Consider the following 122480-nt stretch of genomic DNA (forward strand, 5'->3'; position numbering starts at 1 on the left):
TTGTACACACACACATGCATGGCCCTAGCTTGTGTGCACGCACACATGTGGGGCTCACACACGTGTGGGGCTCAGGCACACCTGCACCCCCCCCCCCCCCATTGCACACATGTGTACAGGGCTCATGCCCCATGTGGGGGGGCCAGGGGTGCCCCTCACCGTGGCGCCGGGCGGCTGCAGCTGCAGGATGACGGCTGAGGCGTGCTGGAACTTGCGGGGGGCTGCGTGGCCATTGGGGGGGCCACCCTCACCCCCCGGCCCCACGGGGACCCCGGTCTTGGGCTGTGGGGCTGGGCCAGGGCTGGCGGGGGGCAGTGGGTGCAGTTGGGGGGCAGCAGGGGGGCCCGGGGGGGGCTGCCCGCGGGGGGGCAGCGGCTGCTGCTGCTGCTGGATCACAAACTGCTGCGGCTGCTGCTGCTGCTGGGGCTGCATCGGCTTCGGCGCCTGCTGCACGAACTGGGGGGGCTGCAGTGGGGCATAGGCTGCGGAGACAGCATCAGCACCTCAGCCCCAAAGGACCCCAACCCCAGGATCCCCCCCCTGCCCCCCATAAGGCTGCTCCTCACTCAGGCATCCATTCACTCTGGTGCCTATTGATAACCAGCTCCTGCTGTGCCTGCAGGAACAGGAATGGGTTCTTGTCCGTCCCCCGCCATGTCCCCTTGATTTGTGAGCCACACCAGCACAGCACCCCCAGGCTCCATCACCCCATGGGGTTCCCCAGGCCCACACCTCACTGCTCCAACCCACTGAGGAGGCTCACCCCAGGGCCCCCTGTAGGTGCTGCAGGTGCCAAGACCCTCCCAGGCACCCTCAGAGAGGGTGGGTTGACCCACACACACCCAAACACAAGCAGGAAGCCAATGTATAGGCAACACCAGTCCAGACCATCATTAGGTTTCAGGGTGAACACCCCACACAGGCTGCTCTGCTGAGGCTTGTGACCCCCTGCCCTGATGTTGAGCCCCCGAGGTGGTGATGAAACCCCCCTGGAGTGGGTTTTGGGGCTGCAGCCCCACACAGGGCACACAGCCCCTCATTAGGCTTCAGAGTGAACACGGCCGCAGGCACTTACCTGTGGCAGCAGCCGGGGCTGCGGCGCGGGCCAGGGGATGGGCACGGGCATCGGGGGGCTCAGCCTTCTTGAGGTGCTCAGTTGGGGGGTCTGGGGGGGGTCCTCGGGGGGGACCAGCTCGGGGGGGTGCCCCGCCGGGGGGCTTCATGGCCAGGGCAGGGAGGTGGGGGCCGGCAGGGCGCAGGGCCAGGCTGTGCACCTACAACAGCAGCAGGTCAGGGGGGCCGGGGGTTGTTGGGGGGCTGAAGGGGAGATTTGGGGGCTCACCTGGGGGGCAGCAGGCGGTGGGGCGGGCGGTGGGGCCGGCGGTGGGGCTGGAGCGGGGCTCTCGGGTCGGACGGCGCTGACGGGGCCCGTGGGTGTGAAGATGAGCTGGGGGGCAGAGATGGGTGTGTGGGACCCCGAGGTGGGGAGGACATCCCTTTTGTGTCCCATTCCCTCCCTTCCATGTCCCTATGGACAGTGGGTCCTGAGCAACCCACAAGCCCTGCCACCCTGCTGTGGGACAATTGGTCCCAGGCAACCCACAGGCATGGGTACCCAAATGGGTCAGGGACCCTCTAGGGTATTACTCTGCAATAGGACTATGGGGACCCCATGAGTCCTGGTCACCCCACAGTGGGATGAATACCCAATAGGTCCTGGACACGCAATAAATAAGAGGATGGGCACCCTAAGGGCCTTGACCACCCCACTACTGGATGATGTCCACCCTGCAGGGTCAAGAATCCTTCAGGTGTGCTGCCCACCCTGCGATGGGCCCATGGGCACCCATACAGGTGCTCCCTTACCATCTGTGCCCGCAGGTACATCTGGGCCTGGCTGGCGGTGAGGGCAGGCGAGGCGGCGTTGCCCAGCAGCACAGCCTGTTGTGCCATGCCGGCTGCACCGGGAGCCACGCTCTGCGCCCGCGTCAGCAGCTGCGCTGGTGATGGGGACAGGTTCATCTGCACCGAGAGCAGGCCGGTTGTGCCGTGTCGGGTATGGGGAGGGATGGGATAGAATCACAGAATGAGCCAGGCTGGAAAACACCCTTAGGATCCAACCATTCCCCAGCACTGCCAATGCCACTGCCAAGGCCACTCCTAACCCATGGCACTGAGGCCTCATCTCCACCATGTGTGAACCCTTGCAGGGCCGGTGCCAGCAGCCCTGCCCTGGGCAGCCTGTTCCAATGCCTGAGCACCCTCTGGGGCAGGAATTGTTCCTCAGCTCCATCTAAACCTGCCCTGGTGCAACTTGAGGCTGTTTCCTCTTGTCCCATCCCTTGTTCCTTGGGAGCAGAGCCCAGCCCCTCCTGGCTCCATCCTCCTGCCAGGCACTTGTAGGGAGCCATCAGGTCCCCCCTGAGCCTTCTCCATCTGAACCCCCCAGGTCCTTCAGCTGTTCCCCATCTCTCTTGTGCTCCAGGCCCTGAACCAGCTCCATTGCCCTGCTCTGGCCCCACTCCAGCCCCTCAAGGTCTCTCTTGCAGTGAGGAGCCCAGAGCTGAACACAGGATTCAAGGTGCAGCCTCCCCAGTGCCCAGTGCAGGGGCACAGTCACTGCCACTGGTGCTGATCCAGGCCAGGATGCTGGGGGCTCCCTGCCTGCCCAAGCACAAACTGCTCATGTTCAATCAGCACCTCCAGGGCCTTTCCCATGAGCAGTTTCCAGCCTCTCTTCCCCAAGCCTGGAGCATTGCAGGGGGTTGTTGTGGCCCAAGCACAGGACCCAGCACTGAGCCTTGTGGAACCTCATCCCATTGGCACAGCCCATGGATCCAGCCCATCCAGATGCCTTTGCAGAGCTTTTTAGCCTCCAGGATGGGATGGGAGGGATGGGACGGAAGGACTGTGCACTCACCGTGGGCTGCTGCGTCGGTGCTGGTTGGGTGCCGTTACCCCCCGAGGAGCTGCTCTGCCTGTTGGCTGCCAGACTGGCCTGCGAACAGCACCGAGCGTCACCCTCCTGCCGCCCTGCAGCACCCATGGGTGCCACCGGCGCTGCGAGCCCTTACCTGCTGCACAGCGGCCAGGCTCTGGAGCTGGGCACTGGTGAGGTGCTGCTGCTGCAGCGCTGCCGTCTGCAGCATGAGGTGCTGCTGCTGCGCCGCGTACATCTGCTGCAGGTACTGTGCCGCCGTGTTGGGCTGCCGGTGCAGCGCCTGCTGGATCACCTGCAGTGGATGGGGATGGGGGGGGTGATGTGGGTCCTGGGCTGCACCCCCAGAACCCCAACCCCGGAGCCACGTCCCTCACCTGCACCGTCTGCCGGTCGGGGATGCCGCTGTACACCGAGATCTGGGGCGCTGCCGGGCGCGCTGTGCCGGTGCTGTTGGGTGTCGTGGCGGTGCCGCCGGCGCTGCTGGAGGCCGGAGCTGCCGGGAGCTGCTCGTTGTCCATGGCGCGGAGCCGGGCGCCGTGGGGCTGCGGGGGTCAGGCTGGAGCTGCGGGGAGATGGGGCAGGGTTATGGTGGTGTGGTGCATGGTGTGGTGTCACTGGGGGTTATGGTCCTGCTCTGGGGGCTGAGGGATGGAGGAGAGGGATGCTGGAAGGAAGGGGAGATGAAGGCATGGCTGCACGAGGGACAGAGGAAAGATGGGAGGAGGAGGGGGATGGATGGACAGAAGGAAAGAAGGAAGAAGGGAAAGGACAAAGGGCAGGAGGGAAGGAAAGAAGGAGGCCAGGAGAGAAGGAAGTAGGAAAGGGATGGAAGAGAACAAAGACCAAGGGAAGGATGGAAGGACGGATGGAAGGAAGGAGGAGTGGACAGGCTGAGAACATTGGGGCTGTTCAGCCTGGAGAAGAGAAGCTGCGTGGAGACCTCAGAGCATCTTCCAGTGTCTGAAGGGGGCTACAAGGAGGCTGGAGAGGGACTCTTCATTAGGGACTGTAGTGATAGGACAAGGGGTGATGGGTTCAAACTGAAACGGGAAGTTCAAGTTGGAGATAAGGCACAAGCTGTTCCCTGTGAGGGTGCTGAGGCGCTGGCACAGGGTGCCCAGAGAAGCTGTGGCTGCCCCATCCCTGGCAGTGTTCAAGGCCAGGTTGGACACAGGGGCTTGGAGCAGCTGCTCCAGTGGAAGGGGTCCCTGCCCATGGCAGGGGTTGGAGCTGGAGGAGATTTAAGGACCCTTCAACATAAATCATGCTGGGGTTCTGTGATAGAAGGAATGATGGATTGATGTAGGAAATGATGAACAGAAAGAAGAACAGAGAAATGGAGAGGAGAAGGACAGGGTTAGAGAGGAGGATGGATGGACCATCAGAGGCAAGATGGGCAGAAGAAAACAGGAAAGGGATAGAAGGACAGAGTAACTACAGATGGAAAGACAGGAGGTACCAATGGATAGACAGAAGGGCAGACAGATGGAATGAAGGCCGGATGGAAGTAGGAGAGAGACACAGGGATGGAAGGAAGGATGGACAATGGGAGCGGACAAAGGGGAGGAAAAATGGAAGGAAGGACAGACAGACATAGGAGAGGAATGAATGGATGGAAGGAAGGGATGGACGGACAGGAAGACAACAGGGACAGAGGGCAGTGCCATCATCACCACAGCCACCACAGTTGCCATGAGGCTCCATGGCCACCACACTCACCAAGGAACCTGTGTTACGTGCCTGTGGCCCCCAGGCCATGGGTGCCACCACCATGGCAGCAGGCACAGCACTGCAGACCATGGACAGCAGCCATGGGGGTGGTTTGGTGGCCACAGCCCCCACAGCAGCCACCTCCAGCCCCAGCTCAGCACCCACACGTGGCAATGACCTCCCTGCCTTGGTGGCTGGTGGGGCTGTGTCCTCTGAGGGTGCCTCTGTCCCTAAGGCTGGGGTAGGATGGATGCGTGCCCGGGGTGGTGTCCCCACCGCTGCCCCATTCCATGGACCTGCACATGGCCCAGCCTCAGGCCTGGCCATGACCAGGAGGAAGTTTGGGAAGTGTTTCCATTTGGGAAGCCATGGACTCATTTCCTCACTGGTGGCACTGGGTGAGAGTCACCACAGTGACTGACATGGAGGGACCACGCTGGGACAACCCAGAGCCAATTCCAGCAGGAAGAGCCCCCATCACTCATGTGTCATGGGTTGGAGCCCCCATCCTCATCCACAGCAACCCTCTTTGGGGGAAACCCACTTCTGACCCCCAAAACCCACGAAGCCCACCCAAAATTAACAAAAACTGGAGCAATTCCTGCACTGCTGGGGGGGGGGGGGTCATGGAGATGGAAACTTCCCAAGCTGAGCCCATAATGGGGGTGGCAAAAGGATGGGGGCAATTATAGTGGGGGGTGTGCTGGGATAGAGGAGAAATGGGATAGAAGGGGAAAATGGGAGAGAGGAGGATGGGCTACTGGGGAATGGGATAGAGGGGGGGATGGGAGAGCGGGGACATGATGGGATAGTGGAGGAAAGGATAGGGATGGCAGAAAGGGAATAAGATGGGGGTATGGGACACTGGAGGGGGAATGAGATAGATGAGATATTAAGGGGTGTGGACGGGATAGAAGGTGTGGGATACGGGAGGGGTGGGATATTGGGGGGCAGGATGTACTATAGAGGGGGATGAATGGGAAAGCACACACAGGAAATGACACTGCAGGGGGAATAAAGTGGAACAGCAAGCACTGGAATGGGAATGGGGGACAAAATCAGGAGAGGGGGCGCAGGGTAGTGGGGTATAATGGGGGGGGCTACAATAGGGGTTGGGCTAAAACCAAGGAGTATAATGGGGGGAAATATAATAAGTGGGGACTATAAGGGGGGTATAGGAGGGGTAACTACAATAGGGGTTGGGCTATAACCAGGGGGTATAACGGTGAGGGCTGTAATAGAGGAAGGGCTATAACTAGGGGGAATAATGGAGGGGGGGAGGGGGGTCTTTAACAGGGGGTTATAACAGTGAGAGCTATAAAGGGGGGGGTTATAACGGTGGAAGAGGCCCATAATTGGGAGTTATAATGGTGGGGGCTATAAAAGGGAGGACACAATGGGGGGTATAGCGGGGGGGGACAACAGAGGCCCTAGCATTACCCCGGCCCACGGTGGGTAAACTGAGGCACAGCGCAGGGCGCATGCGCGGCCCCCCCTCACCTCACTCACGCCCCCCCCACCACCTCCCTCCTCTCCACGGGCCCCGGCCCCGGCCCGGCCCAGACAAAGCGGCCGGGGCCCGGTATCGGCGGCGGGCGCGGTACCTGCGGCCCGGTGGGAGCGGGCCCGGCCGGGCACGGCCATGTCGCGGCGGGGGGTGTCCGGTTGTCCCGGGGCCGCTCCCTCCTCCCTCAGGCGGCGGCGGCGGCGGCGCGGCGGCCCCGACGCCAGAGCTCATTTGCATTCCTCCGCGCGTCACGTGGCACCGCCCCGGCCAATCACGGGCACGCCCGCCACGGCGGCCACGCCCACCGAGCCCCGCGCCCGCCGCGCGACGGCGGCCGCCGCTCGCGCCTCGCCATGGCAACGTGGGGAGGGGAGGGGAGGGAGGGGGCGGTCGCCATGGCAACGGGGGGGGCGGGGGGAGACCCGGTGCGGAGGACACCGGTACCGGTGATGCCCGGGGGTCACCCGGGGTCACCCCGCAGGGACACAGGGGTGGGTGCAGCGGCGAGGGGGGGGGGGGGTCCCTGGGGTCAGCCGGGGTCACCCGGGGCTCCCCGGGGGTGCCCGGTGCCGGTACCGGAGGGTGCTGCACCATGAGGATGCTGGCACCGGGTCAGTGCTGCCCGGGGTCATTCAGGGTCACGCTGGGCTGATACCGGCTCCGTGCCACGGTGGCACCGGTTCCCGTGTCCCCTGGGGTCATCCAGGGTCACCCCGGGGGTGCTCGGAGCCGGGACCGGATGGATGCTGCACCCGAGGGGTGGTGGCACCGGGCCCCGGTATTGGCCGGGGTCATTCAGGGTCATCCCCGGGGTGCCCATTACCGGTACCGGTAGGATGCTGCACCGGAGGGGTCCCCGGTGTCCCTTGGTGTTGCCTGGGGTCACCTGGGGTCACCCCGGTAATACCTACGAGTCACCCAGGGATGCTCCTCTGGATGCATGGGCCGGTACCGGCAGGACACCGGTGTCCCCGGTGCTGCCTTGGGTCACTCGGGGGGTGCCCAGGGCCCGGTATCACCCGGTACCGTGGTGCAGGCTTGGTGGCACCGGTTCAGATGCTGCCTGAGGTCATCCCGGTTGTGCCAGGGGCTCACCGGAGTGTCCGGGACGGGTACCGGTGGCGTTGGTGGCACTTCGGACCCATCCACCGGGGATGGATCCATGAGGGTCCATAGTGCGGGGGGGGACACACAACAGGGGACTGGGAGCACCGGCTCCGGGTGGGCTCGGGGGTGCAAACGGGGCTCGAGGGTTTGCAGTGGGACCCCTCTGGGGGGCACTGGGAGGTACTGGGGGGAGCGGAGGGGTTGGGAGGGCACTGGAGGGGTCCAGGGGAGGCTGCAGGGGCTATGGGGGGACCCCATGGAAGAGAACGGGGGGCACGGGTTGGGGGTGCTGAGCCCCTCTTTGGGCTTCACACTGCTGCCACCTGAGGGCGCTGCCGCCCGCGCCGGGCCTGGGCCCCATCACGGTGAGACGGAGCCGCCCCATTGCTCCATCGCTCCAATGATTCCTTGCTCCATCGCTCCCATGCTCCCGTTCCCCCTTTTCCCCTTTCCACCCCCCCTTTTTTAATTTTCTTTTTCCCCCTTTTTTCTCTTTTCCCTTTATTATTTTATTCATTTTTTTCAATTTTCTTATTTTGCCCCTTTCCTCCCCTTTTTCACTTTTCGCTCTTTTCTTTTTTGCACCTTTTTTTTCCCTTTCCTCCCTTTCTTCCTTTTTTTTTTTGCTTTTCCCATTTCATCTTTTCCTTTTTTCCCTTTTCCCATTTTTCTCCTTTCACTCTTTTCTTACTTTTTTCTTTTCCTTTTTTATTCTTTGCCCCCTTTTTACCCTTTTCTCCTTTTCCCATTTTTCCTTTTTTTCCCTTTTGCCATTTCCCCCCTTTTCCCCTTTTCCCCTTCCCTCTTCCCCCTATTTTTCCTTTTTCTTCCCTTTTTTCCTTCTTTTCATCCCTTTTCCTCATTCCTTCCATTTTCCTCTTCTTTTCCCCCCTTCCCTCCCCTTTTTCCCTCCCTTCACCCCCTTTACCCTTCTTCCCTCCTTCCTTTTCCTCCCCTTTCCTCCCTTTTCACCCTTTCCCCTCCCATTTTTTCCACCTCCCCCTCCTTTTTATCCCCTTTCCCCTTCCTTTTCCCTCAGGACCTCCCGGGGGTTCAGGACACCCCGGGCCCTGTGTATGGCCCAAACCGATCCCGTTTCAACCCAAACCCGCTTGCCCGGTGATGACATCCCCCAGCTCTCCCATTGGCTACCACCCAGTGGTACCCAACGATGCCCAACGGGCAAAGCTCCAACAACCTCGGAACGCGGCTTCACTTTAGGGTCCCCATCCCGCATCCCTCACCCCATCCCCACATCCCCCCTAAGCCGCAGGAGCCCCGATGCTCCCCGCGCATCCCGCGGGCCCCGTGCCACGATGATGCCGATGGGATGCAATTCCCGATCGCTCCGGGGAACCGGGCAGGAAAAGCTTTTAACCAAAACTGCGCATTGTGTCCGCGCAGCGGGGCCCCCATTGAGCTCCCAACACGCCCAGGGCTGGGTTTCCAGCCGGAAATTTCCCTCTAAAGGTACAAAAAAGCCAATTTCTGCCCCCTCCCCCCCAAAATAAAGGGGGGGGAGAGGGGGGAGGGGGGGAAATTCCGGTGCGTTCGGGCTCGGCAAATATTTGTGTGGTTCAAAAAGGTCCCGAGGGAACAAAGCGCGGACGCGGCGGGGCCCGAACAATGGAGCCGGATATTTGTGATGGGAGCGGAGCCGCAGCCGGAGCCGGTTCATATCCGCAACCTGCGGCCTCCGGCGGCGACTGCGCCGGACCCCGCGGAACGGGGGCTGAGGGGGAAAAGGGTTTTTAAAGTAAAAATAAAGATTTGGTTCGGGGAAAAGGGTTTTTTTTTGGGGGAAAAGGTTTTTTTTGGGAAAAAGGGGTTTTATTGGGAAAAAGGCCTTGTGGGAAAAAATAAAGAGCGTTCTGGAAAAGGGACATTTCGAATAAAAAAAAAGGACTTTTTTAGGGGGGGAAGTTTTGGGGAAAAAATAGGTTTTTTTTTGGGAAAAGGGATTCTTGGAAAAAAAAGGGGTTGGGGGAAAAAGGGGCCTTTCAGAGCAAAAAAATTGAAGTTTTTTTGAGAAAAGGTTTTTTTGGGGGAAGGTGTTTCTGGGTTAAAAAAGCGGTTTTGGAGAAAAAAACTGCCTTTTAAAAAAAAATAAAATGTTATTAAAAATGGTGGTTTATTGAGGAAAAAAGACTTTTTGGAGATTTTTAAAAGTGGTTTATTTTTCAAAAAGAAATGTCACTTATTCTTTGGGAAAATATAAGGGGTTTTGGAAATAGAAATGTTTCTGGGGGATATAATAAAGTTTTTGTAAAAAATTGGCTTTTTCCAGGGGAAAAGAGACCTTTGTGACAAATAAAAGGATTTTTGGGGGAAAAAGGTGCTTTTTTGAGAAAAAAGTGAAAAGTTTTTCTGAAGAACGGGGGGGAAGTCTTTCTCGGAAGAAAAGACACTTTTTAGAGCAAAAATTGACTTTTTTTAAAGGAGGCTTTTTTTTTAAGGGAAAAAATAGGCTTTTTTGGCTAAAAAGGTTTCTTTTGGGCAAAAAGAGGCTTTCTGGTGACGAAGCTCGGGCTGTGCGCAGCGCCGGGGGTCGCACCGCGGTGCCGGTGCCATCCGGTGCCACCGCATCCCGTCCTGCTGCCGCTGGGGTGGTTTAATGGGGCTGGGGGTTCATCCCCCCCCCCCTCGGGGTTCCCTCCGATCCCTGCTCCCTACTCGGGCCCCCAGCTCCAGCGCCCCCATCCCGGCAGGGAGGTGCGGAGCGGGGCTGACCCGGGTCACTGGGAGGTTTCCAGGCGCCTCTGGAGGGTTTTTCGTTTATTCCCGATGGATTCGGGTATTTTTCCAAAGGAAATCGCTGACGTGGTTCCCCCTCCCCCGCTGCTTCTGGATGCTCCGATTTAGACCTTTTTGGGGCACAGTTTTGGCCGGTCGCAGGGTGCTTTGGTTGGGTTTCTTTTCCACAACCCCCCCGGTTTTTACCCCAAATCCTGCAGTTTTGGCTTATGGAGCAGAAGTTGCTATTTCCATCCACTTGGTGTCAGCTCCAGCCCCACCATCCACCCATCCCAAACCACCCCAAGTCCATCAATGTTGCCTTACTTGAGGAACGCATTCATCTCCCTGCAATTAACACTTCAATTTACCAGCGTTAATGGTTAGGTCAGGAATATCATGGAATGGTTTGGGTTGGAAGGGACTTTAAAGCTCATCCAGTTCCAACCCCTGCCACGGATAGGGGCACCTTCCACTAGAGCAGTTTGCTCCAAGCCCCATCCATCTTGGCCTTCCTATATAATATATAAGACATGTAATATCCCATGGGATACACAGTGATCCAGCTATTATTGTTCAGCTAGAAATCCCACTGGGTGCCAAATCAGCACTGTTATCCATGTGCCTTCAACCTGCTTGTGTCTCCTGTTCATCCTCTCCATCAGGTTAATCAAATCACCCCAGTTAGTTTGGAAACTGCATTAAACATCAGAGCACCCAGAGAGTTGAGTGTTGGTGCATTGGGTGCTGGTGCAACAAGTGTTGGTGCATTGGGTGCTGTGCATTGGATTTCGGTGCGTCAAGTGTTGGTGCATTGGGTGCTGTGCATTGGGATGTTGGTGCACCAAGTGTTGGTGCATTGGGTGCTGGTGCATCAAGTGTTGGTGCATTGGGTGCTGTGCATTGGATGTTGGTGCATTTACCACTGGCCAAGTTCTCAGCCCTGAGGGAGTTGGGATTCTGGTACCCAGAGCCCAAGGGAACACCAAGTGCTGGGTTTCCTTGCCCTGCACCCTGTGCTTCCAGCACCCATGGAGGGATGAGGCTCCAGGTGGGACTGCAGCAGGATCTAATGTCCTAAAGAGGAAATAAACTGTTCCCAATGGAGCTTGAAAGGGGACACTCATGGGAAACATGTGGGATACATGCGGGATACATGCAGGACCCATGTGGGACACACATAGGATGCATGCAGGACACATGTGGGACACACAAAGGACATATGCAGGACACGTGGGACACATGCAGGCACCGTTCTGTAAGCAGCTGAACAAGAACCTTCCATGAATCCCAGCACCGGGGAGAGGGATGCAGTGCTGGGAAGGGGGATGCAGCACTGGGAAGTAGGATGCAGCACTGGGTAGAGGGATGCAGTGCTGGGAAGAGGGATGCGGTGCTGGGTAGTGGGATGTGGTGCTGGGAAAGGGGATGTGGTATTGGAAAGGGGGATGCAATGCTGGGAAGGGGGATGCAGTGCTGGACACTGCACCGCTGCCCACAGGGCAGTGGGATCTCCACCACCACCTGCATTTCCCTGTCTGGGAATGCTCAGGACAGGGCTGCTCCAGCACCATCCCTCCTCCTCCTGCCCTGCTCCATCCCGGTGCTGTCGGGCAGGACACGCAGCAGCTCCAGCAGAGAGCAGTGGTTCCACACCAGCATCCGCTGCCTCCCCGTGGCCCATCCCAGCCTTTCCAGTAAATTTTGACTTCCCTGGAAAGAGAAAAGTGGAATTTGACCAAAATTTTGAGCTTAACTTAAAAAAAACCCATAAAAACAAACCCCGCTCCGTTCTCCCGGGGGATGGGAGCAGACGGAGCTGCCAGCGGAGATTTACGGGATGAATCCAGACTGGCCATGGCAAAGAAAATAACCCCCCGGTAACAGCAAACCCCCTTGTGCAAATAAATGATAAGCTTCTCTATTAAATTATTCCGCCCCGCTGGAGCTGGACACCGGACTCCTTTGATCCTCCCGGGGCCGTCCCGTTCCCAGCCCTCGGGCCGGGGCGGAGGCACCGGGATGTTAATGGGCACCGACAGCTTGGAAAAGCGAGACGGGAGCTTCCTTAATGAGCCCTAATGAGGCCTCGGGGCCCGTTGGTTGGGGGGGCAGCGCTGGGGTGAGGCCCAAGGAAGAGGTTTGGGGTTTCTGTGTCCTGTGGTGTCTCGTTTTTCCAATGGGAAAGAGGGGAAGATCGGGATCGGGGAGGTGGGAGCTTGCTACCAGCTTGCAATGGGCTTGTGGTGAGCTTGCAATAGGCTTGCCATGGGTTTGAACAAGGAGATGGAAATGGGATTGAAAGGGAGTTCAATGGGCTGGCAATGGGCTTGAGACGATCATGCCATCGGTTTGCAAGGGGTTTGCAATGGGATTCCAATGAGTCTGCAATAAACTTGTATTAGGCTTGAAATAGGCTTGCAATGGGCTTGCTTGCAGTGGGCTTGAAAGAGGCTTGTAACAGGTTTCCAGTGGGTTTGCAATGGATTTGCACTGGGTTTGCAATGGGCATACAGTGGGCTTGCAATGGGCTTGAAAGGGGCTTGCAAGAGGTTTCCAGTGGGTTTACAATAGGCTTCCAAAGGATTTGTATTTGGCTTGCAAGGGATTTCCTATGGGCCTTCAATGGGCTTCCAAGGTTTGCAATGGGCTTGTAATAGGCTTGCAATGGGCTTGCAAGAGGCTCACAATGGATCTGCAAGGGGTTTACAATGGGCTTGCAACCCAAGCAGGCCACCCAGGCAGGCCAGACTCAGGAAGCCAAATCCCAGCTCCCGGTTCTTGCTCCCCATTCCCAAAAGGTGTCTGAGGGGTTCGTGTGAAGGTTTCCCAAAGCCCTTGTGGTGCTTCCAGCATTCCCAGGGCTGCCTCCTGTGCCAGACCATTGCAGAGAGATTTCCCTGCCCTTTGCTTTGCTTTCCAGGATTTAAGGAAAAGCAGCTGCAACAGTGGGAGATGAATCACAGAATCCCAGCCTGGTTTGGGTTGGAAGGGATCTTAAATCCCATCCAGCTCCAACCCCTGCCACGGGCAGGGACCCCTTCCACTGGAGCAGCTGCTCCAAGCCCCTGTGTCCAACCTGGCCTTGAACACTGCCAGGGATGGGGCAGCCACAGCTTCTCTGGGCACCCTGTGCCAGCGCCTCAGCACCCTCACAGGGAACAGCTTCTGCCTTATCTCCAACCTGAACTTCCCCTGTTTCAGTCTGAACCCATCACCCCTTGTCCTATGGCTCCAGTCCCTAATGGAGAATCCCTCTCCAGCATCCCTATAGATGACATTCAACAGCTCCATGTCCTTATGCTGAGGACCCCAGCACCACACACAGTGCTGTAAGTGGGGTCTCATGGAAGCACAGCAGAGGGGCAGGATCCCCTCCCTGAGCTGCTGCTCACACTCTGGGGGTGCAGCCCAGCACACGGGGGCTTGCAATGGACTTGCAAGGGCATTACAATGGGTTTGCAACTGGCTTGCAGTGGGGTTGTTGCAGGATTATAGGGGGCTTGCAATGGGATTGCAATATGCTTGCCACAGGCATGCAAGGGGCTTGCAAGGTGGTAGAGAGAGGTTTACAATACACTTGCAATGGGCTTGCAAGTGGCTCATAGCAGTCTTGCAATGGGGTTGAAAGGAGCTTGCAGTGGGGATTGCAATGAACTTGCAAGGGGTTTACAACGGGCTTGCAACTGGCTTGTAATAGGCTTGTGTGGGCTTGCAACAGGCATGTGACAGGCTTGCAACAGGGTTGTAATAGGCTTACAATGGGCTTGCAACAGGTTTACACGTGGTTGCTCCTCCCGCACCACTCCTGCCATGGTTCCCCCCTTCCCACCTTGCCCCGTCTCACATTTAAGCCAAATTCCCAACATTCCCCCTTGCCGAGGGACCTTCGAGGGGATCAGACATTAGAGAGCATTGCTCCATGAGAGCCCATAAACCAAACTGAGGGTGGAAAACACCTGGATTTCTCCTGGAAGAACACAAGCAGAGGGCCCCCACGCTGCTGCTGAGTGGGGATGTTGTGAAGACAAGGAATAGGAAGCCCCAAAATGGGTTCAGAGATCTATGAGAGCCACCAGTGACCCCCAGCTCCATCTCTGCTTCTCCCACAGCACCACCTGAGGTTGGGATTTTTCGGGAATGGCTGGAAAAGGATTCTGTTGTCCTGGCTGGGCCATCCTGGGCTTGGTTTCACCTGCCTCTGAGCATCACTTTGCTTCAATCCCCCTTGGTTTTAACCAGAAAAAGTTGCCCATTAAATTAGAAAGATTATAGTTATCATTAAAAATTAATAGAAATTAAAAATGATTATATATATCCTTTTTAATTTTGAAAGAAGACCCAAGTACACCATAAATCCAGGGAATTATTTGCGCTGTTACCATTTTGGAAGGAATTTAACCCTTCTTCCAGCCTCTGTTACAGACTAGTGATGCAGACAGAGGAAACCAGCCCCTCTAATTGCAAGAATTGCTTCACTCCAGGCATTTACTCCATGCAAAAGCCAATAAAATCCCACCTCAGCCCTGGTTTGGTGAGCAATCCCACCTCAGTGAAGCCAAACACCATGGATTTGGATGGGAAAGCTCCAAAGCAGCCCTGAGCATCCCCTCCTTGCCTTAGCCATTGACTCAACCCCAATCCAAGTGGTCTCTTCCTAAGGTTTTCCCTTGGGAAAAAATAATCCATTTTCCCTTAAATAAGGAATTATTGCCTCATTCATGACTCTAATAATGGCTTTTCCACCTCTCATTTGGGTATCACTTTGGGTACCACCAACCTGCTCATGATGCTGAACCTCCATCCACCATCATTTTGCTGCAGATTGAGGACAAAATGCAACAAAACCATTTTATAAACCAGCTTTTATCTCTATATTATAGATTTCTGGGATTTTTTTCCCTCTTATTTGGATTACTCCCAATCTATGGTGAGATTTCTCTTCCCTTTTGAGCTTTTCCTATTTCCAGTGGGATCAGATGGTGCTTTCAGTGCCTGGTTTGCACTGTGGAGGATGTTCAGCATCATCCCTCATACAAATGGCATACATGAACGTCTGAATTGCAACAGATTTGGGGTGGAAATGCCTTTGGAGGGACTTTCCTCCTGCCCTCCTATTTGCAATCCCAAACCCCAACCTGCCGGAGCGAGATGCCGAGATGAAAGCACCAAGGAGGGATCATTTTGGGATGGGGCTGGAGAAGACATGGCACAACTGGTCTGAGAAGTTTCCAGCCCATCCCAAGCACTTGTTTTTCATCCCTGCTATCCAAAATAAAGGCAGAGGAGCCTGGGTCGAAGGGTTTTCACCCACATTGAATGCAGTGATTCACCAGCCCCACAACCGGTTGCGTGGGTCCAGTCACCTATGAGTGCTTGGCAACCTCCCGCATGGATCTTTACCCTTGGAAAAGCTCCCGCAGGACCTGCTCCGGGTATTTTGACTTTTCTTAGGAGGAGCAAAGATGTTATCACTGCTAAATCCTGGGGAACTCGGCCAGGTTTGCCAGGAACACCCCTCAAAGCAAAGCAAACACTCCTGGATTTATTTACCATGCCAGGAAAAGCCGGCGCTGATGCTGATCCTGCATCCCGATGGGGATGTAAAGCTGAGATCCCTCCATTGCTTGGTGGAGTGGTGGGATTCTGGTGGAACAAATGGAGCTGGGTGGCTTTTTCCTGCACATACAGGGTGTTGATCCCTCCATGTGTGCAGTGAGCAACAATCGGATGCCCTCCCCATGCTGGAGATGCATGGGGATGCTATGGAGATGCTCCACAGCCCCTCACCCAGCTCCTGGGCACCTCCCAGGGAGATATTTTGCTGCAGAAACCCCCAGATTTGCCCAAAAAGCCATTTTCTAGAGCAAGGATGAACTGCTTATAATGAATAGAGGATTGGAGCCCATTTTGGAGCACACCATGACTTTGTTTGGCCATCCCACTGTCAGATGGCATTGGGGAGATGCAAAACCCCTTCCTCCAAGAGCATCCATCCTTAAGTGGGATGCAATCACTTCCAGAATCCTTGCACACCAGGAGTGTGGCTCTGATAAAGATGCTAGAAGCCCAATGTAGTTGCTCATCACCAGGAAGGTCCCACCACCCATTGGGAATGATCCGCTTGGATCTTGGGAATGCTGGCAGGGAAAAACAAACAGAGCAAGCTCTCCCCAGGTTATTTAATGTGGCAGTGAGCCAGGCTCAGCATCACCTGCACTGGTGGGAGCGGTTCCAGATCCAGGCTCTTATCTCCAATTGCAGGAGGTAAACAGTGGATTTAGGATGTAAACTGGGCTTAGGTGGGATGGGCCTGACAGTTAAGACTGGTACCAGGATGCTGAGGATGTAATTCCATGGAATTAGGTCTCTTGTCCAAATGATGAGTAGGTTTGTCTATGAATGGATGACCGTATTCCACAGCTGCACCAAGCCTGATTTCACATTGCTTTTGGGGCACATAATACAATTTTAGGGCAAAATAAGCCTGGTGTCACCTCCAGCTGCTTTACTCAGACCCATCATTACACATCCCACCTCAAAGCAAGTCAAGGTTTAAGCTCTCCCCTCCAGGACCTTTAGGGGTGGATGCTATGGGTGATGCTCTTCCCATGTGATGGAACTGGGATGTACTGGAGCCATGCATCTCCATCCATCCCTGCTCAGATCCCCCCCAGCCAGATGGTTTTGAGCCACTTTGAGGTCATTGACACAAAGTCTTCCCCCATTCCAAGTCCTTCTCGTTGCTCTATTAAGGGATCTGGGGACCAAAAGCTGCCTTGGGAGCAATGGGGAGTACTTGGGCACTCAATACTTCTCCCTTTGCCCTCTGCTGACCCATTGCTAGGTGATTTTCTCCTCCAGCTTCAGTTTGTGGCTGACATTAAGACCACGAGGGCCAAAGCCTCATTGCAGTGCTCTGAGCTGCCTGTAAATGAGAGCCAGGAGCATGCAAACCTGGGGAGCTCCCTATGCAAAGCTTCTGGTGGCTTTGCATGCGACTCGGTCCACCCAAAGCAATCGAGATCCCCAAGCTGTGCTTATCTCCAGTGTTAGCTCCATATCCTCCTTTTGATGCTCTGGTTCTCCAGCTCAGCCTTGCTGCATCTTTTACCCACGTCAAGACCTTCATCCCTTGCTCACACCAAGACCTGCATCTCTTGTTCACACCATGGGTTGGATGCAGGGTCCCAGCTGAGACTCGACCCCATTCCCACCGTTTCCATGGGGTCGCATCCTCCTGCTTTGCTCTCCTGGGCTGTGATTATTTATCTACCACTCGGCTTCTTCCTTTTCCTACCCTTTGAAATGGAGTCTTTGCTTCCGTTTCAGTCAGCCTGGAGTTCCTGCTCTCCCAACAAGGATGCGAATAGCATCGGGTTGGATGAGCCACGCTGCTCCAGGGAGAAGAGGCTGAGATATCAACCAGGCTTTCTCCTCCGACCAGAAGCCACAGCCCCATGGCCAAGGGAAGGTGATGGCTCTTTTCCTGAGGAGCAAATTGGTATTTCCAGCATCCTCTTTAGAGCAGGACCAGTCAAGACATTTGCCCCTTGGGTTGGTGCCACTTCCTTGGGATGATGTGGCCGGTTTGGACCTTCCCGGGTCAAGCAAATAGAGGAAGGACCAATGTAAAGTCACCAAGATTCCCAGGTCAATGCACACTGGGAGATACAGGGGAGCTGGGATAGGGGATGCTGATGAAGAGGAGGGTAAAAGGATCATGCAACCACAACCACAACAATGTGAAGAGGATGGCACCAAACCTGCCTGAAGACCCGAATTTCCCTTAAACCAGCCCCAATTCCACCACAACATTCCCATGATTTTGGGCCATGGAAAGCCCGGAAGGTGCAGGAACCCCTTTGGGTTCAGCCTCCTTCCCCTCTCGGTTGCATTTTCTCCCTCAGCAGCAGCGATAAACCCTCCTCGAGACTGGGATAACCTCGAACAAAAACCCTGCCAATTATTCCAGCTCAGCCGGTTGGGAACAGCCGGGGCCGGAGCCAACGGAGCCGCTGGAGCCGTCGCTTCCCATTTTCCAGCCCTATGCACCAGCGGGAGCAATTTAATGTAAATAAAGCCCCGGATCCACCCCATTGAGCTGCCACAAGCAGCACGTCCCATCGCAGCCCCTCACCCGCCTGCAGAGCCTATGGAGCCTGTGAAATGCACTGATTTAATGGGTTCCCCCCCCAATAAATCCTTCTCAGCTGAGTTTTCCAGGATTAGCATCCCACATAACGGCAGGGATATGTGGAAGGGGAAGATGCCCAATGCAGTGGGTCCATCCTGGTGTGTCAAGTGGAGAAAAAAAGGAGATTTGGGTTGTATTGATGATTCTTGCAGCACTTGGGGGGGGAGCTTTGAAATCACTCAGTCTGAGCTATGCTATAATCTATACATACACACACATCCCACATATGTATATATAGTTATATATAAAATACAAAGGTATACATTGCTAACCCCTTTTCCCTGCAAAGGGACCAGCATGGAAAGGGAGAACCCAACCTCAAGTGTAGCTGCCTCCAGCTTAATCCGTCACAAGGAAGAACAGACCCGTTATTCATCAAACTGAAATCAAACTATAGATGCTCGAAGGTATTTCCTGCTGGGCCACGTGCTCCCAAATCCCACGTCTGGGTCTGCTGCTTAGCCTGGGTTTATTGGAATCTCGACCCAGAGAACTGCCCTCGAGCATCCTCCTGCAGCTTTTAGGCTTGGTTTTAGAAGTGCATAATAATAATAATAATAATAATAATAATAATAATAATAATAATAAATTATGAATATATATAATTTTATATATATTAAGGGCTTTTTCCTGCCTGGAAATGGGAAATCATGCCGAGGAATGGAAGTGGATGATAGAAATCTAGCAAAACTCTAATTCTTCAGGCTACATAAAAGCTCCTAAAGACGAGCAATGAGAAGTCCCAGCCTTTCTATTCTTAAGCAATGCATTATACATAAAGTGACCCCTGGTTTTTGCTCTTAAGATGCTCCCAAATCCCCTTTCTTTTATGGCCAGGAAGACGAGGGAGGCACAAACATCCCTCTCTGGGACTGGATACATCCCTTATGGGGAAGATATTTGGTGCTGAAGCTGGTGAGATGGTCCCATTGAGCATGGGGATGTGGAGGCAAGAAACACTGCAGCCCCCTGCCTTTCACAGGGGAATCAAAATGCTTTGCCAGATGATGCTCGGTCAATGGGAGAGAGGAAAGAGAGCATCAGGTTGGCTGAAAAGGGCCCCAACCATGGAAAAATTCCTCCAGGGCTGGAAAAATGGGTAAAAAGGTAGCAAAAATGGGTAAAAAGGCTACAAAAAAGGTAAAAAGGCTCCAAAAAGGCACCCAGGGTGAAGAAAAGGCACCTTAGATTTATCACATGGGGTCCCAATGTTAAGAGAAGAGCTCTGATTTACACAGCGGGGTCCCCAGGCTTGTCATAAGGCACCCCAGGATTGCAAAGTGGGGTTCCAGGTTTACACCAAGGGTTGCAGGGGTTTCCCAGCCCATTCCACGTGGGAAGTGCCCTTGAGCCCCTAAAGAAGGATTAAAGCTGCCAAAGCCTGGTTTTGGGAAATGGTGTCACCGGTAGCAGGTTTGTGGCTCAGGGGCTGCTCCTTATCCCCGTGTGATTTTCCCTGTTAATCCTCTAATTCCCTGATCCCTGACCTGCACGTTCAGCAAACACAGCCTGCAAAATGCACCCCAAAGTCCCCATTTTAGGGCAGGAAAGGCCTTGCCAGGGCTGGCTGCATCCTGAAACATCCCTGATCCCCAACACTGGAGCAACCGTCCCAGTCCCTGCTGGTTGGGTCCCCCCAGCCAGACCTGGTTGTGCTGCATGGGGTCTCCAACAAGATTCATTCCAGCCCCTCAATAAAACCCATTCTTTGCGTTATTGGGGTCCCCCAAACCCTTCATTTCCCCAGCATGGTCTCCCCATAATGAACCTAGTTTTGCAGGGTTAGAATCCCCCCAAAAAAGATCAGTTTGTGGAGGATGTGCTTACCCAAGAGACCCATTTCTTCTGCAGTGGGATTCCCGCAAAAAACCCAGTTCTCCAGCACTGGTATCCCCCAGTAAACCTATTTTTGATGTAGGGGATGCCCCAAAACACCCCTTTGTGCAGCATTGGGGTCCCCCAATAAACCTACTCCTGCAGTCTTCAAGAGCCCCCATTTCCACCCCATCAGACCCATTTCCTTTGCAGTGGGGGGGTCTCCCAATAAACCTTATTTCCCAGCCTGATATCCCCCAATCAACCCATTTTTGCAGTATGGGACCCCCAAAAAGACCCATTTCTGCAGTGTCAGCTCCCCCAATAAGTTCATTTTTCCATCTAAAGTCCCCTAAACCCCCTTTTTCCTCCTCTACCCATCACCCATCACCCCATCCACCCTCTGCAGTAATAATAATGATGAGTTTAATTCTAATTCTTGTGTTTCAGAAAGGAAATATTCCATTTAAGCACTTTAAAATAGGGTTTTGAATGGGTTTAGCCCTGGGTTTTGGCAGACACGGGACGTAACAAATGGAAGGATGGGGGGTGAGCTGAGGTGGATGCGCTGGAAAGGCTGGATATGGGGAAAAATGGTGGAAAATGGGCAAAATGAATTGGTTTATTTGAAGAATAATGCAAAAGGGAAAGAATAAATAACATGAAAGTGAAAGAATTCAAAGGAAAACGAAGCAAAAGTAAAATAGTGCAAAATAAGTGAAGGCAGAAAGGGAAATAATGGAATGAATAATGCAGAAGTGAGGCACAGAGAGGCAACAAGAAGGGGAAAATGGAAAGAAGAAGCAAAACAGAAGGGAAATGAACTGGGGGGATAAAAATGAATAATAAAATAAATGAAAAATGAAATAACGATGAAAAAATAATAAAATAAACTGAAATAAAGAATAAAGAATACATGAAAGTCTGAATAAAGCCAGGCAAGAAGGAAGCAAATGGGAAACTAAACATGATCGAAGTGATAGGAGAGGTAAACCAATGGAATAGCAACAGCAAATGGATGTGGAAGTGATTGATAAGGGAATGAATGAATGCAGGAGGAAAGATGCAGGAGTAGGAGTAGCAAAATAGAGGCTTTAAAGGAAGGAGATGTCAAATGATGTGGGAATAGACAAGGGGAAAGTAAAAGGAAAACCGAAAGGATAAAGGATAAAAAAGTATAAAGGTAAAGAGAAGGATGAGAAAGTAAAGAAAGAAAAAAGAGTCAAAATTAAAATGAAGCAGAAATAAAGGAATAAAACAAATGAAAAAAGGATAGAAATTAAAAGGGTAAAAATGAAAGGAATAAGAGTAAAAAGAAAGGGATGGGAAAATAAAGAAATACAAAAATAAAGGATAAAAAAGAGGCGAAGATACAGATAAAAATGAATCAAAAAATGAAGGAATAGCAAAAAAAAAAAAGGAAAACCAAAATAATGGAAAAATAAACGAATAGAAATTAAATATAATAATTAAAAATAATAGGAAAAGAAAACTAATGACATGTATTATTTTACTGTCCCCCCATGTTTCCCTTGACATCATTCCTTCGGGAATATCGGCTCCAGGGAGGGAATGGCTTTGTGCTGGAGCAGATGAGGAGCACTCGCACCTCATCCTCATCCTCCTCTTCCTCCTCTTCTTCACCTTCCTCCTCCTCTTCCTCGCGCCCTCCCCACAGGGGGTTCCCACTGCTTTGTTCCCCCCCACCTCCCTGCGCGGGCCCCATTCGGCACAATGCACATCCCGCCTTCAATAGCGCCGGGAGGGCTTTCATTTGGGTTTTCCTGAGCTAAATAAACACGGTGGGGTTGGGATTTTTTTCCACCTTTCTGGAATTTTCCTGACCCCGCAGACGCCCCCACCCGGGGTTTGGTTTATTCCTTTCTTGGGGTTTTCGGTTTGTTCTCCGGTTATTCCGGGAAGAGGGAAACAAAACCAGGCATCAACCCCCCCCCCCCCGAAATGCCTCAGACGTCAGGTGACGGCAGAGAACAACATCCCAGAAATGTTAATGCCTGGAAAAAATAAGGATTAAGGCTCATTAAGGCCTTTCCTGGTGAGCGGTGGGATGCGGGAGGATGCTGCGGATCCCGCATCCCGGCCCGCAGCACCCGGGATGATGGTCCCCACTGCAAGTGGGATGCTGAGGGGTGTCCCCATCCCAAAACAAGCTTTGGTCCATGGATGGAGCTCTCCTAAGTCTTGGAAAATCCTCCCTAATCAAATTAAGTGGGATTTAAAGGAGGCCTCGAGGGCTTATGGATGGTGTCTACACAGCCTCATCCCAGCATTCCCTTCGCTGGGATGGTTCTTGCTCAGTGTCTCCTTAGAGAAAGGGACTGGAAAATGGGAGTTATAGTCGGGAAATCCTTTAGGAAGGGTCTGAAGGATGAGAATTGATTGTTAGTACTTTAGTATATTTAATAATGCAATTTAATCTGTAATAGTTACATCATATTCTATCATATAGAAATCAATAATTATTCTATCATATTACATTATACCATACTATAGGATGCTATATTACATTATAATGCATTATGTACTTCATTATATGCTGCTATTGCATATTATACCACACCACATTGTATTATCCCCTATTATATTAGTAGAGCACATTACTGTATGTTTATTATACACCATATTATAGTCTATATAACGCTATTAATACATTATCTTTCTATAATCCATTGTTTCTATATATAAGCATGCAGCTTCCCACTGCAAAGAAGACCTCAAAACCCCATGCATATATTCATATACATCAAATCTTACAGCTTTCCAGTGCAAAAAATGACCCCCAAACCCTCCATACAGAGAGTTTTGCCCCTAATTGTGTGGCTTTCTACTCAAAAAAGGAACCTAAACATCCATAGAGATGTTCAGATATAGAATTTGGTACGGTTTTAATGCGAAATAGACTCCAGCCACTCCATATATATATATATATATGTATGTATATATATACCTCTCTGTTCAGCTCATCTCCTCACATCCCAGCTGGGTACCAACCCTCAGCTCATCCTAAATCAGGGTTTTCCTCTATAAGGAAAGCACCACACAAGTGCTTATATCCACGTCCCAGGAATAAAACCCTTCCAGGTGTTCCCTAGCATCCCAGATCCAGCTGTTCATCCATTTTCAATGGATGAAACCCCACAATTTTCATCAAATCTTTGGGAAAAATGGTATTTTCAGGAAATTTTTCCCTGCAGGATCCTATTTATTGTCACTATTCCATTTTCTTTGTTCTCCCAGATTTATTTTCACACCTTCCCAACCTTCTTTGGAAAACAAATGCAGGGATTTGGTGGGTGAATAAGTGAGTGTTTAGTGCCTATAGGGATCATAAGGATGCTGTGGGTTTTCGGTGGGACATGGGTTTTTCGGCACAGCCGTGCGGGAATTTACAGCCCTCGATGGAAAATTACCGTCGGGCGAACAAAGAAATCCGGGATTTGGGAGCGGGAAAGGGAACAAACAGGCGGGCCAGGAAGCTGGGAGGAAACCTTGGGCAGGGGAAGGGATTGTAAAGGTCCCTCTGCAGGGGGCAGTGAAAATACCCCCCCGAGAGGGGCTGGGGCGTGGGAAAGGGGCGAGCGGCTCCCTCGGCCTCGGATCCCACTGGAATCCGATGGGATCGCGATGGTACAAAGCGTTCCCTGCGCCCATGGGGCTGCTTCTTCGCTCTCACCATCGGGGTGATCCCAGATTGTGGGTGCTGGATTTTAGGGGGCAATGGGGTGATTTTGTCCTTCCCTGGGTTTGTTCAGGATCAGATCCCTATGGAAGCAGTGAGATTGTGAGGGGAGCAAGTGGGCAAAGGGGGCGAGATGCAGAGGGAGCAAGCATGGAAGGGGAGCAAGCTTGCAAAGGGATGAGTGTGTAAAGGGATGAGCGTGCAAAGGGATGAGAGTGCAAGGACCATGAGCACACAAGGGGAGCAGCCCCTCTCCATGCTTTTGGGGCTATGGGGGGGATATCGCTCCGGAGCATCCCTAAAAGCAGGGATGAGGAGATCAGGAGAGGCAGGGAGGAGCAGCCGCCTGCTCCCGGGCAAGACAGTGCCCATCACCGCAGCGTCAGGCCGCTACATGCCCGGCCCTGCTGCCCTCCGCCTTGAGCAAGAGCTTGGTATGAGGAAGCAGCTCCTCCTCCTCCTCCTCCTCCTTCTGCTCCCCACGTCCTGCACGGATGCTGGGGCCTGGCTGAGTGTCACCACAGAATCCACCCCATAGAGACCTATACCCGGTCCCTCTCTGGGGTGGTCCCTGCACCCCCATGGATGCTATTCCCCCCTTTTCCCCATAGATGTCCCTTGTTCCATCCATGGATTACGCTTCACCCCATGGATGTCCCTTCACTCCATAGAATGTTCTTCACCTCACAGATGCTCCTCATCCCATGGATGTTCTTACCCACGTGGATGCCTTTCCCTCTATGGAATGTTCTTCACTCCATGGATGTTCACCCCATAGATACCCTTCACTCCATGGATGGTTTTCCCCCATGGATGCTCTTTCACCCCATGGATACCCCTCATCCCCCCACAGACCCCAACAAGCCCACTGGGGAATGGCACCTATGGATGTCACCAGCTTCCCAAGGCTCAGGCTCCATTGGAAGCCGACGTGCCGGAGCAGAGCTCCGAGCCTTCCCAGCTCCCATCCAGCAACAGGCCCCAGTGATTGCAACAGGAGGCAACAAGCCTTGGCCTGGCCCCACATCCCAAAGTGTTGGGGTTCCCATGGACAGGTCCCTGCAGCTCCGGGATGGAGCAGTTTTGGAAGCGGGGGGTGGGTTTGGGAAGAGGGATTGGTTTGCTCCCATTGCAGAAGCTGAGCATCATTTTGGGGGTCCCTGGGGTGGGGGATCCCTAAAACACTGAATTCCCCCCTCCCCCCAAGGATCCAGGGAATGAGTCCAGGAGGTAAAAATAAACCCCACATCCAGGGCAGGGAATAATCCCGAAAGCCACAAGAATTTGGGAGGCTAAAACCAAGGGAGGGATGAAAGCGGCTGCATGGGAACAGCATCCGAGGGTGACCTCACTGTGACACCCCCAGAATGTGGCTCCATCCAACCGGGATCACTCCCCATCCCGATGATTCCCAAAACCTGGAGGACTGTGGTGGGGAGGGGGGTGCTGTTTGGAGCATCCCCCAAGCATACTGGTGTGCTTGCAGCTGGGCCGGTTTTCCGGCATGCCAGGACGTGTCGGGAAGCACTCGCTTTTCCAGCATTTTCCTATCTCCCTCTTCTTATGCAAAGAATTCGGTGCTCAAAATCCAGTGCTGGGGGGTTCATTCTGGCTCAATCCCACCCTCCCCGTGGGGTCCGGCTTTTGGGATTGCATGGGAATTGTATGGGATGATTGCATGGGTTTGTGTCAGATTGCATGGGGTTGCTTGGGATTTCAGGGGGTGATTGCAATGGAGTTTGTGTCACACTGCATGGAGTTGCAAGGAATGATTGCATGGACTGCTTGGAATTGCATGGATTGCATGGGAAGCAAAGCCGGAGACCAAGGGAAAGGATGTATGAAAGTGCATGGAGTTGCATGGAATGATCGCATGGGGTTGTTTGGGATTGCATGGGATGGTTGGAAATGGTATTCTGTCCGATTGCATGCAGTTGCATGGGATTGCATTGGGGTTGTTTGAGATTGCATGGGATGATCACAATGGGATTGTGTCATTGCATGGAGTTGCATGGAATGATTGCATGGATTGCATGGAATCACATCAGGTTGCACAGAGTTGCATGGAATGATTGCATGGAATTGCTTGGAATTGCATGGATTGCATGGGAAGCAAAGCCTGGAAACAAGGGAAGAGCCATTTCTGCAGGTGCACAAAGACTTTAGGGAATGTGGGATGAGGATGAGGCGGGATACCTTGCTCCTTTGCCCTTCAGCACATACCTGGGGCTGTGAACCGGTCCCATTGCATTTACAGCCCCTGGGAATGGGGAAGGAAAATCCAACCTGGAAGATACTGGAGCCGGTTTCACTGTCAGGGACTTTGAGGCTCCATTAGAACTGGATTTTAAAGCCTTAAACCTTGCAAACAGCCCAGATAAGGCCTCTTGGCATCTCCTCTGGCCAAATCCAGCCGGGAAAGCCTCCCGCGTTTGGGGATTCAACCGCGAATGGCATCGATTCCCCTTCCCTGCAAGACCCTATAGGTCACCCCCTATATTTGGGGGGTCTGAGCCCCCCTCTGACGCCTCCATTCCCTCTAATGAGCAGAACTTCCCTTTCCTTTGCCTTTTGTGTTTAATCAGCCGTTCGTTAAGACCTTGGCCTTTAATTACTCCAACGGGGGCCGCGTTTCCAATTTCCTTCCTTTAATTCCTATAATTGGGAGAAGCTTCTCTGCACCACAAGGAAACCAATGGGGGGATGGATTCCGGGAGCTGTTTTCCATTGATTTTCTCCAATGAGTTTGCACCCCCCCCCCAGAAGAAAAAATAGGGATAATATCCCCGAATCCATGAGGGAAAAGGTTGGGAGCTCGGCTTTATCTCGCCCATCACGCTCAGGGCGTGCATCTGCTGACTCGTCACCTCTCCCCGCCTGACGCAGCTCTTAATAACCATCATAATACAGATAATTTCTCTCCAACCTTCTTTATTCCTCATTTCTGAAGCCGAACTGGGAATTTGGATGAATCCCGAGGCTGACGGGAGGTTTGCAGAGGTTTTTCTTGGAGGCGAGCCGGCGGCGCGGCTTTTTCTTCGCCTCCAACTTGGAAGGGAACGGGTCAAGTCAGGAGTTTCATAACCTGGCTCCTGGATATTCAGGAGATGCTGAGTCATGAGTTTGGGGAATGGGGTTATGGAGAGGGCGGATGAGTCCTTGAGGGATGGAGGGTGGATGGGAGCATCCCCCAGGAGATCAAGCAGCATCTTCCTGGCATGGTGAGGGTGCCCTGAGAACTCAATGTGCAGCATCCCGAGAGGATGATGATCCCTAAAAAGTCAAGTTGCAACTTCCTATGAGGATGAGGACCCCCCAAATCAAAGTGCATTATCCTGGAAGCACGATAACCCCCACAATGTCAAATTGCATCTTCCTGGGATGAGGAAGGCCCTTCCAAAATCAACCTGCATTATCCTGGAAGCATGGTGACCTCCCGACCATCAACTTGAATCATCCTGGGAGGACGATGACCCCCCAAAATCCAGTTGTATCTCTATGAGGGTGAGAAAACCCCCCAGAATCAAACTATATTATCCTGGAAGTACAATGATCCCCCAAAAAATCAAACTGGATCATCCTGGGAAGATGAGGAGCCCCCCAAAAGTCAAATTGCATCAGAACAGGAGGATGATGACCCCCCAGAAATCCATTTGCATCCTCTTGGAAGGATGATGACCTCGAAAAAAAGTCAAATTGCATCTTTTAGGGATTAAAAGGGCCCCCCAAAATCAATTTACATCATCCCAAGGGGGTGATGACCCCATGAAAATCAAATTGCATCATCTTGGAAGGATGATGATCCCCAAAAAAGTCAAAATTCATCTTTTTGGGATGATAAAAGGCCCCAAAAATCAATTTATATCTTTGGGGCCCCCCAAAACCAAACTGGAAGAGGAGGACCCCAAACCCCAGTGCTTGCTATGAGGCCTGAGGCCGGGTGATGGTCGCTGCCTCGGGTTGATGGGCGGTGAATTACTCCTGTTTTAGCTCCTATGTTAGCAGCGAGGCCTTTGATGTGCGGGCCCGGCTTCAGAACATGCCCCTGCAAAGGAGGTTTTACGGCTGAAGAGCAAAGAAATACCTGCCTAATTATTATTCAGAGCGTTAATTAGGTAATGGGCATTAATCCCTCTTCCTGCGGGGAGGTAATTGCCGACGCGAGCCTGCTCCGACCTATTCCCAGTGCACAAACTGGGCTCTTCCCAGTCCAGCAAAGGGGAGGGGGGGGGCAAAGCCCATTCTTGCCCGTGGCTGGAGGGGGTTTGATGCAAGAATTGAGGATTTGAGAGCTTTTCCTTTCACTTTCTGGTGTTTCACAGCTTGGGAAGGCACCGCTGCCTGTTCCAGGTATCCAACCTGCTCCCTGTGGGTGCAGGGAGGGGGGAAAACTCACCTGGATTGTGTGGAGAAGGGAATGTTGTGAATGACATTCGTGAACTGGAACGGGAATGGTGTCCCACGCAGCATCCCAAATGCTCTTCAGATCTTCCTGCTTCACCTGAAGCAGGATGCGAGGAGCATCTCGCCCTGCATCCCACCAGGAGATGCTCGGCAGCCCCCAGCCCTCCCTTGCCTTCAGTATTCCAAAATGACGATGCTCCCAGCGTCTAAAACCATATTTCTGCACCCCCTGTCCCGCAAATCCATGAAATTCAGCCCAAAAATCCTCCTTCAGCCTCTTTGCAGACTCCCCATGAATCACAGAAAGCCCATTTGATGGGCAGAAGGATATTCCCTCTGCACTGGCAGCTTGCAGGCTGCCAGGATGCCTTAAATCAGTAAAATCGGGCTATTTTGGGGTGGAAAATCAACATTTTTGGCTTTGCCAAACCCAGCAGGGAACATAGGATGGATAGGCCAAAATCTGCCTCCAAAGAAAACCAGCATTCTGTGTGGAAATCCATGATTTCTCTAGATTCCCCCCCAAAAAAAGAAATGTGGAGAATTCCTAAATCCTGCAGGTTTGGGTGGATTCCTGCTGGGATGGCGATGCCGGGAGGGGAGGATGCTCCGTGTGAGGTGACAGGGGATTCCTTCCTTGTGACTCTTGCTTGCACATCCCTTATCACAACGACCTTGGAGGCTTTGAGGATGCGCTGGCCTCGGGGCAGTAACCAAGCCAAGTGTTCTTTTTCCACCCTTTTCCCACCCAAGCAGCGAAGATTCCAGCTGAGAGGATTCCCCCCAATCCTGCAACCCTCCCGACTCTCCCATAGCAGCATCCACACGGTGGGAATGGGGGAAAAACAACGGAATCAATCAAAAATTCACCAAAAAGGAGCATCCATGGAAAATAGGATGTGGGAGCAGCCGTTACCTGCTTAATATCATTACTGATTAGTTACGATTGTGAACAACCCTGGCTCTGGAAACTGCTCCTGAAGGGGACAAAACTCCAAGAGATGGGAATTATTTCATCTCAATATTATGGGAAAGGAGGGGGGGATCTCCTTTTCCTGTGATTTTGGCTGTGTGGGAAGTCCAAGGAGTTTTTATGTGCAGGGAAAAGCAGCATTATATATATATATATGTGAGTGGATGTATATATGTATTTATACATCCCTCTTCTTCTCTCTGCTTGGAGGAAGAAGAATCCACTTGCAGGAACGTGTGAAGCCGAAGGGAAAATGGATTTTCCCCCCTCTCCTTCCCATGGTTTTCGGCTCCGGCTCCGTCGGCACGACATTCCCAGCGCCATGCTGTGACTCACCCGAGTATTTTTAGCCCTGGCCTCTTTTCTCCCCATGTTTCCATGCATCCCTAAAACTGCAAAATAAGGGCTGAAAGGCAAAATCCACCTCGGCAAGACCCGGGAGCAAGGGATTATTTTCCCCTTCTAATGGCTAAAGCAGAAATACCCTTTATTTTCCAAGCCTTCCACTTGTATTGGGTTCAGTGTCCTCACTTCCTTGGACACAGTGTCTGACTCCCACTCCACTCCAAGGACTGGTTTAAAGTGCTTTAATCCCGGTCTATCATGGGGAAGGGTTCAATCAGTCCTGGGTTAAGGACAAAATGGGAAATCCAGGAGGATTCAGCTGTTAAATCCGACCCTGGTTTATGTTAAAGAGCTTTGGTGTCTCCAGGGTTGGGGTGATGGGGATGATGCTTCACTGCATCCCTCAAGCTGGACCCAGGATGCTGCTGGGATGGAGTCAAAACCCCTCCAGAAGCAGCATGAAATCCCAATGGAAAAGCCAACCCAAGATATTTTAGGCCTGAAATCCCTGGGGAAGGTTGTGCTGGCATTGCCTAACTCGATTTTATTACAAATCCCAGTTTCCTTATGGACTTTGCCCTGGATTTCATCACCTGGGCTGATGTTTTCCAGCTTTAGCCACTTCCTGACCTGATCCCTTCTCAACCTGCAGCTTCCAAGATCCTGGAACCGCCACGGGATGACCTGGTTTATAACAGGGTCACTGGGTACAGCCCTGGCCAGATGTTGGCAGCTGCTTCCAGCAGTTCATGGCAGGGAATTCCACCAGGAATGCCAAGCTCTAGTGGGTTTATTTCTTATTCTCTGATTTCTGGGAGCATGGAGAGAGAACGGGATGGTGGATCTCTGGAAAATCCCATTTTGGGGCATTTTCCCCTGGATTTAAAAGGGAAAAAACACTCCTTTTTTGATTCAGGGACTTATTCTAAAGCCCTTCCAAGTTCAAACACTAAATTCCCAATTGAAGTGGATTCACCTTATCCCAAGGATGCTCAGCATCAGAGGTCAAGTTCTAAGGGTTTTCCTACATTTTTTAGGGATAATCTAGGTTTTTTGGCTGTCTGTGTGTGTGTGTGATCCACACCAGTGAGTCAGAGCCCAAATGTAGGTGAGGAAGGAGAGGTTGAGCCCATCCCTGTGGCCTCGGGTCTTGACACAACTTCAGTTCCTGAGCCCATCCCCGTGGTCTCTGGCTTCCAGCATAGCTCGAATCCCTTTGGAGAGGCTGAGCCCAACCCTGTGACCTTCAGCCTTGACACAATTCCAGCTCCTGAGCCCATTGCCATGGCCTTGGTCTTTCCATCATTCCAATCCCTGAGCCCATCCCCATGGGCTATAATCCTTGCTTCTTGACCCTGCAAACATAAAATCCCATTTTCCCCTTGTTTTCCCCTATTCCTGCACCCCCCGCAGCGCTGGGATCTCGGGTTAACCCTTTCCCCCCCCCCCCATTTGAGGGATGGGGACGGACAAAATCTCCCCTAAATCCCCTCCAGCTCGTCGGCTCCGCCGGGATTATCCTGCAGCCGGTTCATTCCCCTCCATCAGCATTCCCGGACATCCAGGGAAAGGCCAGATCAGCAAAAAGAATCCTTGTTTCCCACCCGGGATGAGCACAAGCGAGGGCAAAAATAAAGCCGGGATTTGGGATTGTGACACTGGGAATTTGGTAGCAGCCAGAGATGAGGATTCGCCCAAAGGCCGAATGTGGGGCCAAATTTTGCAGCTTTAGGAAAATAAATGAATGGGAAAATAAATAAATGGGAAAATGGAAGAACCGGAGAGGAGGAATTTTGGATTTTTTTTTTGCCCAATTTCTGCATTTGAAATTTCTTTTTGCCCTTTTTAAGCTTTTTTATTTTTTTTTATTCTGGCGGGTTTTTTTTGCCTTTTTATTTTTTTGCCTTTTTTTTGCCCTTTTCACCATTTTTCAGAGATTTTTTATCACGTTTTGTCTTTTTTTTCTTGCATTTTTTTTGCCTTTGCCTTTTTCTTTTGGGCATTTTTTTTTTAATTTGGGGACTTTTTTGCATTCTTAAACTATTGGAATTTTCTGCTGGTTTTGCCATTTTTGTGCATTTTTTCCATTCTTATGCCATTTTTCCTTTTTTTTCATTTTTTGGGGAATTTTTAAAATATTTTTTTTACCTTTTAATTTTTTTGGCATTTTTTTTTATTTCCCCCTTTTTTGTGTGGGTTTTTTTCCTTTTTTTTCTTTATTTTTTGTCTTTTTCTTTCCACTTTTGTTGTGTTGTCACAAACCTGTTCTCTCCCCATGGCATCCCCTTGGTTGGACACAGGATGCGTTGCACCCATGCACACCTACACGTGTGTGTATACACATACACATAGCCCTGCACACTCACACATGTGCACACATGTACATGCGCACACACACATGTACACTCACTCTTGCACACTCATAGGTACACACATACAGATACAGGCACACTCACACATGTACATACATATACACACATGTACACACACACACCTCCCTGCACACTCATAGGTGCACACACACATGTACAGACACACACACTCACATGTTCACTCATGTACATGCACACACGTACACGTACACTCACCCTTGCACACTCATAGCCGCATACACACATGTACATGCATACACACACTCACACGTGTACAAACATACCCATGCACACACACACATGTACACTCACCCTTGCACACTCATAGGTACACGCCTACAGATACAGGCACACACACACATGTACACTCACTCTTGCACACTCATAGGGGCACACACACAGATACAGGTGCACTCACACATACACACACATGTACATGCACACACACATGTACACTCACCCTTGCACACTCATAGGGGCACACACATGTACACGCACACACACGTGTACACACCGCATTGCACACTCATAGCTGCACACACACATGCCCATGCACACACACATATGTACACTCACCCTTGCACATTCAAAGGTGCACACACACATGTACACACACACACTCACACACGTGTACACACATGCCCATGCACTCATACACTCACCCTTGCACACCCACAGGCGCGCACACACACACACACATACACACACAGACACACACACACACACACACACACACACACACACACACACACACACACACCCCGTGGCCCCTCCCCTTCTCCGTCCCCCCCCCCTCCGCCCACGTGCTGCCCCGCACGCGCGCTCCCCCCCCTCTCCCACACACCCCCCTCCCCGCCCCGCTCACGCCCCCCCCTCCCTCCCTCCTGGCCCCGCCCCTCCCCGCTAGGCCCCGCCCCCAACCCCGTGTCCCTCCGCCGCCCAATGGGCGCCGCCGCTCCCGCGCCGCCGCGCGCCCCCCGCCCCTCTTAAGCCGCTCTGATGCCCCCGCCGCGGCCGCGCGCCACGGCTCCGCTCCGCCGCTCCGCCGCCCCCCCCCCGCCGCCGCCTCAGCACCGGGGCCGCCATGGAGACCGGCAGCAAGGTGAGGGCGTCCGGCCTGAGCACTGCTTACACCGCTTACAGCGCTTCCCCTTTAACCAGCCCCCCCTCCGTTACCGCCGCGTTACACAACGGGAGAGCCGCGACCGTCCCGGGAGGGAGAGAGGGGGGCAGCCGGGTTTTGGGGCCTCTCTCGCCGCCGGTCGCAGCCCCCGCAGCCCGTGTGTACCGACCCGTGCGCGGAACTGGCGTTTGGGGAAAGATTTTACCTCAGAAACGCTGAGAAAAAGCCCGAAAACCGCACTTGAAACGGTGCCCCCCCCCCCCCCCCCCCAGTGCGCGGGAATGGGGCTCAGCTTTGAGGTGAGGGAATGCTGAAGGAAGAGACCCTAAAAAGGCGTTTTTAGCCCCAATTTGGGGGGGATGTGAGGGAAAGGCAGTGAGGACCCCCAAAGTGCTGAGTTTGTTCTTGGGGGCAATGAGGGGCCTCGCTGTGGTGCTGGCTCCCCTCGCACTGTTCTGACCCAATTCCTATCAATTTCACCCCAAAATGCTATGAAAGGAGTTATTAAACCACATAAACTCACCGACCGGCCCCCCCGGGAGCATCACCCCCCGTTAGAGGTGGGTTACAGTGATGCAACGTCAGGCCCTAAATGGGGAAGGTGAGTTCATCTCAGTGGGGTCCTTAACGTTAGAACCCGGTTTCCCCCCCAAATATTCCCTTTGGGAGCTCTTTGGGATCTATTCAAGTATTTGCTGCTTGTTATTTTCCAGGGAAGGAAATACAGAATTGGCTCCGTGGCGATGCGTAGTTACCCCCCCCCCCCCCCCCAAATAATCCCTTTATCCCAATTAAAGGTGTCACAGGAACAGGGATCTTATTCTTCTCCCTTCCTTCTTTTCCCTCCCCGTCTTTGGCCAGTTGGGAATCCCGTTTTCCTCGCGTTTCGCCCTATGTTTATATAGGTATGTGGTGTTCCTGAAGGGCTTTTTCTCCGGGCCTGGCTCTTCCCCAGCGCCAGGCTTTTTTTGGGAGAGGTTTGGGGGTGGGAGCCGGGAACGTGACTCCTGGCAGCGCGGCCATGGGGCCGGGAATTAGCCAGAAATTTGCTCTCCTCTTAACGAAGAAACCCGATGCGCTTGATCCCGGCCCCCGGCTCGGCGCTGGGGACACCCGCTCCCTTCCCATTGCCACCCTCATCACTGCCCCGTGAGATGAATTAGGCTTAGGAATGATTAATTGATATTAAAGGGAATTAATTGCAGCAAGGGTATTGCTGCGATGTGTAAACCCCGAGCGTGTTTTGCCAGGAGGAGGGGGGACAACGGGAGCAGCCTCCGGTGGGATGCTTGGGGGTACCAGCTCCCCCCTCCATCCCTCAATGCGGTGTTTCATGTTGTTAAAGCAGGACGTGCTTTTATTTGGGCTTCTCCAACCTCTCTGCCTGCGACAACACCTCCCGGGCTTGTCGCCGACGCTGTTGCGGTTGCAAAACTCGAGCGGATCGAGTCGCCGTCCCCGGTTGACCTTTAAGGAGGAAGGGAAGGGGAAAGGGGGGGGGGATAAGTAAATACATGGAATAACACAGCTCCGACCCGCGGGTTCGATAATCCTCCCCAAATCTCAGCTGGTGCCAGCGTTACCCTTCGCTTTGGATGCCAAATATCCCCCCATATGTGGCTTTAACCGGGCCTTCGGTGGGTGCGTAAGTTTTTCCTGGGCCGGGAGCCAGCGTGTGGCCGTGTTATCCCGGGGAATGGCCGGGTCTGGATCGCTTCACCCCGCCGTGCGCTATGCTGCATGGTGGCTGCGTGCCCTCCCCGTGCTCACCCCCTGCCTCCGGCCCGGCTTGGGACAGAGGGACATTTGTCCCATCCCGGGTTAGAGCCTCTGGGATGGTCGGTAAAGCTTCGTGGCTGGGTTTTATGGGCTCTTTAAACGCGGATTTTCCCGAAATTCCCTCCTGGGACACTTTCTTTTTAAATATTAATTGTTTTAAAGGGATTATTCATTTCCGTGTTCCATGAGGCAGGCCGTGTCCCAAAATCCTTCCGTGCTGGAGGAAACTGGGTAGAAAAATGAGTTGTAAAGCTAACAGGTTTGGGGGTGCTGCTGTCACCCCCATGGGCTGATGCTTCCTCGTTCGAGCGCTGGAGGAAGCAGGAAGCAACAAAATGAACTTGTTAAAATCACAAGTGCTGCGCTCACCTATAAGGTATAGCCAGGGTGGGGGGGTTAACACGAGTATTGGCTGGATCCAGGCTGTAAATCAGTTTATTGCACAACAGAACGAAAGGGAATGATGTTGCTTTGGGCTCCCCCCCACCCCCGTCTCTAAACTCCTAATAAAGCTGCTGTTTTCTGCGAGCAGTTAAAAAAGAGCCAGAAAACACCCCCCCAAATGGCCTCGCAGGAGTTGCCCATGCAAGGCTGCTCCTAAAAACCAACTTTCCTTTTTTTTTTCTATTTCCCTAACTCGCCATCTTAAGCCTCTCCTTTAATGGTGAGGTTAAAGCCCAAACGCGCCCGGATCGGGCCGGGCAGCATGTTTGGAGCTGGGAAGGCAGAAGCGAGCGGGAGGAGCTGACTCACGCTGACCCTGCCTGGGAAGAGCCTCCAAACCAGCAGCTTCCCTCCAAGCCAGCCCCATCCAGTCATCAAAATACAACGTGTTTTTTATGCTAGAGGTTAAAAATCCTGAGGTTTTTGCTGTATGTTTAAAACACAACTTGTTGTTGGTTTTTTTTCTCGCTAGAGGTTAAAGATTTAAGGGTTTTCTTCTCTTCTAGAGGTTGAAATTGCAGAAGTAACTTCATTATTAGGCTCTGGAGGGGCAGTGGCAGCGCTGGAGAGAGGAGGTGTTGCTACCTGCCGCGTTGCCGGAGCAAAGTTCGTGCCGGTGCGATGCATCCCCATCCCTGCGGCGCGGTGCCGCCGGTGACTCACCGACCTGCTGGGGCGGGTGGGACGGCCCTGAGGGATGCACAGGGAACACTGCAACCCCAAACCCTAGAAACACCCCAAACACCCCCAAAATTCTCCAAATACCAAACCCCCTCATTTTTCAAACAACATTTACCCACGCGTGGGCTGATTCCAGTGTTCCTGCTGTTGCCGTCTTCCAGAGCAGCAGGCGGATGGAAGAGGTTGCGTTTGGGATTTTGGGGGGCTTTATTTTTCCCTTCTTTTTCTGGGATGCCAGCACCTCCCCAGCCTGTTTTTGCCCTCTCAAGCCAGGGGTTTATTCAGAAGCACCGAACAGAACCCAGTGCCAAAACCTCCCTGATTAATTGTGTTGGGGCCAAGCCTAATTAATGGGCTTCATTAACCAGGCTGCCTTTATTCCCTGTTGCTTTATTCCCTATTGCTTTCTCCCTACAAACTTTAACACGGAGGGAGGGAGGTGGTTTGGCCGGAGAGGTGAGGTCAGTAGTTCAATAAAGAAGGAAGAAAACACTTCTTAAATAAGAAAATACATTTGTTTTCCTCATGCTTGCCTTGCTGTGGTCTCTCTGATTTAGGGGTTGCCTTTAGGTGGGGTCTGACCAGCACCAATCCATTGGGACTCTTCATCTGAGATGCTGGGGGAGCATCCCTGGGTCATGCACTGGTACCTGGGATAACTGGGGAGAGAGAGCCCAGACCCCACATTAAGGGGCTTATAAATTTCACGTGGGTCATCCCAAAGCTGATTAACGGGAATGTGGGATCCTGGTTCTTGGAGCTGAGTGCTGGGAAAACCTCCCGCCTGGGATAATTGGGCTGTTAACGAAGGTGGCCCAAGCACTGGCCTGCCCTGACCCTGCTCCCGAACAAGGCTCTGATTGTCGTCGGGGCTTAAGCAGGAGGAAGAGAAGGCGGGCGAAGGGGCTGCCAGGAGCCGGGTTGTGCTCAGTGACTGTTAATGAGGCTGGGATGCAAACCTGCTTCGTTAGTATCCAGCCGGAGCATCCCCACACCGGTGCTGTGCCCGGTAGTGTCCTGTGCTGGTGAGCTGCCTGTGTCACGTGGAGCTTGAGGAGAGGACCTTGCATGCCCAGATAAAATTCCTGGAATCCCCAAACAGTATTATTGTGGTTTTGTTAAGCTCAAACTGGTGATTTTGTGATTATTTTTTTTCCCCTTTAGCCCATGTGGATGCCATAATAAAAACAAGTTTAAACTGTGTATTCATGATCACAGGGAAGGCTCAGGGGGGACTTATTGCTCTCTAGAACTACCTGACAGGAAGTGTAGTGAGGTGGGGGTGGTCTCTGCTCCCAAGGAACAACGGATAGGACAAAAAGTAACAGCCTCAAGTTGTGCCAGGGGAAGTTTAGACCAGAGATTAGGAACAATTCCTGCCCCAGAGGGTGCTCAGGCATTGGATCAGGCTGCCCAGGGCAGGGCTGCAGTCACTGTCCCTGCAAGGGCTCACACAGCGTGGAGATAAGGCCTCAGTGCCATGGGTTAGGGGTGGCCTTGGCAGTGCTGGGGAATGGTTGGGTTTGATCATCTTAAAGATCTTTTCCAGCCTCATTGAATCTATAACCTAACGAGCATCACTCCTCCTCCTGCAGCTCCCTGAGGGGAAGTGCTTGGGTCCTCTCTGATAGGGAGAGGGGGACACATAGTTGGGACCCCAACTTTAACCCCTCATTGTGGTTCTCTCCCCCCTCCTGCAGATGACGGCCCGTCTGATGCTCGCTGTGGGAGGAGCGGTGCTGGGTTCCCTGCAGTTCGGCTACAACACCGGTGTCATCAATGCCCCACAGAAGGTGAGAGTGCTCTGGGCCACAGCAAAACTCCATCCCCTCTGCCCCAAAACAAACCCGTGCCTGCTGCCAGCCTGACTGAAATAGAACATCCCACCAGGCAGCTTACTGCCCGTAATGGGATTGCAGTGAGCCAGCTCCTGCCTTCCCGGGAGAATTAGCTTCCTCCTTGCTTAGCGTTTTTTGCTGGGAAAAATCCCAGGAACGTGTGCAGGATGCTTGCTGGGTGGGACCGGCCTAACTTTTAACCTCTGCTCTGAGCAGAGCGTTAATTGGGGTCTGAGTCATCTGGAGAGGGGGAATGGCTGCTCCAATGGGAGCTTCGCATCCCAGAGTGTCAGGCCAGGGCGTCCCTGGGAGGAGAGTGGGCAGCCGGGACAGGCTGTGTTTGAAGGAGGATGGAGAATAGGAGGCATCTGCTCCTTCCCCAGCACAGTGTCAGCATCCTCCAGCGACCAGTAGGTACGTGGGAGCCTGGAAAAACGTACCATTCCTCAATTTATATGGCTTTTGGAGGTATTAAAGCCTGGGAAACATTAGTTCAGAGACCCCATGTGGAGCTTGCAGCGTGCCCTGGGTAAAGCCTGGCTGCTGGGGTGAGGTGTGGAAGGACAGATCAGGGCTCATCCCTGAGCATCACACCGTGCACTGCCCTGAGTAACTGAAACCACTGAGGCAGGATTCAGGATTCACACTGCAAGAGGGTTGATCCTGTTACCAGTGCAGAATTCCACCTCCATCACCAAAACCCCTCCTCATGGGATAGAAGACCCCGTGCAAAAACTTCTCAGGCCCCGTCAGCATGGAAAGAGCAAAAGGACGTGATGTTACGTGAGGAATTGCATTAAATTGGAGTTCCTGTGAGCGGCCTGAGCAGAATTCCATGTGTCTGGAGGCTGCGGCTCCCATCTGCTGTATGCACCTGTCTGCTGAAAGCATCTTCCTGCTAAAAATTCCTGATCCCTGCTCGCCTTCCCCTGGACCAGTCCGCACCGGTGATGTTTGTGCTCAGCTGGCAGTGAGCATCCTCCTCTGGAGACAGGCAATAGGAGCAGCATTGGAGATGGCAGCGAGCCGGGCAATCCCTGGAGCTGTGCTGAGGAAGCTGCTTCCTGGCTCCTGCCCTCGTTTCTCCCCAGGCTCCGGCTCCGCGGGGAGCAGTGCTCTGTAATTACCACCAAGGCATCACATCCCAAGGACATGGTGATTCCCTGCAGCTGAAGGACTTTTCTCCATCTTCACCTGATCCAGGAGATGCTGCTCGGGATGATGTGGATGGGACTGCATCCAAGTCGGAGCTGAACTCTGGTTCCTGCAGACCCCAAACAAGGATTGCCTCAGCTTTCCTCCTAGGATTGAGCTCCCAGGGCTGAGGCCAGGCCCAGGCTGAGTGTTTTAGGGGTGAGTCACCCAGTGAGTGACTCTGGGGCAGAGCTGATGGGCAGAAGGGTTTGGGGTGCTCTGTATCGAGGGCAGGATGAATGTGGTCTGGGGTAGCAAGACACTGGGCATTAGGGTTCAACCCACCTTTGTGAGGGATACACTGGGGTGCAGGATTAGATCTGCATCAGGATTCAGGTTTGGGATGGGGATGCATTGAGGTACAGAATGGAAATGCATTTGGGACTGGGATGCATCAGGGTGCAGGGTTGGGACGCAGATGCAGTGGGCTAAACTGAGATGCAGGATGGGGATGCATTGGGGTACAGGATTGGTATGCATCAGGGTGCAGGACTGCGATGCATCAGAGTTGGAATGGGAATGCATTGGGTGACAAGATGGAGATGCTTTGATATTGGGATGCATCAAATGCAGGGTCAAGATGGGAAATATATCAGGGTGCAGGATGAGGATGCATCAGGATAAATTGGGGTACAAGATTTGGGTTGGGATGCAGGATTCATTGGGATGCAGGATTAGCAGTGGGATGACTGCATTGGAGTGCAGGATGGGGATTATAGAATCATGGAATCCCAGACTGGTTCGAGTTGAAAGGGACCTTAAAGCTCCTCCAGCTCCAACCCCTGCCACGGGCAGGGACCCCTTCCACTGGAGCAGCTGCTCCAAGCCCCTGTGTCCAACCTGGCCTTGAACACTGCCAGGGATGGGGCAGCCACAGCTTCTCTGGGCAACCTGCTCTGGTGGGGATGCACTGGGATGAAGGACTGGCACAGGGTTGCAGGACTGGGATGCATCATTCCCTGGGTTCCAGCAGAGCAGGGGCAGGAGCTCTGTTGGCCTCATCACTGAGCTCCTTCCTCAGCCTGGGGCTGAGCACTGGGTTTGTGCTTCTCTTAACAGAGTCCTTCCTGCTGCTGGAACAGCAGCCTGGTGCTTGCAACGAGATGTAGGGAGGGGATGACTGGTCCAGGGCTGGCAAGAAACTCAGCTGCAGTGAGATGAGGGTGAGAGAGTGGAAAAAACCCCCAACTTTGGGAAAACGAGGCTGGTTTGGGGGTTTTTCATGCTTCTCTCTTGAAACTCCTTTTTAATCTGCTCCCCAACAGCTCATGGTGGGGTTTTCATCCAGCCTTTTTTGCAGGAGGAAAGGGGACTGGGATGGGGGTATTTGGGTGTTAAGTTTTGCTAAGCCAAGGCACAGCCCAGTGTAGCTCAGCCAGCGCTGGGGCACCTGCTGTTGTTTGGATTCGGTTTCATCTGCTCCAAGAGGAGAGAGCAGGAGGTTTTGGGGAAGCTGGGAGGAACTCAGAGCACCACAAGGCTTGGTGGGGTGTGTGCAGGGTCCTTCCCCCCACCAAGGGCCTGGCTTCTCCAAACAGTGATCCCAGTTACTTATTCTGGTGATGGTAGGAAAAGAGGATGAAGCCCCCAAAGCATCAAAGCCTCCAAGTGAAGCAGGAGGCAAATGGAAACACTGAAGTGTTGAAATCCTGATGGTTCAGGGCCTTTGAAAGCTAAGGAAAAGGATGAATTATTGGACCTGATGGTGAAGCACGAGGTGTTTCTGGCACTGCCTCTGCCAGGGGCCCTCATATGTGCTGGAAGTGATGGGAAAGCCGTGCCATGTGCAAACACAGCATCAGGAGCCTGTGACACCATTGAGACAGCGAGGCCTTGGAGCCTCTTTATGGCCAGCAGCAGCTTCTCCTGCTCACATGAGATCTCTGCTCCTCCCTGTCAAGCCCTTTGCTCTTTTGCCTTGGGTATGGGCAACCCTTCACTTGAAGCTTTTGGAAGCCGGCTGGCTTTCAAAATACATGGAAAACTACATAAAATACATGAAAAACTACATAAAATGCATGAAAAACTACATAAAATACATGAAGAAGGGTGTTCTGTGAAGATGGCATTGCAGCAGCACGGTGGTGGTGCAGAATGGAAGCAGAAGTGTTGCGTTATGGAAGCGCTGCTGGAAAAACCCCTCTAGAAATGAACCTGGAGGGACTGTCCGAGGGGATGGGATGGCACAGTGACCCCTGCTGTCTTCCTCACCTTCCTCCAGCATCCCTGTGCCTCCTGCGGTGATGCAGCCACATCCTCCCCCGCCTCCCATGTCCCGGAGAGGAGCGTGACCTCTGCCTGGCGAGGCACAGGAGGTGTTTTGGCAATGCCTCTCCTCGGCAGGGCAGGACCAGAACCCGTCCGGCTGCATTTCCCCTGCGCATCCCATCAGGTTCCCTCCCTTGGGCTGGAGCCCAGGCACCGGCTGGGCAGCTCCCAGCCCCGTGACACATCGTCTTGTGAGCCACACGCCAGCCAAGGGTCTGTGGTGGCTGGGCTGAGGCTGGCAACTCATAACAGCGCTGGCACAGGTGAAACGGGGCTGGGTTTGACTCATGGCTTTGTTTCTCCACCCTCCTTTTCTTGCAGGTGATTGAGGACTTCTACAACCGCACGTGGCTATACCGATACAATGAGCCCATCAGCCCGGCCACCCTCACCACGCTCTGGTCCCTCTCTGTGGCCATCTTCTCCGTTGGAGGCATGATCGGATCCTTTTCCGTGGGGCTCTTTGTCAATCGCTTTGGAAGGTGAGCACTGAGGGTGCTGAACCCGTGGTGGACCTCAATAGGGGGTTATACAGCCTCATCCCACCCAAGCATCCCGGCGGGGGTGGCTTTGGGCATCTCCCCCCCCTTGCCCAGAGCTGATGTTTAGGTTCTCCTGACACTCCTTCAGCCTCTCGGATCACTGTGGTCCTCACCACCCTCCTCCCTTCCCTCTGCAGGCGCAACTCCATGCTGATGTCCAACATTCTTGCCTTCGTGTCAGCCGTCCTCATGGGCTTCTCCAAGATGGCTTTCTCCTTCGAGATGCTCATCCTCGGCCGCTTCATCATCGGCCTCTACTCCGGCCTCACCACCGGTTTCGTGCCCATGTATGTGGGTGAGGTATCACCCACTGCCCTGCGGGGTGCACTGGGGACCTTCCACCAGCTCGGCATCGTCTTGGGCATCCTCATTGCACAGGTAGGTGCTGGGGGTGTCCCCCTATCTGATGTTCCTCAGGCACGGCAGGGGATGGGGTTTGCACAGCAGCACAGTGTTGCCTGTGCTGTGCACTGTGCACAGCCCTTCAGATGGAGCATGGGTGGATCTGGGGCTCAGCAGGAGCAGGTTTGGGATGGGCAGTGTCATGGTATGGTGTCTGTTGGCCACCTGGAAGCAAGATGTGTCCCTCTGATGGGTGGCTGGGCCTACAGCACACCCCTGAGTGACAGAGTTGGGTCCAGCTTGAGCAGGGAACCGTTGGCTCAGCCCCTCTCATCCTCAGGTCTTCGGCTTGGACTTGATAATGGGAAATGACTCCCTGTGGCCGCTGCTCCTGGGCTTCATCTTCTTGCCTGCCCTGCTGCAGTGCATCATCCTGCCCTTCGCCCCCGAGAGCCCCCGTTTCCTCCTCATCAACCGCAATGAGGAGAACAAAGCCAAGAGCGGTGAGTGACCCCTGAGCTCATCCCACCACACAGGAGGCTCCTTGGCTGCTCCTGACTCCTACTCTCCTCTTAGTCCTCAAGAAGCTACGGGGCACAACGGACGTCAGCAGCGACCTCCAGGAGATGAAGGAGGAGAGCAGGCAAATGATGAGGGAGAAGAAGGTCACCATAATGGAGCTGTTCCGCTCCCCCATGTATCGCCAGCCCATCCTCATTGCCATCGTCCTGCAGCTGTCCCAGCAGCTCTCGGGGATCAACGCGGTGAGTTTGGGGGGTACCTGGATGCTGGGGGGCAGCTGCTTCACCCAGGACTTGGGTTGTGCTGGCTCCAAGGCCTGACTCCTTTCCTCATGGCACTGCCCTTTGTAGGTCTTCTACTACTCCACCAGCATCTTTGAGAAGTCAGGTGTGGAGCAGCCTGTCTATGCCACCATTGGCTCTGGTGTGGTCAATACAGCTTTCACGGTTGTTTCGGTGAGTTTTGGCTCATGGAGCCCTCGCTGGGGTGGATGTTAGAGATGAGGCTTTCCTCCAGGCTGGGGATGTGCTGATGGACACGTGTCTCCATCCAACAGCTCTTCGTGGTGGAGCGGGCTGGCCGCAGGACACTGCACCTCATCGGCCTGGCTGGGATGGCTGGGTGCGCGGTGCTCATGACCGTTGCCCTGGCGCTGCTGGTGAGTGATGGGCATTGAAGGCATGGGTGAAGGGAGGTGGTTGTGTGTGTGCTGCCCTCCTCTGGGGCAGCTCAAAGGGGGAGGTGTGGGTGGAGAGGAGGAGGAAGGTCCTGGAGGTGACGACTGTCCCCATCTCTCTGGAGGCCCCAGAACTCCAGTCTGGAGAATCCTCACGGCTTCTCTGCCAGCACCACACCTGCACAATTCCCACCTCTGGGATGGCTGATGCTTCATCCTCCTGCACCCCGCCAACCTTTTTCTCTCTCCCTTGGCCTAGGACCAAATGCCCTGGATGTCCTACCTCAGCATCGTGGCCATCTTCGGGTTCGTGGCCTTCTTTGAGATCGGCCCAGGCCCCATCCCCTGGTTCATCGTGGCAGAACTGTTCAGCCAAGGCCCTCGTCCTGCTGCCTTCGCTGTCGCCGGGTTGTCCAACTGGACCTCGAACTTCATTGTGGGCATGGGCTTCCAGTACATCGCGGTAATCATCTCCTGGGGCTGGTGATGGCAATGGGGCTGCTGGAAACCTCACCTGTCCTGGTTGGGTTCGTGACCTACCTGGAGCCTAAACCCTGGTCCAAGATGCTTGGGTTGGCACTGAGGGGAGGAGGGATGGAACTGAGGAAGTGAGCAGGGAGTGGAACAGGACTCATCCCATTGGGGTATTTGATGGCGGTGGGGGAGGCCTTGGGCATGTGCTGCATTGATGGGGCAGCGACTTCATCCACACCTTCCTCTTCTCTCCATCCAGCAACTCTGCGGCTCCTACGTCTTCATCATCTTCATGGTGCTGTTAGTGCTCTTCTTCATCTTCACCTACTTCAAGGTGCCGGAGACAAAGGGCCGGACCTTCGACGAGATCGCCTCCGGATTCCGGCAGGGAGGAGCGGCTCAGAGCGACAAAACCCCGGATGAGTTCCACAGCCTGGGTGCTGACTCACAGGTCTAACCCCCTGCTTTGGGGCTGAGGTTGGGAACGCTCTGTACAGACCATGGCGCGGGGCCGCGCGCCCCTGCCCCGGCTGCCCTGCTCCACCGGGAAAGGACTCGACACATTTTATTATCAAGTTTTATTTCTTTTTTTTTTTGTTTTTTTCCTCCTAGGAAAGATTCTTTTTTATTTTATTTTATTTTTTTTGTTGTTGTTCCTTTTTGGGGTTGTTTCTTTGGTTTTAGCTGGTTTCGCGTCCAGGATTTCAAAGGCGAGCGATGTTTTCCCACCCGGGGGCCACGTTCCCTCGGGTCTGGAACGCCGCGACGGGTCCCTCGGCGAGCATCACGTAGCGGAAGGTTTTAAAGCTGGAACCTGTTCCATGGTTGTTTTTGGGTTTTTTAACGTTCTAATCATAGGAAAAAAAAACCAAGAAAAAAAAATCACGTAAATTGACTAAACCTAAAGCCAGGATGGGTGCAAACCCCAACCAGCTCTTTTTTAACGCAGTCTAACTGATTTCAAGCCCCCCGGGGCCCAGGGGGTGGGTCATGGATGGCCATTTCCCACCCGGGGCAGCGGTTAGAGCGCGCTCGGTGTCGCCGTGCCGAGCCTCCGCTTTGGGTTAACCTCGGCAATATTTGCCCCCACGCCACAGCCCCGGACCCAGCTCCCTTCCCCCCTGCGCTGTGTATAGACTGGAAGATATTTATATTATATATATTTTTGTTCCGTGGTTGTTCATAGGAGCCCTTTTAAGTTATAGCGTTTGATTCGACGAGCGACGTACTGTAAATACTCTCGGCGTATAGTCACGTTGTACAACGTCTCCACAAGGTACAGACGCAAAGGGGGTAGTTTTCTAAGCGACAAGGAGCAGCTTTGTCCACGGGTAGGACGACTTTTGTATAGTTCCGTACCTGCACTGTAGTTGTACCTATTGCACTGAGTTCCAGGCTGTAGTATATTAAAAACAAACCCCGGAAAATCCCTGTCCTCTGCAGAGATAACGGGAATGATCCCGGCGCATCCCTGAGCGCAGCTGTGGGAGCTCCCAGCACCTTCCCGAGCCACAGGCAGGGCTTGAAGTAGTGGGGTTTTTCCATGTATTTGGGTTGGAATTGATTCCATGTGAAAGGAAATAAAGGTAAAGGGAGGGAAGGGGGAATAATTCACTCCACAAGTTCCCCGTGCTAAAGACCTGTGGGGTTTGGTTTAAAACCCAAGTGTATAAAGTGAAGTGCCCAGAGGAAGGTGAGTGGAGCGCTCACAATAAAGGAGGATGGACGCAGTGACCTGGCCTGTGCCTTTGTTCTGGGGATGGGAAGCTCAGGGCATTGTGGTCACCCCTCCAGCACTGTGTCCTCCTCATCCTCCTGTCTGTGCTGGTGTGTAGATGCCATTGTCTGGGCTGGGGGGTAACCAGCTCCTATAGAGGCCCCATTGCTCCTCTGGGTCCCTGTGAGGATTTTCCACCCTGGGAGTAACATTCCCGGTTACAAACCACCCCCCGGGGGGTGTTGGAGGTCCCAGCCCCTCCATGGATCTCAGCCCTGCCTTGGATGTGTGGCTGTGCAGGGCTCCAGCACTGGCAGGCCTGCTCCTGGCAGGGTTTGTTCCTACCCCTCTTTCCCTGCCAAGGCACCAGGACCTGAACATTCCAGGCAAAGAAACGCTGCTTTTGGTCACTTCAGGCTCTTTTTCCTCTCCTCACCCCTGGGGCAGGTGCAGGAAGCGGCTGGTGCAGTGCAGGAAATGACTAAAATCCTTCAAACCTCCCCAAAACCACTCTTGATTTGTGTCAGTGCCCGCACCAGCAGCTCCCTGCTTGTTCCCATTCCCGGGATGCTCATCCCAATGCACAGTTGATTTCCAGGCTGTATTTGCAGCGTGAAGCTGCCCAGAGCAGCGGTCAGGAGCTGCTGGTCCATGGCGCAGGCTCAGAGCACCGGGATTACCGGCACAGCTCCAAATCCCTGGGCGCTGTGACCCAAATCCCCCATGACCCAAGGCCCTGTGCCAGCAGCACGGTGCCCCCTGCTGCACTGGTTACAGCCAGAGAGAGGACCGGTGAGGATGGATGCATCCACCAGCATCTCCCATAGGATATCCAGAGGGTCCCCCCTTGGCCTGCCTGCTGTGAGCCCCATCCAGCACAATGTGTACCCCAGCCCAGGCTGCAGTGGAGGTTTTCCCTTCACCAGCAGCACCAACCCCTTGTAATTGCTCAGGTCCCAGCTTGATGAAGCGCTCACAAAGGCAGGCACTGGCCTCCATCCTGCTCCCTCGAGGCAATTAAATGCCCTCATAAATCCTCCTGAAGTAAATGAGACTTAATCACAGGCTTAAAGCCGAGCCCTGTTCAGCCCTTGGCAGCAGCAAGAGTTCCCTTCAGCCTCTCCCAGCTCCAGGAGCCTGTCCTGCTCACCAGGGTCCCTATTCCCAGGGTCACGTATCCCCCCTGCCTGGCTCCCACCGTTTCCCAGGGTAGAATCCCACGGGAGCTGCAGAATGGGGTGTGCTGGGTGGGGGCTGTGGGCAGGAGCACACAGTGACACAAGGGGACAGCTCCTCTGGAGGCTGGCATCGCAGTTCATGGGATGCCTGCACGTTTATCCACATCTCCTTTGGGTGGGAAGCTGGGATTGGGGCTGCCTGGTCTGTTTGCCCCCCCCTGACAGCTTCCAGGCCCTCACGCTGTGCTCCTGCTCCTTCCATACACGGCACAAATGAGGCCCTTGGCTTCCAGGCTCCTCTAAAGCTCTGCAGAAGGAGCAGCAGGTTTGGAGCTGAGGAGATGGAGTCAAACTGGGTCCTGAGGAGCAGGAGGGTCTACAGCAAAGACCTTCCCCATGTCCCTCCATTGATGTCCTCCACCAAACCCAAAAGAAACCCCAGGAAAGCAGCCACAGAGCCCTCAGCCGGACACCAGGTGGGTGCAAGAGGCTCTTGGTTTATTCATAACTCATCAGGTAATGAATTATGCATCAGGTGCTGGTTGTGCTATTGTTCCTACCCTCACGCGGTTACCCCATAACAGGCTATGGAGGTTGGTGGTCCATGAGAGTGGGCTCATCCCAACAGGATTGATTCCCAAACACAGGCCAAGGAGCTGGTCTGGTAGGAAGTTCTTCACTCTGGGGAGGAAGGCTCCACGTTCATCAGCTTCAGCAAGTGCCCGAGGGGTTCTAGAAGCTCCTGCTGGGGCAGTTGCTTCACCAGCTCAAAGGCTTTCAGCCCCAGCTCCTGAGCCTGGGATAAAACGGGAAAAGACAAAGGAATTGTCAGGAAATTTGGCTGCCCTGGAAGAGCGGCTCCGGAGCAGCTCCAGCTTCTGAGGGTGACCTGAACAAGCTGCTTTGCAGGAGAGAGTAAAGCTGCCAGCAGTGATCACGGTTGGGATCCAGTGGTGCAGACAGAAGAGATTACTAACACCCCCCCGTGATGGGGATCATCACCTCCCATCAAATGCAGCAGCTCACAGCATTCCCAAAGCTGTCTCAGGAAGAACACAGCTGTATTGACTCAGTCTGCACTAAATCCCTCATTTCCCTTGGTAGCTCTTCCAGGGATTAGGCATTCTCACAATTATAAAGCTTCCCCTTCCCTCCTAATTTGAATGTGCTTCTTTATGGCTTCCAACCACTGACTCAGAGCACTGCAGCTTCCTCCGATACAAGGAGGAGACTATCAGTAACCTGGAACTGACCCTCCAGGACACAGGCAGCAGCAGCAGCCTGGGATTTGGAGCAATAGCCTGAGCAAAGAGGCCTCATTTCCAGCTGGATTCTGCTCAGCACTTCCTCAAAACCAGTGTTTGAGAATGGGGCATTCCGAAGCGAAGGCATCGCCTCCAGAATTTCTAGCCATAAAAATCCAGGGGTGCAAAAGCAAAACTGAATCACAGGGTCCACCCGAGGGACACGGCCATGGCAGGGATCTGGCACAAGGAGGACACATGTGAGGCCCAAGTCTTGCTCCCTGCAGAGCCTGTGCCGTGATGGCTACATGCAGGTTGTGACCAGCAGTGCTCTGCCAGAGCATCCCAGGGATAGGAGGAACCTGGAAAACGTGGAGAAGTGCAGGATCCTGCCCCTCTGCTGGGCTCTGGGGAGACCCCCCCTGCAGTCCTGCTCCAGCTCTGGGGCAGCAGCACAAGAGGGACCTGGAGCTGTTGGAGCGAGGCCAGAGGAGGCCATGGAGATGCTGCGAGGGCTGGAGCAGCTCTGCTCTGGAGCCAGGCTGAGAGAGCTGGGCTGGGGCAGCCTGGACAAGAGAAGGCTCCTGAAGGGGAGACCCCAGAGCAGCTCCAGTGCCTAAAGGGGCTGCAGGAAAGCTGGAGAGGGGCTTGGGACAAGGGCCTGTAGGGACAGGCCAAGGGGAATGGCTTGAACCTGCCCGAGGGGAGACTGAGCTGAGCTCTTAGGCACAAGCTGTTCCCTGGGAGGGTGCTGAGGTGCTGGCACAGGGTGCCCAGAGAAGCTGTGGCTGCCCCATCCCTGGCAGTGCTCAAGGCCAGGTTGGACACAGGGGCTTGGAGCAGCTGCTCCAGTGGAAGGGGTCCCTGCCTGTGGCAGGGGTTGGAGCTGGAGGAGCTTTAAGGTCCCTTCAACCCAAACCATTCTTTGGTGCTATGGATCCAGTGTTGCCTGACAGAGACCAACACAGATCCAGAGGGATTTATTAGCCTTGACAGAGGGCAGACCATGAGCAGCTCCATGCAGGGTCACTGAGACAGCTCCGTCCTTGGTCACCCAGCACTGCCAGGCTGTCATGGACATGGGAATGGTGCCAGGGGAACACAGCAACTGGCTCCAGGAGACAAGCATGGGAATAGAGTTAAGCAGTTCCCCTGCACCATATCCCTGAGCAAAACCTACCTTTGGTATATCCATGAGCAGGTAGTGAAGCATGGCAAGAGCGTGCAGGACTCGGGCAGTTTCCCCAGGTTGTTGTGTTGGTGCCTGTTCTCTGATGTCTAAGATGGCACTCAGCACTCGGATTCCTTCCACTTGCTGGGCTTCAGCTGCATTGGGAATGAAAGAGTCCTGTTGGATGTATGTCTGGGTGCAAGATAATACATTCAACACTGGCTAGTTATCTCTTCTAGACATCAAAGCATTTCTACTGCAAGCATCAACGTGGCATCCCCAGCTCCATGCAAATTGCACACCCATTAGCAGGTATCTTTTCATCCAGTCAGTAATTGTGTTGATTAGCCTTTAGTAAGGATGTGGAGTCAAAACAGCTGCATGAAAAGAGCAACTTTCATACTTCTGTCAGAACCAAGATGCTATCGGGGAGCCCTGTCCTGGGCTGGCTCCGACTGCAGGGACTGTTGATGGAGACAGTGCCTCTAATGGGGTTTACAGAAACCTCTTTTCTCTGACCATATCCTTATTGGAAGAGATGGTAGAAAGAGGACAAGGTCCAGAGTCTGCTTCAGGGGACCACAGGGTTTTACCATCCACATGAGCACATTTCCTACTGTTTTTATCATGGAATCCCAGCCTGGTTTGTGCTTGGAATTGCCCCCACAGGGCAGGACCTTCACTTGTCTCATGCACCTTTCTGTCCTAGTGAGAGATTCCTCAGCTTCCCTTCTAAGGGTATTCTCTAGATTAACACATCCCATTATCAGTACATGCTATTCCACACTGCTCTGTTGCTTCAGAAGATAGAGTTGCAAACCTGCCTGAGCTGAACTGCCACTTGCACAGAATGAAACGGAGACAAAGGAGCTGCAGAGAAATGAGAATGTTGAAGTGGAACCCAATGCCTGAAAGGTACAATCCTGTCTCGTTGAAGTCACTGCCAAGGGCACAGTGAAAGCAGAAAGGGCAAAGCTGCGTTTCCACCTGAACACCCTCATTCCTCAAGTGGCCTCCTTTGCTCCATCCATCCCTGAGCATCATCATCATCAGACAGACCCACGGCTGCCTCGCAGCTGGCTCCGTGTAAACGCCACACAAACCATGACCTGGAGGATGTCTGGATTCTCCCATATCCCATCTCCAAGCAGCTCTGTGCCATGGGGGTGCTTACTCATGGGCTCCTCCCTGGGTGCCCTGTCCTCGGTGAACAGGGATGTTTCCGGTCGCGACTTGAGAACCTGCTGCTGGGCTCGGAGTGACTTCAGGAGAAAGGAATGCCAGGTGCTGGTCACCTACCCGGAAACAAGTGAATTATTGCACTTTATGAACACCCAGCATTTAGCGACTGCTTGTTCTATACACACCGTGTGCTGCAGTGCTCGGCCGGGCTGCAGCACCTCACACTGGGATCTGACTGCTCCTAACCCATCTTTTGTGTGTGCTCGCAGCACTGAAAGCAGCTGTATCCTGGGCTGCATCAAGAGGAGTGTGACCATGAGGGGGAAGGAGGTGATCCTGCCCCTCTACTCGGCTCTTGTGAGACCTCACCTGGAGCACTGTGTGCAGTTCTGGTGTCCTCAATATACAAAGGACATGGAGCTGTTGGAACAAGTCCAGAGGAGGCCATGAGGATGCTCAGGGGCTGGAGCAGCTCCTGTATGGAGACAGGCTGAGAAAGTTGGGGCTGTTGAGCCTGGAGAAGAGAAGCTGCGTGGAGACCTCAGAGCAGCTTCCAGTGTCTGAAGGGGGCCTACAGGGATGCTGGGGAGGGCTCTTCATCAGAGACTGGAGCGACAGGACAAGGGGTGATGGGTTCAGACTGAAACAGGGGAAGTTCAGGTTGGAGATAAGGAGGAAATTCTTTACTGTGAGGGTGCTGAGGCACTGGAATGGGTTGCCCAAGGAGGTTGTGAATGCTCCATCCCTGGCAGTGTTCAAGGCCAGGCTGGACAGAGCCTTGGGTGCCATGGTTTAGTGTGAGGTGTCCCTGCCCATGTCAGGGGGGTTGGAACTGGATGCTCTTAAGGTCTTTTCCAACCCAAACTATTCCATGGTTCTATGATCCCAGTGGCAGCCTGGTCTGGGAGCTCAATTCTCCACCTGAGTGTGAAGTTTCATCAAACTTCAAGTAATCTGACTAAGCAGTTAAACCAAATTGGGTCAGTGGGGTTGAAGGATGTGTGGGGAATGAGGCTGATGCTGCCAAAGCCTTGTTTCCACAGAAAACCAGGATAGGCAAAGGAAAGCTCTTTCCCCCCCCAGTTATTAGAGTGACTAGAGAATTACTCCTTCCCTTGCTTGATCCCCCTGTTCCAACCATCTTATCTGTGTGGCTTTTATTCTTAGCATCACTTTTAGGTGGCCACTCCTCAGTGACACTCTCTCCTTGTGGGTGTCTCTTTAACCTCTGGTGCAGGGCAGGTGGTAGCAAAACTGGTTTGGAAGAAGGTTTAATGGTCCAAATTGAACCCAATTTGAACAACAATCTGCACCCGGGACAGGATTAGTGTCTGCTGAGCTTAAAGCAGGGCAATAGTTAAGTATGCAAAGGGTTCCTGGGATGGATCCTAAAAGGCCACACTGGCAGCTGATACGGTCGCCATCACATTAAAGGCAAGCAGAAACAGGAAGAACATTAGGAAAAGCACAGGGATGAAAGAGAAAGAGCTAAAGGATGGCTTTTGGTGTTACCAACCTCAGCGTAGAGTGAGTTTGCTATGTCCAGTTTGTTCTGGCGCAAGAAAACATCAGCCATGTGGAAATAGCCTCCAGAGGCCTCGATAGACTTCAGTCCAAACGCAGAACTAGCGAGGTAAACCTGCAAGCAGTATGTAACATGAAGCCAGACTCCGAGGTTTAACATTCATCTCAACGCTGGGACACGTTTCCTGATGGATTAAGAATATTGCAAGCATCACATTTTGTTTCTCCTGTGTGACCACAGTGTGGGTTACACCTGATGGTGCCTGCGCAGCATGGTGCTCAAAAGGTGCAGTTTGGGTTTGATGCAAAGGGATATGATGCTCTCAGATCCCCTACAAGCTGGGGCAGAGGAACCTCACTGCGGGGTGACCCCAAGCACAGAGCAGGTTTCATAGGACCACAGAATCCCAGACTGCTTTGGGTTGAAGGGAGTTCAAAGCTCATCCAGTTCCAAATGCCCTGGGCACCCTGTGCCAGTGCCTCAGCACCCTCACAGGGAAGAGCTTGTGCCTAAGAGCTCATCTCAGTCTCCCCTCTCTTGGGCAGGTTCAAGCCATTCCCCTTGGCCTGTCCCTACAGGCCCTTGTCCCAAGCCCCTCTCCAGCTTTCCTGCAGCCCCTTTAGGCACTGGAGCTGCTCTCAGGTCTCCCCTTCAGGAGCCTTCTCTTGTCCAGGCTGAGAACCTGCAATCCTGAGATTAGGTACCAATGGGTACCTTGTACATGAGCTGCTGAGCCCTATGGCATCTGTGTGGTCACATTTAGCCAAAGTTGTGTTTTCCCAGTCATCTGCATTCCCCTGAAGTGACACTGAGACCTTGTCTTTACTGCATCTGCTTAGATTGATCTATCAATCAGCTTTGTTACAGTGCCGAGAGGAACAGACACCCCAACCCCAAGGTGCCCCTTACCCAACAGATAAGTTACTCTCTATTTTAGAAGTCATTTCCCTCAGTTCTTTGCTGTCAGACAGCAGTTCCCTGGCACCTGCTATTTAACCAGTGCCTTATTTAACTGTTTAAATGCCTGGTTCAACAGCATATTCAGTCCCTTTAGCCACAGGAACGGGCTGTCAGATTTGAAGGGCCACCCCCCTGTTCCTGGGGATGCTTTGCCTGTCATTTGATCCTCCAAAGGCAGATGAACTCCGTGACATCCTATTTTTGTCCCATGTGGACTAAATTTATCCAGTGCGGAGTGATGCCTACTCACTACTGTTGAATTTGATAGTAGCTTTGTGTGGGTGTAATGATGACATTCAGTTGGAGAGGATTAGATCTCCAGTATAACATATACAGCCCTGTCCTTGCTTCGTCGGTGAACCTTTGGGGAGATTCTCCCTCTGTGCCATTGGTTTTTTTCAGTACCCTAAATCTGGTGCCCAAAGGGGCGTCAGGTAACAGCTTTTTGCTATTAGCAAGTGCCTGCCCTACGTCAGAGCAGCCTGAGACCTGCCTGAACTTTGGCTGCATGTCTGAGATCTGCTGAGAGTCACACGCCAGCTCAGAATAGCTGGAATGCACCACTGCCTTCCACTGCCTTCCCACTGCTTTCCACTGCCCTGGCTCCGGCAGCAGTGCAGGGAACTGGATCAGCTTGAAGGTCTCTTTAACCCAACCTGCTCTGTGAGCCTGCAGTGAAATCTGCCCGCTGAGGTTTCCCTATGGATCTGAAGGGTTAGGGAAGGCAGAATAACTGAAGCCTTGCCGTTTGCTTACATCGTTTGCCAGGTGGTACAAAGCCCTCTCCAAGTCCCCTTTAGCAGCACAGAACAGCCCCAGGCTCCGATGCAGTTTGTACTGAACAGCAGCACTGCAGTCTGGAGCTCTGAGGATGAGCCACTCGGCTTGGGACAGATACTTTGATGCCTCTGGGAGATGTCCAGCACCTGAAACAACATAAGCAAGATAAAGAGCATGTTTGAACTCAGAAATACAGAGAGCACTGCCGTCTGTCCCTGTACAGGAGCTCAGTATTGAGACCAAGCTGCGGATGCCACACATCTCTCCTGAATGCTCCTTAGTCAAGCAGGTGTCCAAACCCTGATTTACAGCCAGGCCAAGTGTCCTGAGCTCCCAGAGGAGCCGTGTATGGCATTCAGTGTCTCCAAACACGTGTTCCAGACAGGTTTGCTCTGGGCAGCCACTGCTGACTCACACAATATCACACTGGAATTACTCATGGCACTTTTTCCCCCTTCCCTCACCACACCATTGACGACAACCCTGGAGACGGCTCCATTCTGCTGCCAGGGCATTCATTGTGTGTGCCCCTGCAGCGGGGAGGATTTATGGGGATTTCTCAGTCCTTAGGTGCAGCGGAGGGGAGCAGTTCCCCACATGCAGAGTCCTAATGGGCCCTTTTGTCTGGAGCAGAGAGGCCAGTGGCAAAAAGCTCTGCTGCAGGCAGGGTGTGCTTTTGTGAATGAACCCAGGTGCTCCTCTCATGCAATAGCCTCCCAAAATTTGTGCTGGTGCCCTGAGATAAGAGCACAACCAAGCACGCTGGGGAACTGAAGGCTTTTGAGAGCCATAAGAAGCCACAGAGGGAAAGGAGAGATTTTCACACTGCTTCTCTTGTGGGAATGAGCAGAGGGAGCAAACACTTCATCTGCTTCCATTGCTCCCTCATCGCCAAGGAGGGATTCTTTTCCCCAGATCCACATTGGAAAGGGGTGTGTGTGACTCCTCCAATCCCTCTGAAATGCCCTTGAAGGAGGGCAAGGGAGAGAACAGGGCACAATGTTGAAAGGCAGAGCTGCTCCTTCCCTGATAAATGCTAAAAGGAAACCAGAAACCTGACCCAAGGGAGGTCTTGCCCTTGCCAGTGTTGCTATTTAGACAATACTTAACCAACCAGCGGAGGCCTCAGCCAAGAGGAGATAAGCAGGCACCAGTTGCAGGGAGTCGGGGCCGTACACCTCGATGCTGAAGCGCAGTGCATGCAGGGCTGCCGGCCGTGCTTCCTCGTGCTTCCCAGCCCAAACCAACTCCTGGGCTGTGCTGTACGCCACGTCGATGATGTGTTTCTGCAGGGAAACACAAGGATTGGGACACAGTGAGCAAGGGAATCCAGTCTGCAAACTGTCAAAGTGATTGCAATGTTGTCTGTGTCTGTAATCAAGGGATGGAAATCAAAGCTGTCATCTCAGAGCCTGGCTTTCACTCCTGCTTCTAGCAGGAATAGCCTTGGACATCTTGTGGTGTCCTAGACAAAGAATCCTTCACACCTACCAAAAAGGGCTAATAAGGCTGCAGCCATAAAGGCTGTGAAGCACAGAAAATGACCATCATAAGACATAGAAAAGCATGAGACAAAGGGGCTGCGGTGGGGGTTTGCTGACGGTAACAACGGTGACTCAGAGCGTATGGGTTGCCAGGCTGGTGCCAGCATGGGCACAGCTCCAGCAGCAGCCACGCTCTGCAGGCAAGCAGAAGGCTCCTCACGCAGTGCTGCAGCTTTCTCCCACCCTCTCCCGGCCACTGCTGGGCCTGGCATTTTGGGCATGGAGTCTGGAAAGCCGAACACAATCCAAACACCCCAACGCACTGCACTGCACCCATTGCCCCAGCTGGGTCCGGTGTTCAAAGCTTCTGCTTCTCTGTTTGCTGCCAGAATCCAGCCTGTTTCCTGTGTGTGCAGCTGCTCCCTGCCTCCTGCAGCCCACGTTTGGTCTTTTCAGCCTTTGCAGCATCTGATCTAGGCACCAGCTCCACAAGCTCCTCTCCATTTCAATGCCTGTTCATTGCCAGGAGCTCTACAGCAACTGTGGGTGCTGTGCCCCTACGACATGCAGAGGAAAGAGCCAGGATGATTGGTTTATGGTTGTTATTTCTCTTTGCTTTCAGCGTAGCCATTGCCAGCTCTCAGCCCTTCTGTGTTGGCTCTTCACACAAGTGGAGCACTGGGAAAGCTGCCTGGAAAGAATCCTGGTGGTGCTGTGCCTTGCAGTGCTGCCATGGTAAGTCAGGCTTGCTCAGAGGCACGGGCAGGCCTGTGCAGCAAGGAAAATACCATCTTACCTCTTCATTGCTTTCTGCTTTCCAAGTGGGGCTGAGCAGAGGGCAGAAATAAGAAATCCCAATGCTTTTGGAGGCCAGGCTTTGGCATTTTGCTGAGCTTTAAGTGCTGAAAGAAGGGCAGAGAGGATCAAGCCATGGGTGAAGGAACAGCTCAGGGACAGAGGGCCTCAAGGACAGCCTGGGAGTGTTTCCTGCAGATCCTGGCTGAGATCAAGGGGCTTCCTTTCTGGATAAGGAGAGCTTTGCACAAGGTGACAGCACCCAGATACAGCATGAAGAGCTTGGACACACAGCACCCCCTCTCTGCCCCCTAAGCTACCAGCATAGTGACAGTGAAACAGCCCCACATCAAACCCAAACCGTGCTGGGGAGCATGTGGCACCCAGGAGAAAGTCAGAACATGCTGGGGGCACAGAGCAGCAGAAGCTGTTATTTATCAGGCTGTCTTTTCTGTCCATGCCACTCTTTGTCTGATGCAACCAGCACCGGCTCCGGTGTGTGGGTACCAGCAGATTGTCATCTGGGGAGGTGCTGGAGATCAGCATCATTCCTTTTAACTCCTTGTCAATGGGCTCATCGCTGCTTCTCGTGATGCAGCTATCTGAAAACATCTGCAGCGAGGACAAGGTGAGGGTTAGAGCCTTGCATAGCTCCCAGGAGGAGAAGAAAGGGCAAGAGACAACAGCAGCCCTGCGGCACTGAATACTTAAGGCTGTGCAGTTACAAGCCCTCTGGGGATCATTAGCTCTGGCCCTGAACTGTTTTCATCTTGCCCGTAGCCCCACGCCCCGGACCTGCAGGCTCTGAGCTCTTTTAATGTGTGCTGCAATTACAGAGGTTTCTCTGAAGATGCCCCCACGCAGTTTTCCCCCTGTTGGGGTTTGAGGAGGCCGAGGACCCCAGCTCTGCTGCAGGTGGGAGCAGGGCGCTGGGAACACGCCTGTGCTTCAACACCCCACGTTCATTTACTCCCTTCACAGGCACCAAAAGCGATGCCACGCTTGAAGAAGTGAGGATTTCAAGAGGAAGGCTTCCAGTGTGAGGTGAGAGCCCTGCAGCCACGGTGAGCAGTGGTGCTGGAGGCTGCAGAGCTGGCTGAGCACGCAGCTTTCCCGCAGGTGAGGCTATTCTGCAAACAGAAACTTGGAGCCGTGTCAGTGTGGAGGTGCTGTCTGCAGGCAGCCCTCAGGCTACACTGACAAAAGCAGATTTCTATCAACAAAGCTCTGGAGTACACATGAGGTTTGAAACCCAGAACCTGGCTCTCGGCTTCCTGCACCTTCCCTTAAGCCACAGGGCACGTTGATGTGCACAAGCTTCCCTGTGTCCTGACTGAGGCTTGAGCTGCCTGTTGGCTAAACAAACAGCACGCAGGGGGTTGGGAGTTACAGCAGAAGTGTTCCTTTGGGCAGGTCTTCTCTCTGATCATCAGAATACACAGCTTTCCTCTGAGCTCCAAAGGCCTTTTCTGAAGCATTTGTGTCGGCTCTGTGAATAGGAATGTGAGGAAGCCACAGCAAGACAGGGCATTAAATCATCTCACCCTCTCTATACCACTCCTCAGGCAGTCCAGGCACAACACTGTCTGCCCTGGGCCTTGCTGTGTGTACAGACACACCCCAGCTGTGGGCTAGCAGCCTTGCTGTGAAGGTGAGCAGGTAAGGAGCAAGCTGTTTGCTCTTCCTCACTCCTTAGGCAGGCAGGCAGGCAGGCAGGCAGGCAGGCAGTGTCCCAGCACACGCTGTTCCCAGCACCTATTATATTTCAATGGTCTGGAGACAAAGGTCAGAGAACAAATGTAACAGAGCTGTTAAAGAGCCTGTAAACCCCTCCACTTGGGTGACTTCCCCACAGACACAGGCCAGGGTTTGGCTCAAGCTGTGGCAGTCGCTCTCTGCTCGCGTGTGCCAACCAAGGAGCTGCTCTCCCTTCTCCACTGCCTCTTCCCCTGGCACATATGGAAAAGCAAGGATTAGCTTCCAGCTAATCAAGGAGCACTTCCTTGATCTGGCCTCACGTGGTCTTTTGGAACGTATGTAGCGTGATTTTAGTTGCTCTGCATTCAGTGATGCAACAAGCCCAGTGCCTGATATCAGGTGGAGTTTCTTGGAAAAGCTTTAAGCTGGTGAGGACACAAAACTCATTTAAACTCTTTGTCTTCTTTGCAGACTTCATAAAAGATCAGCTTAAAACTTGAACCCAACCCAGAACGAAGGAGCTTTTGCAGGTTCTTGGTGTTCCTGGGATGTTCTTTGGACTTTGCTCCACAAACACAAAGGATTCTCAAAACCAAACTGCAATGATGTTCCTCACAGTGGCACCCTGGGATGGTACCAGCTCCCCTGCAGCCGTTCTGCTGTCCTGCTCTAATCCCATGAGGAGTTACTCAATGTCAGAAGGATGATTTATTTTTCCGGGCAGGATTTTCAGCAGCAGATGCATTTGGGTGGGTGATTGTATTTTATCAACACTGTGGAAAAGCAGATCCTGCCATCCCATAAACAAAACAACCCAAGAAGAGCCTTGAAAACCACTGGGGCTGGAAGGGAGCTGCACATCTGCACCACCCACGAGGCCAGAGAGCACAGATAAAAGACTTAGTGGGAAAGGGCGTTTAAGTTGGGCAGCTAAACAAAGGGATGGGATTCATTTCTTTGCCCCCCCGGAAGGGGAATCCCTCCCATCAGTGAGGGGTGAGCCCAGCCTGGAAGAAGCAAAACTCAGCTGCATCCCAGGCTAACGGGGGAGATGGACTAATTCCTGGCAAGGAGAGAGATCCTGGAATGCTGCTGCTGCTGTGGGAAGCTCAGGACTTCAAGGAAGGACTGGGAAAGGGGCAAGAAGCTCCTTGAATCATGCAGGGGATGCTCCACTCCCTTCTGGCAGAGGTTTCCTTTAAAAACCCAAACCCTAAAGCTCTGCAGTGAGCACTGATGAAGCAGTCAGGTGCCCTCCCAGCCCTGCGTACATCAAAGGACAGGAAGAAGAGATCTATGTGATTCCAGTGGCAGCACTTTGAAGTGGATTCGGTTCTCCTTGTACATACCTGCCTCCTCAGCAGCTGCTCCATGCCATGCTTTCTCTCTCTTTCCGTAGGGGGACATGGGAGGGACGTGCGGATTGGGACCAGCAGCTGGCATATTTGCTTGTGGATACTGACCCAGTCAGCTTTCTGATGATCCTTATCACTGACAAGATGAGGGAAGAGTGGTATTAGTGTGTGCTTGGGAATGCTGCCAGGAAAGGCCATTGCCTTCATGTCTTCTGGACTTTCACCCCAAGAAGTACTCTCAAAAGTCACCAGCTGTTTGCTCACACAACACTTAATACACCCTTGCAATTCCCAAACACAGGAAAGGGCTGGAGCAGCTCTGCTCTGGAGCCAGGCTGAGAGAGCTGGGCTGGGGCAGCCTGGACAAGAGAAGGCTCCTGAAGGGGAGACCTGAGAGCAGCTCCAGTGCCTGAAGGGGCTGCAGGAAAGCTGGAGAGGGGCTTGGGACAAGGGCCTGTAGGGACAGGCCAAGGGGAATGGCTTGAACCTGCCCAGGAGAGGGGAGACTGAGATGAGCTCTTAGGCACAAGCTCTTCCCTGTGAGGGTGCTGAGGCGCTGGCACAGGGTGCCCAGAGAAGCTGTGGCTGCCCCATCCCTGGCAGTGTTCAAGGCCAGGTTGGACACAGGGGCTTGGAGCAGCTGCTCCAGTGGAAGGGGTCCCTGCCCGTGGCAGGGGTTGGAGCTGGAGGAGCTTTAAACCAGGCTGGGGTTCCATGACACAGGAGCACGGTGTTCTCCTGCCAGGTCGCTGTGACTGTGGATGTTAAACCCTTATTTAACCCACTCACAACTCCCCACACAGTTTGGTTTGCACAGATCTCTGCCTTTCAGCCCAGCTTCATCCTTGGCCTTCTCCCTGCCTCCATCCTGGGTCTTGTCATAGAATGATGGAATAGTTTGGGTTGGAAAGGGCCTTAAGCTCATCCAGTTCCAACTGCCTGCCATGGGCAGGGACACCTCACACTAAACCATGGCACCCAAGGCCCTCATCCCTGTGTCTTAAGCTTCATCCTTGTACTTGTCCCTGTGACCTAAGCCTCATCCCGGTGCTAATCCCTTATCCCTGTTCCCTGACCATATCCCAGCTGTTGTCCCTGCTCCTCAGCCCTGCGCCTGTGACCTAGGCCGCACAGCCGGCGTCATCCCTGCCCTGACCCTGAGGCCACCCCGATGTCCTGGGGCCTATTCCTGCCCGTTGTGCCTCATTCCGGTACCGGTCCCTATCCCGGTCCCAATCCCTATCCCGATCCCGATCCCTATCCCGGTCCCGGTCCCCCCTCACCAATAGTACGTGATGCGGCACCGGCCGCACCGAACCCTGCCCGCAGCCCCGCACAGCTCGCACCGGCCGGGCCCCTCCAGCGCGGCGCCGCCTCGTTACCACGGCAACACTTCCGGGAGCGTCTCCTTCCGCCGGAAGTCTCTGTGGTGCGGGGGGGGCGGGGCTATGGCGGCGGCGGCGGCGGAGGAGGCTCCGGTATCGGCGGCGGAGGCGCGGGTGCGCGCGTGGGCGCGCGGGCACGCGGCGCGCGGCCGGCGCGTGGCGCTGGTGACGTCAGGCGGGACGCGCGTGGGGCTGGAGGCGCGGCCCGTGCGGTTCCTGGAGAACTTCAGCAGCGGTCGGCGCGGGGCCGGGTCCGCAGAGCGGCTGCTCCAGGCTGGGTACGCGGTGTGCTTCCTGCACCGAGCCCGCTCCGCCTTCCCCTGGGCCCGCAGCCTGCCCCCGCACGGAGCCGCGCTCCTCGACGCCTTCCGCATCGCCCCCGGGGAGCAGCCGGCCGTGGCCGCCGAGGCCGCCGCGCTGCCCGCGCTGCTGGCCGCGCTGCGTGGGTACCACCGGGCCAAGGAGGAGGGGACGCTGCTGGCCATAGAGTTCACTGAGCTCCAGGAGTACCTGGAGTTGCTGCGGGCCGCGGCCAGAGCGCTGGAGCCACTCGGTACCGGGGGAGAACGGGGGGAAGGGTCAGGGCCCCGGGCGGGAGGGGATGGGGGCGGCTGCTGCTCTGCTCTGGTGAGGGCTCACCTGGGGCATTGTGTGCGGTGCTGGTGTCCTCAGCACCATAAGGACATGGAGCTGTTGGAGCAAGTCCAGAGGAGGCCACGAGGATGCTCAGGGGCTGGAGCAGCTCCTGTATGGAGCCAGGCTGAGAACATTGGGGCTGTTCAGCCTGGAGAAGAGGAGGCTGCGTGGAGACCTCATAGCAGCTTCCAGTGTCTGAAGGGGGCTACAAGGATGCTGGAGAGGAACTCTTCATAAGGGACTGTACCAATAGGACAAGGGGTGATGGGTTCAAACTGAAACAGGGGAAGTTCAGGTTGGAGATAAGGCAGAAGCTCTTCCCTGTGAGGGTGCTGAGGCGCTGGCACAGGGTGCCCAGAGAAGCTGTGGCTGCCCCATCCCTGGCAGTGTTCAAGGCCAGGTTGGACAGAGCCTTGGGTGCCATGGTTTAGTGTGAGGTGTCCCTGCCCATGGCATTGGGATGGAACTGGATGAGCTTAAGGTCTTTTCCAACCCAAACTATTCCATGATTCTATGTTGGGAAAGCCTTAGGGTTGGGGGGTGCTGCTGAGGCTCAGTGTGAGCGGATGAGGCAGCCCTGGTAGTGCTCAGTGCTGCCCTGCTGTAGGCGATGAGGGGATGTAGGCAGCCCGGCCGGCTCTGCTCCCTCCCATGGCAGCAGCAGTGGGTGAGCACAGCTCTGTTTCCCGCAGGCTCCAGTGTCATGTTCTACCTGGCAGCTGCTGTGTCCGATTTCTACATCCCCACCTCGGAGCTGCCCGAGCACAAGATCCAGTCCTCGGAGGGACCCCTGCAGGTGAGGCATCCCCAGCATCCCCCAGTGCCTGCTGTCCAGGACACCAGTGACAGCCTGGACAAGAGCAGCTCCAGTGCCTAAAGGGGCTGCAGGAAAGCTGGAGAGGGGCTTGGGACAAGGGCCTGTAGGGACAGGCCAAGGGGAATGGCTTGAACCTGCCCAAGAGAGGGGAGACTGAGATGAGCTCTTAGGCAGAAGATCACTTCAGAACATCCTGGTTATTAATACCAGGCAGATGGTTTAACTTTATGGTGCACGCTGGTGAAATTTTAACCTTCTCTGGGGAGATCTGGCCAAAGACTGTCTTGGAAAGCTTCCCAGTGGGAATAGAACATGAATTGAAGCCAGAATTTCCCAATTCCCCTCACTTCTTACTAAAACAGATCATAATGTTTGTACTGAACCTTTCCTCTGCTCTCTTTCTCCCATGTAGATTACACTGAAGATGGTGCCAAAAATGCTGTCTCCTCTCGTCAAAGAATGGGCCCCAGAGGCCTTTGTTATCTCCTTTAAACTGGAGACGGATCCCTTGATCTTAATTGATAAATCACGGCAGGCTCTGGAGAAATACCATCACCAGGTGGTGGTAGCCAACATCCTGGAATCCCGGAGAACCGCTGTTGTTATCGTCACCAAGGACTCACAGACTCCACTGTCGCTTTCCGAGGAGGAAATAGCTCAAGGCATGGAAATAGAGGAGAAGATAGTGAACTATCTGCAGGCCCAGCACACTCTCTTTATAGAGAAGAAGATCTGAGGACCAGCTCTAGATGAAACGGGAGATGTTTTCTCTCCCAACTGGAAGCCAATGTGGAAAGCTGCCGTCCAGAACAGCATCACTTCTATGCACCGTGGTAATGGTTATTGATGCTTGGCTTGAAGGGAAGCCGTGCCAGAGGATGGTATTCCTTCTGGTGGTTAAAGAAGAGAATGATATGTTGCTTTCTTCCTGTTCTGCGAACTGGGAGAACTGGGAGGTGGAGAAATGTTATCTCTGTCTGTATATAAAAGATTGTCTTGAATCTGCCTCCTCAAAGTTTCTTTTTGGATTGTTGGATGGAAGGAGTGGGACTTGGCAGGGAATGTGCTGGTTTTGTGGCTGGAGTGGAGGACAGAGCTGGCCATGACCTGGCATTGACAGTGGATGGTGAAAGAAGGATGCTGAAGGATGGAGAATGAGGTGGTACCAGCTGGGGGGGGGGAGCAATCCAGTAGAGCTGTGCTTCAGGAGCTGTGCACAAAGCCTGGGAACTGTAGCAGTGTCCCTGAAGCAGCTGTTCCATGAAGGTTTTCCTTCCACTGTGGGTGTTTGTAGGTCACTGGTGGGGATAAAGGCAAGGAGCTGTGGCACAGAGCATGGGCAGTGGTCTCTGAGCATGGCATGGGATGAGGCTGCAGGAAAGGAGTTGATGGGGGGGTGGTGATCAGCTTGGGAGAGCTGCTTCCTGGCTGCTTGGATGGGGTTGGAACCATAACATTCCTGGTTGGCTCTAAATCCTGCTTTCCTATTGTTAACAACATGAAACGTATATTCCCCATACTTGCAAGAAGCAGTGTGCAACTTTGGGGTAAAAACCTTAAAACTGCAGCTCTGTGGTTGTCCCTTGTGTGCCTATTTACAGGCTTTCCTTGAGATAAATTCACTGGAAGCCTGTAAGGAAAGGCAGGAGTGAGCAGGAATGCTGCTTTCACACTGGAAGCCCCTCCAGTGCTCTATTTCAAACCAGGTAATGACATTGATCACCTGGAAATTGGCTGTGCTCATAGAAAGAGCAGAAGAGCAAGGGAAGAGTGAGGATGGGAGCACTGGATCCTAAAGGACATTGGGAACAGATATGTTCAGTGGTGGGAGAAACAGTCCAGGTGAGTCAGGGCTGCTGGGGCCCAGCCAGGACATGGAACTGACAGTATCCGCATGGCTGGGATGGATACTTGCAGAAGGTGGAGAGAACTGGAGTTCATGGATGTGGAAGTGCCTGTTGGAGATGGGCAGATAGAGAAGGAGGTGATGGAGATTCCTGCCACGTGTGTGTGAGATGGAGCATCCTGTGCGTGTATTGTCTGCAGCATGAGCCTTGCGAGCTGCCTGTCTTCATCTTCCAGTCCATAACCAATGTGAATGTTGAGTCCTCCTGGTGCAGGGCTTTCCGTGGTCTTTCTTTGGAGTGGGTCATCAAAGAGGAGAATGTAAAACCTGTGTAATGCCCTTGGAGGAGCGTTGGGACAAGGGGTGAGAGATGTGCAACAAGCACTGGATGTTCTGGGCTCTTACTGGGATTGTTGGACCATGGAGCTGCTGCGAGGGCTGGAGCAGCTCTGCTCTGGAGCCAGGCTGAGAGAGCTGGGCTGGGGCAGCCTGGACAAGAGAAGGCTCCTGAAGGGGAGACCTGAGAGCAGCTCCAGTGCCTGAAGGGGCTGCAGGAAAGCTGGAGAGGGGCTTGGGACAAGGGCCTGTAGGGACAGGCCAAGGGGAATGGCTTGAACCTGCCTGAGGGGAGACTGAGATGAGCTCTTAGGCAGAAGCTGTTCCCTGTGAGGGTGCTGAGGCGCTGGCACAGGGTGCCCAGAGAAGCTGTGGCTGCCCCATCCCTGGCAGTGTTCAAGGCCAGGTTGGACACAGGGGCTTGGAGCAGCTGCTCCAGTGGAAGGGGTCCCTGCCTGTGGCAGGGGTTGGAGCTGGATGAGCTTTAAGGTCCCTTCCAACATCATTGTTCTGGGATGGTTTGTGATTCACTTGGAGGTTCTTGTCTGGTTTTACTGCCTTTATTCAGTGACTTGGGCAGTTTCTCACTCTGTTGGCTCTGCTGTTGCCCTGATTCGCTTCCAGAGGCTGTTTGAAGAACAAAATTGATGGTGCCATTTATTTTCCAGCTCTAAACTCTTTGAGAGGGGCTCCTTGGGTAGCAGAGGGTTGAGCTGTGTTCCCATGGATGCCAATAAATTTGCCATTGGCTTTCATGTAGACAAAGTCAGTGTTTTTATAACTGTGAAGATGTTTGTGATGGTGATTCCACACTTGCCAAGGATGCTTAGTTTAGTGCAGTGATCTTGTTTAAAACAGTTCCTTCACTTATAGTTATTCTCACATAACTGATTTTCCTCTCTAGCCCTGGGGTCGCTTCCAGGGTTTCAATGGGTAGAGCGAGGGAGCATCGCTGCTGCAGGGCTTCATTGCTGGGTCTTCTCCCATCTTCCCCACGAGGTGGCAGGCGGATGACAAAAATATCCCAGGTCTGGGTTCACTTCCCTTTGCTCCTTTGGCCTTTCCCCATTTCCTCGGGATTCCTGTGGCTCTCGAGCAGTTGTTAGCACTGCAATGGAGACACAGATCCGTGCCCATGACGGGTTGCTCGCTGCAGTGAGTTGTCACCATCCTCTCTGTGATGCTTTGGTGCCATGTGAGGTTTGTGTGCAGCTTCTGCTTTGGGATCTCACTGCCAGGGTTTGCTCTTTGAGGCTTGTTACTACCTTAGTGATGGCATTGCCTGCGGTGGTCATTGATAACACAGTGACCTGGGCAGGGATGCAGCTCTGCCTTCCCCCAGTGAGGGATGCCAGCCCGGCTGTGTTTTGGGATGCTTGGAGATCATTTTCTCTGCCTCTTCACCTAAAGAAACCCTGCCTGTCTCTGGCACAGAGCAATGGATGTGCTTGGGCTTTAGCTGCAGCCCTCTGCCTGCTCTGGGTCTCCAGTGCCCCTCTGCTGCAGGCTCTGTTCCCTGGGCCTCTGCTTTCCATCACAGTTGGTGCAAACCAACCCAGAGATGCCTCCTGAGCCCTATAGGATGTGGGGCTGGCTCCAGGTCTCTGGATCTTATTCCTCTGCTTGTTTTTGCTGGTTGTCTTTAGGAGGGACACGATGATGCTGCAGATGGGGCTGAAGAGGGGTCCTGTGGAAGGGCACAGCCTGGAGTGCTGGGATTGTTCAACACAAGAATGGAGGGTGATGGGAAGGAGGCTTGGAATGATAACGATGGGAAAGAGCAGTTGAGGACAGAGGTCTGGTGCAAGCTCTGTGGTACAGAGGGGCCTGACCTGTGGCTGGTGAGATGCAAGTGGATGGGATCTGTCCTCATCTTGCTTTGGGAAGCAGAAGGATGGGGAAGGGATGGAGCAAAGATGCAGGTAAATGCAGGAGGTCACGCAGGGGGGGCTCTCATGAACCAAAGTATCCAAACACATCACTGCTTGGTCCAGGGATCTCCGGGAGCAATTCCACCTGCCCAAAGCTGTTTCTGGTGATGAAGAGTGAGTTCCTGCTTACCCCTTTGCTTCCGAAGCGGCTCAAAGGGTTACTGCAGAGAGCAGCCACTGCTGGTTTTACACTGCTCATCGGGCTGAGCTTTACCTCAATGAGTGCCTCTGCCCAGAGTGACATTTGTCCTGGCCTCGGGGCACTTCGATCCCTTTGTGATGGCTCTTGTCCAACACCCGGTGGTGTTTTGGTAGGGCTGGTCGATAGCTCCCGCACCAGATGTAACAGCAGCAGAACCCATCGCTGCTGGAAGGGAAAGAGGCAATAGCGGTGGCCTGAGCTTGCTCATGGTACCAGCCTGAGCCAGTGTGAGGAGAGGATGCGGGTGTGAGGATACAGGTGAGATGCTCATTGCTGAGGAGCCTCCTGGGGAAGGTACCTGTGCACATGTAAAACTGACCCCAAAACAGTGACTGCAGGGATGCAGCAGGAGGTGCTCACTGACGGGAGCACAGTGGTATTTGCTGGTGTTTGCTCTTCTCAAGTAGGATGCTTTGTAGGTGGTTGGGATAAAGGTGCTGCAGACACTTGCAGGGTGCTGGCTTCCCTCATCCTCTTCAGCCTATGGAAAGGTTCCTGGTCCCATTACCACAAACTGTACAGGTTCATGTTGTTTGGCAAGAGAAACCATCAGTGCAGGAGCCAGACACATGCATTGGTCCTAGAGGGAGATGATGATTCTGCTTATGGCTGTAAAGCAGAGCAGCTTTCAGCTTAGTTTGGATGGGATCTGGCAACATTTAGCTGGGATTTGGAGGATGCTCAGGGGCTGGAGCAGCTCCTGTATGGAGCCAGGCTGAGAACACTGGGGCTGTTCAGCCTGGAGAAGAGAAGCTGCATGGAGACCTCAGAGCAGCTTCCAGTGTCTGAAGGGGCTACAAGGATGCTGGAGAGGGACTATTCATTAGGGACTGCGGTGATAGGACAAGGGGTGATGGGTTCAAACTGAAACAGGGGAAGTTCAGGTTGGAGGTAAGGCAGAAGCTGTTCCCTGTGAGGGTGCTGAGGCGCTGGCACAGGGTGCCCAGAGAAGCTGTGGCTGCCCCATCCCTGGCAGTGCTCAAGGCCAGGTTGGACACAGGGGCTTGGAGCAGCTGCTCCAGTGGAAGGGGTCCCTGCCTGTGGCAGGGGTTGGAACTGGAGGAGCTTTAAGTTCCCTTCCAACCCAAACCAGTCTGGGATCCTGTGATTCCATGGAAGCTGTGGGGCAGGTTGGAGCCAAGGGGGGTGTGTGTCAGTTCAGCTGAGCTGTGAGCTCCTCAGAACGCCCATGGAGCAAGTGTGCAGCTGGATTTAAACTGCAGAGCACAGTGTTCTGCTCTGCTTCCTGCAGGAAAGCTGTGGGTCAGCCGGGTTTGACCCCTCCTTGAACAAGCTGTAGTTTCCAACCACAGGGAAAGCCGCAGGGTGTTTTCCATCCATTGGGCTGCAAAATGCAGAGTGGAAACATAGGATTGATTTAAGCCTTAGGATGTGATTGCCCTGGGTCCTCTGTTATATCCAGTGTGTGTGCAAGCGAGGAAGAGGCTTGTTCAGCCTCCTGCCTTCTCCTCCTGCTCTTGCTCCTTGTATTTCCTCATGCTGATGCTCTCTCCCCTTGGCTGCAGGATCACTCCAGCAGTTCGAGGCTTGGATTTGTGCTGGGATGTGCAGTGTTGGCACTGGGACCTCCTCCTCCTGGATCCCTCTCAGGGATGCTCTTCCTGTTGATCCTGTGATGAATGTGTTTCCATAGCAAGAGTGGTCTTTACTGGGTAAAGGTGGAGGGAGCGTGGCTGCAGCTGGGCTGGGTGAAGGACAAAGCCCTCAGTGGGAATAACAGGGGCTGCCTATGTGTGAAGAGCAGTGTGGAGTTGACTTGAATTCCTCCTGGTACATGATGATGGAGCCCCTCAGTAGGTGACAGGCCTGAAAATACCCCATTTATACCCATTTTTCACACAGAAATGAGACTTCCTAAAGGAAAATGTATTCCTCAATGATCAAAACACGTTGCAAGCTGAATGCTCCTCGTGCATCATGAAACACCTTCCCTGCTGTTCCCATCCTGGGCATCTTTGGTGTGTTTTTCAAGCAGGTAAAAGACACTGGAGATGTGGTTTTCATCCCAAAGAAGGCTCTTTATGCTGCCCAGATGATGCCATGATGCTTGTGAACTAGAAACTGTTGGTTGAGCATCCCTTGTTTGGGGGAGCATCCCCCTTGTACAGTGCCCTGGGGTGATGGGTTAATTGCTCTTGTTGCTCTGGGTACTGGGATGTGCAGCCTTTCTTGTTCCAAAATGACCTGTTCTGTCCATGCTGCCCTCCAGGACCAAAGGTCTGGCCACGTTCCTGTCTGCTGCAGGATGAATGCAGCTTTGAGCTGGACTGCTCAAGCGTGAGGGGTTATTTTGATGCCTCCTCACTAGTGCAAAGAGCCAGGGCACGGATGTGTGTGACTGGGCTTGTCTCTAATAGGTAACATGGGGAGATGCTTGCTGAGCTTTGGCAGGAGGCTCAGCACCTCCACACCACCAGAAAGCATGGGGGATATTCAGTTTCAATGCATCTCCACCAATAGGGTGTTTGGATCAGGCCTTACCTTGGAAGAGAACATTTAAACCAGAGTTATCCCAAATCCATGTGAAGATCCTGCAGTTGCAACTGGGAATTCTCATCCAAAACTGGGAATTCCCTAGAGCCAAGGTGCAAAGTATTGATTAACCAACCCCGCCTGAGCATTAGCAAGTGCTTGGGGCTGGTTCCTGTGTGCAGGCTGCAGGGGAGCAGGGATCTGTGAACTTGTACATGGCTCTAAAGGGAGGGACATGGGGAAGTAACCCAGGAGTCAGCACCAATGCAGCTCTTTGGGCAAAGCTGAGCCCACAGGCTCTAAAAGATGCCAAGGAGGTCCCAGACCTCAAGAGTTCTCATCTGTAGCTGAGAATTCCCAGTTGGAGCTGAGGCAACCGAGGGATTTCCACAAGGATTTGGGATAACTCTGGGTTAGACCATTCTCTTCCGATGTAAGGTATGATACAACCACCCCTGCTTGTCAAGGAGCATTGGAACTGAAAACCCCACACAATGGTGTTGAGGGATGTGCAGCCCCATGCTTTCTGATGGCAGTGATTTACTATGGTTGAGATTTGAGCAGTGGGGGCTGTTCTTAAGCACACTGCGAGGGGTTCCTCGATAGGTTTTAGCTGGTGAGCTAAATAGGTTTAGCTCTACAACCACATCAGCCTGGTGCTGTGCACGAGCTCATTGCTTCTGCTGAGAGCCAGGCTTGACATCGCACCAGCTTTGGGGCAGGGCTGTAAGCACTCACCTGCCTTTAGTGATAATGGCAAAGAAGCATCACTGGAGATGGGTGGCCCAAAGTCAAGGAGGTGGGAAATAGCCCTTGCTATGTCAGCTGCAATGGTCCTTGTGCAGCACAGGGCAGTGGGAGCAGAGTCTTCCTCCTGCACTATGGGATCAAGTGCAGGCTGGTTCAGGAAGGGCTCCCAACCATCCAGAGGACCACAAACATGCACAATTGACTTGTCCTTGGAGCAAACTCTGCTTGGAAACCCTCACGTATAACATGTTTGAGGATGCATTGTAATCAATGGTGGGAAAACAGAGCCCTGTGTATGGAAATAGCCTTTTTTGACACATGTCCATGGGGAAGAGGGTTATCCAGTGTCTGCCTCCTGCATCTGCAGTGGCTTCCTTGAGCTGCTTTGTATTGCCACTGGTGTGTCAGGAGCAGTGTGGAGGGGGGACCCAGCATGGTCACAATACTGGGTCAATACAATACAGAATTGGTCACAATACAATCTCATTTGTGTTGGAACATTAGCCCTTGTGTTTCAGTTCTATAGGGAAGAGCTGAAAAGGTGACAAGCATCACATGTAAGAGCTGAAGAAGGTCTGGATGAGGCCACACAGAGGCCTGATTAGTGTAAAACTTGGACTTCATCTTAAAGGTCTTCTCCAGCCTAGTTGATGCTATGACTCTCATGCAGGGGAGTTGGAGGCAGCCTGTCCTGTGTCCTCTCTGCTTGTAATGTGGTTTTTCCACATCCCAATGTTAGCCTGGTGCTTATGAGACCTGAATGCAGCAGTCACAAACCAGTTCTGAGTGGGGAAAGCTGAAACAAGCTGTATCAGATCCATGATTCCAGCAGCAGGGTCTTGGCTGACTTCCTCTCCCTGGCTTGAATACAAACTCATGCCCTAGGAGAGGAAATGATGGCTTGGTCCATGAACACAATAGCTAAACCACCACTTAGGCAGTGTTAGCCCAGCTGGACCACTCATCTCAGATGCCCCAGTTGGGATGCAGCCCTGTTAGGAGCAAGTGCTCAGCGCTGAGCTGAGCAGCATCCTTGAAGTGACTGGTTAGATTCTTATCACTGCTCATATTTGCTTAACCTCCCGTTGAAGTAACTGGTGTAGAGCAGCCTTTAAGTATTAGTTTGCTTCTAAATACTGACAGTGAGAATGAACAGCTTTCAGGAGGGAAATCAAACTACTGGATAAAGCCCCTATTGGAGCTGGTGCTTCATTGCTGTCTCCTACAGGAGACCCCCTCCAAGCAAACCACTGGTTCCTGGTTGCTTTTCCTCTGTGTTACTCACATTGTCCCCACATCCGTGATGCACGATTTCAGTGACCAGCAGAACGGGATGAGGGAACACGACCTGGCCCCATGTGCCTCTGCAGAGACTGGTACCCAGAGACAGGGTTTGTGTGCATGGCAGGTCGGGATGCTGAGCTCGCAGCTCCCCAAACCTCCTCCCCAGCCTCAAACCCATCGTTTGCAGCCTTTTAATCACAGGCAGGGCAATGAGCACTCTGTGGGCATCTGCTTTGTGTATGGATTGATCCACACATGTCCCTGCGGATGGAGCCAGCCTGGTGCAGCCTCCAACCTGCTGCTTCTCTGCATCGCCGATGGGCTGCAGCGTGCGGCTCTCAGTGCATCATAGCCTGTGTGGGGAGATGGGTGCTCTATAATCTTCAGTATGAAGTGAATAGAAGGCTTTCCAAACTGTGAGTAAGGGTTTCATGCTTGCTGTGTCTCTGTGGTTTATTGTGCTGTGAGTATTAGTGTGCACAATTAGTGTTATAACCTCTTAGTGGCCTCCCTAATGACATGTATCTGCATGTGTTCTCCTTCAGAGCTTGCTGCTCTGCAAATAAACCCATTTTCTAATACAAACCTAAGAGGAAATCTCTAGTCTTCAGTCAAACACGATTTAAACAGGGTATGTTGGCTCAATGCTGCTTGCTTGCACTAAAGGGAAAACACAGGCTTGCTCCTGGTCAGTTATTGGGTCATTGGTGATGGGAGATTCCCCATTGCTGGCTGCTGCTTTGCTTTATTTTCTTTAGTTTTCCTTCAATTCTGGATTTAACAAAGTGCATTTAAAGAGGTGGCAGAATTCAGTGCTCAGAAACAGCCCCAGCAAACCCATTTTGGTGTTATCCCTATAGAATCAAACACTTCAGAGCCGGGAAGAAGGGATGCATGGATGGAGAGGGAGCAGTAAGTCACCTGTTCACAAGCAGAGTTTTATCAAGGCTTTCTGTAGTGATAAATGGGTATTTCAGCCCAACTTTGGTAAAAGGAGTTCCTTGCCTTTGATTTTAAATCCAGTATCAAACCCCTTGTTTGAAACAGGCCATTGAGGTTGTGGCTTTCTGGTTGGTTGGGGCTTTTTTGCTGGATTGGGACCAAAAAAAGATGTGGTTTTAGTTTTGCCTGAATAAGAATCAAATTTAAGCTGAATTTTGCTGTGCCCAATGTGGAGATGAAATGGGAAAAAACTTTGCTTTTCTGTGAGGAAAACTGTCTTCTCTCTAGTTCTCATTAGGATATCCGCTCTACTTGGACATGTCTGGAGAAGGGAAGGCTGCATGGAGACCTCAGAGCAGCTTCCAGTGTCTGAAGGGGGCCTATAGGGATGCTGGGGATGGACTGTTCATTAGGGACTGTAGTGATAGGACAAGGGGTGATGGGTTCAGACTGAAACAGGGGAAGTTCAGATTGGATATAAGGAAGAAGTTCTTTACTGTGAGGGTGCTGAGGTGCTGGAATGAGTTGCCCAGGGAGGTTGTGAATGCTCCATCCCTGGCAGTGTTCCAGGCCAGGCTGGACAGAGCCTTGGGTGCCATGGTTTAGTGTGAGGTGTCCCTGCCCATGGCATTGGGACGGAACTGGATGAGCTTAAGGTCCTTTCCAACCCAAACCATTCCATGATTCTATGTTTGTGTGAACACGCTCCTAATACAAACATCTTTCCCCATTTCTTGCACTTGAACTACCAAAGAATCTGTGGCAATCAGGCTGATGGTTGCGTTATTGAGTCAGGTTTGAAGGGCTGGGGCACAGCATCACTTTTATTATTTATTTATTTATTTATTATGCAGAATTTATTAGACATAATTTTTATTATTTATTTATTATAAAGAATTTACTATACAGAACTTTTGTTATTTATTCATTTATTACATAGAATTTGTTATTTTATTGTACTGGCCATCTCGCAAACACCAATCCATTAACAGCTTGGCTCTTGAACTTGATGATGAAAGTAAGGAATATGACAGTGGGTTTTTCCCAGCTCATCAAACCCATGCCTACACATCAGAGGTGAGGCGTATTCCATGATCCAGAGGTAAACTGAATCCCTGCAATAACTATGGAGAGACGGCTGCATTCCTACAATAAACAGGAAGCTGGATCTCCATAAACCTTCAGTGTATGAGCCAGGGGATGTGTTCTCATATGTGAGGGGCAATCCCATATGTACATGAGGGCGATGCCACTTGGGAAACCTCATCCCTGTGCCAGCCCCGCTCTGAGCTTGGCAGAGGGCAAGGTCCACGCTGGTGATGCTGGTGATGGTGACCGGATTGTTCTGCTCTGTACAGACAGGGCTGAGCTCCCCAGGGCCATGGAGCACAGCAGCAGAGTGGACAGGAGGATCCTGGCACTGCGAGCACGAGCCCAGACCCTCGACTTGGAAAGGAAAGCATTCATCCATCTGGTGAGTGCCTGCTCCTGGTGCTGGAGCTCCACGGAGCCATGGAACCAACCGGGTTGGGAAACACCTTTAAGATGGGAAACACCTTTAAGATGATCAAATCCATTTAAGATAATCAAATCCAACCATTCCCAGCACTGCCAAGGCCACCCCTAACCCATGGCACTGAGGCCTCATCCCCACGGTGTGTGAGCCCTTGCAGGGCCGGTGCCTGCAGCCCTGCCCTGGGCAGCCTGTTCCAATGCCTGAGCACCCTGTGGGGCAGGAATTGTTCCTCAGCTCCATCTAAACCTGCCCTGGTGCAGCTTGAGGCCGTTTCCTCTTGTCCCATCCCTTGTTCCTTGGGAGCAGAGCCCAGCCCCTCCTGGCTCCATCCTCCTCTCAGGCACTTGGAGGGAGCCATCAGGTCCCTCCTGAGCCTTCTCTTCTCCATCTGAACCCCCCCACTTGCCCTGGAATACCAATTTTCCTATGCCCAGTGCATGGGATCAACTGGATGCTTCTTGTTACCAGCCAGTTTGCACTATATCAAGTGGCTCAGCAACATTTCCACCTTTTTGTGGTGCCTGCTATTAAAGCTGGTAAGTTTGGTCCAAACCCCAATACTGGCTGTTTTAAACCAATTTAAAGGGCATGCTCCTGCTCTCTCAGCCTCTTTGCCTTTTTAATGTGGTTATGTTGATTGGCTCAGTAGGAAGGAAGCATCCCTTTTCATTTTGTGTGGGCTTCCTTTAAGTGAATTACTATTGCATTGCCATCAGTTAAAGGCTTGGCATAATACCTTTAGGATTCTCTAAATGCAATAATCCTTATCACTAAGATAGTTCCTCCCTTACTACCAGGACGATCCTTCTGTATTATCAGTAAGATAGTTCCTTCCTGCACTATTTGAGTTCCTTCCAATAGTGATAGCAGTATCACTACTGATATTCCGTCCATAGTGAATGAATTGAAGTCTGTTTCCCATTCAAATGGGTCATTTGACACAAATCCTGCTCTTCAATCCTTTATGTGAGTCCTTCAGCAGCCTGTATTTGGTTGCCAGCACCTGTAATTGCTTGCACCATCCCAGCAGGAAGCGCATTGTTTGCAGTTCTCTGGGATTAAAAGGAGGGTTTTACATGGGAGGTATCTCTGAGAACAGCTCAAACCATACCAAAGACTTGTCTGCAACAGGATTTAGTCACATTTGAGGGGTTTAGAATGTTGACACCTCCTTCTGTTCCTTGCATTTAAGAAAGCTGCTGGTCCTTCCATAGCATCTGAGCACATCCGTAATGTCCAACCTCGTATTTACACAGGGCAATCTCTAAACCAGGGCTCATTGAAGTTGCATTCCTTGGCTTGTGTTTTGGTTTGCTTTGTTCCAAGTGACGCTCTCTTTGTATTAGGACATCGCTGCTTTCAGTCCCTGTGTGCACATACACCTGTGTGTGTCTAAATGCTTGTACATACAGAAAGAGAACCAGATACACCCACAAGACACCTGTAAGGTTTTGCTTTCTCCATAGCCAGACTGGGATCACCTCCAGCCAGCCACGTTGTTGAGCTAAAGCCAATCACCTTTGTCCCTTAGAGCCCTGTTTCAGGTTCTCTTCACTCTCTAAGGCACCGAGATGAGCGCTCACCAGGAATGAACCCAAGTGTTTTCCTTTGGAAGGTTGAACAGCTCAAAGAGGAGATCTCCGAGTACGGGAGGAGCGAGAAGCAAGGACTGCCTGCGCCAGCTGGGGCTCAAGAAGTCACTGTGCCCTCACTGCAGGTATTTGTAAGGGCTTTTTGGTTGATGTTCGTGAAAGCAAAGTGAGCAAACAGGGTTAGCTCCAAACATGGAGCTGCTGGAGCAAGTCCAGAGGAGGCCACGAGGATGCTCAGGCTGGAGCAGCTCCTGTATGGAGCCAGGCTGAGAACATTGGGGCTGTTCAGCCTGGAGAAGAGAAGCTGCATGGAGACATCAGAGCAGCTTCCAGTGTCTGAAGGGGCTACAAGGATGCTGGAGAGGGACTCTTCATCAGGGACTGCAGTGATAGGACAAGGGGTGATGGGTTCAAACTAAAACAGGAGAGGTTCAGGTTGGAGGTAAGGCAGAAGCTCTTCCCTGTGAGGGTGCTGAGGCACTGGAATGGGTTATCCAGGGTGGTTGTGAATGCTCCATCTCTGGCAGTGTTCAAGGCCAGGTTGGACACAGGGGCTTGGAGCAGCTGCTCCAGTGGAAGGTGTTGGGGTTGGAGCTGGAGGAGCTTTAAGGTCCCTTCCAACCCAAACCAGGCTGGGATTCCATGGGGATGCCCAGTTGGTGGTGCAGGAACATTTGATTTTCCCTTCTTGTCAATGCACAAGTGCCTCCTGTGCTGATGCGATGCAGGATTTATGCTGGTTGTGTCGAGTCTGTTGGCATGAGCTGATACCCACCAGTGCCTTCACATTACTAAGGGTCATGGGGGGATTTTGCTTCTGTGGATTACCTACTGCAGGTAAATGGGGATGATGTAGCTCATGATTTCTGACTGCCTGGTTTCTTTATGAGAGAACCGAGCAGGTTTGGGATGTGGCTGTGCTAACTCCTCATTGTCCTTCCAGACACAGGGCACAAAGGATGAAGGGAGGAGTGAAGGAGACTGTGCTCCAGGCAAAGCTGGCTCAGATCAAGAAGATGGATATCAGGATAGTGAAGCACTGCATAGGAGGTGAGCAGTGTAGGAATGTTTTAGCTGTGGTACTCTCACTGGCTCCTCTTGGTACCCTGCTGCTGGTGTTCTGTCTTGCAGGACGAACTTATCTATTGGATTCTTTAGGATGCTCTTTGGTACTTTCTTCCTCTGCTTCCCAATCGGAAAGCCTGGAGGTCCTGCAGGCCTGGCTGGGTCTGGAGCCCTCGGCATCACGAATGCCACCTGCTTTCTGACTCTTTCTCCCACTTGTTGCCTTCCCAAAAGCACAGGCTTGACCTTTCATGGCTCTCTGCAGACAAAGGCGCTGGTTTCCCAACTGTTTTGCTGCTGGGGAGGTTCCCATGGCTTTGGTTGCTGGCCAGGGGGGTAGCAAAGCACTTGGCTTTCAAACCTCAGTACATAAACTGGGATTCCTGAGGGAAGCCAAAGCTTCCATGGCCTGGGCAGGAAGCAGCTGTGCCTCTTGCAGCAGGTTCAGAGCTGATCCCATCCCTCTGATCCTTTTTCCCTTCAGATGCCCAAGCCTGTTTCCCCACCTCAAGCAGCTGAATTTGCCATCACCCCTCTGCTGGCAGCACCCTCATGCCTGAGCCCTTTTCTCCTCAACCCATCCTTACCTGCATGGGAGCCCATCACCGCTAGCTCCCATTCACCACCACCTAAATAACAGCAGGCACAGGTTGTGCTGGATGTGAGACCTGAAATCAGCAGGACAGGGATATCCCATGGTGAAAAGCACTTCGGCCTTTCCTGGCCAGTGGCAGGAGGTCTGGATGTGTGTCAGTGTGTCCACAGTGCAGTCCCAGCCTTGGTGATGTGGGTTTTCGGTGCGTAGGTGCTGGGAGGTGATTGAGAACAGCATTGCTTCACAGCTCCTTCCCAAGCTGCAAACACTGGAGCAGGAGCACAAGGATTTGGTTGAGTGCAGTGAAGATCCGGAATCGACTCCAGGAGAGACACAGATCCAAAGCAAGTGGGAGAAGGAACACTTTGAGGTGGAGGGACTTCAACAGCAAGTAAGTAAGGAATGGAAGGAGGAAGGTTTGGTTTGGTTTCCTCCCAGCTGCTTTGCTCTCTGCATAGGTCACATAAAACGTTTGACCCAAACGTGCTGTTTGCCAAGAGAGAGCAGCAAAATCTGTCTTGGAAAAGATGGGGAAAGAAGGAAAGAATTCCAGCAGTGAGTAAATGATGTGTGCTTGGCAGTGCAGATCCCCTGTGTTACGGCAGCGTTGTCTCCTCCAGCTCCTATCTCTCCTCCTTGGTGCTTGGGCAAGCAGCCACCTATCTCCAAGATCAATTGCTCAAAGGGAGATGCCAGGAATTCCTCGTCAGTCTCTAAATAGCACTGAAACAGGAGGAAGGCATCCTTAATGAAGGATGCCACCAGCCATCGTGTTTTAAGTGTGTAGCAGGGCAGGCTCTGCGATGGGAATGCCCAAAGCTCTGTCCACCATGAGCCGGGCTTTAGTTGAAACCCAGCGTGGTTCAGCACACACTGAATAACCCCAACCCTCACACAAGGTGCATTTCCAGCCTGGAGAAACCCTTTCTTTGCTCAGGGCATTGTTGAACAGATCCCTGGGAACACCACGTTGAGGGATGCAGTGGGAAGCCCTGAGTAGTCAAGGAGATGCTGGCAGGGGCTTGGCAGCCTCTGTAGCTGTAAAGGAGGCAAGCAGGGAGCAGGGTGGAAGAGGAGGTGGGTTTAACCCTTGGTGATGATGCAGAGCTGCACCCTGCATCTCCAAGGGGCTTTTGGGTACCCTGGGGGCAAGGAGGGCAGGACTGCATGGATGCAGGTGCTCGGGAGCGCAGAGGAACCAGTGCTGCTGGGTGTTTGCCAGTTCCCCCCCATGGGAGAAGCACTTGGAAGTGGTTTCTGTTTTGCTGGCACCCCTACAAGAATGCGGGTGATGAGGCCACTGACTCAGAACCAGGACACGGGATACAATGGGAGCATTGTTCTGCTGTTGGCAGGAGACTTCAAGGCAACTTCAAGACTTAAAAGTTAGTGGCTTGGAGGAATAGGGAGCCAAATGATGGGAACGCATGGCTGGGTATCAGCTGCGTGGCCAAAGGGTGCCTGGGGAGGTGTATTTTGCCTTTGGGAGCCCTTCGAGAGCCTTGCTGAACCCCAAACTATCATCTTGTCATGCAAGAGGAGCGGGGTTATTGCCCTCTGGCTCTTCTGTAAGGGGTCTGGGTGTTTCTCCCACTGATTTAGTACCCAGCTTGGGTAACTGCATCTGTCTCAGGAATGAGAGCAGTGCTGGATGGTTCCCTCCTGCGAGTTTCAACAGAGCCATCTTGTGCCTGAAGCCTGTCAGTGAATGCAAAGCTTTGGCATTGCTGCCCTGGGACCGCTGGAATCGGGCTGGGATTGACAGGGATTTGGCACTTCCTCAGCTTCCCTTTGGGAAGGGATGCAAGATGATCTCTGAATAAGCGCAAAGAAAGGAGGGTGAGAAAGGCATAAGGCATCTTGCACACTTCATCATGCCCTCATCTGTGTGAGTGTGGTGATCGATGTGGCTTGTATAGGTCCAGTGTGTTATGTACGGATGGAGCTGGATTCCATCTCCAGCTGGATTTTGTCTCCTTCCAGTGTCCCCATCCTCCTCCAGTGAAATCCCAGCTCGGTGGTTTACACACCAGCTTTCTTCCCAGCATGAGGAGCAGAAAGGAAAGGCTGTGGAATGCTGCTCTGGCTGGCACCGGAGCTGCCAGTGCCAACCCTTGGGTCTTGTAAAAGGGTCTGCAGGAGGCCTGGCAGGGAGGGGAAGCTGGGCTGCTCCTCGCTTCATCCAGCCCTTTAAAACGGGAGTAATCACCAGTCCACAAGGGAATGTCTGAGGGAGGGGGGTTCAGATGCAGGGGGAGCACTTGGCCAGACAGACTCATGCCTGCCAGGACAAGCACAGAGGTCAGGGCTTGGCCAGCTCACGTGCAGAGTCCTCGGTGCCTTGCCAGAGGGACCTACAGCATCCTTTGGGTGATGAAGGGACCTACAGCATCCTTTGGGCGATGGAGGGACCTATAGCATCCATGATGGAGGGACCTACAGCATCCTTTGGGTGATGGAGGGACCTACAGCATCCTTTGGGTGATGGAGGGACCTACAGCATCCTTTGGGTGATGGAGGGACCTACAGCATCCTTTGGGTGATGGAGGGACCTACAGCATCCTTTGGGTGATGGAGGGACCTACAGCATCCTTTGGGTGATGGAGGGACCTACAGCATCCTTTGGGTGATGAAGGGACCTACAACATCCATGATGGAAGGACCTACAGCATCCATGATGGAGGGACCTGCAGCATCCTTTGGGTGATGAAGGGACTTACAGCACCCTTTGGGCGGTGGAGAGACCAGGACAATCCTGGTGGATCAGCTCAAACTGTGGGGGAGTGGGCACTGCAACAGCATGGGGAAAGAGGGTGGCTCATGATATAGATCAGGATCTCGTGTATTGGAAGAGCATCCCACAAGCTACAGAGGCCCTGAGTTTTCACCATGTGTCTGGGTTGTTCCTCTCCTATAAAGCAGGGTTCTTTCATTTTCTGACTTGGCCTTGCTGGCTCCCTCCCCTTTGAAGCAGCAGGATGAAAGATGTGATCTGGAGCTGGTGCCTGTCCACATCTCCCACCCTTTGCTTCCAAACACGGGGCTTATCCTGCAATACAGCACAAGCAGCAATCTAGCAGTGCATTTAGTGCTGGTTTGGTTTTAACTTGTGTTTTCCCTGTGTTAAGGTTGTAAGTTTAGAAGCAGAGTTACTTCAAGTGCAGAAGAACAAAGCGGAGCGGAATGGGGATGAGCAAGCGTTGTCTGGAGCACAAGAGATGCAAGAGGTAAGAGTTTTAGCTTGGGGAATACAGTTTTGTTTAGAAATGCATTAAATGAGCATCTCCTGTGCATGTTTTTTGTCTCCATGTTCTGAGGGCTTGTTGCCCATCAGCTCATACAGCAGAAATGGGGGTTTTTGGAGGAAAGCAGCTGAACATGTTAACATGATCTCAGATATCTCTTGCCTTCAGCCCTGCAGGCTGAGGAACTTGTTGGCTTCCCTGGGTGGGGGGTAAAGGGTTTAAATGGATAAAGGTGCTTGGTTCTTGTAGCCTGGGTAGCACACAGATACATTTATGAGGCTGTTTCCCAGTTGGTTTGGGGCTGACTTTGCTGCTGATTCATTACTTGCCACCCGGCCAATTGGATCTGCCAGGCAGAGCTTACTGCATATGCAAGAGGAGCTTCCCAAGGTATCCTGGGTCAGGTATCCAGGCCTTCAGGGATGTCCGAGGAATAAAGTACGGGAATCCCACTGGCAACTTTTGAGAACCATTTGTCCTGCCCTTGCTTTGCAGAAGACTGTGATGTGTTTGTCTTCTGCTAGAATAAAGAAGTCACAGCTCCTTTTTCTTGTTCCAGATGTTGAAAAGCTGCCAGGAAACAATAGAAAAGCTGGGCAATCAGCTGGGAGAGCGGAGAGAGCGGAGGAAGCAGCTTGCATCTGAACTGGAACTCCTACGGGAGGATCTGAAGGCTGAGAAGAAGGTGCTGGGCAGCCAGGTGGGTCCAGCTCCGGCCCTGGGACTCCTGCAGGAGGCTGTCACCTTTGGGTGACTCCATGAAGCATCCCCAAGTGCATTGCTTGACTTTGCTGGATGGTTTTTCCTTGTCCAGCCAGTTTCAAAGCTTCCAGTTGGAACTGGATGATCTTAATGTCCTTTCCAACCCAAGCCATTCTATGCTTCCTTGGCAGATGGCTTTAAATCCATCTGCTTTAATGAAAGGGTCTGTAACTCATTTTTCCTTTCAGTGAATCTAATAACAAAACACTCATTCAGATGTAGCCAAACCTTCTCTAAAGGGCAGAGGGGAAGGTCTCAGGCTTAGGTATTTATTGTGATCAGAAGGCCTTCATCTCCCTGTGTCACAACACAACAGGGCGCTTGGAGACTTAAGCCAAGACATCCCTGCGGAGCAGCAGCATGGTTACCATTGCTGAGCTCCATCCACTGGCTAATTCTGAATCTGTTTAACACAGGTCACCTTTGATAGTAATAGTATTCTTCCTTAACAGCATGGTAAGAAGCGAGGACACCAAAGCATCACTGAAGTCTAGGTGAACAGCTCGAGATCCTGGTGTTCCTTGTTGTTATATGCCCTAAAGACACAGATTGCTTGAAGCAGTTGAACTGCTGCATGGGTTTCTGCTGGGTTTCTCCCTGCTGGGGTTGTTGCTGATGCTCTTGAGCTCCAGCTCTTGAGCAAAGGCAGGGTCAGAGCTTAAAATAAGGGTTAAAATATAGGAGAGCTGCAGGTGTGTGGCCTGGGACAGGCAGACAAGGGGGACCTGAGGGGGCTGGCAAAGGGAGGGGAGTTACACCTATTACAAACCCCACTTTTTAGCACCCTGAGAGGCCCTAAACCAGCTGTGAGCCCTATCACTTCCTGGTATGCAAGTAAAACCCAATGGAGTCCTGGGCTGTTGGTGACTGGAGGAACAGTGGCATCTAGAGGACAGGACTCCTGTAGTGCTGGTAGGCAACAAATTCACACTGTAAAAGCTCAGGATATGGACCAAGCCTTGCTGAAGGGTGGTTGGGGAAGGGGCTGGATCAGTCTGCCAATACACACATGACAAGGAACTGCTAATGTGGGGAGGGATGGGGAAGATGGAAGAGTCCCTCTTCAGCATTTGCATCCAAACAGTTCAATCTACTCATGGTCCAGGGACCTTTTAACCAAACTCATACATCCCTATAACTCTGGTTCTAATTCGGGCACCAGTTGGTTGTGTTTTCACCCTTCTGATAGAACAGCTGCATTGGGATGAATCATTTACCAACAGAGCTGCAAGTCAGCTTGGAGTGAAACCATGGTGTTCTCAGGGGTGATGCACTCCCCCAGGTCAACCTGTGGGGTTGTTCACTGTGTGTTTGTCAGGATGCTTGACACGGAATGGGCGAGTAAATGGGATCATGTATTTGCCCTTGTACAGGTTAATGATGTGCTGCGAAGTGATGCTATGCAGAGAGCTCTTTGCATTTGCTTGGAACCCTCTTGTTTTTAACAGGTATTTGGAGGAGAGAAAGCTTTTTCTTGCAGTTAGGGGTGTATTATACCCATTAACTCCTGTTGTTTCCTCACCAGGGGCTGGTTGCCAGGCCCACCATCAGAGTTTAGAAGCTGTTGTAATAACTTCTCAGGGCTCTCATCAATGTATCCCATGAGAAGCTACAAAGGGAGAATGCTTTGTTAGATAGAGAGGTGAGGAATGTAAAGAACATCATGTTGTGCTGCTGCAGACAGAAGCTGCTGATGGACATTGCTCAAATACAGTTAACTCATGGTCTGGATTAGTGCTAGCATACACTCAGGAAGAGCTACTGATTGAAAAGCTTTAGGAATCGAAGGCATTGCAGGTGAAGAACTACACTAACTTAGCTACAGACTCACTGTCTTGGAGATCACCTGCTGCTGCTCAAAAGCTTTCCATGAGACCAAGGGAAATCCAAGTCGTGGCATTCTCTGACCTTACAGGCCTCTGAACTCCTACAAGAAAGAGAACAGATTGAAAACCTTGAGCAGACGCATGAACATCTATGTACAGATGAAAAGAGACCTGAAGACCAGATCAAAACCTCGAGGGATGAACAAGAACTGCTCTGGTAAACCCTAACCAGGCCTCTGGTACCTTCTGCTCTTCATGTGTGCTGACCAATTGTTTAGTCTTTAAAACCCCCATTCTGCTGCTTCTGGCTAATGGGAGCACAGCAGCTTCACGTATTCCTCACTGGGTAATGGTCTCTCTGTAGAGACTTCGGGGAATGAGCATTTCCCTTAGTACTATCCCAGAATAGTTAGGGTTGTAAGGGACTTTAAGGTCATCCATGGGCAGGGACACCTCACCCATCAAAGTCAGGAGTAAACCTTGTTTTCTGCAGCTCTCCCACATTCTGCATGCTATAAATGAGCTGTCCTTAGGGAGGAGGCCCCTTCTCTTGGAGGGAGGGAATATTTGGTCCCAGGTATTCCATGGTCTCAAAATACCATGGTCCTGAAAAGCTCCCATCATGGACTTGGGCTGCTTGAGGCTAACTGCTGCCAGCAGCTGACCATACACATCCTGCTGTTGCCCTTGGAGGATGGGTGTCAGCAGGCATCAGGGCTGTAGATAAAGCTCATGCAGGTCTCCTGACTCTCCTTGTTCAGTAGATCAATACAAATCTAGAGCTGAAGCATCCATGCTCAGGCTCTCCTTAGCAAGTAGAAGCCAGGCTCAAATCCATGTAGTTACTGTCAGCTCCATCACCTGGATAGGGAGATAAGGTAAAACCAGGGTAAGACAGGTAGGTTGGCTTACAAGGACATACAGTCTGGACTGGGATACATCAGGCAGCTTGAACCCATGCCTCCATGCAGCACAGAGCTGTGTGAGTGCTTCCCTGCCCCTGTGAGCACAGACCAGCTCACGTGGCCCATGCAAGCAGCTCCTTAGGCAGCAGTTAAGCTACTCATAGCTGACCCTTGGACACAGGGGGGTTTGTGTGTTGGTATCCAGGGGAGATTGACCCTTGCCCAGAGCTGCTAGGATTAAATCCCCTTTGGAGCCTCCCGAGGCACTTGAACGTTGCCTTGGGTGTTTCATTGGGCTCTCTTGTTCCAAGTTTTCCTCTTCGGGGGGTGGTTTCCCTTGGATGTGCACAGTTCTCTCTCCTCTTTGCTATTTTCTCCTTCAAGTCCTGCGTTACCAGACAGCAACAAGAAGAGGGAGGAGCTGGAAAAGCAGCTGAAAGAGAGCACTGAAGACAAGTGCTTGATACTGGAAGAACTTACCCAGCTAAACCAAGGTGTTGTGGCTACCCAGGAGCAGGACAGTGTGCTTGGAGAGACTTGGAGGATGAATCAAGGCTTGGCAGAGGGAGGGAAGAGGTTTCCCATGTCACAGGGCTCTGCAGGCGGTTCAGATGGGAGCATTAAACAGGTATGAGCAGCTTTGCTATCTGCACTGTACTTGTGTTTCACTAAATTCAGTGGCAAAACCTGATTAAAGCAGCCTGGAAGCCTGTCCTGTGGTGTCAGCACATGGGGGGGAATGAGGCTGGCTGATTTCCTTGGGAAAATGGTTTGGAAAATAAGAATGTTGCCATTTCCTTCTGTTGTGTTTTTGGATGTAGTGGGAACTTGGATAAACTAAATGTAGATACGGAAAAAGGACGTTATCCTTAAAGGATGCTTTAAACCTTTTGGAGCTCTTTCTCAGCCTGTTTTTGGAGTGGGAGAAATCCAGCTGGCTTGCTGTTCTCACTGCAGTCTTGCTCTTGCTGTTCCTATTCCCTGCTCCTCCATGGGGTTTTCTGCTCTCACACTGCAGTGCTTGAGCTCATCCCACTGCTCTTGGAGCTTAGTGAGGCTCTGGCTCAAGAGCTACAAGTAACCTGGGTACCTTACAGGTTTGACAGAGTAGAATCACAGAGCGGTTTGGGCTGGAAGGGACCTTAGAGATCATCCAGTTCCAATCCCTACCACGGGCAGGGACACTTTCCACTAAACCAGATTGCTCCAAGCCCCATCCAACCTGGCCTTAATAGTTGTTCCCTCATCCAGGTTATTACACCTTCTCCCTTGATGGGAAGGGTTGTATTGGCTTCTCTGGATGGAGAGAGCAGGGAGTAGGACACAGCGTGGGGCAGAAGGGATGCTCGCCTGGCTTTACCCAGTGCACTGACACCCGACTGTGGGACTTCTTCCTTCCTTCCTATCCAGTCCTTATCTCTCCTTGAGGTTAATGTCTGTGTAACTCCTGTGCTGCTGCTCCTGCAGGCTCTGACCCACGAGAGCTTCCAGCAGCAGGAGGAGAAGCTGCAGCAGCTCCGGCAGGACCTGCGCCGGGTTCAGAACTTGTGCAGCTCAGCCGAGCGGGAGCTGAGGTATGAGAGGGAGAAGAACATCGACTTCCAGAAGCAAAACCTCTTGCTCCAACAGGAATGCACCAAGGTAGGGACAGAGCAGGGAGAGCCTCTGGGTTGGGGCATCACAGCATCCTGTAAGCTATGCGAGGGATGAGGTGCTGATTGCACCGCACTGGACCTCATTTATATCCATACAGTACCTGCGTTCTCAAGTGTGTTCTGCTCCAGCTCTATGCCAAATTGCCTCTAAGTAAAGCCTTGTACTTGCTCCCTGTATTTCTCTTTGATTCTCATTCACTCTCTGCTAATCCTATCGCCCCTTTCCTCATCGGGACACTTCCAAGGATCGATCTGGAAGCGCCAACTTGGTTTCTTCTTCTGAAACTCAGGTCAAAGCTGAGCTGAAGCAAACCCAGGCCAAACTCCTGGACACAACAGAGACGTGCTCCATTCTCACTGCACAGTGGGAAGAAAGCCAGCAGAAGGTCAAAGACCTCGAACAAGAGCTCTTGAAGTGCTCCCAGGCTGATCAGCTGCAGAGCAGGCTGCAAGAGAAGCTTGCACAGGAGAAATCCAAAGTGCATGAAGCACAAAAGAAGGTACCTCCTCAGCTGGGTTAATGGGAGGTTTGTGTTTAACACGATCCAGAAGCAGTAGCAGCTCCTGAACTGGTTCCCTGGAGTCCATTTTGAGGTCGTCTGGTTAAGTGTATTAGGAAATATGACTGTTCTGAGTGGGAAGGCAATAGAATCCCAAGCCAGGGGCTCAGCTCCCGTCTCTAAAGCTCACTGTGTCTGGAAATGGTGGTTGCAGGGCTGGCAGGCACAGGGATTCCAGGGAATGCTCCTGGTGAGGAGATTTGCTGCTGTTTGCTAGCTGGAAATCATAGAACCATAGAATGGTTTGGGTTGGAAAGGACCTTAACATCATCCAGTTCCATCCCAATGCCATGGGCAGGGACACCTCACAATAAACCATGGCACCCACAGCTCTGTCCAACCTGGCCTTGAACACTGCCAGGGATGGAGCATTCACAACCACCCTGGGCAACCCATTCCAGTGCCTCAGCACCCTCACAGTAAAGGATTTCTTCCTTATATCCAATCTGAACTTCCCCTGTTTCAGTCTGAACCCATCACCCCTTGTCCTATCACTCCAGTCCCTAATGAAGAATCCCTCCCCAGCATCCCTATAGGCCCCTTCAGATACTGGGTGCTGCTCTGAGGTCTCCATGCAGCTTCTCTTCTCCAGGCTGAACAGCCCCAATGTTCTCAGCCTGGCTCCATACAGGAGCTGCTCCAGCCCCTGAGCATCCTCATGGCCTCCTCTGGACTTGTTCCAACAGCTCCATGTCCTTTTTATGCTGAGGGCACCAGAACTGCACACAATGCTCCAAGTGAAATGGCAAAGCTTGTGATTTCCATGGCATCCATTCTGCCATGTTCCTGCACTGATCACTGGATGTGTGCAGGATCAAATCAGGTGCAAAAATGGTTGTTGCTAATTCATGACGTTGTGTCTGAGCTAAAATCTGGCAGCTCTTTGAAAGGCTTTGTTTTTAATGGGTTTTGATATAAAGACACAGAATCACAGAGTGATGTGGGTTAAAGGGACCTTAAAGCTCACCCAATCCCAACCCCTTGTCACGGGCAGGGACACCTGCCACTAAACCACGTTACTCCAAGCCTTGTGTGTGCTTCCTTTTGGACTAGAAGCAAGCAAATCTGTCATTCCCATGCCTGCCATGCTGCAGGATCAGAGGGACCTAAATCCCTCAGGTTCAGATACTGGCCCATAAATTCAATGGGTTTAATCCATGTCCGATTTCAATCCAAGATCTCAAAACTCCAGCAAAAGCTCAAGGATTCCCAGCACCAGCTCCTGCTGGCAGAGGCCCAAGTGTCTGACACCAAACTGCTGGAGGAGGAACTGAAGGAGGCCCGAGAAAAGGAAGCTCGTGTGCAGCAAGAACTCCATGAGGAGCAGCTGAAGAGGTACCTGGAGCTGGGGGAGCCCCGATGCTGTGCGGGCAGGGGAGGTGTGGGGCCACCCAGCGCTGCTGTGCCAGCCTGCTGCTACCTCCTGCAGCCCCATGGCTGGTCCTGGGCTGGTTCAAGGGGTCACTGCATCACTTGTTTTACCCCCAGTCTCTCCCTTTGACCTGTCAGAGCTCCAGAGGAGATTTAAAGGACTTCTGGAGCCTTTGGCTGCTTCAGAGGGTGCGTGGCCCTTCCTGCCAGCCCAGGGATTTGGGTTATCCTCTGGATGCCAGCAGTCCCTTTTCCTGTGCAGCTGGGACTGATGATCCCAGATACATACAGTGATGGAATGGGTTGGGTTGGAAGTGACCTTAAAGCTCATCCAGTTCCAACCCCAACACCTTCCACTGGAGCAGATCACGCACCCATGAACCCCTGGGACACGGGGACAACCAGGATGGGCTGATTTCTTCCTTCCCTTGGTGTTATCCAGGGCAGTGTGATGGTGCCTTAAGGTGGGCCCATCGGGGGCTGGCCTCACATGAGTGTCTCAGTGTCTCACCAGCATCCTTTCAGGAAGCTCCCGGAGCAGCAGGTGGAGATGCTGCAGCAGCAGCTCCGGCATTCCCGGGAGACGGAGGCATCGCTGGCCAAGATGCATGTGGAGCTGCAGGCCAAGACTCTACACGTCCTGGACAGTGAGAGGAAAACTGACTCGAGTGAGGTGAGCTGCAGTGTGGATGGGTCCTCATCACCCAAGGGGATGCTGTGGTGACTCCAGAGCAGACCACCGAGCTCCAAGGGGGGAAACAGGAGCATCCCAATGTGGATTCTGCACCTGGAAACGGATGCAATAGGTTTGGTCTAATCCAACCAAACACACAAATGATGTTTTCCAGCACTTCCAGTGCCAGAAGGAGAACCAGAAGCTTTCGGAGCAGCTCGCTCTGCTGAAGGAGGAAAACAAAGCCCTATATGAGGAAGGAGTCCGGATCCTGAGCCAGAAGGATCTATGTGTCAGGTAATGACTGCAGCAGCAGGCACAAAGCACCTACCTGGGACCAGCTCTTTGTGTGCCTGGCAATGGCTCTGGATTGAGGGTTCTGCAGCCTCTCTGGTCTCTCCTGGTCAAGGCATTTAGCACCAAACCCAGCAGCCCTGTGTCTGCTGTGGTGTCTGCAGGTGAAGGCAGTGCAGAACATGAGGTGGTGCCTCATTAGGGCTATGGGTGCTGCTGCTCAGGGGCTGCCACTGGCAGAGATGCTCCCTGGAGCTGCTCCTTTCTCCTCAGAGCACTTCTGATCTAACCCAAGGGACATGGGCCCCTTTTGCCATGAGTTTTGAGCCAACGTGGGCAAATATCCCTTATATGGTGGAGAGTTCTCTTTGTTTGGACGTTATCTGCTCATCCCTCCTGAGTGGATAACATTAAACAATAACACTGCCTAAATGGGACAAGGCAGGGGGAAGAGCAATGATCACAGATCTCAGTGAAGACAAATATTTAACCCCAGTGTCCAGCTTTGACAGGCACCCCCTGAAGCAGCTTTCTCCTCTTTGGGATTCTTCTTTTTGGCCTTTTCCCCCATCCACCAGGAATTCCCCTTAACCACCCACATCCCCATCGGAACAAACAGCTTCCCTTTGCCCACCTACTTCCAATCCTTTATAACCCTATTTGGTATAAAGAGCTGAGAGGGGCAGGCAGCAGGATTTCTTGTGGGATAACAGGGTGTCAGTTTGGGAATGCTTCGGGTCCTTTTCGCCCCGTTTCCATTTGCTTGGCACTTAATGTAACCATTGCACCAAAGGAGAAACCAACCCCAAGCTGATCAGTGGAAGACACGGTCCAGTTCCATCAGTGTGCTCATTCTGCCTTTAGCTGCCCTGCCAAATGGAGCTGGGAGATGGCTGAGGCTCCCAGTGCAGGCTTGGAAGAGCCTGAAGCAATACAGGACATCTCCTGCCTTGATCCTGGCCTAAGAGCACGAAAGCCTTTGAGAGCCTGAGGTTTGTGTCTCTGCCTCTTCAGGAAATACAACGAAACGCAGCTCCGGCACAAAGCCAAGATCCGCAGGGCCAAGGAGACCTTTATCCACGAGGTGAAACAACGGGACAGCAGGATCAAGCAGCTGGAAAATGAGCTCAGCGAGTCAAAGCTCCAAGTGGAAAAGGTGAGAGGACACATCGAGGGCTTCTCCCCCAGAGAAGGGCAGCTGAAGAAGGAAGGAGATGAGGTTTAGGAGCAGTGGGTTTGCAGGCAATGGGGCTGCTCTGTTGGCCAAGCAGGTGGTTGGTGCCACAGCCACAGCCAGCAGTGCCAAGGGGAACCAGCTTGTCCTGGCTGGAACAAAAAACCCCAAGGAAATTCCTGGCCCAAGTTTGCCCTCATGGGAATGCCCTGTCCTCAAATCCCATTCAGATGTGGCCCAAGCCACATCTTACTTTGGGAGAGGACCCAAAAGCCTCCTTTTGATGTATGTTACATCAAATAGTGCCTCACTTAGAATCATAGAATGGACCAGGTTGGAAAAGACCTTTAGTATCATCCAGTCCAACTGTTCCCAGCACTGCCAACGCCACCCCTAACCCATGGCACTGAGGCCTTGTCTTCACCATGTATGAGCCCTTGCAGGGCTGGTGCCTGCAGCCCTGCCCTGGGCAGCCTGTTCCAATGCCTGAGCACCCTCTGGGGCAGGAATTGTTCCTCAGCTCCATCTAAACCTGCCCTGGTGCAGCTTGAGGCCGTTTCCTCTTGTCCCATCCCTTGTTCCTTGGGAGCAGAGCCCAGCCCCTCCTGGCTCCATCCTCCTGTCAGGCACTTGGAGGGAACCATCAGGTCCCCCCTGAGCCTTCTCTTCTCCATCTGAACCCCCCAGCTCCCTCAGCTGTTCCCCATCTCTCTTGTGCTCCAGGCCCTGCACCAGCTCCATTGCCCTTCTCTGGCCCCATCCAGCCCCTCAAGGTCTCCGTTATAGTGAGGGGCCCAGAGCTGAACTCAGGATTCAAGGTGTGAATCTTTAGGAGTTAACATAAGTGATGGTGACCCCTTCAATAAAGCACTCCAAGGTCTGCAGAGGACAGGGGGAGAGCAAAGCATAACCACTGGTGGTTGTTTCCTTGTGCTGCTCTGTGCAGGGGAAGATGCTGGTTGCTCAGATCACTGCTGAGAATGAGAAGTTCCTCCAGGAAAGACGACGGCTCCTCCAGAAGATCACTGACCAAGAGGAGACCCTATGGAGCAACCGCTCCATGATCGCCACCCTGCAGAGCAGGTAGGTGCTTAAGGATGTCCACACCTCCAGGAGCCTCCCTTTTCCCAGTGCTCCTCTGGCTGCATGCCTCTTTGCCATAAGAAATCCAAGGGAAAGCCTGAACTGTGCCCCAGTCACCGGAGTACAGCTTCTCATTGCTGTAGGATGGAATTAGCTCCTCTCCCCATCCAGGCTCCCAGGGTACAAAGTGAAGGCTGTGCAGGCCAAAGGGGCTGAAAAAGCAAATGCCCCTTTGTAAAGGTTCTGTGGTTGGAAGGGAAATAACCTGTGCCTTGTATGTGTGCTGTGCTCAGAGTGAAGATCCTGGATGAGGAGCTCATGCGGCTGCACGAGGCCAAGCTCCAGCTCTCTGGCCACGCTCCCACCTCACAGCGCATCCCAGGGAGCATCCAGGCTTCCACCATGGAGGTGAGACTCTGAGAGGGCTTGGACTCAGCAGCAGGTTGTGGGAGCTGATGTCTCCTGCGAGTTGGTGTCTGTAGCTGCAGCAGAAGGGCTGAGGCTTTGGCTACAAGGCAAAGGGTGCACCAGACACAGCAGGCAGCAGTGGCTTTGTTGGTGAGGAGCTGCAAGCTCCAAACACTTGTTGTACTGCTCCATCAGCTTAGATTCAGACCCAAAGGCCAAATCCTAATCACAGTACCTCTATGGGGCTGGAGTGCATGGGGAAGAGCAGGATTGTGCTGGAATTCAGGGTCTGACATGCACATCCTCCTGTCTCTGTTCTTCCTTGCAGGACTTGAAGAGCATCACCTCCTCTGAACGCCGTCTACAGAGCAAGGTGTTGCCATCTCCCCATCCCAGGTACTGTGGTGTAAAAGGAGGAGGCAGGGAATGCCTCTGCGTGTGGTGAGGGAGGAGTTGAGTGTTTTGGCTGCTCCATCCTGGGCTTTCACCTCCAAGCGGGGTTGGGTTTCTTCTTTGTTGGTCAAAATATAGGGGAAAATGGCTTTTAAAAGGCTCTGAAACTAAAGGGATGGAGAAGTCAAATCTTCAGCTATGTCAGGGAATGCTGTGGGGTTTAGAGATCAGCTTTTGGTGCCCGGTTTTGGAGGAGTGTCTTTACATAGGAGGTTATGAGACTTAGAGCACCACTGCTGTATGACCCATTCCCAGGCTTTGGGGCAGGAAGGAGCTTGAGCTGTTTCTGCACTGGTGTAGCCAGGAGCACCACGACCCATGCCAAAACAGGCAAGGGGAAGGCAGAGGGGGGATCTGTAGGCTCAGAGCCAGCACAGGGGGTTTGGCTGCAGCCTGGGGGTGCCATTGAGGGGGACAGCATCTGAGCAGGTTCTGGGGGAGATGAGGCTCATCCTTGGCTAGAGGAAGAGTATTGGAGCCTTAATGCAAGCGATGACTTCAAGAGAGGATGTTTGCTTTCAGCTTCTCCCCACGAGAACCATCGGCCTCGCTGAGCATCCCGAAGGTCACCCAACAGCCAAAGCCTGAAGGAGAAGCTGAAAGCCAAGACTCAGCCTTTTGCTTATCCCCCTGTCACCCTTCCGAGCTGGGGTACTTAAATGTAGCTTCACCTGGAGACACCACAGCCTCCCAGGGGCAGGAGGAGAGGCAGGGGAGCAGCTATGGGAGCTTGTGAACAGGGGAAGATGCAGTGGGAGAGACAAGTGCCTCAGGGCAGAAGCCTGGGCACTCATTGGAGAGCAAATGCTGCAGCTCCAGCGGGGATCCAGATGAAAAGGCTGCAGATGGTGTCTATTTGGACCTTAATAAAGCATTTGCCGTTGTTCTCCTGGAGCAACTGGCTGCTCGGGGCCTGGAGAGGTGGAGTTCACTGGGTGAAGTCCATGGCTGAATGGTGTCGCAGGGGGTTGGTGACTGGTCACTAGTGGTGATCAATGACTTAATTGATGATGAGGGGATCGAGGGCACCCTCAGGTGCCACCAGCCTGGCTGGGAGCATTGATCTGCTGGAGGGCAGGAGGCTCTGCAGAGGGATCTGGACAGGCTGGATCCATGGGCTGTGCCAATGGGATGAGGTTCAACAAGGCTCAGTGCTGGATCCTGTGCTTGGGCCACAACAACCCCCTGCAATGCTCCAGGCTTGGGGAAGAGTGACTGGAAACTGCTCATGGGAAAGGCCCTGGAGGTGCTGATTGAACATGAGCAGTTTGTGCCCAGGCAGGCAGGGAGCCCCCAGCATCCTGGCCTGGATCAGCACCAGTGGCAGTGACTGTGCCCCTGCCCTGGGCACTGGTGAGGCTGCACCTTGAATCCTGTGTTCAGCTCTGGGCTCCTCACTGCAAGAGAGACCTTGAGGGGCTGGAGCGGAGCCAGAGCAGGGCAATGGAGCTGGTGCAGGGGGGACACAGCCTCGGTGCCCCCAGGGCAGCTCCCGGTGCCCTGGGGCTCCCGCACAAGCACATCAAAGGGTCTGGGCTTCCGCTAAGGACAGTTTAAGGACTGACATAAAGGTCAACCACGCCAATACCACAGTAACAACCACACAACACTGCCACACCGGCTGTACCAGCACCAGCACCACACAACACACACCCGGTGAACAACCCCAGCCCCGCCGCCGCTTCCGGCGCCGCTGAGTCCGTCACGTCCGGTTCCGGTCGAGGCGGCCGCTATGGCACTGCTGGCGGCCAACCCCGGTAACCCGGTGGTGTTCTTCGATGTCACCATCGGCGGGCAGGTACGGCCGGGGAGCACCGGGGAGCGCCGGGACCGGGGGGGTTGGGATCGTCGGAGCTGTGGGGTCCGGAGGGGTGCGCTGGGAGGTGCGGGGCCCGGCCGTGGGGGTGCGGGCACTGAGCAGGCCGTGTCCCCGCAGGAGGTTGGCCGCATGAAGATCGAGCTGTTCGCGGATGTGGTACCCAAAACCGCGGAGAACTTCAGGTGAGGAGCAGCGGCTCCTGCGGATCGGCCCCTGCGTGCGGGAATGGCGGCGGTGCCGCACGGACGCGTTCCCCTCATGCCACCCCGAACCCTTGCTCCTGCTTTGCTCCTGCTTTGCTCCTGCTTTGCTCCTGCTTTGCTCCTCTGTCCTCCCTCCTCATACACAGAGGAGCGGCCGTGGAACACCCGGATCCCACCCGTTTGGATGGGCTCTGGTCGCTCTCTGTTTCCTTCATGGAGCTGCTGGTGCGCAGTGCATGCACAAAGGGCAGTACCTCAGTGTCATGGCAGAGGTCTCCTCACCGGCTGGTTCTCTTGCCACTGACTGAAGAATGAGCTGCTCGGACATCCCACTTCCATGGGAAGGATGGAGATACCCTGGTTGCTGTGAGACATTCAGCGACTCTTACAACCGTGGTGTTATATATCTGATCTCCTCAATTGCAGAGAGCTCCGAGTCTCTTTTGAAGAGGAAGTGGGAAGAAGTTATCCCTTTTCACTGGGGATATCCCTGATGCAGTAATGAGAGTCATAGAATCATGGAATGGTTTGAGTTGGAAAGGATCTTAGACATCATCTGTTTCCAACCCCTGTCACAGGCAGGGACCCCTTCCACTGGAGCAGCTGCTCCAAGCCCCTGTGTCCAACCTGGCCTTGAACACTGCCAGGGATGGGGCAGCCACAGCTTCTCTGGGCACCCTGTGCCAGTGCCTCAGCACCCTCACAGGGAACAGCTTCTGCCTAAGAGCTCATCTCAGTCTCCCCTCTCTTGGGCAGGTTCAAGCCATTCCCCTTGGCCTGTCCCTGTATGTCCTGTACAACAGTCAGTTCATGCTTGCTGAATGCATTGCTCTGTCCTCAGAGTTCAGATGCTTCTCTCTTGTTTTCCAGGCAATTTTGTACAGGTGAATTCAGGTAAGTGGCATAAAGTGTCCCTTTAAGTGGCCTATGTAGAGAAATAGGGCTGGGTGAGTAGAAAGAAGGCTTACTTGGAGGTTTTTCTTAGTACATGAGTATGAAATGAAACCTGATGGAACTGTGATGGGCTGGGTCAGTCACAGAGATGGCAGCCTTCCCATTGTGGGCATGGCTTTGTGTTCAGGTTGCTCTAAAAAAGCTCTGTCTGCAAATCCCACCTGCTTATCGTGCAGATTGCAATGGGATCCCATAAAGGTGACGGTGTGGAAGTTTAGGGAACCAGGTCATTCCATGTGCACAGCCCACTTGAGATTTCTCTTTGCCTGTGACAGCAGTAGCTCAGAGCCAGGCTGCAGCAGTAGCATCAAGGCAGATATTAATGTGTTGGCAACCTTCTGGGACTCTCAATTCTTGGGAGGGTTTTATATTTGGAGATCCAGTAAGTTGCAATGATTCTCCTTTTTATTTCCTTGCAGGAAAGATGGTGTCCCTATAGGTTATAAAGGAAGCACTTTCCACAGGTAATTCATCTGCTTTAGGCACTAGAATAGCAGTTTGAGTTAGATGTGGCTTTCACGCGTGCCTCAAGGTATTATTGGTCTGGGAGGCATTTGTAGGTCATGGCTAATACTGTTCTTCTGTAGCTATGAGGGGCTAGGGATGCTGTTAGATGTGTACAATAGGATCAGTGGTCAGAGAGAACTTTCTGGCATCTGTCACCTAATCACTGTTGCTGGTTGAACAGCAACAGGTCCCACATTACCTGAGAGGGACCAGCAGTTAATATTTGTTGTAGATTTTAGGCTGTATCATTCACAGACCCTGGTGATTTTCATTGTGCTGCTAGGCAGAACTCCCTTTTAGCACATACTGAGCTTCTTGAGCCATTTGTGTACTGAGAACTAAGTATTGTTTTACTTCCTTAGGGTAATAAAGGATTTCATGATTCAAGGAGGGGACTTTGTAAACGTACGTACCCTGCGTTACCTTTGTGCTTGTCCTCCCTGCTCTAACACCCAGCTGTTCTGTGCTCATCAGTGGCTTATGTTGGCTTGCTTGAGGTACCCAGTAGTAACTGGAGGTTTCGTCATAGCATTGCTGCCATCTACTGCAACAGGCTGCAGTGTACCCAAAAGCAAATCTGGAGTCTTGGGTGAACATACCTTCTCCTTCCCAAACTATGTCCTGTCGAAGAAAGCGTGGCAGTACAGCCAGAGGCTTCTCAACCTTGCAAAGATGTTTTCTTCTCTTGTTCTCCTTCCCTCTTCTGTCCTCCCAAGCAAGGAACCCTACAAATGTCTATCAGCCTTGTGCAGAGAGTGCCTAAGTACAGCACCAAGTATCTGGTGGTTATGCTCTGACTGGAATAAGCAGTGTATATGAAGGCTGGAGGACCACAGGGTCTCTTTGCTGTCCTAGGACCAAGTGAAATGATTCCATTCCTGGAATTGTTTTGAAAATAGAAGGGGGGTGACAAAGCTTTTTTAATACAAAATGTGTAAAACTTGGTTGTATGAAAGCCACTGAGAGAACTTACTGCACAGATGGCACCAGACTTCCAGGTACTCGCTAACTGTGATGCTGCTCAGATGTCCCACTGGGCTTTACTACTGCCTCTGAAGCTCAGCAAGTAACACGGATAGCACCAGTGTTTGGCATTTATGAATTACACTTGTTACAAAGCCACCTGGGGAGCAAGAATGGTCATATTGACCAGTAAGATAGGGTACAGATTGGGTATGTGTTGCTGTCTCAGAGCTCACAGATCCACAGAGAATAGGAGGAAAAGAAGCAAGGATGGGGCAAGCCAAGCAAAAGGTGTGGAGCTGCACATGATATATTACTGGCATCTTACTTTCTTGTTAAGTTTGGCTTAAGAAAGAACATATATGTAAAGCAGAAAGGCAGTGAAGGGAGACAGATTGCAGTAAAGCAGAAGAAATGGTGCTGAAGTGACAAAGGAAGGGAAAAATCAGCCCAGAAATGGGAACTGCTGTTAGGAGAGTAACTTAAACTGACTGAGCTCAAGATACCTCTTTGCATTGCTTCTGCACCCTTCCCTGAAGAGCTCCTCACTGCAGCATCTTTACAGGCATTTTACTGAAGGCATCACACAGGAGTGTCTGCAATGCTGGACCAAAGGGCAGGCAGGGTCCTTCCAGCAGTCCCACAGGTTATGTGTCTTACATGAACCATGCTGGGGCTTCTGCAGGGTTGCAAACAGAGCAGTCAGAGCCTGTATTCTGCAGCGGGTGTGGGCCTTGCTGCTTTAATTCAGCAGTGTCTTGGGATGTGAGTGCTGGGGCTCGTAGGTAAGTACAGGATGTCTGGACGTGGTAGAAAGCACAGCAAAAATCAGCAGATCTCTTTTTTAGCAGCTGCCCTTGCTGCATGGAGATCACTTCCCTGTTCACAGGAGTCACAGGAAAGGAGGTGAAATAAGCACAGCATCAGCTCACTTCTTCCACACAACCACTTCTGCTTTCCTTATCCCACCAGCCCATGCTTCTGTCTCCCTTTCCTTTTCCATGCCAAGTCCAGGTGGGTCTATACCAAGCAATCGAAAGCTTCCATCCCACTCTGGGAGGCTTGGGCTTAATCCTTACCATCACTGTGGGTTTCTGCCAACGTATGGATGGCAAATGATGTTCTGTGCAGTTAGAAAGGAGTTCCTCTACAGAAATGAAGCATGGGGTGTGTGTAACTGGCAGGACAGCTTGTTTTGGGCTGACTTTAACCCTGTTCTTTTGCTTGGGGATTTTAAATGTCATGTTTAAATTGAATTGTTCTGTAGCAGTTGCTACAGAACAAAGGCTGTGGCTGACTGGGCACCTCTTTCATGCAGGGAGACGGCACTGGTGTAGCTAGTATATACAGGGGTCCCTTTGCAGATGAAAACTTCAAGCTGAAACATTCTGCTCCTGGGCTGCTCTCTATGGTGAGTATGAAATAATGGCTTTATAAGACTAAAAAGCTCTTAGTACTTTGTGCCCTTTTCCTAAGTGTCTAAAGTTATTTGTCAAACAACAGAAATCACCACCATTGGGTACAAGGTCTGAAAGATCTGCTTTGTAATTACAAGTCAGAAGGCTATTCGTGGGTTAATGTGTTGAGTTCTGATCCTGCAGCATCCTTTCTTTGTTACCTGTTGGAGTGCTGGGCCAGGCTTTGTTTGATCAGCCTGTGGCATAGCTTGCTTCTTCCAGTTTTCAGACAGTGGCAGGTGGTGGTGTTTTCTTCTTCCCTGATACTGTTATCAAGCACTGACCTCAGCAAGGATGAAACAAAGAGATCTGGGAGGTTCAAAGCTGCAGCAGTGTTACCATGGTATCTTTTATAACATATGCTTCCTGTTCAGCATTGTAGGAAAAACTGCAACCATTGCACGTTGTCTGGTAGGAACAATGCCCTGACTTCTGGAATAGAAAGCAAGTGGAGCCAGGGCTTCCGTGTTCCCATCCACAGCGGCTTCTTCCCCACCTCTTTCAGCTGCCCTGCCCTTAAAACCACTTGCTTTGGACATTCACCATTTGGATGAGCTATTCATCCAGTTCAAACCATGGCCTAAAAAGAGGTGTCACCACACAGCTCAGCCACCAGTGTACTGTGGTGTGGGAGGAGGGATCCTCACTGGTGTCACCAGTTCAAGTGGCATGGCACTGGAGTCATTCTGCTGAGCCAAACCATGGTGCATCCCAGCTGGATTCTTCCAAAGCTGGCTAACAGTAAGGAAAAGTCCAATGTGACCATATCCTGTGCAGTCCTGCAGCTGCAAATCTTGCCTGGCTTACCTGTCAGCACAGAAACAGGCTTTCATACCTGCCCTGCTTCCTGGCTTTCAGTTTTCTCCAGGATAGTACTGCACCCAGTAAGTACTGATCACCAAAGAGTTCAGCCTGTTTTCAGGAGCAAGCTGTAGAGCCCAGATTTCAGCCCAGTCTTGTGCTGAACGTGCCTTTGTAGGATGACAGTAAAAGGCTGGTCTGGTCACTGACATGAGCACACTTGGTTGTGTGCCACGTCCCAGCACAGGGTACCCTCCTGCAGATGTCTGTCTTGCTTCCTTTGGTTTGTGTAGCAGTAAGCTAGGCCTAGAGCGACAGCTCTTCCTTATGTGAGATGTGTCTGCCTTCAGTTTTGGGCAGTCTTAAATTGTGCCCTTTTTGTGTTTTGCCATTCTCACCCCCAGGCAAACAGTGGTCCCAGTACCAACGGCTGCCAGTTTTTCATTACATGCTCCAAATGTGACTGGTTGGATGGGAAACACGTTGTGTTTGGTGAGTACCCACCGTGAGCCAGGAGCTGTGTGTCCTTCCCCCTTGTCTGTGCTGGTGGAGGTGTCTGTACAGGTGCTGAGAGGGGTCACTGAAGAAATGAAGTGTTTTTTTTTCCCAGTTTAGCTTTAATCCAGGGCAGTTCATAGAACCATAGAATAGTTTGGGTTGGAAAGGACCTTAAGATCATACAGTTCCAACCCCCTGCCATGGGCAGGGACACCTCACACTAAACCATGGCACCCAAGGCTTCATCCAACCTGGCCTTGAACACTGCCAGGGATGGAGCATTCACAGCTTCCCTGGGCAACCCATTCCAGTGCCTCAGCACCCTCACAGTAAAGAATTTATTCCTTATATCCAATCTAAACTTCCCCTGTTTCAGTTTGAACTCATCACCCCTTGTCCTATCACTGCAGTCTATAATGAAGAGTTCCTCTCCAGCATCCCGATAGGCCCACTTCAGACACTGGCAGCTGCTCTGAGGTCTCCACACAGCTTCTCTTCTCCAGGCTGAACAGCCCCAATGTTCTCAGCCTGGCTCCATACAGGAGCTGCTCCAGCCCCTGAGCATCCTCATGGCCTCCTCTGGACTTGTTCCAACAGTTCCATGTCCTCTTTATTTTGAGGACACCAGAACTGCACACAATACTCCAAGTGAGGTCTCACGAGAGCAGAGCAGAGGGGCAGGATCACCTCCTTCAACCTGCTGGTCACACTCCTCTTGATGCAGCCCAGGATATGGTTGGTTTCTGGGCTGTAAGCACACACTGAAGCCAGCTCATGTTCATTTTCTCATCGACCAGCACCCCCAGGTCATTCTCTGCAGGGCTGCTCTGGATCTCACCTTGACTGGTGTGTCATGTTACTACCTAAATCCTTGTGCCAGTGCAGACAGATGAGTGAAGGGATACCTTTCCTCTCCACTTTTAGATAGTAATTCCATGAAACCCCAACTGCTGACTCTTCATGTACTGCCTCATGAGCTGTGGGATTTCAAGATCAACCTTTAAGCTGAAATTCTACTTACTACTTCCTCCAGTTCTTAAGTAACACTGATATTGTCCATTGATGGTTTTGCATCATTACCAGGGTGGTGTTGATAGAGGGGGTTCATGGTGTGTTTTAGCACAGCTGATGGCAGTAGGTCTCAAAAGCTACACAGCTACATGTGCCAGCCTTGCCATGGGAAAATGCACTTGATCTGTTCTGCATGTGGAATATGTGTTAAGAGGAATTGTTCCCTTTGTCAGTGAAGAGATTGGTAACAAATCCTGAAGTGCCCAATGCACTGCACAAGGCTTTCCTTTGGGAACAAACCCACATGTACCTGTGATGAGTTGGGGGGAGCAAAGGTGAAAAATGGCTTTATTGAAGGGGGTGAATTTTCTCATTCTAGGTAAAATTGTTGATGGGCTGTTGGTCATGAGAAAAATTGAGGTAAGTTGAATTCACCTATTTGTCTGTGAATGTCCATGTTGGAAAGCCATGTAGAGGATTAACGTGTTCCCTCCCACTGCCTGTTTACAGGATATCAGGGAATACCAGTGCTGATAACTGGTATTATTGATTGTCATCGTTCTAGAATAGCAGGAAATCTGTGGAGGCAAAGGCTGTCATAGAGATTGGCTTTAGAAGGGCTCTGCTCTCGTGGCTGCTGGTTGGTCTGTGAGCAGGGATTGTATTCTGGTGGCTTTATTTGCAATGCTCTGCATTTGTTGGGGAGGCTGAATTAAAAAGCTGTTCCATCAGCAGCTCAGACAAGAGTGTGAAGCAGATCACTTCTGTGCCATTGCCTGGCGTTATTCATTGGGTGCTAACTCATCAGTTCTGCTGATCTGTGATCAGCATGTTTAATAGGAGAAATTCAACTCCTCTTCTGATGGGCTTTCAGGAGCCTGAAGATGAAGATGCTCAGGGCTGGAGGTTGCTCCCAGTGTTGTGCCTGGGTGTCCTGGCAGCCGGATGAGTAGATTTAACAAACAGCAGAGTCCTGACACCCAACTTCATGGCACAGGCCTGGGATAAGGTACTTGAGGGCCTTTAGTCTGAAGCTAAAAAGCAGGGCAAACACAAGAGCTGTTGGGTGCTGAGGAAAGGTCACATGTAAGGGGTGGTACAGAATGATATAACACATGTGTTGCTAGTCCTGTTCACCAGCACTGGAGGTGTCTGCTTTGTGCACTGCTGCAGTGAGGGGCAAGGTAAAGGAGACTCATGAAGGAGCAGAGTCCAGCAGAATGAGGGGTTCAGGAGGGCTGCTTGTGACTGGCTCATGTATAGGTTGACTTTCTGTACAATACAGTTTTCCTTTGCTCATTGCAGTTGTAATTAGTAACTGTAAAGACTTACGCCAGAGCAGTCTCAAGTGACATGATGCTGGCTGTATCTCAGGAGGAGCTCCCCTGGTTTTGCTCTGTTCCTTCCCTCCCATTCAAAAGATCAGGCTCTGGTCTGTATCCCAAACCTCTGCGCATCACCTTATGGCTGATGCCAAAATGCATCCATGTGTTTCCATGTCACGCAGAGCTGTGTCCCAGCTTCCCTGTTCCTGACATTGTACAGACATCTCCCAGCTAATTTTCAAGTACCTGTTGCTCACTGGCTTTGTGTTTTCACAAGTTTTAAGGTTATATCTTTCTTTGTCCCCAGAACGTGCCTACAGGTCCTAATAACAAACCCAAGCTGCCAGTTGTGATCTCTCAGTGTGGGGAGATGTAACAGCAATGAAACAGAAACATGGTAAGTCTGTCTTCACAGGCACCCAGTGCAGTTGCACTCTGGGCTGCCCTGCTCCTTCCTTTCCTCTTATTTCCCATTCATTGGTGAGAGCTGACTCAGCTCAATGAAACACCAGAAAGTGCTTCTCTAACTGCTTAGTTATTTGCCAGCTCAACTCCCTGAACTGGCTTCCCTCCGAGCTACGCAGACACCAAAGGCAGTGCTGGAGGGATAGGATTTTGCAGCTGCAGTCATGGGGAAGGTGGGGTTGTGGAATGGGGTTAAGCTGCCTCGAAGCCTCCACTTTAGAAACCAGTGGATGAAAGGGAACTGCAGCAGGAATCTGCTGTTGTTACCCAGGGAGTCTTAAGGGGTGAGGGCTTCACTTTGACCTGCAGGTTGGTGACCTGATTGGTATGGAAAGCAGAGCAGGCAGAGGTCAACAAGAGGAAAGGAGAAAGACAGGATTTAAGTCTCCTTGCTCAGTACAGTCCCAGAGCTGCCACCACTGAAGAATCAAGGAATGACCATGTTAGATAGAACCTTCACTAGGAAAAACACCACGTGCTCATGTGGAGGGAGATGTTTCCAGCATTTACTATGGCTTTGTTCTGGTTAAACCAATAGGTTCCAGACAGAGCTCATGTACAATGTTCTGTTTCCATTTGTCCACCCACTTTACCATCAAAACCACCAGCATTTGAACAAATCTGTCTACATTTCAGTGTGTCAGGCTGCAGCTTGTCAAAAATCTGCTGGATTAGCCTTTTGGTTGTGGATTTTTCCAATTCCCACAGGCAGGCACTGACAACAGCAAATCCCACAGTTTTTGAGCTTCCATTACATGATTTCCAGAGACATCTGGACTTGCCCATGAAGGCACATCCACACTTCCATAACAGCCTTTCAGATCTGCACTTCAGCCTCTTGGGAGCTCCTCCTGTTTGATGAAGTGACAACAGGGGATGCAATCATTCCCTTATTTCCCTGGTACTTCTGGTAGCATTTATAGGCTTTTGAAGATGGGGACAACCTTGTTAATAGGCTTTCTGCAGATGGGCAGACCCATGCACATGGGTCAAGTCCCCTTTAGGCTTGTCCTCAGGCTCAGGCTTGTCAATGATTTCATTTTGGAGTACGTGATCTGTGGCCAACATCCGACTTGAGACTGGAAGCTTTTAACTTCTAGGTATGAGGCTGCTGCCACCTTGCTTCCCAGCCAGGCCTTTGGAACTGCCTTTCTGCAGCCTGCTGCCTCTCAGCTTCCTGTAGACAAGAATGGCATTTGTCTTGCCCATTGTCAAGATCCTTTCAAACCAGGTAGATTTGAAGTTCATAGGTAGGTACAGCTGCCTGGTGTGGAGATGCAGGACTGCTCCTGAGTTCTCTAGCTCAGGGTTAACATGAGCAAGCAGCCCTCACTTGAAAACTGCTGTAGCATCACCCAGTGTCACTGCCCAGTCTTGCTATTGTAGGATGAATTGGGAAGGACTGCCCAGCATTTCAGATCTGTTTCTGCTTTGTTTCAGTGTTCCATCCATCGCTGGTGGTTAGGCCTGTGCTGGCTGCGTGCAGTTCCAACTCCAGCCTGTTCCCCACTGCCCCAGTCCTCCCTGCAGCCCAGGTCCAAGCTCTTGACTCGTGACATTCTCCTGAAATTATTTAGTAATTGGCATCTCTTTTGGGTTTTTACATTTTGAAGTGTAAATAAAAGAGTTTTGTTAAATATGTGTGCAGTGCACATCAGTGAACATGCTTGGGAACAGGCTCTTCTTCAGCAGAGGAGGGCTAGAGCATCTTCAGCAACGAGCACTATTCCCAGGCTGGTTCAGCAGGGAACATTCACTGCGTGTGCTGTAGAGGAGCATTGTAAATAGACAAGAAGGGATGAAACCTGCATGGCAGAGCACGGCAGTGCTGAGCTATACCAGCTCCTTTACTCAGCAGGTAAATAAAGCTGCCTGGCAGAGGATCTTGGCACCTTGGGAATCACCAGAACCTTTGTACTTGCAGCCTTACTGAAGCACAAGAAATTGGTGTGGTGCAGACCCCCCCTGCAGCCCTGCTCCGGCTCTGGGGCAGCAGCACAAGAGGGACCTGGAGCTGTTGGAGCGAGGCCAGAGGAGGCCATGGAGCTGCTGCGAGGGCTGGAGCAGCTCTGCTCTGGAGCCAGGCTGAGAGAGCTGGGCTGGGGCAGCCTGGACAAGAGAAGGCTCCTGAAGGGGAGACCTGAGAGCAGCTCCAGTGCCTAAAGGGGGGGCTGCAGGAAAGCTGGAGAGGGACTTGGGACAAGGGCCTGTAGGGACAGGCCAAGGGGAATGGCTTGAACCTGCCTGAGGGGAGACTGAGATGAGCTCTTAGGCAGAAGCTGTTCCTTGTGAGGGTGCTGAGGCGCTGGCACAGGGTGCCCAGAGAAGCTGTGGCTGCCCCATCCCTGGCAGTGTTCAAGGCCAGGTTGGACACAGGGGCTTGGAGCAGCTGCTGCAGTGGAAGGTGTCCCTGCCGTGACAGGGGTTGGAGCTGGAGGAGCTTTAAGGTCCCTTCCAACCCAAACCACTCTGGGATTCTGTGATGACCTGGGTTTGCTGGGCTCTGAGGTGTGTTGTGAACAAGTGTTTGTAGAACCTCTGTGGCACACAGCAGCACCGGGCCATGGGGCTGTTGTGTGCTATGGATGTTACAGGAATTTACCTGCGTGCTACAAGGGTGTTGGAGCAGGGTTTTGGGCTGGGAAGCAGAGAATGACTGTGCTGTAGGAGTATAAACTGGGGCTCCTTATCCTGTGTGGTTACAATGAGCGTGACTGAGGCAGCATGTTGGTGGGAAACTTGACTTTATTCTCCCAGAAACCAGTGTCACCTATTTGCTGGGGACTGGTGCTTGCTTCTCCCACCCTGAGGCATCTCATCCTCTCGCATCTGCAGAATGCCAAGTGATGAAAGAAACACAAAGCACACCTTCCCTTTCCTCTCCATCCCCCAGAAGACTGCAGAGGGCTCTCTCCTGTGAGCTGAGGGTAGAAGATACGGAAACATGGAGCTAGATGTCAGCTCTAAGAAAGAGGTGACCAAAAAAGAGGGAAACTCAGCTGCTGATCCTGCTCAGGAACCAGATCCTGATGGCTCTTCCATGCAGGGCTGAGGCAGGAGCTTGGCTCTGGGCAGCTATGGGGGGCTCTGCTGCAGCTGCAGGGCTGAGGTTTGTGGGTCTGGCTGCAGGTACCCACATTCATTGGGCTTCTTCACCAAGGAAACCAGGTTGTTTTGTGGGCCCAGGCTCAGCAGCACTTTCTCAGCCTGCAGTATTTGTCAGCATAGCAGGGTCACGGAGCTTCCCCAAAGTAATTAGCAGCAGCAAATCCATTACAACCTCTTTGAAAGCTGTTCCAAGAGCTAATTATATCCTGGGAGTGTTTCTCTTTGACGCCTGATGTGCAGATTTGCAGCTTCCCAGCTGATGGACCTTGCTGCTCCTTAGCTGCTGGGTGAAAGCTTCCTCAAAGAGCACATCTGTGGGTTGATCTGCCCCATGATGAAGTCCCGTTCAGTTACGTTGTGTGTAGCACATCCTGGAATCTCCTGCTGTAGAGCAGATGATGGAGTTGAGATGTGAAGTTTTCTCCTCTGGATTCTCTCACATGGAAAAACTATTGTAAGAGTTATTTTTTCAGTTGATTTCCTGAGCATCATCCAGTTTTGATATCATTCCAGTTTCTTTATCAAGGCAATAATCCTGATGCAGACCCCTTGTGGGATTGTGTTTTAAGGCTCTGCACTCCATTAGCTTAGTTGGAGATCCCATTGAAAAGTTACCAACACAGCTTGATGAGACATCCATGCTGGTGGTTGTGGTCGCTTGATCTTGGTCCCACCCAAGCCCCTCACCCAGTCATGGTGTAATGTGGGGAAGTGGCATCTATTCTTCACTGTGGGATGGGAAAATGGGAATTTGATGCTGCAGTGACACTGGAAGGACTGATCTCAAGGGGATACCCATTGGTTGCAAAGGAGGTGGAGTGATGGGTGAGCTCCCAGAGACCTTGGGTGGTTGCTGGTGACCTTTCCCTTATCACAGAATCCCATCCTGGTTTGGGTTGAAGGGACCTTAAAGCTCCTCCAGCTCCAACCCCTGCCACGGGCAGGGACCCCTTCCACTGGAGCAGCTGCTCCAAGCCCCTGTGTCCAACCTGGCCTTGAACACTGCCAGGGATGGGGCAGCCACAGCTTCTCTGGGCACCCTGTGCCAGCGCCTCAGCACCCTCACAGGGAAGAGCTTCTGCTTAAGAGCTCATCTCAGTCTCCCCTCTCTTGGGCAGGTTCCAGCCATTCCCCTTGGCCTGTCCCTACAGGCCCTTGTCCCAAGCCCCTCTCCAGCTTTCCTGCAGCCCCTTCAGGCACTGGAGCTGCTCTCAGGTCTCCCCTTCAGGAGCCTTCTCTTGTCCAGGCTGCCCCAGCCCAGCTCTCTCAGCCTGGCTCCAGAGCAGAGCTGCTCCAGCCCTCGCAGCAGCTCCATGGCCTCCTCTGGCCTTGCTCCAGCAGCTCCAGGTCCCTCTTGTGCTGCTGCCCCAGAGCTGGACATAGGAGGAATGGGGGAGGAATGACATAGCCAAGGGCAGGACTCTGTGTGCATCCGTTTCCAAGTGCCCAAGGAAAAGAACTTGGTGGACGAGAACCCTGGGTTTCCCTTGGACCTTCCCTGTGGAGAATCCAGAGGAGATCTTGGATCTATGAGGTGGACACATGGGATGGAGGCATCATCAGAGAAGGGTTCCATCACGACAAAGAGCCCAGCTCAGGGTAGTAGGACCAGCTGCCCCCACAGCCTACCCCCAGCCCTGCTGCAAAGAAGCTGCACTGGGAAGGGAAGGATAGAATGGGAAAGATGGAATGGGAAGGATGGGAATGGAGGGATGGGAAGAGAAGGCTGGAATGGGAAGAGGTGAATACGGACTCCCGCTGGCTCCGCCCCGTTGCCGTTAACGCTCCGGGGCTGCTGCCGTCCGTTAACGGCCGCTGCGGTACCGCGAGACGGGAGCGGCGACCCCGGCACCGCGGACACATGGAGCGCGCCCTGCCCCGGTCGTGCCCGTTGTGGGGCGGGCGCGGCGCCGGCGGCCAATCAGAGCGCGAGGGGCGGGGCCTCCGGGTTGGCCGGTAAGAAAAGGGAGCCTGGCAGCGGCGGCCGCAGCAGCCAATGGGCGCGCGCCGCTGAGGACGGGCAGGAGCGGCAGCCAATGGGCGTCGGGCGAGGGGCGGCGGCCGGGTGTGCGCGAGCCAATGGGTCGGCTCAGAGCTTAACGAGCGTCTCGAGCGGCCAATGGGGTGTGGCGCGGGCGGGGCGCGCGGGGTGGCTAGCCGGTGCGGGCCGCCATTGTGGCCAGTTCGATCGGTCTCGGGAGCGGAGAGCGGAGCTCAGCGAGCCCGGAGCAGGGAGCCCCCCCCCCCCCCCCACGGCCGGCCGCAGTCACCATCACACCGCGGGAGGCGGCGCACACAGCCGGTCACCACCACCGTCCGCACCGAGCAGCCGCCGCCATGAGTAGCGAGGCCGAGACCCAGCCGCCCGCCGCCCCCGTCCCCGCGGCGGCCCCCGCCGCCACCACCACCACCGCCGCCGCCGACTCCAAACCTAACGGCGGTACCGGCACCGGGAACGGGGGCAGCGGGCTGGCCTCGGCGGCTCCTCCCGCCGGCGGGGACAAGAAGGTCATCGGTGAGGGGACGGGGACCGGGGGGGGGCGGTTATGAGGGGTGGGGAGGGGGGGGGGAGGCGGCGGCGCGAGCACAGCCCCCCCCAACCCCCCCCCTCCCTCACACGCCGGGCCCGCCATGGCTGAGGGGCGGCGCGTGCGCGCGCGCGGCGGGTGGAGGGGAGGGGAGGGGGGGGGGGAGGAGGCGGCGGGGGCGCGCGCGCGCGGCCGTTGGGGCGCCCAACGCCTTCTTCTTCCTCCCCCCCCCCTCCTCCTCCTCGCGCCGCGCGCGCCCGCCGGGCCCCGCGTGCCGGCGGGGGTGGGGGCGGGGCGGGCCAAGATGTCCGCCACGCGGGGCCTTTGTGCGCGCCGCCCCGCCACGTGCCGCCCTGACGCCGCTGCCTCCTCTGCTTCTTCCTCCCTCCTCCTCCTCCTCCTCCTCTCCCTCAGCAACGAAGGTTTTGGGCACTGTCAAATGGTTCAACGTGAGGAACGGTTACGGCTTCATCAACAGGTGAGGGGGCGGCCCGCGGGGGGGGGGGGGGCCGCGGCGGGGCCTGTGTCACCCCGCTCCGGGACACCGGGGGTGAAGGAGGCCAGGATGTGGCCACCCCCGGCCCTTGGTGCGCCTCAGGCGGGGTCCTGAGTGCTGCGGCCTTGCTCGCTCGGTGTATTTATGGTTATGGTCACGGTGTGTTAAATGGATGGCTTTTCACGGCGGTTTGGGGGGTTTTGGGGGGTTGGTTGGGGTTTGGGTGTTCACATCGGGTTGTTGGCATACACAGAGGTGTTTGTTTAAACTCCTGCGTGAGGTTTGGTCTATCAGTGTTAAGAAAATAGGGGTTGAACGCTTGGTGGTTAAAAGCCCGCTCTCCTGAGGAGCCCCAGAATGCATGGGGAGAGGAGATTGTTTTATCTCACAAGACTGGGGCCTTTAAAGGGCTCTCAGGACACAAGTGCCCAAAAGGGTGGTTTTGGGACAGTAGTTGGTTTGAAAGAAAAATGGGAGCACCTAAGGAGGTGTGTAAGTGCTTAAAACAGGTATTGGTGATGCTGTGCAGCGGTAGAGGAGTCCTGGAACTGCTCTGCAAGCCAGTTCTGGTACTGGGTAGCTCTGGAGGTCTCCCCATGGCTTGTTCTGCAGAGAGCACATTCCAGGGAGCTCTTCCCTTTAACCCTGTAGCTCTTCAACCCCACAGTATCATAATTTGGCTGAAGGACTTAGGGAATCCCATCTTCAGGGGAATCATAGAATCCCAGCTTGGATTGGTTTGAAGGGACCTTAAAGCTGCTCCAATTCCAACCCCTGCCACGGGCAGGGACCCCTTCCACTGGAGCAGCTGCTCCAAGCCCCTGTGTCCAACCTGGCCTTGAGCACTGCCAGGGATGGGGCAGCCACAGCTTCTCTGGGCACCCTGTGCCAGCGCCTCAGCACCCTCACAGGGAACAGCTTGTGCCTAAGAGCTCATCTCAGTCTCCCCTCTCTTGGGCAGGTTCAAGCCATTCCCCTTGGCCTGTCCCTACAGGCCCTTGTCCCAAGCCCCTCTCCAGCTTTTCTGCAGCCCCTTTAGGCACTGGAGCTGCTCTCAGAGTATGTAGTGGTGCTTTATATTTGGCCTTTTATTTAGGTTTGCTTCAGTACTGCCTTTTTGTAACTGTCTGTTACCTTATGACCCAGTCTTAAGTGTCTGCCAAACTCCTTAATGGGTTTCGTGTCTGCAACATTCATAACTCCACTCTCTGCCCAGTTTGCATTCTTTATGTAGCGTTTCCATGTTAAATGTCGTGTAGTCATCAGTGCTTTAAGCTGCTCGGGCTGTTGTAAGCGTGTGTAAAGTCACAGGCCGCAAACCCTTCCTCCAGGGAAGGCTTTTTTTCCTGTTTCCCTCAGTAGTGGCACAGCTCAGTGATGTGAGTCAAGTGAGGAGGCAGCAGCGGGAGTGAAGACATCCGAGTGGCTTCCCCACTCATTCATTTGGCAGCTGTTTAATCCCTGAGGTTGCCATTTTTAATGAGAAACCCATCATGTTATCAAGAGATTAGAGCCGCAGCCTGGGAACTGATCTGGAGGACATTTCCTCAACTCTGGAATCTCTCTGGCTTGTGTAAAGGGAGCTTTTAGCTGGAGCTGCTTGCAGCTGAAATGAGCTTTGGAACTTAAGTTTAGGTTTGGTGAAGGTGCACATCAGTCTCAAGTATTTCCTGTGTTCTTTTCATGTTACAAGTGTGTTTCTCTTCTGTGTGTTTCTGAATCAAACTCGATAGGAGTTTGGGTTCTGAGTGTCAGTTGTTTCTCACAGCTGTCAAAGTAACAAATGCCTGTGCTGGCCCTTTTGCCATGACTGGAGCTGCCTGTGGGGTCTGCCTTCCTAGTTAGTGCTCTGCTGGACTTCAGCTGGTGTTTGCTTGACTTGTGTTGCTCTGATTCCTTTATTTTTACGGATTAGGAGGTTGTGGACATAGCCATTTAGTGGAAGCATGAGCTGAGTGGTTTGTTAGACCTGGAGAATGGGGCTTCTTTTATACCATTTCATACTCGCTTTGAGAAAGTGGTTATTGCATTTGCACCACCCAGCTGGCCCTGTGCTTGCTGTCTCTAGATGGAAAAGGGCGTCAGGAAGCATCCTGGGTGGTGCTGGGCTTGAAAACTGATCAGTGTGTTTTATCTGTGTGTACACTTTGAGCTCTATCTGTGCAACTGAGTCATGTGTTGATCTAAAACTCCAGCGTCCTCTTAAATGGGAACTGCTTTTCAAAAGGACTTTTGGAACAAGCACCCAGTGGGATTGCCCAGACTCACCCTTGGGAAAGTGTATAGGGTGTCCTCATGTGCAGAGCATGGCCATAAGAACTTCCTACCACTTTTTAACCAAGTGAAGGAAGGTGTTGAGCACTCTACTGAAAGCTTGTCACTGGGCTCTTGTGAAGCTGTTGAGCTTTTGGGGCATCTGGTAAGAGATGAGGAAAGTGTTTAGGTTCAGGCTTTGCATGAGTTTCTGGATGCTCTTTTATGATGATCAGACTGGCCCTGCTTTATGCCCTTTTGGCTACCCTTTTCCTAGTAACCTTTGAGGCTTGTAGGCATCTGGTCCATGAGGGCACAGGGTGACTTTTTCTGGTGCTAACAGAACAGCCATAGCTTGGGCTGAGCGTTTGGAAGAGTCTTAATAATAATCTTCCTGTTTTAAAGCCAACTGTGAGAAACCCCTGGCTTCATCTTGAGGAAATCCATCAAAATCCCTCCTTCTGTTCTCCATGTTCACCTGCAAGCTCTGCAGCTCTGAGCACAGCTCCACCCAAGCCTGCTTTGCAGTGTCCTTAACCAGTCATTCTAGGAAAGAAAAGCTGCTTTGCTGTTGATTCAAACCCTTGCATTGACTGATGAAACCAACACCACAGCAAGGTTCTGTTGGATGGTGTGAGCCTGGTACAGGGCTGTGGGTCTGTTATGAGTGGTTATGAGCTCTCACAGAGTGGAGGCTCTTTTTTGCTGTAGCATTGAACTGCAGAACAGAAACTCTCCTGACTTCAATTGGTGCCATATTGTGTTTGTCCAGCCTCAGCATGGAAGTTGTGGGAGCTCTGTCATGCTCACACTGAGGGTTGCTTTTGGATCCTTGTAGGTAGCGACTTTGAGCTGTTTTCTTGGGAAAGCCAAACTCTTCCCTCTCTGCTCACCAGTGCAGCTTGGCTCACCCTGTAACCTTAAGGGGTTGCTCCTTGAAGGAAGGGAATGTTGAGGTGGAGAGGCTGGGGCTCTGGATTGATCACATAAGGCTTGAGTGGTGATACAGCCTCTTTCAAAGGCTGCAGTAGCTCGTGTTCCAAAGGCTGCTCACTGCCAGGGCTTCTTTCTTCTTCAAGCAGGTCCATGAGAGGGGTGTGAAGGATAGATGGGGGGTGTACAGGAAGGAGGAAGAATGCTTCTGCTACATGTGATTTACTTGGACCTGTGTGTGTGCTCTGAACATGTAACATGTATACCTATGTGACATCTCTTTACTTCAAGCCGTAAGCTGGTAGGGGACTAGTTGAGAGCAGGTTGAGGAGCAAGGCAGATGCTGAAAGCTATGTGTCTTGAGAGATCCGTGTTTTGTCCCCACTCCAAACAACTTAATTTCTTGTGCATTTCCTACATGAATTTCAATTTGTTGTTGTCTTGCAGGAATGACACCAAGGAAGATGTGTTTGTCCATCAGGTAAGATCCTTGTTACCTCTGAAACTCTGCTGTGTGTCCTTTGGGGGTAGGATTGAAGCTGTGAAGGAGCCTGTGTTTTCCAAGAGCTGTTACTTGAACAGGAACTGTTTCTTACTACTGGATCACAAGCAGAGCCTGCTTGTGACCAGGGGTTGTGCACATCCATGTACAGCTGTCACAGGAGGTGAGATAGGTGGGTTGAGCAGGCTGCTACCATATATGCTGTTGGTTTGGGGTAAGTTGCCTTGTGGATTTAAACAGCTGTTAGGTAAGGATGTGGAAATAGAGAAATGAAAAGCATGCAGCAAGGAGAGCAGTTAGTTGTGCTGTGATCAAATGAAGTGCCACTGAAGGTGTCTTGGGTTTGTTGTTGGGTTTTTTTCTTTCTAGGCAAAACTTGTACAGGATTTATTGCTCCAGGCTTTCAGTGGAAGCCTGCACATGCTTTAATAGATGTAACTTAGAGTGAGCTTGTAAACATCTGAAACTAGACCAGAGTGAGCACCACACCCAGGGCTTACTGCATGGAGCAGGTTGGTCTTAGCTTAGTCCTCTTGACTTGTAAGGCCCTGTGTAAGCACTGTGCTTCTCTGCCCCTTCTGCCTCGGGCTCTACTGTTGTGAAGCAGCCCACAGGAGTGCCATGGGGAGTGTGGGTTATGTCTGGAGGCCATGGGTTGCTCTTTTGTTTCAAGTTAGGGATACACGGCCCCTGTTGTAAATACAGAGGAAAAAGGAACCCTGGAAAGTTTGACTTGAGTTTGGTTTTGCCAGCTCCTGGCTTCTTGCTTGGGCCGCATCTAAATTACCTGTGATTAAAATGTAAAGGCATTTGTTTATGAAAGGTTATTCTGTAATGGGCAGTGGAGAAGGGCCAAGTGACTGTGCTGTGTCTGTGTTCTGAGGCAGGAATACACACCCCGAAGGAAAGCTGTCAGACCTCATTACTCAGTTTGCAAGTAGAGTAACCTGTAAATGACCTTGACGTACAAGTCAGCTCTCAGGACTGGCCATGTAGCTGCTGCCTCTGTTTCAGAAAGCATGGTTTGGCAGTGATGGGATTCCATGTCAGAGTTTTCATTACAAACCAGTTTCGGGGGTCTAACCTGAAACAAAATTGGTGTGTTTGTGCTTTTTCCCATCCCCATCATGGAGCTGTTGGTCTCATGAAGAGCTGTTGGACTCAGCTGCTGTTGGAATAAGGCTTTCCCTTAAAATCCCTGCTTTATAGGCTGAGACCTGTGGGCATGTTTAGCCATGGATTTGATCCCATTGAGGGGAAAAACCCTCCTCAGATGGTGTTGCTGGTAATTTTTTGTGAAGTTGTTACACTCCTGTCACTGTTCAAAGTGTTTGATAAGCAGGATGTGGCTGAGCTGTGCACATCGAGTATTAACTCATCTGTCAGAAACTTAATCCACTGCTGAATAGCACAGAAAAGGCAGTGTTTTCTGGTACTGTCATTTCACATGCAGGCACTGACAAAGGCTTGTCTGGTGCTGACACCTTGGGAGGGCTAATCCTTGGTGCATCATACACAGCAGGAGTAAACTTGTGATAGATTGGTAAATGCTGTGGCTGAAGTGATGGTATTTGAAGCCTTGGAAGAGGAAATCTCTGGAGTCCTGGCCATTGATGGCTGCTGCACAATGTGGTGGTGTGGGAGCTGGTGGGGACTGGGAGTCTGAGTGTGCAGCTGGAAAGGTTGATAGGTTTGTGTGTGTGCTTCAGAGGGATGTGTAGCTGCTCTGAGGGCTTTTCATCTGAGCTCTGCTTAGGAATACCATGGCCAGTGTGTAAGGGGGGAGGGTTTGTTTTCAGACTGCTTTTCCAGCTAGCAGACAGCATGTTGACAGTTGTTTCCAGTCAATGGTAAAGCTGCTCCATGTTGCAGATAAGCTAGAGCTGTAGTACTGCAGGTATGTTTTATGGCTTCCTAGATTTTCACAGCAGCTCAACTGGTCTTTCTCCTAAGATACTAATACTCACATTCCTTAAAATAAAAGGCAGACTCCTTAGCAGTATTCTTGTGCTGTGCTGTAAGTGTAATTGTGCCATGTTTTGTTGCTAGACTGCCATAAAGAAGAATAACCCCAGGAAGTACCTCCGCAGCGTAGGAGATGGAGAGACCGTGGAGTTTGATGTGGTTGAAGGAGAGAAGGTAAATGTGATGCTTGGGTGCCGAGGGGTATGTGGAAAACCTGGTCTGAGGTGCTTGGGAGGCTCTCCAGTGGGGATATAAATCCTTGCTGGGTGCCAAATGACCCAGTGCTGTGATTGATGTGCCTGTGCCCCTACCACCATCCCCGCTCTGCAGGGCGCGGAGGCAGCAAACGTTACCGGTCCTGGTGGAGTCCCAGTGCAAGGCAGCAAATACGCAGCAGACCGTAACCATTACAGACGATACCCACGTCGCAGGGGTCCTCCACGCAACTACCAGCAGAACTACCAGAACAGTGAGAGTGGGGAAAAGAACGAAGGAGCAGAGAACATACCAGAAGGTCAAGCCCAGCAACGCCGTCCCTATCGCAGGCGGCGGTACCCACCTTACTACATGCGTAGGCCCTACGGGCGTCGACCACAATATTCCAACCCTCCCGTGCAGGGAGAGATAGTGGAGGTAACTGATTGAGAGGGAGGCTATGCAGGGTGGTGGGATGGATGCCACTTCTTGTTGCACAGGGGGTGGTTTGAGTGAGGTTTGGGAGCAAGGTGCTGATGAATTGAAGGTCTTCATGTCACAGTTTAAACAGCAGTTTGGATTTGGTTTAACTTACTGTGTGATTAACATGAGGAAAACAACTTTTACATCATACTGGGGCTTGGAACTAGAGGATCTTAAGGTCTTTCCCAAGCCAAACTGTTCTGTGATTCATTCTATGTGTGCTGCTGTGCTCTAGGAGTGCTGCCCACTTTGTGTGCTTTTGGGCTTAACTTGCCAGCTTCCTCAAAAGGGCTGGAAAAGACCTTTAAGATCATCAAGCCCAACAGTTCCCCACCACTAACCCATGCCACTAAGGGTCTCATCTATATCTACCTCTTCCTCACAGCTTGACTAGTTGTAGCCTTAACACACTTTTGCAGGTGGCTGAGGTGGTTTGTTGCTGAATGTCTTGCAGGGTGCTGACAACCAGGGTGCAGGAGAACAAGGCAGACCAGTCAGGCAGAACATGTACCGAGGTTATAGACCACGATTTCGCAGGTATGCTGCAGATCAACTTCTTGCCTTTTAACCCTGCCTTTTAGCAACAGCGACAGGACATGGCGATGGTCAGATGCTGCACTCTTAAAGCCTAGCTTGACTTTCAGGGGCCCTCCTCGCCAGAGACAGCCTAGAGAGGATGGGAACGAAGAAGATAAAGAGAACCAAGGGGACGAGACCCAAAGTCAGCAGCCACCTCAACGTCGGTACCGCCGTAACTTCAACTACCGACGCAGACGCCCGGAGAACCCTAAACCACAAGATGGCAAAGAGACGAAGGCAGCCGAACCACCAGCTGAGAACACGTCCGCTCCCGAGGCCGAGCAGGGCGGGGCTGAGTAAACACCGGCTTTCCACCTCTACCATCATCCGGGTGCGTGTGTGGTGCCTCCGGAGCAGCCTGCAGGGCCCTGCTGGGCATGGCCTCAGTGGGCAGCTTTAATGGGCATGGCTGGGTCACTGCTGGGATAGTTACTCTTGGCTGTGCTCTGTAGGGAGCTGCCTTTGTCCACCCAGAGAGAGTCACTGGGGTGATGCTGCTGGAGGGGCAAAGCCAGGAGAGATGGGGACAAGGGTTTATTCTGCCTTGGGGGGTGTCTGAGCCCTCATCACTTGGTCCCAGGTAGTGTTAAGTACTCTGAGCATTGATGTGTAGGGAGCTGGTGCAGACTTCCAAAGGAAGTGCTGGAAAACCAGGCAGAGATTGGCCACTTTCTCGTGGAGAGTGTGGGGCACCTCTTTGAAGCACTGTGGTACCCCGATGGCTTTGCCACTGGGGAGGGTGGCACGAATGTGAAAGGTGGATTTAGTTGTGAGGTAGATGGATTATGATCTGAGCTGTCTTCTGGTGGGCAGCTCGGCTGATTTGGGAATATTTTAATTGCTTGGACTCTTCCTACTTGTTCTGTGCTTTTTCTGACACCTTCCTTGCCTGTTCTTCCTCCCTGTTGCTATGTATTTCCTCTCGCCAGTGTTCATACCCACTCTGTTGTGTCTCACTCCTCACTTGTTGCCTTGGAGGACTGGCAAACAAAAGGGCACATCTGGGTTCTGATGGGACCCATCCTGTTAGTGGGATGAGCAGGGAGTGCAGGAACTGGGCAGTTTGGTGCCAGCAGCCACAGACCTCTCTGGCTGGGAGGGCTGGGGTGCTGATGGATTCACATAACAGCTTCAGGCCTTGCTGTGTGTTGGGACATGAACCCTGGTTTTAACCTTCATGATGGACATGTGCTGAATGCATTCTTCATGTCACAAGCTTCAGAGCAGCACCACAGGGACCTTTTGGTTGCTCTATTGATAGCATTGGCAGGTTGTGGTTCCTGTGGTCTGGGCAGTGGCTTACCACGGCTGCCTCTGTTCAGTGTGGGTAGATCTGCTCGTCCATCACCTTCCCAAGATATTCCCTCTCCTCCTGCCTGAGCTGTGTGTGTGCAGAGCCCAATGGGAGCAGCTCTGCCCTGGAGGGGATGGGTGTGATGGGATTCCTCTTCCCTTCCTGGAGCCCTTTGGGTTGGTTTTGTGTGGAAGGTGCCTGGTTTGGTCCCTGGGGTGGGCTGGGGGCAGTGGGTGCAGCTGGGGAGGGTTTCTTGGGTGTGAGAGGTGGCTCAGTGAGGGTTTGTGCTCCTGGGTCAGTGTTGGTAGACAGAGCATCCGAGTGAGCCCTGCCATGGGTCTCATCGTCCTTTTCTTCCTCTTTTTCAGTTTAGTCATCAAAGAAAAGACTTAAGAAATGAAGAAGAAAAGAAAATGAAATTCCAGCAATAAGAAATGAACAAAAGAATTGGAACTGAAGACCTTAAGTGCTTGCTTTTTGCTGTTGACCAGATTACTAGAACTATCTGCATTGTCTATGCAGCATGGGGTTTTTATTATTTTTACCTAAAGAAGTCTCCTTTTGGAAACGATAAACACGTTTTTTAAAAGTCTGTTTTTTCTCAATATACCTTTAAAGGTTTTTAAATTGTTTCATATCTGGTCAAGTTGAGATTTTTAAGAACCTCATTTTTAATTTGTATGAAATATACACCTGATTTTTTCAAGTCAAACTGCAAGCATCTGTTAATAAAGGTCTTAAAGAATTACCTGGTGCACTTGGTCCTTTGAAAACCCTCTTGTGTGGGACAGGGTTTGAGTGTTCACAAAGGATCTTGGGGATCAAGCAGACAGGCTGGGGGGTGAAACACAAGAATCATTACATAGTAGTTGAGGTGCTGGCTGGGAAGGGGTTTGGGGTCAGCCCAGGGTGTCCAGCCCTGGTGCCTGCCCACACTGGGGGTGATGGAGCACAAAGCAGAGCTGTGCCTCACTGCAGAACGCCTCTGGGGCTGCCCCACCAGTGCCAGAGTTGCTGCTGGTGGTTGCTGCTGGCTCAGCCTTGCCCAGCCCCACAGCTCCTCAACACCAGCTGGAAGCTGCTGGTAAGAACTGAGGGCTGTGGGTGGGTGCCAAGGGGAGACCTGAGAGCAGCTCCAGTGCCTAAAGGGGCTGCAGGAAAGCTGGAGAGGGGCTTGGGACAAGGGCGTGTAGGGACAGGCCAAGGGGAATAGCTTGAACTTGCCCGAGGGGAGATTGAGCTGAGCTCTTAGGCACAAGCTGTGAGGCACCCTGTGAGGGTGCTGAGGCGCTGGCACAGGGTGCCCAGAGAAGCTGTGGCTGCCCCATCCCTGGCAGTGTTCAAGGCCAGGTTGGACACAGGGGCTTGGAGCAGCTGCTCCAGTGGAAGGGGTCCCTGCCTGTGGCAGGGGCTGGAGCTGGATGGGATTTCCCCTTCCAACCCAAACCATTCCATGGGTCTGTGCTCTTTAAATACCTTCCAGCCCCCTTCTGACTGCACCGTGCTCGTCCTTTGGACTGTTCCCAGGCAGTTCTTCATGCTCTCCATCCCCATCACACAGCTGTAGTGACCACATCCCTTTCTCCAGCTGCTTGAGCCGTTGCAATGGAGGTGCCGGTGTTGTGCAGTGACCCCAGGGCTGCTGTGGGTCTCCTCTGCCCCCACTCATTGCAGGGCCTGGCTGCAGCCCTTCAAGAGGGTCTGCTCCAGCCAGAAAGTCACAAAGCTGCTTCCCTGCGGTGCCACAGCTTCTCTGTGCCGAGCTCGAGGTGAGGAGTAGGGAAATAAGGACAAAACCAGCAAACTGAGGGTGGTTGTGGATGGTTTGGGGCTCTGGCTCAATCTTACAATGTTTTACAAGTGATGAAGGGTTTGTAGTTCATGTAGAAAACAGACTTCCCTTTCCATGTGGACAGAAAACCCCAACATTGGTGCTGGAGCAGCTCCAATGGGCTTCAGATTGACCCTCCTGTAGTGTTCCTCCAGTGCCCAACCCTTCTCACTGCTCTGGGCTCTGCCTTCCCCAGCTCTCAAGCATGAACCTCAGCACAGGGGTGTTTGCAGCAGGGCTGGTGCCTGCCTGACCCGGGCCACGGGGAGTCAGTGTTGCTCTGCAGAGCTGGCTTCCCACTGAGTGCCTCCAGAGGATGGGCTCAGACTCGGAGGGATGCCAAGAGCTCCATTGGTGTCCCAACAGCTTCCCCCCGGAGAGCCCGGGAACATCTTCCCTTAAAGCAGCAGGTTTCTGGGGGTTGTTTGCATGAAACTGGTCTGGAAGTGGGGAAATAACAGGAGCCTGGAAAGCACTTGGGGGTGTTGGTCAATGGGAAGCTCCCCATGACCTGGGTTCAGTGAGTACTTGAACCCCCCCTGTGCTGGGCTGCACCCCCAGAGCGTGAGCAGCAGCTCAGGGAGGGGATCCTGCCCCTCTGCTGGGCTCTGGGGAGACCCCCCCTGCAGCCCTGATCCAGCTCTGGGGCAGCAGCACAAGAGGGACCTGGAGCTGTTGGAGCGAGGCCAGAGGAGGCCATGGAGATGCTGCGAGGGCTGGAGCAGCTCTGCTCTGGAGCCAGGCTGAGAGAGCTGGGCTGGGGCAGCCTGGACAAGAGAAGGCTCCTGAAGGGGAGACCTGAGAGCAGCTCCAGTGCCTGAAGGGGCTGCAGGAAAGCTGGAGAGGGGCTTGGGACAAGGGCCTGGAGGGACAGGCCAAGGGGAATGGCTTGAACCTGCCCAAGAGAGGGGAGACTGAGATGAGCTCTTAGGCAGAAGCTGTTCCCTGTGAGGGTGCTGAGGCGCTGGCACAGGGTGCCCAGAGAAGCTGTGGCTGCCCCATCCCTGGCAGTGCTCAAGGCCAGGTTGGACACAGGGGCTTGGAGCAGCTGCTCCAGTGGAAGGGGTCCCTGCCCGTGGCAGGGGTTGGAGCTGGAGGAGCTTTAAGGTCCCTTCAACCCAAACCAGTCTGTGACTATGGAAAACAACCTCCTCTGTGGGTGACTCCTGCAGCCTCTGATGCTACAGCTCACACAGCTCCTGCAGTTGGAGCCTTAACCCAGTTGCAGACGTGTCCCAGTATAGAAGATGATGCTTTAATGTGGTCAGCTTGGAAGGGGGAGAGCATCCCACAGTGGTGCTGGGTGCAGGAGGTGCTGCTGCCCATCACACACGCGAGTCCATGGCGTACATCTTGCTGGTGGCCGTTCGGACCTGGGGCTGGGGAGGCCACTGGGGTTGCTGGTGGCTGCTGGGATCTACTGGGAGAGAGGTGGGGTTGTGGCATGGTTGGCAATGGCAGTGTGGGGACATGGCAGGAGAGGTAACATCTGGTAAGGCATCACCTGCCCCATGTCTGTGATGGTGATGCCGGGTTTTCATTGGCACATCCATGTGGCCACCAGTGCAAGGCTCTGCCTGGGCACAGTGATACAGCTCCAGCACAGCCACTGCGTTTCGTAGGCACCAAAGCACCTTCACCAGCACCTCGAGGTCCCACTGATGTGGAAGGGGCATTCCTGCACCTCCTCTGTACCCTTATGGGATCCAGCTGGGACCCTTGGCATGACCCAAGCAGGGCGCACAGGCTGGATCAAAGGGGCTCCCCCTTGGTTCGGCTGGACCCTGTGAGAAGTCCCTGCACCCCCTGAGCTGCTCCTTCACCCATCGTGCAGGACACAAGGTGTCCGGATGGGATGGGATGGGGCAGACTGACCTGTGCAGGCACAGAGGCAGCGGGACAGCAGCACCGATGCCACAAGGCAGCCCATGGAGCCAGCCATCCCCAGCCAGCACGACCACCCGAAGTCATAGTGGACCCCCAGGAACACGTTGTGTGCCACCAGCATGGCTCTCTCCACGTAGACATCCACTGCGTACCACACAGAGCCCACCAGACCCAGGATGCCTGCGGGGAACAGGGGGGGGTTGAGAACCACACAACCCCCTCCTGCCCCCCAGGACCCCTCTGGAGGGGCACCCATGGCACGCGAGGTCCATCTGCCCCCTGTGTGTTCCAGCCACGCACTCCCAATGCCGAGGATGCCGCCGGCCCCATCGCACATCTTCAGTTTGACAGTGGGATCTTCCTTAAGGAACTTGATGCAGTCCAGCCCCAGGAGCAGCATGGCCAGAGCCAGGCCAGCCAGGAGGTCTGCTGTGATCAGCAGTGTCCGTGTCACCACAATCTTCACTGGGCAAGGAAGGGGAAAGCACAGGAGATGGAGGAATGGCCACAGGAACTGGTGTCCCTGCTCCGGTTGCTGCCTGTGTCCCTGCTAGACCCAGCTCTGCAGTGGCCATGTCCATAGGAGATACCTACCCTGGCACTCACCAACCCCGTGCCATAGGCAAGGAGCTCACAGCAACCCTGCAACAGGACTGAGTGAGCCCATTATTAGACCAGCTCAAGACCCCAAACAACTGAAGGTGCACCCACCTGCACCGGGATGTGGCCTCGAGACCACCTTGCATAGGCTTGGGCAGGGGATGCTGCTGCCCAGACTGGTTTTATCTCCAGGTTGATGTTTAAAACAGCAAATGTCAACAGAGGGGTGAAAAGTGAGGAGAGGTGGCCTGGGTGACACCATAGCTGTGAGCAAGGGGACTTCTGCCTGCAAAGCCCTGCTGATGGAGCAGGAAGACAGGAGAAGCCCTGGTCCTGCATCACCAACTGATGGAGATGAGCCCCTTGCAATGGGGATCATCCTGAAGAGGGAAAACCCTTAGCTCTGAACTGAAAGGAATGACTCCATTGAATCCATGGCACTTACCCGGATGGTCAGCCAGGATGGAGTCATACTGGTCACAGGTCCTGACCCCGTCCTGCATGTTGGTGACACACTCCCTCCAGAGCCCCCGGCACTTGTGACTCACCTGGAAGCAGGAGGAAGTCACCAAATACCATGGGAAGCAGTGGGTTTATCCCACCTTGTCCCTTTCCAAGCCTGGGGAGATGTGAGGATGTCACCCATGGATACCGAGGCACCCACCTTGCTCTCAGTTGCTAACCCATAGACTGGTTGCTCTGCTCACCTCCAAGCTGTCATCAGCGTTCACCATCCAGCAGTCAGTGCAGGTGGCCAGGAGCAGGAAGAGGGTTGAGACAAGAGCAAGGCCGAACGCTGTCATCTGCAGGGCTGCCCTCATGGGGTAACCTGCAAGGGCACAGGGGTGCCCATCACCGCTGCTCTGGCCGCTTCCCTGGTACCTGGTCCACCAAGAGCAAAGGGACACCTAGGCCAGGGTGTCCTCTGCATCCCTATGAGTTACCTGGGCCCTGTCTCATGGTCCTCAGTGCTGCCAAAATGCTCTGATACCCTTAATGAGGCTGGGCCACCAGGTGTCATGTAGACAAGGCCTTTAGGGACACATTAACTGGAGATGTACCCACATTGGGCTGCTCTCGAGATGTCCTCTCTACCCTCTACAGTTGCCAGCCATTAGTACTTGCCCTTTTGGGATCAAGTGCTGCTGGAAGCCCTTGTCCAGCAACTGCTGTGGTCATGACCTGTGGTGTGAGCATGTGTACCCTGAAGTTCCCTTCATCCCTGCAGCCATTGGATTTGGTGGCCATGTCACCTGCCTTTTCTTGCTTGTCTTTTTTATCTCCCCAAGGAAGGCAATGAAGTGTTGAAACATCCAGGTTGGAGCACAGATGTGCCATGGAGGTGTCCTGATCCCAAGTGGCAAGCCCAAAGGAAGCATCTCCCATAACAGAGGTGGATGGGGGCTGCTTGGGCTTGATGTGCGTGCCCTTCATGCTGCCAAGGCTTTCCAAAGACCAGAACGGATGGGGTTGGTTTCCATCCTTGCCAGGGATGGAGGCACTCTGCAGAGAGGGGAGCTGTGCCCAAGCTATGGAGCAGAGCCCATCCTATCCCCAAGCCTGGATGTGAATCATGCCTCGCTGTGTTTGCAACCCAGGATGTGCAGTGTTGTAGCTCCTGAAGCTGCATCCTTTGGGCCGAGGGGTTCCCATGAGTGGTCCCTGAGCTGATGGGTTCATTGCCATGGGATGGGGACACTTCATCATCACCAGGGTTGTGAGCACAGCCTGGGGCAGGAGGGAGGGAGGCAGGGTCGTGGTCCCCACACCCGGAGCACAGCATCTTCCATACACCCTATCCTGGGCTGTGCAGGGAGCAGGGTACTGCTCAGGCCATCCCTGAAGGATGGGAAGGGGAGGGGAGGGAAGGCAAAGGAGGGAAGGAAAGGGAATAGAATTGAAAGGAAGGGAAAGGTAGTGAAGGGATTTGAAAAATGTAGGGAAGGCAAAGGAGGGAAGGGAATGGAAAGGAAGGGAAGGGGAGGGAGGGGAATTGAAAAATGTAAGGAAGGCAAAGGGGAAAGTAAGGGAAGGGAAGAGAAGGGAAGGAAAGGGAAGGCAAAGAAGGGAAGTGAATGGAAAGGAAAGGGAAGGTGAGGGGAGGGAAGGGAATGGAAAGGAAGGGAAGGGGAGGGAAAGGAAGGCAAAGGAGGGAAGGGTATGAAAACGAAAGGGAGGGAAGGGAAGGCAAAGGAAAGGGAATGGAAAGGGAAGGGATGGCAAAAGAGGGAAGGGAAGGCAAAGGAGGGAAGGGAAGGGAATGGAAGGGAAGGGAAGGGGAGGGAAGGGAAGGGAAGGGAAGGGAAGGGAAGGGAAGGGAAGGGAAGGGAAGGGAAGGGAAGGGAAGGGAAGGGAAGGGAAGGGAAGGGAAGGGAAGGGAAGGGAAGGGAAGGGAAGGGGAGGGAAGAAAGGGGAGGGGATGGGAAGGGAGAGAAGGGAAAGAAAAAACAAGGAAAGGAGGAAGGAAAGAAAAGATGAAAGAGAGAGAAGGAAGAAAAGGCAGAGGCAGAAAGAGAAATACAGAGTTCTCACTAAGAAGGGGCTCGGGGGCAACGTTACCTTCACCACGGGCTCATCCCGGCTGGGGTGGGATCAATGGCGAGAGCTCCTTGCTGCCGATGACCAGAGCTGTGTCTTGAAGGCTTTCCAGTGCTGATGGGGATCAATCCGGACCCACCCGATGGAGCTGGGCAATGCAGCCCCTGCCCGAGCCGGTGCTGGGCTATTTAAGGTGTTTCCAAGGCTGTGAGCTCCAGGGATAACACAGCGATAGGTTGGGAATGGAACCTCCCCAAGGAACACCACGTGGGGAAAACTGTGGGAACCTGCTGGGAACATTCCCTAAGGGGGGGGGGGGGGGGGGGGGGGGGAGTCTGAGTCCTGGATGAATATCCCCACTTCTTTAATGAGGTCTTGTAATTCCTGCCTGGGGGGGGGCAGGATGTGTTGGGACCCCAGGGAACGTCAGGAGGATGGACCTAAAATCAAGTCCCTTCCTCTCACTTGCACCCTCTGAGCATCCTTGGGCTCAGCCATGCCAGGCATCCCTGCACCCTCATCTCCTGGAGCCATAGAAAACACACGCACCCATGGTCCCATTTCATGGGTGCTGTTGGAAAGATGCACTTGCGTTGTCAGGTTTGGGTTGTTTTCCCTCTGGATAATCCCCTGCAGCACCCGACTGTGGGGCTTTGGCAGCGCGCCGGGGTCTTGGCAAAGTGTCTGATCCTGGGTTATCCTGTTTTCCC

The 122480-nt window shown here is 52.9% G+C and overlaps 8 protein-coding genes across 14 annotated transcripts in view; 5 read left to right on the plus strand and 3 right to left on the minus strand.

The window, feature by feature from the left end:
• Positions 1 to 6382, minus strand: part of PHC2 (polyhomeotic homolog 2) — an 11122-nt gene extending 4740 nt beyond the window's left edge. For all 3 annotated transcript variants that reach the window (XM_034068641.1, XM_034068639.1, XM_034068640.1), the window contains exons 1-8: positions 6256 to 6382; positions 3316 to 3503; positions 3075 to 3233; positions 2921 to 2998; positions 1867 to 2022; positions 1343 to 1447; positions 1076 to 1274; positions 160 to 482 (exon numbers count right to left, since the gene is read on the minus strand). In XM_034068641.1, the coding sequence (XP_033924532.1) occupies positions 160 to 482; positions 1076 to 1274; positions 1343 to 1447; positions 1867 to 2022; positions 2921 to 2998; positions 3075 to 3233; positions 3316 to 3459 (1164 nt within the window). In that variant the 5' untranslated portion in view covers positions 3460 to 3503; positions 6256 to 6382. The remainder of the gene's footprint in view (positions 1 to 159; positions 483 to 1075; positions 1275 to 1342; positions 1448 to 1866; positions 2023 to 2920; positions 2999 to 3074; positions 3234 to 3315; positions 3504 to 6255) is intronic.
• Positions 6383 to 32888: 26506 nt separating this feature from the next.
• Positions 32889 to 45421, plus strand: SLC2A1 (solute carrier family 2 member 1). Its single transcript, XM_034068237.1, has 10 exons — positions 32889 to 32906; positions 37532 to 37624; positions 41453 to 41613; positions 41811 to 42051; positions 42356 to 42518; positions 42592 to 42779; positions 42888 to 42992; positions 43094 to 43195; positions 43473 to 43676; positions 43947 to 45421. The coding sequence occupies exons 1-10, from the start codon at positions 32889 to 32891 to the stop codon at positions 44142 to 44144; spliced, it is 1473 nt and encodes a 490-aa protein (XP_033924128.1). The 3' UTR covers positions 44145 to 45421.
• Positions 45422 to 47068: 1647 nt separating this feature from the next.
• ZMYND12 (zinc finger MYND-type containing 12) lies at positions 47069 to 60200 on the minus strand. Of its 2 annotated transcripts, XM_005140057.3 has the most exons (8): positions 60060 to 60200; positions 58771 to 58912; positions 54559 to 54730; positions 53421 to 53590; positions 51696 to 51818; positions 50172 to 50292; positions 49007 to 49152; positions 47069 to 47378 (listed from the first exon to the last, which is right to left on the minus strand). In XM_005140057.3, exons 2-8 carry the CDS (start codon positions 58792 to 58794, stop codon positions 47259 to 47261), a joined length of 876 nt encoding a protein of 291 aa, XP_005140114.3. In that variant the 5' UTR covers positions 58795 to 58912; positions 60060 to 60200; the 3' UTR covers positions 47069 to 47258. The 2 variants fall into 2 exon arrangements, with proteins under 2 accessions (XP_005140114.3, XP_033924555.1); XM_034068664.1 differs by lacking the exon at positions 51696 to 51818.
• Positions 60201 to 60224: 24 nt separating this feature from the next.
• PPCS (phosphopantothenoylcysteine synthetase) lies at positions 60225 to 62615 on the plus strand. The gene is made up of 3 exons (XM_034068381.1): positions 60225 to 60714; positions 61490 to 61593; positions 62027 to 62615. Exons 1-3 carry the CDS (start codon positions 60225 to 60227, stop codon positions 62348 to 62350), a joined length of 918 nt encoding a protein of 305 aa, XP_033924272.1. The 3' UTR covers positions 62351 to 62615.
• An 893-nt stretch (positions 62616 to 63508) lies between these two features.
• On the plus strand, positions 63509 to 91322 carry CCDC30 (coiled-coil domain containing 30). The gene is made up of 21 exons (XM_034068410.1): positions 63509 to 63598; positions 63661 to 63780; positions 71317 to 71368; positions 72757 to 72872; positions 74530 to 74631; positions 75456 to 75556; positions 76377 to 76557; positions 79295 to 79393; positions 79971 to 80096; positions 82089 to 82216; positions 83289 to 83532; positions 84372 to 84545; positions 84850 to 85059; positions 86297 to 86454; positions 87016 to 87163; positions 87339 to 87460; positions 88472 to 88613; positions 89578 to 89714; positions 90008 to 90122; positions 90451 to 90518; positions 91098 to 91322. Exons 1-21 carry the CDS (start codon positions 63509 to 63511, stop codon positions 91309 to 91311), a joined length of 2847 nt encoding a protein of 948 aa, XP_033924301.1. The 3' UTR covers positions 91312 to 91322.
• A 960-nt stretch (positions 91323 to 92282) lies between these two features.
• Positions 92283 to 102217, plus strand: PPIH (peptidylprolyl isomerase H). Its single transcript, XM_034068145.1, has 10 exons — positions 92283 to 92373; positions 92512 to 92576; positions 93468 to 93491; positions 93971 to 94015; positions 94421 to 94463; positions 96340 to 96432; positions 97684 to 97771; positions 99168 to 99208; positions 100421 to 100510; positions 102019 to 102217. The coding sequence occupies exons 1-9, from the start codon at positions 92308 to 92310 to the stop codon at positions 100487 to 100489; spliced, it is 534 nt and encodes a 177-aa protein (XP_033924036.1). The 5' UTR covers positions 92283 to 92307; the 3' UTR covers positions 100490 to 100510; positions 102019 to 102217.
• A 3624-nt stretch (positions 102218 to 105841) lies between these two features.
• On the plus strand, positions 105842 to 115662 carry YBX1 (Y-box binding protein 1). Of its 4 annotated transcripts, none has more exons than XM_034068146.1 (8): positions 105842 to 106201; positions 106629 to 106692; positions 110344 to 110377; positions 112448 to 112537; positions 112694 to 112996; positions 113496 to 113578; positions 113674 to 113951; positions 115283 to 115662. In XM_034068146.1, the coding sequence occupies exons 1-7, from the start codon at positions 106024 to 106026 to the stop codon at positions 113918 to 113920; spliced, it is 999 nt and encodes a 332-aa protein (XP_033924037.1). In that variant the 5' UTR covers positions 105842 to 106023; the 3' UTR covers positions 113921 to 113951; positions 115283 to 115662. The 4 variants fall into 4 exon arrangements, with proteins under 4 accessions (XP_033924037.1, XP_033924038.1, XP_033924039.1 ...); XM_034068147.1 differs by having other exon boundaries at positions 115288 to 115662; XM_034068148.1 differs by having other exon boundaries at positions 113686 to 113951.
• Positions 115663 to 118564: 2902 nt separating this feature from the next.
• Positions 118565 to 120053, minus strand: LOC101876861 (claudin-16-like). Its single transcript, XM_005140284.3, has 4 exons — positions 119940 to 120053; positions 119678 to 119780; positions 118933 to 119097; positions 118565 to 118812 (listed from the first exon to the last, which is right to left on the minus strand). The coding sequence occupies exons 1-4, from the start codon at positions 120051 to 120053 to the stop codon at positions 118565 to 118567; spliced, it is 630 nt and encodes a 209-aa protein (XP_005140341.3).
• Positions 120054 to 122480: the final 2427 nt, after the last annotated feature.

The sequence above is a fragment of the Melopsittacus undulatus genome, chromosome 12 (genome assembly GCF_012275295.1).
Source record: "Melopsittacus undulatus isolate bMelUnd1 chromosome 12, bMelUnd1.mat.Z, whole genome shotgun sequence".
Taxonomy (NCBI): domain Eukaryota; kingdom Metazoa; phylum Chordata; class Aves; order Psittaciformes; family Psittaculidae; genus Melopsittacus; species Melopsittacus undulatus.

What these genes read in the sequence shown, in the direction of transcription:
- SLC2A1 (XM_034068237.1), top strand. An exon ending in TCATCAATGCCCCACAGAAG is followed by an intron (nt 37,625 to 41,452) that starts GTGAGAGTGCTC and finishes CTTTTCTTGCAG; the next exon opens with GTGATTGAGGACTTCTACAA. An exon ending in TGGGCTTCCAGTACATCGCG is followed by an intron (nt 43,677 to 43,946) that starts GTAATCATCTCC and finishes CTCTCCATCCAG; the next exon opens with CAACTCTGCGGCTCCTACGT.
- ZMYND12 (XM_005140057.3), bottom strand. Translation starts at nt 58,794, where the DNA reads ATGGAGCAGCTGCTGAGGAGGCAG. An exon ending in AGCAGCTGCTGAGGAGGCAG is followed by an intron (nt 54,731 to 58,770) that starts GTATGTACAAGG and finishes GTTTCCCTGCAG; the next exon opens with AAACACATCATCGACGTGGC. An exon ending in ACCCAGGGAGGAGCCCATGA is followed by an intron (nt 49,153 to 50,171) that starts GTAAGCACCCCC and finishes TTCCCAATGCAG; the next exon opens with CTGAAGCCCAGCAAGTGGAA.
- PPCS (XM_034068381.1), top strand. Translation starts at nt 60,225, where the DNA reads ATGGCGGCGGCGGCGGCGGAGGAGGCTCCGGTATCGGCGGCGGAGGCG. An exon ending in CAGAGCGCTGGAGCCACTCG is followed by an intron (nt 60,715 to 61,489) that starts GTACCGGGGGAG and finishes TGTTTCCCGCAG; the next exon opens with GCTCCAGTGTCATGTTCTAC. An exon ending in CCTCGGAGGGACCCCTGCAG is followed by an intron (nt 61,594 to 62,026) that starts GTGAGGCATCCC and finishes TCTCCCATGTAG; the next exon opens with ATTACACTGAAGATGGTGCC.
- CCDC30 (XM_034068410.1), top strand. Translation starts at nt 63,509, where the DNA reads ATGGCTGGGATGGATACTTGCAGAAGGTGGAGAGAACTGGAGTTCATG. An exon ending in AGTGAAGCACTGCATAGGAG is followed by an intron (nt 75,557 to 76,376) that starts GTGAGCAGTGTA and finishes TTCGGTGCGTAG; the next exon opens with GTGCTGGGAGGTGATTGAGA. An exon ending in TTGCCATCTCCCCATCCCAG is followed by an intron (nt 90,519 to 91,097) that starts GTACTGTGGTGT and finishes GTTTGCTTTCAG; the next exon opens with CTTCTCCCCACGAGAACCAT.
- PPIH (XM_034068145.1), top strand. Translation starts at nt 92,308, where the DNA reads ATGGCACTGCTGGCGGCCAACCCCGGTAACCCGGTGGTGTTCTTCGAT. An exon ending in AAAACCGCGGAGAACTTCAG is followed by an intron (nt 92,577 to 93,467) that starts GTGAGGAGCAGC and finishes CTTGTTTTCCAG; the next exon opens with GCAATTTTGTACAGGTGAAT. An exon ending in AAAGGAAGCACTTTCCACAG is followed by an intron (nt 94,016 to 94,420) that starts GTAATTCATCTG and finishes TTACTTCCTTAG; the next exon opens with GGTAATAAAGGATTTCATGA.
- YBX1 (XM_034068146.1), top strand. Translation starts at nt 106,024, where the DNA reads ATGAGTAGCGAGGCCGAGACCCAGCCGCCCGCCGCCCCCGTCCCCGCG. An exon ending in AAGATGTGTTTGTCCATCAG is followed by an intron (nt 110,378 to 112,447) that starts GTAAGATCCTTG and finishes TTTTGTTGCTAG; the next exon opens with ACTGCCATAAAGAAGAATAA. An exon ending in ATGTGGTTGAAGGAGAGAAG is followed by an intron (nt 112,538 to 112,693) that starts GTAAATGTGATG and finishes CCCGCTCTGCAG; the next exon opens with GGCGCGGAGGCAGCAAACGT.
- LOC101876861 (XM_005140284.3), bottom strand. Translation starts at nt 120,053, where the DNA reads ATGAGGGCAGCCCTGCAGATGACAGCGTTCGGCCTTGCTCTTGTCTCA. An exon ending in ACGCTGATGACAGCTTGGAG is followed by an intron (nt 119,781 to 119,939) that starts GTGAGCAGAGCA and finishes TCCTGCTTCCAG; the next exon opens with GTGAGTCACAAGTGCCGGGG. An exon ending in CATCCTGGCTGACCATCCGG is followed by an intron (nt 119,098 to 119,677) that starts GTAAGTGCCATG and finishes TTCCTTGCCCAG; the next exon opens with TGAAGATTGTGGTGACACGG.